General features: G+C 39.0%; 2 protein-coding genes across 2 annotated transcripts; one reads left to right on the forward strand and one right to left on the reverse strand.

Annotated features, from left to right (window-relative positions):
* Positions 1–54,134: 54,134 nt before the first annotated feature.
* On the forward strand, positions 54,135–112,614 carry LOC139694068 (muscle, skeletal receptor tyrosine protein kinase-like). Its single transcript, XM_071592490.1, has 10 exons — positions 54,135–54,204; positions 89,751–89,918; positions 98,153–98,232; positions 100,433–100,615; positions 102,947–103,124; positions 104,284–104,529; positions 105,563–105,684; positions 108,117–108,290; positions 109,886–110,044; positions 110,997–112,614. The coding sequence occupies exons 1-10, from the start codon at positions 54,135–54,137 to the stop codon at positions 111,435–111,437; spliced, it is 1,821 nt and encodes a 606-aa protein (XP_071448591.1). The 3' UTR covers positions 111,438–112,614.
* A 4,963-nt stretch (positions 112,615–117,577) lies between these two features.
* LOC139694069 (golgin subfamily A member 6-like protein 25) lies at positions 117,578–143,206 on the reverse strand. Its single transcript, XM_071592491.1, has 5 exons — positions 143,071–143,206; positions 132,962–133,111; positions 128,141–129,798; positions 120,767–120,887; positions 117,578–119,362 (listed from the first exon to the last, which is right to left on the reverse strand). The coding sequence occupies exons 1-5, from the start codon at positions 143,186–143,188 to the stop codon at positions 118,734–118,736; spliced, it is 2,676 nt and encodes an 891-aa protein (XP_071448592.1). The 5' UTR covers positions 143,189–143,206; the 3' UTR covers positions 117,578–118,733.
* Between the last annotated feature and the right edge of the window lie 973 nt (positions 143,207–144,179).

Here is a 144,179-nt window from a genome sequence, read left to right on the forward strand (position 1 = left end):
TTTAAACATAGGATATTATGTGCAGTGCACTTTATGTGACCTTACAACTTACTGAATGAATCACGAAGAACGTTCGAGAATGCTCTTTAACTGTGATAACAATAACAACGTTGTTTAGTGTGATCTGACAACGCAGGTTAAATAGATTATTCGTCTTGATTAATAAAAGGATCATGCGAGTAAAATTTAATTAAAATGTGGATCATCATGTACCGTGAACTTCATTTTCGCGGGGTCTTTCTGATAGCTACACTTCGAAGAACATCCTAGAAAGTTTTGTGATAGCAAAAATAGCATTGAATACATCTGATGACACCACTTGAATATCAAATCAAAGCTATTTATTAATTAAAGGAATACATAAGAAATATACGCGTAACGTTTATTTCATTCTGCACAGAGCTCTGTATATTCGTGTGACGTAACGATTTACCAAGAATGTCATTTTTCATGAAAGTAAATTCAATTGGAAAATAGCCGACATAACTTAAAGTACAAACGCACTGGACGCCTAATATAAATGTAATTTTTAAGCTAACAGATGTCGTCATTTCCTTCTTAGAGTTGCAGAATAAGATTCGGTGAGAGGGTAGTTCAGATCTCGTTTCTCGGAAACTATACGGAGAAGTCGTCACCATTTTACATTCTTTCTGGCGCTTATCCTTCCTCGATCAAATGGCCACATTATCTGGAAAAAAAAGCGCAAGTTAATGACGTCATAGTGGTCGTCTCAGCTTTGCTCCAGCCTTGAAATCCCTCCGCCCTTGCTCATCAGAGCAGTCATTCGCTACACCTCGGTGACATCTCCGTCCTATTTCCGAATGCCTGTTTTCTTTTTGTGAATCGAAGGTCTGAGATCATCCAGCGCTCTGTCCAAAATTCCAGTAAGCCACAGCGTCTGAAACCGAAGGAGAAATCTTGAGCGTAAACAACATGTTAAATTACCCAGTCGTTAAAGAATAATTCTTTGTCTCGTCTAATTTTTCGTGTCAGGTGTTAATTATCTCGATCATGTTGATTTGCTGGATTGCTGATTCAATATCCCTCCTGTACCAATCCTTCGCCTCCTCCCGATTTTCATAGGAAGTAGCAACAGAATTCAGGTGATAATCAAGTAGTAGTTGTATTTTAGGGGAGGCGACCGACAGCTGAGGTCATTTGCGCCATAGGGGATGGACAGGAAAGGATGAAGGGTGGAGAGAAACCCGGCGTCGGCATTAGCCTCCTCTTAACGAAAGGCACCAAGGGGTCCGCAGCTTAACGTCCCATCCGACGGACGGCGTACGGCGTACTCACTCAAAGTGCCGTCCACAAAGCACCTCAAGTAAGGATTCAGATACCTCTGAAAAATATTCAACACCGCCGGGATTTGAACCCGGGTCCTCAGGGTGGGAAGTCAGTACGTTAGCCCCCGCACCATCTCGATCCCCGTGGTAATCAAATATGGCAATGTTATCCGACCGTTAAATCACTTTTAGCAGCCATCAGTGCAGTAAAATCCAAGTTTTACTATCCACCCTGTAAGTGTAAGGTAGTTGCGGATTTAACGGATATTGAGAATAGTAAGTAATATATAGTTAACCTAATCAACCTATTCTAAGTCAACCCTCCCTGTTTGTACCCAGAATTTGAAAGGACTGTGAACTCTTTTCAAAATGAAAATTTCTACGGTGGTTGAGCAGTGTGAAGGATTCTTCAGTAGGGATATCCTTTTGCACATGCCGCTTTCTTTAAAAATATGTATATTAGTTTTTCTTCCCGAACAGTTTGTCAGCGCTTCTGTCTAACATCCCGTATCCCTGTTTCTTCTAATTCTAGCGATATGTATATCTTTCAAATCCTTCATTCTCAGAGGGCGACGTGCCGCCCACTAACGGGCGTAATGACTTTAAAATACATCCATTGGTCCACGCGTAACGACCAGAACTGTAAAAATCCCTGAGAGTAAACAGCTCGATGTGATCCTCATTAAAAGTCTTGATCGGACTGACCCGTTTCACAATTAAATTATCGGGAATTGTCAATTGAGCGACATTAAAAAAACTTGCTGTCATCACATCGGTTAATGGCGTTAAATAAGAGCCGCATCGTAAAGATCATTTGATGCGAAACGTTTGCGACCCTTGTCCTTTCCTCAATGCTCGTTTCTGCAACTATTTTTTTTTGCCGAAAACCAGAGTCCAAAGAGCAAAAGTCTCGTCTTGAGGTGAGGGCGAAGTCAGTTGTTTTAAAAGGTATAGCAATAACTTCAAAGTGATGTAATTAGGTGCACCACCTCCGGTCTAGGTCACGTGTAAACTGTCTTGCATTCCATAATTCATCACGTGTGTGCATATGTAACACGGGTTATCGAATATATGAAAGTTAAAAATAACAAAATTAAAATGAAAGTAATGAAATTTAAATAAACGCAACCGGTTTACTTATTATCTATTACTCGCCTTAGTATTCGCCCCGAAAGTGGGTTTGGTTGGTATCTGGATCATTGTGCGCTAAGTCCTGCGGCGTGTGAAGTTCAAACGTCAAAGTTGACAGGTCAGGGTAGTGGGGGCGTTTCTTTTCCCTGTGCCGTCTAAGGTTCCCCACGAAGAGCAGGCACACGAAAAATCAGGCAGTCTGGGTGAGTCCAAAGATGCATCCCAGTGAGTCCCTATTGCATCGCCAGTCAAAATGCCCATAGTCACCCGAACCCGTACCCTCCCTTCCGTAGCCGAACGCTTCTATAGCTGATACCGCACATCCACATCATGAAGAACCTTTTAGAAAAATACTTCCAAGAATGTTCCTTTGGTTTTAAGTATGACGAGGATACGGTCAAAATGCCCACTGAGGCCTACGGTGACGAAAAGTGGCTTCATTGTATTCTTAAGACTCACCCATGCTGACTCGCTGTGCTATTTACATTGAAATAAAAATGTCACTAGTTCATTAGTCGGTCTCAAGACAATTTATCAGCTTAAAAAATGAAGTTTCGTTGTATTTATATGCATATATTTATAGTTTGATGCATGGATTTGCTAGTTAATTATTCATTATTTTGTCTTCTTATGTATTGATGTATTTTTTAATTGTTCTTTATTTGGAATGTGACCGTGTTTCAAATCTCGTGCGATTGAAGAGTACTTGAATGGAGTCTGTGTTTTTGTAGAATTATTTTCGAATATATATCTACTTATAGGAATGCAAAAAAGAAGATAAGTTTTTCAATTTCGATAGGAAATTCATTTTAGTTGAAAATAGTACTCGAAAATTTTAATTATTGTTTAGTCATAGGTCACTGACCATTGATTTAACGTCCCAACGCCCCATATCAAAGACTTTTCTATCACATTGTTTCCCTATTGCATCGCCAGTCAAAATGCTCTGCCTTCTCTGAATTTCTCCAACAACCCTTTCTCTTCCTCTATCATACCTGGAGGCGGCCCCTCCTAGAATTTCCTCGTTTGTTTTCCTTTCCGTCGATTTCACTTTTTCCTTCCTCATCCACACCAAAATCACAAAGATTTCAACCTATGCCTATCCTCTTTGCTCAACGGCCAAGTTTCCGAAGCATGCAATACTACGTTCCAAATTACGCACCTGTTTCTACTATTGTGGCGAATTTTAGCTTGCAAATACGCGTTTACGCGTGTCTGTTATATAGAATGCAGTTTATCACATTACAACTTAGTTGAACTGCGATATATTTTGTCCGAAACCGCTTCTCCGATGAACTAAGGAGTGGAATCACCCTTCAACTCAGAGGTTGGCGACATGGTACCCACAATAGGAACACTTTTATGTATTAGAAACGCCCCCGTGAATATTTTTTAGAGCCAAGGGCTGTAACGAAGGGTGTGAGCGACTGATGTGATTCGTATTCTCTCGTGAAGCGTCGTCCACCCCGGTCGGTGTCTTCAGCTTGGAGGGCGCCGTCTCTGCATTTTTATGCGCTTGTTTTCATTCGCGATGCAATCGTGCGCCGCCGTACTTGCATCTCAAGAGTTGTTTTGCTGTGTGCGTACTTGTTTTTCCATCACTCCGTCCGGCGGCCCTCAAAAGTTTCCCGACTCCCCCCCCCCTTCCCGCCGCCCGTCCTTCCCTCGTTATGTCATTCTCCGCACCCCCAACCCATCCCTTTCCCTTCTTTACCCTCCCCCTCACCCGCTTCAACGTCCCATTCCCTCGTGAAGACTTTTCACAGTCCCTCGTCCAAGAGTTCCGACCACCCAGCCGTCCCGTACCCTTTTTTGCCATCACGCCTCGGCCTCCTGGACTCCGCCTTCCCTCTCCCACAACACTGACATCCCTCCAACACTGCCGTTTTACCGACTATAGCACACGCGGGCACATCCACATGAGGCTATCTCTCCGGCTATCTATTCCTTTCCCTCTGTACGGGATTCCCTCGTTTCCATCCCACCACCACCGCCATCCCTCCCCGCGTCCCTGGACCGTGAGGTTTTTTCTTGCGTCCCTCGAGCCGCTCTCCTTTCATCTTCCTCCTCCTATCCGCCGCCTCCCGTCCAACCCGAGCGTGCTGCTCCCCCTGCTTCCCCACTCCCCGCCCTCTCTCTTGGTTCACAGCGGTCTCCGTGGAGGACGCTTCCGGTTGCCCGCGACGGACGCTGTCCCCCGAGAGGGAGTGGGGGAGGACTGGCTGATTTGGAGCACTCGTCCGCTCGAAGTTCCCTTGGCTCGGCTCCGTGTCCACGGGGAGATGAAATAAGAAGGAAAGGAGAAATCGCCAATAAAATCGATGGTTACGTTCGGTCCACGTGGAGGGAATCACGTTTCACAGCGCAAGTTTCGGGTGCTTCTCGGACCTCTTTTATCGCCCGAGCGTAGTATCGTCGAGGGAAAAAGAAACAAAAATTCTATCCATGATTCCTTCGCCATATAACTCATTGGGATAAGATAGTGGGGCGAGCGACGATTAATACTGCCTCTTGAAAAGGCTCCTTTCTACACATCTGCGAGGGAAGCCGGTGGTGGGTGTCAAGAGTTTCGGACATAAAGAACTTTTTAAGCTAATCGATGAACTTTTTCCGAGAAGCCAGAAAATTAAAAATTTTATTTTGATAAAAATCAGTTCCGAATGGTTCATGAGTGTACGTACACCATTCCTAGGGACGGACGTATGATAAATTCTTCGGTCATTAACAGTGTTCGTGGCAATGTAGTGGAAATTCTGTCTGTGAAGCTATGAAAGTTTCCTACTCATTTCTTTATAAATTTGTTTTGTCACGAGATAAGTAAAGGGTTTATGGTTGGTTATGTTTGATTTAAAGGACGGTCGAAATGCAATTCAGGAGATCCACAAACTCCATTCGCCGTGTTTTAACGCATTCTTAGCCTTCTGTATCCATACCTTGTCGGCCTTTGGGCAATGAATGCACACAAAGGCATTTATATATATATATATATATATATATATATATATATATATATATATATATATATATATATATGGAGGAAGAAAGTACTCAGAGATGAAGAGGGACCTGATATAGAGTAGGATGCTGGATTTTGTGTTTTGTTAGGAGTCACAAAATGTTTTATTTAGCAGCTGTGTCCATCCAAAAACCTACCTTAACCGGTAGATTACCTCATAATAATAATAAACATATATATACATATATATATATATATATATGTATATATACATAATATATACATAGTATACGCACATACACATATGTATGTTTGTATTTTATTTATTTATTTAATGCTAACATTTGCGTGGCATCTTACGAATACAATCTGTTCTCCTCTATCGAATATACTTATTATACGTATTAATATTTTTGTAGAAGTCTATTTAAATGAATGTTTATTTCGTCTGTAGCAACTTCCTCCGTACGCAGGGAGAAAGAGAAGGTGGAAGGGAAAGCTGATTCGGGCGTCTGATATCAACCACGCGAAGACTTAAAGATGAACGCTTGAGAAAGCATTAAGCGGATTAAGACTTTTTTCGTCGCCTCGGACTGGTTTTGTTTTGATTCGTTTGAGCAATCACGTCGTCGCTTCTCTCGTCGGCGGCCGCGCGACAAACGAAATTTTAAGGCCCTCTTGTTTTTGTCCTACTCCTACTCTTCCTTTTATCCCTTTTTCTGGTCCATGGATATCCAGTGCACAGCTTGTTTTTTTTCCGATGGTGTTTCGGAGGGGAAAAAATAAAAGTGAACCGCGTTACGGCTACGGAGCCTCTTTTCTGCCTTTGGTTAGCTACGCGTTTGGTATTCAAAGGGAGAAAGATCGTACAATTTGGCGAAGAAATTCAAAGAGCTGGCTGGTGTCTAGGTCAAGTGGTCGACATAAAAACCGCAACGACTTCTCTTCCCCTTGAAGCGAAAGGAAAAGTATTCTTACATTTGCTTCGTGTAATGAAAATCGTACACAAATGCCATATTTATTTATTTTACAATTTTTCTGCGATTTTCCTGGTGGCAACGGTCAAGTTTGTTCAAATATAACTCTTACAACGAAAATTACATACACGCACTGTAAAAACAGATAAGAGACAAAATATTTTACGTACAATGACACTTCCACATAACATACAAACAAACTTCCACATCACATACAAAATGCCGTCCACATCACATACAAACAATATTTTAATAACTACAATAAAGTTTATTTCCCAGTGACCGCTTTACATTTATACTTAAAACTTCTAAAATTGGTTGGAAAGGGCTCAAACAGGCGAGCCAATGCACGTAAAGCTCCATGATATCGAATTATTCGGTATGACCTTGAGAGTGGCTTTCCTCCACTAAACTGTTGATTTGTATAAAAATCCACTCATTTACGGATCGAGAACGTTAGTGCATGCTGGCAAGTCCTATTCCCTACCAGACTACCTCACTGAGAGGCCAGGCTGGTTTGAGTTAATGAGATGTAGATTGGAGGAGCGTGAATAAGAGGCCGTTTTTAATATATTCTGTATGTAGTTCCTGAGGGGAAATGCATAGAGTAAAGTGGAGAGCCTACGATCAACGATTCAAAGCCGTGGTTGGCAAAATAATACGAAACGACCGACATTTGCGCTTCACCGAATGTCGTGTGAAGGAGAAAAAAGTCCGGCCTTCAAAGTACGTGAGGCCATCTTGGCGTCGTGTAACCTTTTCCGTCTGCATCTCGATTGCATTCCCCAGAACCTAGCCGGGGTTATCTGTTGTGAATGTGAATCTGTCGGAGATTCGGGCAGAAATGATGGAGACATTAAGGCCCTCCTCGTTGCGTCCATTTATCGCATTAAGTACGCGCATCAATAAAAAGAGAAACGGATATCTCAAGAATGGGCTGCATCAAACATTTTTATTTGCATCCAAGTGGACGCCATACACTTAGAGACATTTGAATTCGAAGGCGCACCCAAGTGGTCAATTAGTTCGTCGTTTGTCGTTAGCTGTTAGACAGTAGTGATGTCTATTGTACGTACGCATGTATGAGGGTTGAGTGGGAAATATTGGCAGGAATGATGCCCACTATGCTGCGGTTTTTCACTTGCTGGGAATGTGCTCCAGCGTGTGACAAACAGGAACTCGTTTATTTCAACTTCAGTCCGTGATCGCGGAGTCATCGTAAGTCTTTCAGCCGGCATCAATGTCGACTGAACGAGCTACGTATCATAGCGCGCCGCGGCGTTGTCACCTCGAAATCAAGTTGTTGTCCCAATTCGTAAAGATACCTTGGTGCATTCTTGTAGAAGTTCGTAGAATACTTTCGTGTTTATTGTCTACCTCTCTTTTGTCGTAAAACTTCGAAAATGGCACCTGACACTTTTAGAAATTGAAGTTTATTATGTCATCTACGAAAAGTAGAGAGGATAAGGCCTAGTTAAATGTTATGGGATATAAAGATTTCCCTTTGAAAAGAATTAACAAATGCTACCCGGCGTGAAACACCAAGAAATTTTCGCGAATTAAAATTTGCTTAACCTGTGCATGCGTATTCTTCTGTTTAATGGTATTTCTTCCTCGTAGGGAGACCCATTTTTACGTGAATATACTGTAGCCTTCATATATTTCTTATGAAATGCTACTTCAAATGACAATGAATTTATTTTGAATTGCTACAGTCTCTTATGAACTTCATTCAAAGATTGAGAACATTCAGGAACAGTAATTGCGTACTTAGAACGAAAAGCCTACCATTGTCTCTTCGCTGCTCTTTTCGAGGGATGATGCCGGTATATAGGTCTCTCTCTCTTGGGTGTTTATCTTTTAGCAAGTGGCGTGATTTTTCTTGGGTTTTCAGTGATATTCTTTGAAAAAAATTGGCGGAAATCGGGGGATTAAATTACCCTATTCCTTCTCCTTTTCTTTTCTTGGTATTGCAAAACGAGGTGAAAAAGACGGTTTCAAAATTACGGTTGATGATTGAGAGGGGAATCAGAGGATTTGTGAGCTACTCCATCCCCGAAGAAGATGGCAAGATCTCTGACCCTCGTAACGTCAATATCGAGCAACGTGACTCGGCCAAAGACCCCAACGATTGCCCTTCCAAATCTTATTAATGTGATTACGTTGTCGTGTCCCAAAATGAAGTAATTTAATTTACTTGTTAATTAATCGTCACCATTTATTTCCTCTCATCCGCAAAATAACATTTCCGCCTTCGGTTTTCCCTTGTGATGGGCATTTATGTTGCTCGGTCATGAAATGTGTGAATTAAAAAAAATACTGAATTCAAGTGACATCAAATGAGGTAATAACTCTACGAAACATTAAATCACTAAATGGTTTATTATTAATAAAAACCCGTTTAACTTTCTGCTGAAATCTTGTTGTATCTTAAAGGGGGACTGTGAGTAATTCAGTAAATATCAATTAAAATCGGTGACCCCGTTTATAATTGGCGGTCGATACACTCGATATTTTTCAAAATTAATCTCCCGATATCGACCCGAATGTTGGCAAACACTCTCCTCTGTATTTTGTTCTTAAAATATAACAGTAATGGAATTATAAATACGTAGAATTGGGAAAGAACGGCACTCGGCGGATTGGGTTTAGATATTTTAGTACCCTGTAAGCCACCGCTAGGTGACGATGCGTATAATTAGGATATTATTTTAGCGTCTCAGTAATAATAAGGGCATCGCACTAAGGCTGCATTACCCCCAGAAACCACTCATCGTGATGACTAGAATTTTGACCCAATGCGAGAGAGTTGGAGTATGTGCACGTGTGGTATTCAACCCTTGGGCCGGGGTGATTTTCGAGAGAAATTTCCGAGAACTTTACGGCCAAAACTTAACTTCGTAGGGACAAATTATTGAAAGCATGAATCGTTGAACAAACATGAGTTTTTATTTTTGGTTCGGTGGATACTTCATCCTGTTTTCATGCCTTACAGAGAAAGGTTCATTTGAGTGATGTTCGGCAGTAAACGCAATTTACATATACACACTAGTAAGAGGGGTAATTTCTTGGAAACATTCTCTAAAATAATACCAGAATGACTTTATTGCATTTGTTTTTCCCGGCGAGGTCATTCTTGGCATGTCCTGTGTTGACGTTGATGCGGAGAGAATCGAGTTACGAGGGCACAATCCGTTTAACTTCGTCCTATTGGCGGACATGAGGAATTTATCTAGTTGTGGTGATTTTCCTTTGGAATATATGATATCGACGGTCCTGGTTTTTTAGGCAAGAGGATGAACGTTGAGGCTTTTGAGATGTCAATGTGGAAGAGAATTGAGAAAGTAACAGGCGGAAAAGAAGACTAACGACGATGTCTAAAATATGGTAGAAGCAGAGACGAAGTCGCTTCGTGAAATCTGAGAAAGGCAAAATACTGGATGGAGATTATATTGAGAGATTGTGGAATGTTGAAGTCCGTGATAGAAGGGATAATGCTGGGTGAGCGGGAAGGAGGTAGGAAAAGAGTAAACTTTTTAGACAGCGTTAAAATTGGGGGAAGGTACGAAGACTTAAAGAATGAAATAATGTAGGGAAAACAAGATGACAAATTTGAAGAACTTTGGGAGATACTGCGACTGTAACTGTAACGGAGTCATCCGCCAATGTGCATTAAAATGCAACAATTTCAAAATGTAAAAATCTATGTGAAGGCGAATAATTTCACACTTTGAAATTGTTGCGTTTTGTACCAAGAGGATATTCACGTGATATATAGCTCATAATAGTTTTAGAGATCGTCGAAAAAGTAACTTTAATGCGCAGATTACCTTTAATTGAGCTCCTGCTCTCAGTAACTCCTCAAACGCAACGCATACGAGAGACAAGTATTGAAACACTAATTCGAAGGCATTTCGAAGGTAATTCGAAGTGAAATTTATTGAGAAAACCCTGGTTTCGACTGGAAAAGTTATATTCAGGTGAATTCGTGACTCTGGTCGTTTTAATTAATTTCATACGGAATTATGAAGTGTTTTAATATTCCTAATGAATAGTTTCCCCCAAACTTGAAACCATCAGTTTTATAATCCCAATGTCAATTTAGTGATCGACCTCGAAATTTTATTTTGGGAACACACCGCAAGTCCTTACGGTTTATTGAGCTCAATCGGGTATTCATAGCGTTTGAGAGAAAAAATAAAGTCGTTATTTTTGAACGCGTTATCCCGGAGTCTTGGTAAATGCGGCATTTTAAGGTCAAATCGGCCCTTAGTGAAACCTAACTGCCGTTCCGGCGGATTTTTTTCCCCGAAGCGCACGGGCGGTCCTCGCGTGGCACTTGCGTGGGGACGCGTGAAAAGAGGGCGATAGGAAAGTGCGGGTGGGGGGGGGGGTCGAGTGGTGGGACGCGTGCCGGTTGAGTCGCGCGCGACGGGGATCGGCTCTGGTTGGCTCCCTGCGTGCCCGTGAACTGAGTGGAGAAACATGTGCTCATGACGAGGAGGGAGAGAACGGAATGGAAACACGTGTTGCTTGTCAACCGCTTTACCTGTTTGTCAGGGCTGAGGAGATGGAGGGCGTGGATCCCTCCGTCTTTTTAAGTGCTCCCGTTTGGGCTGCCCTTTTAATCTCCCGCCGGTGCAGGAGGGTGAGCGCCGATGGCTGGAATACCCTTTACGTTCTCGCTTGCGGATCTCGAGGGGGGGGTTGAGGTGAGCGCGACATCTTTCCGTGCTAACCGGTGGCCTGTCCTGGGTGACGCCGGAGGGTGCCGGAAACAGATTGGCGAGGGGCGAGACAACGGATTGCGTGCACATTTTGCCCATCCTATCCGCCCCACCCCGGAAGACGCCACGCCTGACCAAATACAAATCCTTTCTTCAAACATGGACCAGTTTGGTTATTTTAAAATTTCCAAGCGTTGGGGGGGCTTCACGCAGTAGTTGTACTTGTAGACTTGTTCCACACCTTTTCATATACGGTCGTAGAATGTTAAATCGATAGTTGTTTATTTTTGGGTAATATTTTGGGTAGTAGTTGTTGTAAATAACTAGTGTTTGGCCATCAAACATGAGAGGAAAGTACAAAGAATAACATGAAAAAATTGTGTGTTGGTTTTTAAATCAATAAATTTAAGCATAAAAAATACCTCAGCACAATAGTATTCAATTAAACATGAAACCTTTCGAGAAAATTTCCTCGTAAAAAATTGTTCATGATCACAAATAATTCAATGAACACAAAACGACGTCAAAGTTACCCTAAAAAACCCGAATACAACATTTAAAAAATGGCAAATGAAAAGGATTAGCTCAAATTTTCAAAGAAGATACGTGAAGACGTGAACAGAATCAGAAAATTTTATTCTTCAGTTGTATTTGGGTTTAATTTTCTACGTCTTAACATATACGCAAATAATTCAAACAAAGCAAATTAGATCTCTGGAATACATATATGTAAATACAGTGATTTTTTATTGATCTAAAATTTGACGAATCTGGGCTAAAAATAACCCATTAAAATAATTTTTTTCCGGTCAGTCACGACCTACATGTCAAAGTTCAATTTTCTGAATCAACTCAAAGTTCCACCACCTGATGTGCGATGTTCCGAGGAACCTCTAACAGGAGACAGCTATGGTTGAGTAAAATTGAGTGAGAAATGTGGGCTGTTTTATATGGTTGGATTGCGTGGAAATAGGGTATAGAGCTGAACTACTGACCGGAGGGCCCGGGTTTGATTCGGGGTGACGCCTCATGACACCCTCAGCTTCACCAAAGCCGTGTGATTTTTCGGGCACGGGGTCTCTCTGGGAAACGAGAGGCGGCTCAGGGAAAGGAACCGGCCCCCGTATCCTGAAATGTGGATTGCATACGCCGCATAGAACCTAGTATTAGGTGAGTTTACCCCCACGTATCATCAAACCAACTCTCGGGTTGACTGTAGGCACATATGACTGTTATTTGTAAGTACTTCCTACTCTTCAGTTTCCGTGATGAAGGTATTCCCCCAAATTATGTTGACGCGAAATCTTATAATGCATCATACCTATTGTAATAGATTTAGGCTATTATCTTCACCAGTTTTCTCCTACCCATTCCCTCATACTTCTTCCGCCCGTGCCTTTCCAAGTCGAAAGGCCGAGGCTCACTCTCTCTACTCGCATATGTCTTCCGAACTCGAGAGAGCAGAGGGGCATTTAGCATCTGCTCCGGCTGCCCAAGAGGAAGCACAAAAAACTCATTGTTTTGAGGCGAGCTTTCGGCGCCAGTGCTAATCATGCCGGAGTCTTTTCCTAGTAACTGGGTCCGCTCCCTGATTTTTCGCCGCGATGGTATCCCCGAGTGAGACTTCAACCGAAGGCATGGTCATTGAAAGTCTCATTGCCGCTAGCGGTAGGGGTAGGATAATAATATATTTGGCCTAGCAATAGTTTTATGTATAAAAATATTTCCCAATCAAAGAAATTCTCGAAGTCATCAACTGACGAATAAGATACAACCTTTGTAGGAGATATAAAAATTGTGCGAAATTTGAAACTGGATCTTCAAGTGTTGTTTAATTATGCTAATAGTTAAGTCATTAAGGCCTAATATGCTTCGCTGTAATTCAAGTGTGCATACCAATTTTTATTGATGCACGATGAGTTGGCGAATGGTATCGATGCAAGTTTCTGCAAAATCTCCAAACGTCCAGATCGATCAATAAAGTTTTGAAGCTCGATTTAAATTAAGATTCGGGATTGAATTCGATTCCCTAAGTGCATTAAATGTATCTTTACCCTAATGAGATAAAGTTTTCGGTACAGAATCTACAAGCATTCGTGAATTCACCACTTCCATTTTCATTATTTGCGAAAGGCAAGAGCCTCATCGATTTCCAGCAAAATTTACCCTAGTCAGATCTGTTTTCTGATTTAAACGTCGTCAACCTGCCTGAGTTCCAGATGTCTCGGGACTTGATGGCAAACATCATTAAAAAGTTGAAATATAAATGCGTTTTCCATAAAAAATTAAACCATTCGATATTTCTATGAGTGCGGAGTATTTTGGGAACTTTTTCCTCAAGTGAGGTGGCTTTTCCATTTACTTCATATCCTCTGGTCTTTTTTGCCTTTGACCTTTATCGCCCTTTTTCATCATATTTTTCCCGGAGAAAAATAGCGCATAATATAGACTACGCCGTCGGCATTTCCCGCCATTTTACGCGGTAATATTGCATATTTTTTTATTGAATTTAATTTTTATATTTGAATAGTTGTTCATAGTCAGCGCCAACTTAAATTTATAAGAGGAAATGATGTGTTGAGTTTAGCATACGGAAAGAAAACTCACCGTAAACTTGTCTTTTTACACCTCTAGACGTCTTCCTAATTTTCACAGGCAAAGGAACTCAATCAGTGCTTTTTTTATTTATTTTCGTTCCTAGTAATCATTTCCTCATATTTCTCATGGCTCTAAATTCACCCGTTTTTAGTCACAATTTTAATGAATGGTGGTTACTTTCCCCGACTCCCAAGAAGCTTGGACTCGGCATTAATTCTAATTTCTCCTATAATTTTGCAATGTGCCTTAGAGGCCACTCCAAGAGGTGAAAGTACTTATGCGTTTTTTGCATGTGGAACAGCAAGTTCGGGTCGCAAGTCAGAGACTCATCTCCTACTTTGCTGAGGACTAGTTTAGTTTCCCTTAGCACCAGTTGGTCCTCGGAGATCAACGGGAGCAGAATGAAACCACAATGAAGTAAGATAGTTCGGTACTAACCTTCCCTACTCGAAGTTTTCAATGATTCGATGAAAAATTTGAAATCGTTTTTTTTTTATAGTTTGCATTAATTAATTCAGTTGAATAGGATAAGGAGTTTTTTAAACCGAGAACGGTCAAAAGTGAAAGACAAAGTGAAATCATCACGAACGCAGTATTTTTTATGCCAACACATTAAACAAATATTAGCGAACGAAAAGTTACCCTACTTTCAATGAAATACATTGTTTTACTTACGGATGTTGTTGGCATTAGTATGCTCCACGTTAACCAGGTGAAAATTCAATTGAAATATTAAGCATGAACAAGGCTCTTTGAGAAAAGTTAATTAATGATGTAAAATCGGCCCACGAACATATGCAAACAGACTCACATTATACTAGGAGCTTATGAGTAGATAAACCATAAGGTCTATAGTATTCAACGAAAGGTGTCCATACATCTCGTCCTACCTTTCTCTGTTTTTTTCCCTACTCCTCTCACCCATCACGTCCCACGCCGTGCCAAATTTTAAATCCCTGTTCTTATGTTAAGTCAATCCCGACATTTCGTCCACCGCATTTTATGAAACGCGAATCAATAAATGGCTGTCGATAACGGTCGGTCCTACCATGCGCACGATTAGGAAAGACTTCGATTTCATTGTTATCCGTTGCGTTCATGTTGAAACGTACCCCCTCCGGGTGGAGTCCCACCTCTCCGTTCGTGTTACACTTTTCCGGGTTCCCCCAACCTACCTCCATCGCGCGTGAAGCAATACTACCTTGATCAAAAATTTCCCCGAATTTATTCAGAAAATTAAAAATACAAGTTTATTCATCTAAATCTATATTGTCCCCTTCAAAGTAATCCCCATCGACTGCAACACACTTATGCCAGCGCTTGATCCAATCCTCGAAACATTTTTTATATTCGGTTTTCGGTATGTCCATCAGTGCTTCCTGCGATTTTTCCATTACTTCCTCTCGGCTGCTAAAACGCGTTCCCCGTAATGGTTTTTTAACTCGATTGAACAGAAAGAAGTCACAGGGAGCCAAATCAGGTGAATTCGGTGGCTGTTGGATGGTATTTGTTGCATTTTTCGTCAAAAAATTACGAATAATGATAGCACTGTGCGACGGTGCGTTATCATGGTGCAAAATCCACGAGTTTTCTGCCCACATTTCTGGTCTCTTTCGGCGAATTGCTTCACGCAAACGTCTCATAACGCCCAAATAATACTCTTTGTTTACTGTTTGGCCTTCTGGCAAAAATTCATGATGCACTACACCGTTGTAATCCATGAAAACCGTCAGCATTGCCTTCTTTTTTGACTGAAAACGACGTGGTTTTTTTGGTCTCGGCTCATTTGGTGAACGCCATTCACTTGCCTGATGTCTGGATTGCGTGTCGTACTCATAAACCCACGTCTCGTCTCCAGTAATGATCCTTTTGATGAATGTGGGATCGGATTCAGCCTCGCAAATCATGTCTTTTGCGACGTCAACACGGTCTCTTTTTTGCATGAAATTGAGGTCTTTTGGCACCAACTTTGCTGCTACACGACGGAAACCCAAATCATTAACCACAATGTCTTGGGCGGATCCATAGGCAATGTTCAAGTCCTCCGCTATTTCTCTGATGGTTAATTTGCGGTTATTGACCAACATTTCTTTTACTTTATCAATTTTTTCACCGACTTTCGATGTCGATGGTCTGCCACTGCGTTCATCATCTTCGATTGACTCACGACCACTTCTGAACCGCTCGTGCCACTGGTAAACGACCGTTTTTTTTTAGAGAATCGTTGCCGAAACACTTTTCCAACATTTCCAACGTCCGTGCGCCACTAAATCCGTTTTTTACGCAAAATTTAATACAAGTTCGTTGTTGCAAATTTAAATCCATTTCTGCAATTGTAAAAAATCGCCAACATACACAGAGATAGATGTACTCTTGGCTACGTAACTTTTGCAAATGTCAAGTTATGACACTAAGATTTAAAGGGAATATCAACAACAGATGTACCAATTTAACAAAAAAAACAGAACTCAAATCGGAACGATGGGAGCGCCACACGGTGGTTATTCCGGGAACTTTTTGATCAAGGTAGTATATATGTAATATATATATATATATATATATATATATATATATATATATATATATATATATATATACGTATGTATGTGAGTATGTGTATCAACATTCCCAATTTACGCTTTTCTTCTACGAGCCTTTGCCCACTCGGACGTGTGCACAAAACGCGGTGAGTTCCGAATACCAGTTGCGCGCTCGGAGGGTTATGGCACGTGCCCCGCTAAAAAGCGAAGACGGGGGGGGCGACTGTGAAAGGCGGAGAGGGCGGGGTGGGGGAGGGACCTAAACTGCAGGGGGTGGGGTAGTGTAGCGGGAGTTCGAAGGAAACGGGGGTTGGCGCGAGGGAAGTGGAAGGGAAAGCGGTATGTGCAAAACGAGGGGCGGGAGCGGATCGTTTCTGTGCCCGGGTCGGACACCCAAGGCTCCTCGAGGGAACGGATTCTTTAGCTCCTTAGTATTTCGTGAAAATTAACATCGACTATACCCAGTAGGATATTTCATTTCATTCTTTTTATTGTGAAAAAGACTACAAAGTTTATTATTCTTACAATTTTGCAAATAAAATAATTAATGCATTCCAAAACAGAAAAACATTTTAAATTAAAAGATAAATAACATTATTATATCATAAATTATGTAAGTTCTAGTTCTAAGTGTCTGATGTACCTTCCTTGGCTCGCCAGAGAGTTCTCAGAAACACTAGATTCTACAATTCTATTTAAATTAGGAGTGGCTTCTACAACAGATTGATTATTTAGTCAACAAAAAATAAATGCTCTGTTGCATATTCATTAACAACCAATTTTTTTTCTTTGCTTCTCTAAGAGAGTGTGATTGCTACGAATCATTTGGCATTGCATTAAATAGTTTAGCGCTTGCACAGCCATTTTTTTTTCAAAATCATCGCAGTACCTCGGAACATCATACATTTTTAAACCCGCTTTTTCATAGAATGTGCATCTGTAAACACCAATTTGTACTTTCAGTAAAAATAGTTGTTTACAATAATTACATATATATGCAATTTTGGTGCAGGTAAAATGGTAAGTTCATAATTAACCAATATTTTAATGTTTGCAACTTTGTGTATGTGACATAAATACTATTCAAATCCTGTTTTGTAATAAAATATGAGTATATGCCTCAAATAGCAATTACATGTGTTACCCCACCGTATTAGACGATATATCAATAGTGATTCTATTAAGGCCAAACATATTATTTTTTAAAACTTGTATAAGATCTTATGCATGATACATTTGATGTGAAACATTCCTTAATTTGGCGAATAATTTTACAAGGTGGTGTTAAAATATAAAGGTAGTATTAAGAAATAATCCAAAATATCTGTGGCTAGAGACTTATTCTAAGGAGTAACAGCAAGAGCTATGGTTATTTATCGCTACAGAGTGAATACATATCTGAGTAAAAGTTATTTTCATATTTCATCTACGAGTCATCCTGTTAGACATATGCATTTTGTATTCTTATCCTACATAAGCAACTCTTGGTTATGAAGCCATTTTTGTAAATCATCAAATTCTTGCGTTATATAACCATAGAGTTCAGTCTTTGATATGACTTGAAGTAGTTTTTAAAGTACTGATTTCTATACTATGAGAACAGTATCGTCAGCTTATAAAAGCAACTTTGGCCACTGAATTCTAGTGTCTTCAGTGATTCTTGGTTATATATTCGATACATTATGGTGATAAACATAACTTCCTACCGTAATGCGTGTGCCATAAAGTTTAGCCATGTCATGCAAAATGTGTACAAAATGCACTGTGGTACTACATCACACCCTTTGCTTTTATACTGGGAGTTTTATCGGTATATTTAACATTCGATTTCTCCTTGAATATTCAATGCGTGGCAGATTTTTCGCATTACCTCTCTCATGCCGTACATAATTTCTTGCATGGTGAATGCAGAAACTTTCAAGAGTTCAGATTTTTCTTTCGGTGTACAGTTCTCGGGAAACTGCGTCTTAGCGCTTCATTTCAAGGGAGTTATTTCCGTTCTGCGGCCACTGGTCACCCTGCCCTGGATGAAATAGTGGCATAGAGAGGGCGGAAGTGCTCATAGTAATCCGGTGGCTCACTTTTTGAGGAAGAGGGCAGCTGTTGAGAAAACTTTGGTGCTTTTGAAAATTTTAATACCATATTCTTGAGCCTCACCGCCTAGACTGCTCTCATGTGCCCCTTTCTTTGCGCATTTTCGCCAGTATACTACCAGTGAAACCAAGACCTGTTTAAACACCAGGCGCGCTTTCATTATTGTAAACAACCATGTGTCTGAAATAACTACCATACCTATACCAGCCAACATACTGTTGCCTTGGCCTCCCTGCGGGGGAATAATATATAAGTTGTACCGACACCCTGGGATAACAGGAATCCGAAAAACGATGCTGAAAATTGTTTTTATCTTTTGAACTGCTTCGAGCCACTTGGATTGAAGATAAAATCAAATCCACTTTCTGACACGACCAACATTTTCCTTTCGATTTGTGTTTTCTCGGCTAAATGTCATATTTTTAGACCTGCAATAACTGTTTTATCACGATTCATATATAAAATGAGTAATAAAGTGCTGTAATGAGTTCATCGTGGGAGCTTTTACTACACTATGATTACATTTTTAACAGTAATATTGATTAAATCTAAGCTCTATAATTGGCCCAAAGGGCTTCGTCAATCTAGTTCACCTGTGATGTACACGTATCCCTCTTAGAAGTTCGTAAGACTCACTTGTCTCAGAAGAAGCTTTCAGAGCTTGCGAGAAGAAAATTCAGAGCTTGCGTAATAGCTTTGACAGTAGCACGGTCACCGTGTGCGTTTTTACAATGTGTTCGTTTATCGAAGGTTTTATGTAAATTTATGCACGGGAGAAAGAGGATCTGGTAAGGAAACGGGGGCGTCTTGAGAAACAAAACATTGGGAGGGGACGAAACTAGAGTTTAGAACCTTTTCGGCGCCGGCTGAGAAGAAAATTTTCCAGTTACATAAATATATGAATTATTCATCCACTCGTAATCCTCTCGCTGCTGATAGGGCGGATAAGATCGGAAGATTCGTCGCCACTGGTGCGGTTAGTATCTTTTTGTGCGCCTCTAACTCTACCGCCTCATCGCGAAGAGCGTCGTGTTGTATTCATGAGCGACTAATCCCTGAATCAGAAGTAGTAGTATCAATTGGTTGCGGCTCTTTGGAGGGAGCCTTGTGTGATTTGTCACCAAAGGACGCAGGTGACTTAAAGAGAAATCAATCAAAGCGTGAAAAAAGTTTCAGCGTCAGTATCATGAGAGTGCTGAGGTAAAGAGTCGCTCGAAGTCTCACGAGTCGGCGATATTCTAATCATAATAACAACTCATCACCATAAAAGAGAGTACGATATGTATAATAGTTGTTTTTAAAATTGTAATATCGCCTGTTTTTACTACCTAGTCACACGTTAGGGGAGTTTTTATTTCCTTAATGTCGAAACTTACGCGATATACGAGTTGGCTCTAAGCTATGCAATATTACTAATTTCCATATACTCGCCTGCTGTTAACGGGTTGGATGCCCGCTTCGGTGGATTTTCCTCCACCAAGAGCTTGGACGTTCATGATTATAAAATGTTTGTCCTGTAATTGTTCTTTTGAACCGACTTACTGACTTCAAAACATTCTGTATGATGGTAATAACCTATGATCATTTCAACAATGAACTGCTATATTTGGGTATATAGTTCGTAATGAAAATTATGGTTTAATAGAAGAATGTTTAATGAATATTATATGATATTGACCCATTAGGGAAAAAGTGTAATAGCGTCACGAACACGAAAAACAGTCAAAAGATAGTATTTTAACATATTTTGAAGAAAGTTTTGTTCTAAAAATTAGAATAATGACCCTTGAAAAAAGAGGATTTTTGGTATTATAGAATGAGTAGGATACCTGCGCCCAATAATAAACTGAGTCCAGTGAATTGTAAAAACTCTCAAATTACATTGTTTTAAGATATATTAATGCTAAGTGTCGTTGCCTATCTCTTTAGCTCAGTAGGTAACGTGGGCGACGCTTACATCTTGACAGTGGTGGGCATGACTAGGGTGAATTCTGTGTTGTCTGATCTACGCGATATTCTGTGGCTGAGTTTTGGGGTGAACTATAAACTCTATTAAATGCAGGACTTCAATTAACTTCTATAGCAAATAGATGAGCATTTAAAGTTTTGGATTTCAAGTAATACCGGAATATGTTTTGCGTAAATTTCATCTTGTTCATGAATGTGTTTTTCTTAGAAAGAAAAAAATAATCGGAAAAGGACAGTTAGCTCAAAAATTATGGGGAGTCAGGTTAATAAGTTTAACAAATGAAATTACACATGTATAAACTCTTATAGTTTTCCATGTTTTCAGATGTTTCCACCACGTATAAAATCCGAATTACATTCTATTGAACAAATGGGTATTCCTTGGAGAGCTGTCGAAAGAAACGAATCTTCAGCTTAGAAATTCTAAATAAACACTAAACTGGGAAGTGCTATAAAAAAATATTTTAGTTGTCCATATTGTACGACCAGTGAAAATACTATTAGTATGGGAAACGCTTCCAGTTATCTGAGAAAAACTAGAAGGCAAAATATGGTTGAAACCTAAAGCGTATGAAGAAATGATAAAATTACCCCCTGACGCGGTGAAACCCAGGACATGGATAAACAAGTTGAATTGAAAAAATATGCACGCTTATTTTGATTGTTTCTCCTTAGAGTTCGAATTTATCGTTATCCCTCACGCGCCATCGGGGCGGCATGAGTATTTTCAGCCTCAAACCATGTTCCCAGAGGGATCAACACAGATATCTGGGTTAGATATGCATGAATGTGAGTTTGTTAACACTCTCGCCACCTGTTTCCATTAGATTTTGAGATTGCTGTGTTTATTTATGACGTATATAATTTCTGAAAACAAAATATAATATGTACAATAATAACATTCACCACTTTAAATCAGGTTAAGACATGGTATTGATTCATTAATAAAGATTCACGGGAATTTTGCTGAATAACTTTTCCTTAAATGAAATATGACTCTTGCATTTGAATTCTACGGATGAAACGGAAGTCATTTTCTACCTTCAGTGCGTCAGTTGTCATTTCGTCTTGTTTTCGACACGATTTCTTTGTGCTGCGTGAGGATCTTCGATTTGATTATTTTCTAGACATTCGGTGTGGTCCTAAAAGGGGGTTGGTAACCTGCTTTTGAGAAGAAGGGGTGTGGCAGCTTAGGGAGTACGCTCTGTTCGGATAACGATGGGAGGGCCTGGGTTAGATTCCCGGTAACTTTGGACAACTTCAGCTTTAAGTTAGCAATCTGATTTTTTGAGCACCAGATCTGCCTGGGAAATGAACCTACCCAGATGCGATAATTTTTGGTACGTCTTAAAAGGCTTAGTACCTGGTGAGCACTGCCCTCAGGAATCAAAATAACCCTCGGGTCGCAGTCAAGGTGGTTGCATGGCATTGCTCAAGAAGGCGTATCCACTCAGAGACGATAGGCGTCACATGCCATTGAGTAGGTGCAGCCGCGGATTCCGTAAATCCAATTCTAAAATTGGGTGCACCTCTCGCGATCGGAAATACAGTCGCTATTTTCTTCCCAAAGGTTTTTATCGGGAGAATTATGACGCGCGAAACGACGTGGAGCGAGGGGTGGGGGGTTAAGAGACCATGACGTTGGCGTGAGGCGGTCCACGGTAAAGCGAGGCGCCTGCTCGGGTGACCGACTCCCTTTGGATGATGGCGATGCACACTACCTCCGACTAAAACAGCGTTAAATAAAAGGCATACCATTACAGTCTCGTGAAATGGAATGCAGGTCAAAGAATGAACCGAGTAGGACAAGCAAAACGTCCATACTGCACTGCATGAAACAGTAAAGAAATTTAATAGTTACCAATTGTTAGGAGTAATACCCTGGTCTAAGGTAGGTTTTACCGGGGGGTAATCATTGCTAAACTTTAAAGCTCCCCTTAACTAATGATTAAACACCCTGTCTTAAACAGTAGGTGGAGCTTACTAACCATTTGTAAGCTCCACCTACGGCCTATCTCCCTTCGTGCCGTCCAAAATGTCTTCATCTTTTTCTCCCTCTATCTCGCTTACCCCTAAATTTCCCCGCTGTCACAGTTTTCAACTTTCCATTTCCTTGAAATATGCCCTCAGTCCGCTTTTTATTTCCCTGCGAATTTCTCCCGACAATCTTCTCACGTCCCCTATAATAGCTAGCACTTCTTGGTTTGTTTTTCTCTGGATCCATTTCACTTTTTCTATCATCATCCAGACCTAAATCCCAAAAGCCTCATAGTTACACTTGTCCTCTTGCCTCAGGAACCAAGTAACATTACTTACGCTCCATATCAAAGTCTTCGTCGATCTTTTCTAGAAGTCCCAAGTCATGCCAAGTTTTTAAATTCCCCCTCATCAACTTCCTCCTCTTTGTAAATGTTTACTTTCCAAACTAAATTCTTCTCTAAATGTCCTCATTACTTTTCATAAATAAGTTAAGTGTTCAACCTGCTTTAGTTAGCGCCCCTCAACTTTTATGTTTATCTTAGCTTTCCTGTTCCTTGAGAACATCACAACCTTTGTTTTCTTTCAATTGATTATCATCCCATACATATCACAACGAGTCTGTAATGTGTTTAGCAGTGATTGCAATCCCTTCACCGGCCTACTAACCAAAGTCTGATCATCATTAAATTTAACTGACTTAAATAGTTTACCAACTGTTTTAATTCCTATCTTTAGATCTTGCCATGGCTCGAATACCATTTCCTTTGCCTTTACGTTAAAAAATATCGGCTGTAATTGGCAAATTCGCCTTACCCCCTGGTCTGTGCGATTTGAGTTAGTTACAGGTTTCGACTATTCCACCTATTGTCTCTGTCTACCCCAATCTCATGCTGTATGTCGTTTGTTTTGTCCAGTATATTCTACCGAGATCATTTGCGACAAAGTGCAATTTCAAGATTTAAGAATATCGATGATTATTTTTAATTTTCCCGGGTAATTTTCGTTCCTACGTGTTCAAGACATCCGTTTTAATCAACTTCCGTAGCACAATCGTTGTGTCAGCTAAACTTTTCACCGTCTTCCATTAGAGAGTCAAAATGCTCATTGTACCAAGTGTTCACTCCGCTTATTGGCGTGAATGAAGGCGGAAGATGCATAGCAATATTTATCGAGCATGAAAATGAAGCCATCGTAGATTAAACCGTAAATATTGTTGAATCAGCAGTTACTAGGGATGAAATATTTTGCCTCAATTTCCAATAAGAAGTTTAGGTTAGATAAAATGTTCCCAGTACACAAAGCTTACCTTTTTTTTTGAATATTCACTCACTTAATCGAAGCTCTCTCTTTGAATTCCACTCGTGATGGCTTTCTTCCCTATTCCAGCATGCACTTGCGTAAAGTCACACTTCTGTGAGGTGCAGTCGGCATTATACTACATTCATACGATGTGTTCTACGTGAGCGAATCAGGCCTCCGTGTGTTTCTTTTCGAACGATCAGTTGGTGAACGATTCCCGTTGCCACCAACGCTTGGGTGGGGACGGGAAAACAAAAGGTGGGGGAAGGAAGATGGGTGTAAGAAAGGAAGAGAGGGAAAGAGTGGGAGGAACGAAGTGGAGTCGGGGAGGGGGAAGGGAGGGAAAAGAAGGGCACGAGTTGAGAGGAAGATGAGAAGTATGCGCCACTTGGAAAGAGAGGGGGGGGGGGGGGGGGCCGGTTACGAACGTAACCTGGCAGAAGAGAGGGTGAGGGGCGGTGGTTTCGGGTGCCGCTGCGTCTTTGTTTTCGTGCCGACAGCTGGGCGCGGGGCGCGGACGAGGAGTGGCGACGGACTCCAAAGAGGAGGTGGCGGATGGAAGGGGGGATTTTTCTGGCAGGGAAAAGTGGAGGGGAGACATTAAAAGAAGAAGCCCAAAGTGGTTTCTTTTTTTTCTGTTGAGAGTTCTTTAGGGGATGGGGAGGGGGGGGAGAGAGAGAGGAGAGCCACCCCTCCCACATTTGAGGTGTGGCCGTCCTCTTCGGAAGGGCCCACTCGAAATTTATAGCCGCCTGCATTAGTATGCACTTAGGACAAGGATTTTCGTTGGGGTTTTTCGGTGTCTCGCGATGTCACTGTCGCTTCAGTCAGTTATATGCGCGTCCCCGGGCGAATGTTTACCTGCTGACCCCGCCGTGATCCTTAGGGGGACGGAACTTTTTTTTTAACGTGAAATAGATCTGTGCCTTTTAAAATGCATGTTTACGTGTGAAAAATGCATCTATCTACACAAACGCGTGTAAAAATGCCATGCACTGTTGACACTCTTGCACGATATGGAGTAAAAGATTCGGTTATTGGCGCCTCCGTGCCAATTCGGAAAAATAAGAAAAAAATAAAATTACCCTCTCCGACTAATTGGAGCCCTTGGAGTATTCAGCATCAATCCCTCAACGCCAAACTTTACGATATGTCTCCCATTTGGCTTTTATTGCATGCGTAGTCAGCTCAAGCGAACTAAAGCACTTTCTTTCATGATGTGAGTAATTGTGCTCAAGAGTTGTAGGAAAACCTCTGACAATATTACTCTCTGCATCCAGCGTCTTTGAGTTGCAAAATGCAAAATAGGTTTGTGGGTATGGTTAATATTTTTCACCAGGGGATATCTGCTCACCAATAGAGTCGCAACTTTAGCTTCGATAAAAAATATGATGTGCGCGATTGCCCATATATTTCCTGGAGGTCGTATTTTAGGGGGGGTGGGGTGGAGGGGTTTGGATGTGTCCGTGAATTGTGTGTGCGGAACGTTTTATTTTTAACTTATCTTGTCAAAAATACTCCACTTCACTTCCTTTCCCTCCCACTGAGAAGTAAACAAGGAAATGCCTTAGAACTAGCATACTTTTCATGAAAAGAAGAAATTTCGAGGAAAAATTTCAGCTCCCGAAGCAAATCCTTTCAAATTTTGTAAGTTACGACAGATAATAGCTTCATGCTAAGTGTTTAATCTCACGCACAAAATTGATACTTCAATACTATCAATATATCGCCAGGCGTTAATTTAAGTACCAAAATATGAAGCCATTGAATGCAGCCATGATTGTATCACCAAAGTGATGGAATATTTTTCTCCGTTTCCTTACTATCCAGCACACTGCCACGGGGTTGAAAAGCACCATATATTCTGACACTAACACTCAAAGGAAATATAGGTTAAAACCTTTAGCATGCCTTTCCCGTAAATGAATAACTGTTTGCCCTATGATTGATGGCGGAAAATAGTTGGCTTGATTTAAAAAAAAACAGCATTAAGACTTCTTTATAAAAATTAGGTATTAATTACGATTAAATGTTCTTTTGTTATTGGTATATTATTGAGGTAACAATCTTGTATAGCACGAATTAATTTATGTTTCTCTGCTCTACTATGACATTCATGGTGGGATATAGTGAGAGAGAAAATCTCGCTTTCAGTTACGTACTCGGCTGCCTAATTCCCCAAACACTTCAGTAATGTCTGATACACTAACTAATGCAGGAGCTTGTTCTTCTAAGATTTCCATGATGCTACTAGTTTATCTTTACAAGTACTTCTAAAGTCACGGTTATGATTAATGTTGCCTGTAATTGGCCACCAGTACTATACGATTAGGGAAACTAAACCCTTATCGCAGGATCGCAAGTATAATTACATTTTCCGTCAAATTTCTTCCCCTTTAGCATTATTATTATTATGAGTAACCTACCGGTTAAGGTAGATTTTGGATGGACCCAAAAACAAAATTTTTCTCTTGTCTCTCCTAAAAAAACAAACTCAACATCCTGCCCTGCTCGTGCAACGAAGTCGATTCTCCGTATACTTCCTTCCTCCTTTCATTCCGTCCTGCATCCCTACCCTATTCCTCACTCTTCCTCACATGCCTAACATTCTCCCCTCTATCACAGTCTTCAACAACCGATTGCCAATCAATGTAATTTGCATCTATGTTTCATATCAACTTATGATTTCTCCCAACAATCCCGTCTCCTGCTCCACTTACCTATCACTTCTTCATATCTGGAATTCACTTCCTTGCTGTCCACCTAACCTTCTCCATCCTTGTCCACACCCACATTCTTTAAGTTTCCAATGCACGCCTATCATCTTGCTTCAATGGCCATTTTTCCGCGCCAGTAATGACTACGCTCCATATCAAAGTGTTGTAAACTGTTTCTTAAATCCTTACTCAACGTCCCTGTATCAACTCCCTCCTCTTTGTGAAAGCCTCTTTCCCAAGTGCAATTCTTCTCCTTACGTCTCAACTACTTTGACCATTTTGGTCCAAAACACTTCCAAGATACGTTAACTGTTCCATCTGCTTTAGTTTTTACTCCCCTATATTTTTACGTTTAACTTAGTTTTCCTCTTTCTAGAAAACCACATAACCTTTGATTTATTTATATTGATTCCATCCCATATCTATCGCACTGAATTTCCAATTCACTCAGCAATGCTTGAAATCCCTTGACTGACTGACAAACTAGAGCTTTGCTATCGGAACACCTAATTGGTTTTGCGAATTTCTACGCTGACTTTCATTCCTGTCTCCAGTTTTTACCATGCCTCCTTAATCTTTTACTACCCATATACGGTGAACAGCACCAGTGATAATGGGCAAACCTGCCTTACACCTAAAACTACCCATCCGGACTCTCCATCCCTCCTTCGCACCTCAGTAGTCTGAGGCATGTAAAGGTTGCGGATTAGTCTCCTATCCGTCTATTCATATTTTCTGCAATTTACTCATTAGGTTTTCCCGATACACTATATGAAACGCTTTTTTGAAATCTGCGAAACAGGTGGCGTTGGGAATGGTGCGGTGGCTAACGTGCTGGCTTCCCGCCAGGGTTCCAATCCCAGAGGTGGTAGATATTTTTCAATGGTATCGCGATCCCTACTTGAGCTACTTTGTGGAGAGCACTTTGAGTGAGTACGCCGTCCGTCGAATGGGGCGTTAATTTGCGGACCCCTTGGCGCCTTTCGTCAAGAGTAGGCTGATGCCGACGCCGGGGTCCCTCCCCAATGGCGCAAATGACCTCAGCTGTCGGTCGCCTCCCACAAAAACTACTGCTACTACGAAACTGGCAAATACATCCTGATTGTATTCTATGCTTCTCTTTAGTATATATTTGGCAAAATTTCATCGTTAAATTTGAACTTTAGACTGATCCTTGATTTGAAGATTCACACCATTTTAGCGATGCTTTATTCTGACTGGGTATGCAACCCGTGCTTGAAATTTGGTTTGAAGTTAACGTTAAGAGAAATCTTGTGATTTCAATTAGTTTTTTGGGAAAATTATGGTGCTCCTCAGATTAAATCGCCATTCCGTGTCGGGCATTTATCATCACTTTTGCATAACATTAAATCGTGAGTAGGTAGCTCCTAGCCGGGCGTTAAGAACATATGATTTGTCTCTTCGGAAATATAATTTTTATTTTTTTTAAGTTAAATAGCACATAATGATTTTCCGTTTCCCCGTAAAAGCGCGGCCTTCATCATTTTTCACTCACATTTACCGTTTCATTTGCGTAGTTAAATCTGGTGGAACTCATCCATTTCCTTTCGATGTGTTTGTCCTCGTTTGAGTCGCGTCAGGTTTGAATTCAAAACGCTTTCGTCTGCTCGGAAAGTATTTTAAAATGGTTCCATCGAAGAGGCGTGGAATTTGGCGCGCATGATGCAGACCAAATGGCAAGGATGGAGGAGGAAGAGAGTCCGGGATCTTCGGAGGAGGCTGTTCCAGTTCCAATCCCATAGCATCCTCCGAAGGTTTTCTCCTTCCATTTCTCCCCTCACCCCTCTCTCTCTCTCACTCTTCCGCCTCCCCCTTTCCACACCACCCCTCCTCACCTTTCCTCCCTTATCTTCCACTTCCCTTGTTTACGATACTCCAAAAGTTCTCATTTCCATGCAACCGAACGCTTCACTTTCCAAGGCGATAGGTTCGTCGCCGCCATTCCTGGATGCGCGTTATTTTTGGGTTTGTTAAAAACAAGTTGCAATGCACTGTCGGAGAAGTGAGACGTGTGCTCGTTCGAGCGAATTCCAATGCTAAAAGATTTTGAGGGATCCATGTTTTTTCACCCAAACGCCGTTGTTTCATTTTGGTCGGCTGAAAAGAGGGATCGGTTTAAGATGGGCGCAAAGTAGGCAAATCACTCAGGAAAACGTTTTGGGTGAAGCCTGCAAACAAAGGCTGTGGAAATTTGGAATTTTGACCAAGAACGCTAAATCTTTCCCCGGCACCCTTCACATGTACCCCTTGGGTCGGCACTGCTAGCAGACAAGTGAGATAATTCGATAAATCTCTTCGTTTATGTTGGCAGCGTGTATTAAATGCAACTACCTTTCAATTTGCTCGTAGGCTTATCGCAAACATTTTGGATTTGAGAAGGGTTGATAGATTAATTCAACAATGCCTCATGAAATATATGTGTAGTAACTGACATATGGTGTGCGTTCTACCCACGACTAAAATTTCCACGTCTCTAAGAGAAGATATAACGTATTTTGTTCCATGCATGCTGTTCATGTAATGAAATCTGCATCCAAAAAAAATTAAATGACTGATCTTTGATATTTCTTTATCAGATTTTTACAGCCCGCCAAATTTATGAAATTTTGTGTCTCCGGCATAACTTTATGGAATTAACACAAGATATTGAAATGAAAGAAGTAACTTCCCAACTCCACGCACACTCGTATTTAAAACCCGACCTAGATCATCACCTAATGATGACGTCCAACGTCGGAACCTAGGTCTTGTTTTTAACAAAATGTGCGTGGAATTACAAAGTTACTTCATTCATTTCAATACACCAAATTTATGTTCGTTGAAAAAATTAAGTTTTTTTAGATTTCAAATTTGACTGATTCGAGAATGCCATTGGAAATAAATGTTCAAAATAAAAAGAAAAATCGAAACTCTCTTGAGATTGTTTATGTAAAAAAAACTAAGCCCCTTTATTCGCGTTTCATTTTAGCCTTCATGCACCGGGAACACGCCCTGGTATCATTTGAAGATATATTATCCATAATCATTTGTAGAATTCGATCTCCAATGACACGAAAACACGAACTGCCATTTGAACGTGCGGCATCCCACGCTTTTAAATGATAACCATATCTTGCAGCATGCCACCAGATAGCTGTTTAGTGAATGTTGATGGAAAAGCACCAGCGGATACCCAAATGCTATTCTTCGTTGCGTGAATTATGACCAAAAGTGATAAAATATACAAAATGGAAATATTAATCTGTTTGAATAATCAATCTAGGAATGTAATCCGTCCACCGTTAAGGCATGTTGTCCACTTATCTAAATCGGTTTTTCTGTTTCGAAAACTCAAATCTTCCCTTCTATATCTCTGAGCCTGAAAGACCTTCTTCCCCTTTAATCTTAACGTACGTAACCATCTCTCCGTTCGCCCCCGCTCATTTCTCTTATCTTCACGGAAGGGTTTTGGTCAGACGGTAACCCAACTTCTTCCACTTCAACTTCAACCACTTGTACTGTGACCCTATTCGGAACGACGAAAACCTTATCATTTCGTCTTTCCACTCGCTTCTCCTTTCCATCTACCTTTGGATTACCGTCTATTTTGTTTGTTTCCTCTTTCTTTATTTGTTTTACTACGGTGTTTCATGAAATCACATTACGAGCAAAGGTTTTCTGACTCTACCGTGTAAGATACGTGAATATGATTCGTAAAGCAGTTTCAGCTATACTCTGGACTCTTCGCGACCTTGCTAATGTCGCTTCGTCGTCATATGAGAGTATTGGTTAGGGTTGTTAGTTATGTTACCTGTAAGATGAGAGGATGTCTCACACATTTCCACACGACTATATCGTAATGTACTCGCGTACGCCCTCTAAAATGATTTTACGTTAAAATTTCTTGAGACCCTAATTAAGTGCTGATTCGTCACTAAAACATTATTTTTATTTTATACTCTGACTTAAATATCAAAGAAAGAAACTTAGCTTTAGTAAATGAGACCAGCTTGATAATTCCATTTTATGCTGCACAGTTTTGATTGAAGTACAACCGAATCATCAATTACTCGTACAGTTACCCAACAAATTTGTGCCTCCATTTCTTCGAATTCATATTCAACAATTTGTTTGTAGGAGTTGTAGTTCTACAGGACTAGAAAATGGTTACCTTAGCCGTTATCTCTAAGGGTTGATATAAATAAGACTTAAACTTCCATGCCTAATAACCTAGTAAAATAATCTGCCCATAGTCTCTAGTTAACCACTGTAAATCCTATGACTGTCAGCAAGCGGTCTGGCACTCATGCAGAGTAAATTTTCAACTAGTAAGGTGACTACGGATCATACGTATATTAGAAACATTTGTAGCATTCCTTTAGTTCACGCTATAAAATCATAATTTAGAAAAACTGGTCCATGCTCTCTTCGGAGCACTTAAGTAAACTTTCGATGAAGTCCCCGACGAGTAATAAATACATAAACTACCAAGGGGTGGAATATAGGAAGAGACAACAAAATGGACTATTGATATTTTGTAAACGGTGAAGAATAAATAGAAATGGACGGTTCGAGTTCCAATAGTGTGCCTCAGAAAAGTGAAATAAAGCCCTCAGTGTTTCGTCAGATTAATAATATCGATTAAAAATAAAGAACAAAGCAAATTATGCTGGCGACGGCGAAAATTATAGAAAAATAGTATGCAATAATGATTTAGTGTAGTGTGTGAATGTATAGTGATGAATGAATTTAGATGTATTTGTTTCATGAAGTAATGTTTGAGAAATGAATGAGGTATATGCAATGATTGGAAATGTCAATTTGTGGACCTATTTCTTCTCCTATTCTTTGCAGATACTCTTCGGTCTTAATCCTATGCCGCCATATGATTGCCATCATTATCACGTAGATATTACTTTTTTTGAAAAAATAATATTGTCACTCTGCCATTCTAAGAAAAATGTAACGCTAACTGGCACCACAATTCTTTATTTAACTTGAGGTTTAACTTTGTAAAAGACATTCTTGAGGAATGAAATATAAAAAATTATTTCATTCAACCACAAAAGTTACCCCGCCAACTCGTCTAACTTGTGAATCATGTTGGCAGATTCCTTGAATGAGTTTGAGAACGTCAGCCTCGCGTGCAATGTCGGATCATCATGGTATCCTCTTTTATTTCCAGGAAACTTTATCATTAACGTTCCGAGAGAGACAAAATTCCCTTCAAAATATCAGAGCAGTTGAACGTGCCTTGCCCGACGTGAAAGCTGAGGACATCATCTTTTTGCCTCTAACCATCTCTTCACCACATCAGGCAGAAGAACCATGTCAGTCTGTAGTAATTTTTTGGTAAGTGTGTCATGATTTAAAGATACATAATTATGAGATTAATTGCTACATTGCATGAAACAGTCCTCCTGCTATTTTGCTCCCTGGCGGTCTTTTCAATCCGTGATAACTCTTTGGGTGGCACCTCTTGTCGCTTACTACTCAGAACGATCTTTTGTGCCCAATATACTTTTTCCGAAATTTTTATTTAAACTTGATCAATTAGTCTACATATGGGTGTAGACTAATTACCATTGCTGAGTGGTAATAGCACCTTATTTTATGCTTGGGAATTAAGGTAAATAGGTGTAGGTGCTACCAATGAGAAGAGGAATTAGTACTTTAAAAATAGCCCTTTAAACTAATAGGGGTTCAGTTATGGTAAGGAGTTCATGCTGGTGACCTTTGATACACTCTTGTCGTCCGGAATTCGTAAAAATGTTTAAATCCCTTTGGATTGCTAAACGTACGTTACTTCGAGGTCTATCTGAAGCCTCATGGCCCTCCCCTCCCAAATTCAAATTTCTACAGTCTAATGTTACTCTGAGTGCTTCATGCCGAAATAAAAATTCCTTTTATCTGAATTTTTCAAGGAGATGCGGGAGAGCTGTTCCCAGAAGACATAAATAGTGATTTTAATTGAAAAAAAGTTCATATATTCCTCACATTTAGTTCTTTTCCATGTGATTCTAGTCCTGCACGGTTGTTCATTTTGATCAGAAAAGTATTTCGTGATTGATGTCCTCAGTTCAAATATATGAAGACGCATAAGGGAATCTGATATTTAAACTGGGATCCAAAGAACAAGTTCTTAGGTTAGTTCCGTTATTTGAAAATGGCATATGAACCATGAACCATTGGGCGGAACTACCCTTGCTCTTTGACCAGAATTGCTGAGGAGTGTATTTGAGTAAGATAATTAATATATCTCTTGCCCAAAGGAGCTTTGCCAACATTATCTTTCATCTAAAAATATTCGAAGGCTAATTATAAGCATATAGTATGAATCCGCCTATGAGAAGTGATTCACTTGTGTTTTGAAAAATCATATATCGATATGTCATGCTGTTGATTTCATATACCGCAGTGATCCCTGACAAAAGAAACCGAGATGTTAATTTGAAAAAATTAATTGCCTTGAGAAAAATTCTAGTTTTTATTCAGTATGGTCTAAGCTGATTGCGAAAAAAGTTCATACTTCAGAATTTCTTTATTAATAATATGGATTGAACTTAATTCTAAAGGCTGCTAAAATTTGTAGGATCTGATCACTCGAAGACCATAGTTCAAGTTGTGCTGTAGCTCTGAAAACATTGAATTAGAAGCGGAAGTTCTTTCGAAGGACCGTCGGCGATTCCAGTGAAACTTCATCCCTCACCGGAATAGTCGTTCAAATCGGAGATACTTCTCTTGGGGCATTAAGTTTGTTTCCCAGAATGGACGTTAGTTCTCGGTGAGGTCCAGAAAATAGAACATAATTCGTTGCTGAGCGTGCTGAAAGTTTTCGCTAGCCTTAAGAGCACATTTCAACTAGCTGGAACTGAAAAAGAAATAATTTTCAAGGGGTGCAAAAAATATGTGCGACTTTCTATCTACTCGGATATAAAATATTAGGTTTAATGCTAATGCGAAAGTTCCACAGTGATCCGGAACTGGCCTTCGGGTTTCTCCCGCGTGGGTCCGTCTTGCACGATGAGTTCCAACCTTAGCACCATCTCCAGCAACAGTTCTCCCTCCAGCGGATCGTCGAGTACAAGTAATAAGCAGAACTTTCGTCCAGCGAGATGAATCTATGCGGAAGGATATCAAGTATCGAAGAGTCACTGGGGGATTAACGTATGGATTATTTTCAAGACTTAAAACGAAATTTTCGTTGAGATTCGTAGCATTTTCTCGGTGTTAATTGTACATCGAACAAGCTATGTTATTGCTGAGATTTTCGCTTGCTAACTGTCTTTCCCTAACGATCGTGGTAATCTTATACATATATATTTATGTATTCAATCCTGGACAATTCATTCCATTTGTTTTACTCGTCGGTTTGGAAAATTTGTACTCGGCCATATTTGTAATATTCACAATGCATGTGACCAATTTGCATGACGACGAAATCTTTCCGAATTATGGAATGAAAGCGGCTCTACCTTCCAATTATTATGGCGCGAGACTGAAATTCACAAAGGGCTCCTTGAGAACTGGTTTCTCGGGCCCCGCCGCTTATCTCCTTTCCGGAGCCAGACTCTTCGACCCATGACCCGCCCCCCCGCGCCCTGCCATCTCTACGCTATCTGACCCGGACTCCCTTCTCCCATCCCCATGTCCCTCCCACTACGCGGACCCTTTCCTACTACGGTCGTCTTATCTTGCGTGATATTCTAGATACACTGTTTACCATGTTAGACGTGGATTTTTTCTGAATTTTCCTTTGTCCTATACGCACTGGTCGCTGCTTATCTGAACTCGGTTGCTATAGGGATCGGAGGAGTCTTGTGGCATGCTGGTATTTCCAGATCTAGAATCCTCGCGACAGTGAATTTGCAAAATCTGGGTACATCATATTTGTACGGTACCCATGAAGGCCATTTTTACTGTTTCAGCCAGTGGTTAATACTCCCTTCGTATCATATCAATCGCATATTATACCAAAGCATATAATTATGATTAAATATTAAACCGTTATCCATAGTTAGAGTACTTTTTTTATCAAAATTCAACTATTTCAAAGTGTAAAAGTCATTCGCCTTGGCCAGGATATGAACCCGGATCCCTTGATATCCGACCGGGTGCTTTAGCCAGTTAATAAGCTACCTTTAATCAGTAACATGCGTCCTCTTACACTCCGAAATTTTAATCCCGTTCAAGGCCATTGATTTTTAAGCTTTGATTTATGCATTTTAATGCAAAAATGAAAGATTAAAAAAGTCGCGGCATCTCCCGCAATTCTTGGACTTTTTTATTTGTAGCTGTATTCTAACTGGTAATATTTGGAGGCATTGTTAGTGTTAGCAGTTAGAAGTTCCAACCGACTAATGAAGATTTGGCGGGATTGAATGCCCCATGGTATCGATAATGAACTGCTACGTCCTGATAGCGCTAAAGCCGTTGTAATTTGATGATCTTTTTCATGAATATTCAAACATTTAGGAAAAGTTATTACTCCATGTGATGCGGTGATAAGGTTATGAGGAAAAGATAAGTTATTCTGATGAAACTAATGTTGCTACTACTAATGAAATAAGGACAATTTGCACTTTTCCACAGTTTATTTAACGTACGACGCGTTTCAACTCACAGAGTCATCGAAGATAAACTGCTGAGCAGTAAACTGTGGAAAAGTGCAAATTGTCCTTATTTCATTATGATGAACTTCCACGACCTCAAGCCGGAATCTGTTGAACTTGTTGCTACTTCTATTTTTTGAGGTCCAACAGGCTAACTTGGTATATTTAAGTTCTTCGCTTCCTGAATCAAAAATAATTTTTTTTCTTTTGCGGACCGCAATCTGTATGCATATTTGCTATGATTCTGCTTTCTCAATGCTTACTGCCAGATATTTATCTGTTTATCCGAATGAATTATGTGAAATTAAATCTAATCTGTGAGGCATTTTTTTCAATTCTCCCTCTCTTACTCTCTATACTCTCTTAAGATTCTCTCTTTACTCTCTTTTTCATATGAAAAAGAAATTTCTAAAAATTATTTTTATTTGTGACTATTAGGTTGTCATCGCCTGAGAAATACGATATATCATTTGGAGTACAGATAAAAACCAAGTCCCAGCAGGCTATGAATGATCATGAAATCTTCCAAATATTTTGAGGAGTTTGTAAAGAAATTCAAATTTCTTAAATTTATCTTCAGTTGTCGAGCTTGGGGAATGTTCAAGTAAGATCTGGTGCTTCCGATCTAAGTGAATGTTGTGAATAAGGTTAGTTTTAACCCTCCCTTCCCCTTTTTTTATGTCCTCATGTCTTCACCCCGAAAAATCATCCCCGATGGTTCGTATAATAGGTACAGGGCACTTCGTGCTACGTTCCGCGGCGTGTAGTATTCTGGATAAGGAGAGACAGTTCCTTTCTTAATACTGTTTACGATTGCTCAGAGCGTTCTTCCTTCCTAGCAGATCTTTGTCCAGGCTTTGATTTAGCCTGGTGTATCACTAAGCATCACTCGGATATGAATCCGTTACCCTATGGTCAGCAACGCTCTATCCCCTTGGCTATCTCGACCAAGGAGGATAGAAGTAAGGTTACTTCTAACCTCCTTGATCACGACACCTTCCACTGTTAGTAAACGGGTTTTAATGTTTACCGAGTATTAAGGGAAGGCAACCATTCTAGTTGAGCTGATATTTTTGCTGTATCTGTTTTATTCCAGTTTTTTTCAAAAAATCAAATGGATTATTTTGAAGGAAGTGCTGCAATGGTAGTTACAATTAATATGTCGCGCTTTAATCACTAATGTGTTGAAATCCTCAACGAGACTAGCTTGGCGATTTATGATTGGTATTTCAATCCAGATCTTTCGGTCGCCACTCGGGTAAACGTAAACCATTTTAACAAAAATGCAACACCAACTCATCCCTCCTCACATTATGGTTAACTAATACATTTAAAGTTTCATTTGCGCAGCTGATAGCCGTTCGAATAATATCCCTAGCGATGCTAATGATCTCATACCATATAGACAATCTTACAAGGCACATTGAAGGATAAACAGCATGATAAACGTCATTTGAAGCCAGGAACTTTCTTCTACGAAATGAGACCAATGCACGAGCTTTTTTTTTAATTCAGCAACGTATATGGAGAGGCGGTTGCCTATATAGGAAAATTATTACCGAACTAACTGCAAAATTTAAAAATAAAAATGAAAGAAAGCAGTGTTAGCGAACAGAATTCCAAAATGGGGGAATCTATTATTTTGTTTCTTTTTAATGTTGATTAAGCAAAAGAAATCTCTAGTTGAGATGACAAAAAAAGTGCTTGCGTTTGACAGATTTTCGCGGATAAAATATAATATATTAAACCTCTCTATGATTTTAAATTCAATGAAATCTTGTGGAGAATTATGTCACTGATTGGGAGCGTTTTACGTTTTTTATGGATAATTTAAATCAGTCAATGCCTATACATACATGTGGTGGCTCTCTTACCAATCACCTTGAAATTACACTTCGGGTCGAAACCTTGGTCGATAGAATAAATTAAGTGTTGAAGTATACCGAGTGATTCTAACTCTTCATGATGAAAAACATTGGAGAATAGTTACATAGTAAACCGTATGTCACCTTGAACATACGAATATTTATATCTCGTCGTCATTAGATACGTAATTAGGTAATTGTGAACATTTACGTACGCCCTCAAAAGCGTATTTTTGCCCACAGAGGCAACAATCTACGTAGATGCTGTGAAGGCCATATGATTCTTTGATGTTTATTTACTCCACCGGTATGTAGCAAATTAGGGAGGTTAAAATCACATATTTTTGTTGACGAACAATGCACTGATCTCATAAGTCAATAAAACCCTCCGTCTCAATGGTCAGTTCAGCTCGTCTCGTCCTATAGAAGGCGTCAATTGCCCTAAGCAACAGTGGTCGTCGCGCGTTCAAAGACTCGCGAAGGGGAAAACTTTGATCCTTGGACAGAATAATAGACGCGATAGAGAAACCAGCGCTCGACACTCAAGAAATGTCAAGGAACAAGCGTTATATGTGCGGATAAAGTACTTAGTAATTATTTAAGTTCATTACCAATCACTTGGGGAAGTCACGTTTTAGCAAAGGCGTTAGGAACAAGCGTTATATGTGCGGATAAAGTACTTAGTAATTATTTAAGTTCATTACCAATCACTTGGGGAAGTCACGTTTTAGCAAAGGCGTATCGGAGGCAGGGAGATCTATGAACTTCTGAAGAAAAGAATTGAAAGGGATTGAGAGTCACCACGGGCATGATTGTTTAACATTTCAACGGTCGGGGAACATTTCAGTATTATACTTTATTTATTTAATTAGGTGATCGTCTTGCCAATTGTTTCAATTTTAGTTTTCACTTTCCGAATTATCTATGTACCCCATGAGTCGCTGAGATCCCTGTAACTTCCTTTGGCTTGCCCTAGAGTACGTACCACCAGAATCTGCACCTCTCTCCACCGATGTTCGAAGCGGAATCGAAGTCATGATCACTGAGTGAAGCATCTTGGATCCACCAGACTTGCCTGGCCAGTCCTAGGATCTAACCCGTAACAACTGCCAATGGAGCATAAGGGCTAAATATTTACTATTCATTAGGAAATCGCTCATTTATCAGCCATTTTTTCAGTGCCTGGAGTTTTTATATAAATTTCAAAATTAAAATAGATGAATGTTGAACTATTATTTACTCATAACAAAACAAACAATAATTATAATTTTAAAGTTTTACAAAGAATTATCTCGAAAAGTAGGTAATTTTTAAAATCCTTAGAGAACAATTTGAATGGGTATTATAGATTTATGTTTCAACGCTTCGATTACCAAACTTCTCGATAAAATAATTAAAATAACTGCAGAACACAATATCTGTAAAAGAGGTAGTCAGTCGTAAACAGTCGGCGGACTGGTATGCCTGGTCTGGTGTTGTTGCATTCAAATCCCCCAAAGTAGCCCATGGTAGTGATCCTCGATATTTTCACTGGAGTTTTAAGGTATGATATTCCCTCTATTTTAGTTTTCGGATTCAATTTTCTCCGAACCTGATGTGGGATGGTAGTACCGGTCGGATGTACCTACAGGCAACTCTTAAAAATCTACAGGACACCTGAGTTTTTATGAGATACCGATGGAATTATTATGGCCTCAAATCATTGTGATGAATTCGACCACCGATATAAAAAAAGAGAGAGAAAAGCACCTTCAACGACAGATTCAAGAATTAGTTTTTCCATTGCACGATGCGCAATCTTAAAAAAAATCGAGCCCAAGAACCTGAATGTATTTACTTGAAGGCCACAAGTCATTTAGACAAACACACCAATTCTTGCAGGATGTACTTATGTTGGCATATATATGCGTGTGCGTACTGGTTTTTGTTTATAGGAGCAAATATATATTCAAGTGCATGTGCGAACTAATATTTCTGTATGCATGCTTGGTGCCCAACTTACACCCTTGCGGAAGCTTGCGAACCATTGTGTATATGTAGATGAATTTAGCTAATTACACGGAGCTTTACTCGGCATAATGAAAGCCCTAATTGGCTTTAAGCTCTCTTGAAAACGATGTGAGGACCACAGTAGGCTGAGTATTGTGAAATCCGGGCCAGGCTTATAGTATCTGGCCCTAATTTACTCTACGGTTTCTTTATTTTTCTAATCCACTCGACATGTATGGCTCTTTGCCTCAGGTCCAGAAACATTCATGGGAAATGCTGAGGGGATAGAACTATAATGATACCAAACTTCACGGTGCCCACTTCAGTATTTGTGAAAGTATTTAGTTGGCGTAGTTGATAATTATTACTCATGGTTAAGTCTTCCTAAATCTGTAATAGTTCCCATGTGTCGGACATTTAAAAGGAAAATTTTACTTAAGATCGAGCAGATCTGTTTGGCCGGAATTGGTTGTAGCTTTCTTAGCTCCCTCATGGATCAGCTCTCTGGGTCTGACCTCTACACATATGGCAGCTGGGCCGGGCTTTCTGTAGTCGATCTACTGGCAGCCACACTTTGCTTGACCCAAAGTGACTTGCAAGATCCTATTTCTGGCAGCGTAGACGCAGCTAACGCTGTAACCTATCGTACTTCAATTTGATTACTTCCACGGCGTTTGAATTTCACAAAAAACTTAGTTCAACTATTCTCAATAACTGTAAAATCTACTGCTGATCGAATTTTCATTGAATTGTTCACTAAATTCCTAGTGCTTGGATAGGTACTACAATCTTACTGTAATTTACATTTCGTTGCAAGTTCTTTTTTCTTTCGGCTCGCTGAGGAGGGCTACGCGTATCCGACGTAGTCTCGTCTTTCCCTGCTGTTTTGCTAACTTTGCTCAATTTGAGTAATATTCTCCCAGTAGTGAGGGCCTTTTTTGAATGTGTGAGTGATAGTTTTCGTGAGTCCTTGTGAGTGTGTCCGCTCTCTGTTTGTTCCTGGCGCGGAATTTATTCCCGTAAACAGTCACGGATAGTTTATATCTGTTCATAAACCAGGTATCCTTAACAGAGTCCCTTGAACCCGAATGATCCCAATTGGTGGTCACTGTCGAGGAAGTAACATTCCCGCAAACTACTGCAGAAGGGTGTTCTGGTTGAGAGGTTGTGGTTGGTCACTGTTGTGGAATGTTTTACCCACAAACCATTAGAGCAAAAAATTTTGTTTTCAAGGCGGGACGAGTGTTGCTAACTTATTACGGCTATAGGAGTTTTTATTTTATTTTACGAGGCTGTAGAGCTCAGGTAATTTTATTTTATCTTGACAAGGGTTACCACAGATTAAATAATATACAGTGCACAATGTTGCCAGCACCTTAATATTGCAAATTCGGTGTGTCCAACATAACTTATTGTACGTATAGCTATATTTTCAGTTTGAGAAAAGAAATAAACAGTAAACTGTCAATGTATATATCTACAATATATCTATAAATATATGCCAGTATTCTAACCAAGGAAAAATGTCCACTATTGCGTAATGTTATGAAGATGCCATGACCTAAATGCTCAGTTTATTGATGGGTGTAAAGTTTGCCAATGTATGAATTTCATTGGGAATAATAAGCAGATAAAAAGGTTTCTCTATGAGTAATGGTAATGGTTGAATTATTCACTGTTCAGATCTTGAATCAAAACTTTATGCGGTGGATCTGAAATACTTGCAGCTCATTTATTTTGTATTATGCGTATGTAAAAGGGAAAGCAAGGAATGCTTCCTAAGCTGTTGAAGAGTCTCAAATATGGGGAAATTCTATAGAAATGTAGGCGGTTATAATTTAGAAATTATTTTTATCTAACGGCAATCGAATCAGACGATTTTTGACGCGTTCCAGTGGGGTATACGTGTGCATTTAAACGTGGAGTCCCTCCACGAGGATGCACCGATTTAAATGGAAAAAAACTGGCGTAGTGTATCACTTCTACCGAGGGATTTTCTGGGGATTTGGGAGTGAAAACAGACGAGCGCGTGGAAATATAAAAACTGTCTAGTTGAAAAATCACTTAGATGTTTTCTATGTCATCTGGTGGATGATTAGACTGTTCTGGCTTCTTTAGATAATGTATTATGCCTTCACGGTCAGTGAAATCCGACTTGGAAGAGGGCAAAGAATATTTGGAAGACATGTCAAGTAGGGCATCGATCCCGCCGCAAGGAGAGTCGAAACTAAAATATTGTGGTTACTGGTGTGATCTTCTAAACCTGAAAGCAATTTGCACTATATGAACATAATCTTTTATTCGTGTAAATTAATAAGATTTTGAAACAAATCCATTGTATTTTACGGTTACTTTTTTCAATATAAATGAAAAGTTTGTGATTAATTATATTGAAAATCGTGAGAAAGTCGAGATATTTGTCTCGGGGAGGCACTGAGGCACAAGGAGGAAACGTTCATAAGTCTGCAGTTCACGTATTAATGGCTGTCTTTAACTTTCTCAGTTAGATCTTTAGTAATTGAAATTGTTTTTTCAGATATCAGAAAATTCTCCTTAAAAGGTCCCTATTTGCCGGCAGCCTTGTGTATTGTGTAAAAATTTCCCTTAATCATTAGACGTAGTGAAACAGAGGACACATAAACTAAAGTTTTATCTTTCTCTGCACATTAGTTTTACCTTTGCTAATGGTTGTTGTAGAGTTCCTATCAAAGTGAAAATTTGAATCGGGCATGAATTCTTGTATCCCTGGCTTAAATGCAAAGCAGGTTTCTTTAGTAATGATGCTGAAAATCTATTATTGGCCTCATCTTACTAAGATAGGAGAGACTATGTCAATAAAATTAGATAGATCAAGTGTAGAACAGAGATTTAATATGTCATTATTCCCGATGAAAATAAGGGATCAGAATAAATCTAAACAGCCGCGTTAGGGGAAAAAGTATTTTTTTTATCTTAAATAGTCTTAATTTGTCACTATTACCTGTAGCCTTTATTTGATCATCCTTATATTTACTAGCAGCTCATCTCACATGCGTAAAGCAGTATTTCTCTCTTAGATACTATTGTGAATGTACAATTATCTCCATGAATTGAACTCTTTTAAATATTTATTAGTGGTTTACAATTTGCAAAAACTCAATTTTGGCATGCCTGTTGTAAAGCACATTGTGCCACACACCATAGCGGTGGCTCGCAGGGTAATATGTAGAATTAGCTGGGTCTTTTCAGATTATATCTCACTTTGGTTGGCAGGTTCCACGATTTACTCAAATCGCGTCTCGTACCCGGAGAATGTAGTTACCGTGTCCTTTTTTTTGCCTAAGGTTTTAGAGTTCCTTATTTCATTTCGAATATTGACGAATCTTACTGATCCAAATGAAAGTTCTTGGCAGGTTTTTATAAAATTCATGCGGACTTCGAACAACTTTTTAAAATCATCATGGAACAGAAAGCTATAGCTTTAATATATTTTGACGAGCTATTACTTTTAATCACATTGGAAATCTCTTGGGTAAAACTTAACAAGCATACGCCAAAACTATGAAGAATAGAAATATTTTCGCTCCAAAAATGTGAAACGTATGGTATCAATGTTATCGACTTCATATACACATAGATGTATTCAGCACAATTCTATTACTTCCTGATATTTTTTTGATTTGCAATGTTTATGCTCCATGACAAATCACCCCAGCGATCAATACTGGAGAAGAAATTTTTATGGAAGCAAGCGCACGCCCGGGAAAGCTATCGTTTATCTTTCCTACCAAGACAGCTGTTTTTGAACGACAGCTGTGAGAAATAATGGACGGATCGGAAATATATTAAACGAGTGTGATTTAATGTGGAATGTGCCTGAGGACTTCTAGAAATTTTATTCTGAAGTGCGCATTCGCATTCTTGAAATTCAAGGCGCATGCATTCAGTGAAAGGGGATTTTCTTCCTCGCCTCTTTGTTGTGGTCGGTTTGCGCTGGCATTCTAGTAAGATCTGAAATGTTCGTGGAGCGGTGGAGGGAGGCACCCCATCCCTCCTTGTCATTTTCCCTCGAAGTTCAAAAGCTCGTTCTAGAAAAGTCAATAAACCGTCGAGTTGCTGTACACCCAAATAGGCGTAACATGGGTTATTTCCAGGGGGATCCGAGAGCACATCGACCTTCCTTCTGTGCACCCTTCGCCACCACGACCGTATATGGACCGGATTGCCTAGGAGGTTGACCAGAATGTGTACCATCTAAATCGAATGAAAATTGATTTAAATGGGTTGATTTCTTGGACTCTCATTTCGAATATGACAAGACAATAAATGTAATAAGTGGATCAACCGAAACGTAACGGAAATTTTACCATTCGCAGAAATTGTATTTCCCCCCGTCCGATTATCATTTATGTACATGGCAACTTCGTTTTCATTACTGAACAGCTCATCACGAATCAACGCATCAGTCTGGGCCGACTGAGACGCTAAGCAAGGCGCTGTATTACATAGATTAGTCAAAACGTACCAAGATCGTATACAAACCTGCCCGTTTAAAGGTTTATAGGTATTATTGAGATGTAGATAGATCTAGCGTACAGGGAAGTATTAAGAGATTTTCAACTTTTTGTTGGAATTTCGAAAAGTTTTAATAGTTAAGATTTAAAATCCACGGTATCGCAATATATATATATATATATTATTTGGCTGAATCGATGTTGCTTGGTGTAATAAGGGTCTATTTTTACCCTGTTACAGTTTACTCTTTATGTTTCACACCAACATTTTCTGGAGTGAGTATGATGAATGAGGTTTGTGTAGCTTAAAAGGTTACAAGGGCTTTTTCTTTCCTCTCACAACCACCCTGCTAAAATGGGCAGCAAAGAGAAAGAAAGTCAAATTTGTTGATTCTCTTCGGATTTAGACTTTTGCGGGGCGTGAGAATATTTGATCTTTTTCTGGGAATCTTCAACCTGAGTGCCTGGGAGGGATGAAGTGTGGGGTAGAGAAAACTATTTAATTGCACAAGTGTATGATGTGCAATGAGTACTCGTATAATGAGTTCATGTATCTATCTACGGCTCGCGGTAGTCGAGGGGGTAGAGCGTTGAACTTTTGACCGTAGTGTCCCGGGTTTGATTTCCGGGCAAGTCTCTGTGTGAATTTCACACGCCGTCGGGCTTAGTACTGGGTGAGCTCTACCATCACCCACCAAACCGACCTTCGGGTTGATTACGGTGTTTATGGTTTTATTATATCTATCTACATCCACATAGTACCCTGTAAGCCACCTCTAGGGTGTGGGGTAGGGGCTGCTTAAACACCTTGCAAAAGCAAAGGCGTAGAATATCAAAAATTAAGTTTTTCTATTTAAGTTTAACTGTGAGTAAATATAAATTTGTAAAATTATTCAAAGTTTATGGCTATGATAACTACATGAGCATGCACCACGGCATCTAAGTAACAAGAAGCAGAATAAATTAAGTGTTGTATAGAAAGCGTCGAATTTATGTTGTTAGAGTCCTTTTCAGACAGAAAACATCGACGCAGCATTATTGAAAAAATTGAGAAAAATGATTGAAAAAGCAAAGAAATTCGTCGGGGCACAAAATTTGATTTTTACATCCACCCAGAGATTTTTTAAAACTAATAATTAATAGAAATTGAGCCTCTACTTGAACCTCATGCCTGCTAACTTTTTAATGTTTTCATATTTTTAAATCTCACGTCTGCCTTCATTTGTTTTACTAATAAACTGAGGGTTTCTGTTCTATGCTTTTCACCTTTCATGTTAGTCTCCAGCAAGGCATTGTGGCTAAAAATATGTCCTGTTGGATTTAGGTATTAGGTTGTTTTCAAGGTTTTTCATAGATTTCTTTCTTCCCCCGGTCACCCCAAAACTTTATCGTTTAATATAATAAAGATAATTATGATGTCAGTTTAAAAAAATGACGTTTGCAAGCAAAATTTTCAAAGTTGGCCTTCTTGAAAATGCTGCAGTGCCAACTCCTCCCGAGTCTCCGGACAATGGGAAAGTAAGTAAGGAGAAGACACTCTTTGCTTGGAGGAAATTGGGAGATGGGGTAACGCAGTAGATTAATATAATAATAAAAATAATATTATTTTAATTATTCCCCAAAAAAATGCGATAGAGCTCAGGGAATACGTGCCGATATTCGCCATCGTCATCTTAAGGACCGAACACGACGAATACGTAATAACTTGGAAGATTCCGCCGGAGAGGAGTTTACTGTTCAGCGTGGGAGGGGAAGGGGGCAGGGCGGTGGTGAGGAGTTTTGGGAAAGAAGAAGATTCGAAGGCAGCGGAGGGAGAGTGGAGGACGAGGAAGGACGGGGAGGGGACAGCGGAGACGAGTGGGGGAAGGAGGGAGAAGCAGGAGGAGGAGATGGCGTCGGGGGCGGAATCCTACGGGTGTCTCCCGTCAACCAACCACTCACTCACTACTGGCTTCCCCGGCACTCTCCTTTTCGCCGACGAAACATAAGATTCATATCGCACAGGGCTGAGACACGCGGAGGGGTCCCGGGAGGGGCGGGTGTATTCGGAAGAGTGAGGAGGCGGCCCGCGAGGGGAGTGGGTGGCGTGAAGAAGACGGGGGTTCACGGTGAAAGGGAGGGAGGGTGAAGTCGGAAGGGGCAAAGCGTGTGCGCGCCTCTGTTCACGTACTGTGCTTGTGTGTGTGTGTATGTGAGAGACCTACACCACCTGCACGCATTCTTGAGAGACGCCCCCGCGCGAACCACGGAAGAAATGAGAGGGTGGAATGGAGGGTTGTGGCTTAGAGATAGAAGCCCCTCCCCCCATCTTCTCGCTCTCTCCTCTCTCTCTCTTCCCAATACAAACACGTCCTCAAAAACCATCGGAGACCCTCACCAACTGCTGTTCGTATTCAAAACAACCTTCCCTATCTCCCTTACACCATCACCCCCATTCCCTCTAGTGCCCCAACGCCACTTCTTCTCCTCCCCCTCTCTCATATCCCCTCCCCAGCTCTCCTCCGACACCCTTTGCGACCCTCTTCGGCCCCTCGGAGAAGAGCATCCGAGAGGGGAGGGGTGGATAATGGGAAGGAGAGAGCGAGGGACAGGCGGACAGATTAGTAGGAGGGGAGATAGGTGGTGAGGGGTTCGAAAAATATGATTTATTCCGAGCTTTCCGCGCCCGAGCGATTTTTCCGATTTCTTGTCGAATAGAGGCGCCTTTTATGTACATCTCCCTATCTCGGAGGGAGGACAGAGGTCAATCACACTCTTGCGGCGGGGGCAGGGGTAGGGGGTGAGACAGAGGCGGGAGATCGGACAGATGGGAAGCCGGTCAAGGGAAGGACAGAAAGGCGCGGGTCGAAGTCTTTTTCAGAGGTCTCCGGAGAAAGGGTTGATGGAGTTTGGCGGTCGGTCGGTATCCTTAAGGGTACTGCGGGAGATGTTTATGAGTCAATGAGCCGGAGAGTCTGGATGTTCGAGAAATGGAAACTCTCAGACTCGGTGACATCTCACTAGTTGGGAGTTAAAGGTAGAAATTTGAAAAGTTACTCACGCATAGTGAGTTACTACTCTCTCAACGCGCTTAGGCCAAATATAGTACGAGTACTCGTATATCCTGCGAACGAACGGAAACCATATTTTAAAATCACGCTAACTTGAACTTGAGTTACAGGACTTTACGCTATCAAGCATTCACATGGAGTACGATATTTTTGGAGGTGGGTCTTAAATATGAACTCATTACATTGCAACAATGTCAGAGTGTAAAAATCATTCGCCTAACTCATTATTTTCTTGACCTTCCAAGCATTTAGCGTGTTTTGAATCCCTTAGACTCTCAGTCCCCAATTTTAGCCCAAAGCGTTTTCGAAGTGTTTTCCCAATGAATGCTCTGCAAGATGTCATAGCGTTACAATTCTGTATTTTCGACATTACAAATCTTCATTGAGGTAATCTCTGGTGGGTGTAGATCTCACGCCAGACCTGATGATAATGCTCATTTTTTCGAAACCAGGGTCATGAGTAATGCTCTGTTTTTTATTCCTTCGGGTAATAAAGGGTCCCGAGTTCTCATCCGGGTAATGACTCTGCACCCCCCAAGGTAATCTCAAATTGTGCGATTTTCTGGGATGTTTATCTCGCCATAAAATCCCTAGTGACACGATAAGGAACTGTCAACCCTCTCGTGAATGCGAGAATCTTATGATTCGATAGGGTTAGGATACGGTCAGCTCTGCCTTGTGCTGTCAAAACGAGGGTCCGGTCGGATTGTTCGGTTTGTGGTGTGACCAATAATCTTCTTTCCAATTTGAATAACAAACTAAGAACTTAAATAAGAGCACGGTTGTTCACATAATGTATAATACAGCTGGGTTTTACGAGAATTCGTATTTTGAGGAGCCCAAGTCGTGGCATGATTGTATGCATTATTTTTGTGCAATAAACCGAGATCATTTCGCAAAAAATCACGCATATCATTTTATTAACGTTTTGTTGAAAGTTTTTGCAATATTGCCCAGGTCGGGACGAGAAATTCACGAAATTTATAATTTAGGGAGTATTATTCCGCGCTCAGAAGTTCACTGGAGTGCCCCAATTGGAGCCAAAACTTTCCTCATGTTTTGTATTAAATCGGATTTTAAGAGTAGACGATATAATACAGATTACCCGTATGTTTTTGCTGATGATTTAAAAAAAAATTATAATGTGGCACTTGCTATTTCCAAATATATTTTCCTTTAAATGATGAATCCTCAGGTTCGACCTAACCGTGGTTGTTTAGATCAGATAAAATGGTCAATCTTTCTATATCTGAATTCTTTATTGCTGATTAATATACTTTTTACGTTTACTTAAACTTGTCACATTTATTTTTATTTTTCACGCTGCTCGAAGCTTTGCCTGCATGGATTTCGAACCAATCAGAGAATGGCATACGCTCAAAGAACAATTGGGATTTTTCCGGAAAAATCCAGTCTACACACTACCTGTATAAAAAAGTGTGAGATATTGCGAAGGGATTTTTTTCGTGTGCATTATGCCTGAAATCTAACCATAGGTAGCCAGGTAATCATAGGTTATAAATAGGTTTCAACCCACTATCAGAGCACAACCAAAGTCGGAGTCCAGTTTGTGGAACGGGGGCAGGGTATTTTTCTGTGGGTTTTCCATGTTTAAGGTGGCTTTTTTTCTGCAAATAATATTTATTAAAACAGACACGTAAGACTCCGTCGGGTGTGTGGCTAAACTTTGGATAGTAAAACTCCTTCGGTTGAGAGGATCTGAGCGCCAGCACAGGAGTTTTACGGTTTTTCCTCTCTTGCAATACTGCAATACTTACATTTTTCGTTTTGTACGGTGCGGATAAATAGTCGTTGAAGCAAGATAATAGTAGTAAACAGGAGGTTTTTGAAATGTGCGTGTGGAGAAGGATGGAAAAGGTGAAATAAATAGAAAGGAAAACAAACGAGGAAGTGTTATGCATAGAGGGGTTGGAGAGGGGTTTGTTGAGAAAAACCCAAAGGAGGCAGGAAAAGTGGATGCAGAGCATCTTGATTGGCAATGGAATGTCGAAGACTGGGATGGAGGGGAGAACGTAAGGCAAGTGAGGAAGGGGTAGGAATAGGATAGGAATGTTGGACAGAATGATGGGAGGAAGGAAGTATGCGGAATTGAAGAGGGGTTTGTTGTAGTGTTGGATGTCAGGCTATGTTTTGTTAGGAGAGGCAAGAAAATATATCGTTGCACCATTGTATACGCTGCGCCCATTCAAAAACTTCCTAAGCCGGTAGGGTATCAAAAATAATTACTCTTAATTTGAACGATAAATACATAAATTGCCCATCGGTTGAGATTTATCTCATCGTACGTTATAGTCCCTTTTACTTTGCAGCATAAAGCTTTCGAAAAAGAAATCACCTGCCCAATACCCCCCTCACCTCCGAGTGAAATAGTGAATAATCAGTCTCGCGGTAAAACTCCCATCTTTCGTTCCCCTTCGTCAGTTAATCCCCTGCATTCCATGTGACTGAAAATTAGGTCATCGCATGCCTTTTTCTCATGATCTAGAGCTTCGTGCAGTGTTTACTCGGAGTACGATTCATACTTCCCATGATATTCGAGACTCACAAACACACATTAAAAAAACTCATCACCTTGGAATGCTGACTGAAAAATAATGCTTTCACAAAAATCAATTACGGATACGTTTTGAGAAAACTCACGCAATGATTAGATAAAACTCCCCGGAGTGTATGAAATATGGTGGTCGATTTCCTGAGTGACCGACAATGGCACCCCTCTGAGGGCTTGTAGAGTTGGGTAAGGGGTCTAGCGAGGGTGGGAAAAGCTGTCGATCACGTCCGTGATTCAGTGGGAGGGTGGATGTATGACTAATGGCCTGAATGGAAGAGGGTTTGTCGAGGGTGGGAAAAGGAACAGACGATGGCTAATGGGAGACGGCTAGTTGTGGGGGAAGGTACGCAGAAAAGGCGGGTGACGCAGTGGTACTTAATGTTGAATATGGGGTGCCGGGATATCTCGCCTTTTTATTTCTCACCCCCCCCCCCTTCAAGGAAACAATATGGAGTTATTCATTGTGAACGACGGCATACTTTATTTATATTAGAACGTCGTCCATCACAAATGCAAGAAGCTAGGGGTTCCGCCGAGGGTAGAATATACGTTTATCGGAAATATTCTAGGGAACCGTATAGCCAAAAGCACAATAAAGTCACGTAGACATTTGCGTTTTCTTGAATTTTTCGGGATTAAATTTGGTAACAGAGATCGGAGGGTATTTTTGCTTTATAACTTTCCCTCCTTACCAACTATCTCATAGACTTTTAAATGTACGACAGATAAATATTAAGGATTGGCGCAGTGGATATGATTCATAATGGAGATTGTTCATGTTGGGATTAGGGTGCATTAGCTACCATCTTTAACATCCATTTTACCTGTTTTTCGCCCAGTTTTGTGTTCTTTTGGAAAGTAAATCCTGTATTCACTAAGGTTTCATTGATAGCAAATAAATCAAAGAAAAATTATGAGAAAATATTATGGAACACTGAAGACAGAGAAAGATAAGTTAATGACATTGAGGGGGGTTTACAACTGCCCATGGCTGTAGTGGGTCTCAACACAGAAAGAATGAAGACCTCTCAACATAGAAAAGGAAGCGAAAAGGATTCAGATACGATCAAAAGTAGATTTATGCTATTTTGTCACTTAATAAGTATGGAAAACAGTAAACCCACAAAGCGAAATTTAAATCGTGTTTACAGAAGTTAGAATGGAAACCAATGGAATGGGTCAATGGGATGAAGGAAAACATGGAAGAGGTGAGATAACAAAAGACGTTTTACAGAATACGTAAACGTTTAGAGGATTGATAGAAAACTTCAAGGGTTTCCCAGAGAAAGTAAAGAAGAAAATAAATAATATCTCCATGGAAGTGAGGAGAAACAAAAAGTAAAAGGATCTTCGTCCAATAGTACGCGCGTACTTTGGGCAGCAAGAGAGGAAATGGGAGACTATGAAAAAAAGTGGATGAATTACGTTATTTTGCGTGGTTCATTGATGGCCAAAATGGAGAGGAAGAAAATTGAGGGTTTTAAAACTGTCCGTGGCCGTAATGAGTTCAAACAGGAAAATTCCTTAGTTGGATTATTGGTCTTCTGGTTTGAAATGTTATAAGTAAGAAGGAGTACCTTGAGTAATCGATGGTTTCAGGCGTTATTTTATGGAATCGGTTCATTCTTAAGCGGATAAAATAATACTTTGTAATTCCACAGATTTATTTCACAAACACACGACCCGGGTTTCGACGTACAACGTCATCTTCAGGTGACCTTCCGGTGACATAACCTGAAGATGACGTTGTACGTCGAAACCCGGGTCGTGTGTTTGTGAAATAAATCTGTGGAATTACAAAGTATTATTTTATCCGCTTAAGAGTACCTTGAGCTCCAGTATATAAAGTGAAATGGCCTATTCTGGTGATATTGCAAACAAATGTCAAAATTGCAGACATTCACAAGTTTTTTGCACGGATGGAACATCGTCAGTATAAGAAGTCTTCGCTCATTTGGCCTTGATTGGAAAAGAAAAAGTTCGTGTTATCAGAGCGCCATTTGGGTTTTCATCGTTGAAAAAAATCCGATGGGAAGTCCATTGGGTTTTTAAAATCACCTCTACTATTCACATTGTGAGGAGTTAGTGTTTGGTGTTTCGATTAAACGAAACAAATTTGTAGTACCCATTTGTTAAATTTATATCTGCTCTCGGATAGGGTTTCACTTCAAATTTTTTGATTGCATAGGTTTCCGTTTCGGATCAACGATTCTGGGAAAGAGACTATTTCCGGTCGGCGACATCCGGGTGTATTTGATCGCATTTGCAGTCGTAATGTATCGGAACACTTTTTGCAATACCATATCTAATGCGCAAGAAATAAACACTGGTTGCTGTTTTACATTTTTATGATGGGCAAAAAGCAATGACCTGGCGAAAACAGAATAAAAGAAGACATATTATATTTTCTATAAACATCTCCCAAAGTCCTAGAACCTAATCACCATCATAATTTCGTTTTGAGAAAGTACTATCGTTCATTTCTTTGAAAACACTTTGAGTTAAGGATATTATTTTACTGATGTATGTCCTGCAGGTAGATTACCCGGTGTATATAAAAAGCAAAGAGGTCACACAAAATTCATTTTCAGTTTCGTATTTCTATTTTGTACATTTCCCATTGTCACCTCTCAAGATTATTTGAGTGAATGTAAGAGATAACCTGGCCAATGAGACTGCCCTCGGAATTCCGACGTTTGTTCCTTTTAAATGGTAATGCTTCTTAAGTATATCCCGCGCTTATTATTAGAGAAAATTAAATCTCAAGATGCTGCTTCACAAGGCGTTTTTCTAATATGAATTGGGGGAAGGTCGATTCAGGCATTCCCTTTTACTGGTGGGTTCAGGCTCTCATTTTGCATGAGGAGGGTGGCGAAAGGGCCAGGGCCTACAACTTTCTTGCCAATCTATCCATGTAATGCTTCCATTTCTATCCAGCAACGGTGGTGTGAATTCCTCCCGAATAAGGGTTAGCGGACTCCCGCCTTTGTAATCGTCTTAGTTCCTTTTGCATTTTCGTGAAATTGGACCAATTGTGTCGAGGCGGCGTCCTAACCCTGTGGTTATAAAGTTCGGCTTCTGACCAAAGGGCTCTAGTTCAAATCCGGGTGAAAACTATTAGATTCATTCTATATGTTGTGATTTGTCAGATGTTAGATATCCTCGGCAAATCGCTGGTGGCAGATGACATGCGGAGTAGGATCTGTCCCCACCACCTTGAAGTACAACGTACCTTATATGCACTTCAAGCCCTGCAGGACTTGGTGCGAGGTGAGTTGTATTCTCAGCTATACATACATCCTTCGGGTTGATTAATATTTTGGTACATAGGTGCCTCCTTAATCGTTGTCATATCTGCGGATTTGTAGGGATTACCCGTGGACTTAATGAATATTTCAATGAATTGCCATGTTAATATTGCCCCAATCTTTTGATAATTAAATATAATATTTCATTGTCATCATTGTTTTCATTGCGTAAAATATGGAGAAAATCATTATAAACTCCTGAGGTTTAAGACGGCATTCAGTATATAATATATAAATGTATTTGTTGGTTTATCACAAGTACTGATACTCGGATTCTCTTTTTTTTAGTCATTAAGCCAAGCTAGTCCCAAAATCGTCTTTGATTGGCGTAGGCGTATTAGCTTTCAAAAATAATTATTTAATGACAGCTCGATAATCAATTTATCCCTTTTTCATAAAAATCCTCGCAACGACTCACTCTGAGGGTTGTAAAACAACAGCTGAGTGTTCAGACTGGCTGAAATTTTGCTGAGTACCTTCCCACGCATGCGCAAACACAGTCCCCAACTTTTGTTGAAGAGTGCTACCATTTTCATGTTGAGTTCGGAAACTTTTCAGATAATCCTCGTAAAACGCATTTCGGTAATCATTAATAAATGACGTTTTTTCAAATAAAACATCAAAGTAAAAATGTTTCATTCCTTTAATCAATTACTAACTTATACTCAAAGGATTGGGGAGATACGCTGGCTAATGTACTGGCTTCCCATCCCGAGGGCCCGGATTCGAATCCCGGAGGTGGCAGGATTTTTCAGAGATACGCCGATCCCTGCTTTTGGTGGAGAGCACTTCAAGTAGACTAGTGGAGTACGCCGTCCGCCGGATGGAATGTTTGATCGTGGACTCCTTGGCGCCTATCGTTAAAGAGTAAGGTTATGCTAACATCAATTTTCTCTCCACCCTCCCTCTATTTCCTGAGCAACCAACCCTTACCAAATTACCCACCTATCTCTAGTGAAGACAATAGCTTTAGATTTCGGTCGTCTCCCTTTATAGCTGCCACTAATACTTCACCCCAACTTTGGTTGCAGTCCGGATCTGCTCATGCCATCTCGCAATTAATTCTGGGTCTTTATTCACGTTCCATAATCCGACCACCCTTAAGAGCTATTAAATAAAGTGGGGAAGAGTTTACTTCGTAGGGATGCACTTGTTACCCCGCCACGTTTGCGAAATTTTTGTGTTCGTTCGTTCGTGGAGACAACGGTGAAAATAATGTATATTTTCAAAAAAAATACGGCTATTAAGTCGTCCTCGCGGAGCGATTTTTCGGCAACAGATGCCGCGGCGAAGGTCTGACCTATGAACCCTTCCCACCAGAACGGACGAGAGATACGCCCCTCCACAGTGGGTGCCCAGTAGAAATGGTAGTAAAATGTTTCCAACGAGGGAAACGACCTGGGGGGTTGGTTGCCTGCTTATCTCTCAGTGATGTATGTTTGCGTTACGGAAGAGGGGAGTAATGGTTGAGTGGTTTGACTTATGGGAGGGGGGATGGATTCGGAAGGGTCCGGAGTCTGTGCCCTAGCGTGAGGAGGGTTTGAGCAGCGAAGGGGGAGAGAGATACGTCCGCCTCACTCGCTGTGGTTGTAAGAGAAAGACGAATGCGGGAGTTTCTCCGATTGGACGAGGCGGGTCCATCCACTGCGCATGCGCCCTTTGACCCCGTCCACGTCCCAAAGCGCTTTCCGTTCTTGGCGCGGCAGTTGGAAAAGTTTACTCGTCGGCACAACTGCGTTACGACGTTTCCCCTCGCGTAGTGAAGTTTCGCGCTGGCGCCCAAGTGATGATTTTTTCCGCCCGAGTGAGTTCGTGAGGATCCTTTTCTTTTTAACCGTGTGCCTGAGCCTTGCCGGCCCCTGGCCCTGGATGTGCTTCGTTTCACGTGCATGTTTATTTTTCTTTGACAAAAGCTCTTGCGTGTGCGATGATAAAGTGCCGGCGATAGGTGGTGCTCGCCCTGGACAAGGGGATGGCGCGGGAAAGGATCGGGAAGAGGCGCCAGGCGCCCGAGAGGAACGTCCGGGGTGCTGATGCTAACGGTGAGTAGAGCACCCTTAATGAAGGTAGCCTAAAAATAAAACATTGGCACAAATGGAAAGAAACTGATATTTTTGACAATCCGATTCTTCAGGGTGTTAAAATATTCATTATAGACGTTTGTTTTAGAGTATTGGCATTTAAATATTGTTGGTAAAAAGAAATGTATGAATTTTTGTCAGGCTTAAGTCCATTTATTTCGCTCCACACAAATCCTTGTGCATGTTAATAATAGAACGAACGAAAATATTTGCAGCCCGAAATGGTATCTCGGCCTAGCTTTGTGGAATATTTTATATCCCTCAGTGTATGTGGATACTTAGTTAAGAGATGAAATTATCAGCCGTGGCAAAAAGTTAAATGATGCCTACGAGCTTTTCACAAATAAATTAATAAATATGACCCTGATTTTTTATTTAGTTTCATATTGAGGAGTGATAATCAGCGTGTTTGGTCCTAATTAAGCGTTAAATGCATGTATGATATATAGTATGCTATATTGTCGTATTTTTCGTGTAAATCATGAACACCAAATTATTCCGCATGCAATAGGATATTTGTGAACGAGCAACTAATGCTTAGGATTATATAGACTAGCACGCATCTCGCCAGACTATTATACCCGCTTGCATGCATGCTCCTTCGATGTAGTGAAAGAAGCGTGATAGTATTTATTGCAAGAATGAGCATCCAGCACTCTGCAAGCGGTCTACGCCATTGTTAAACGTTTATGTCTTTAAATTTAAATAATAAAAATAAGAGAAATGCCACCAGGAGTAATGTGCGCAGTCATAATATTTTGATGGCAGTTAATATGCAAATGGGTGGAAATTAATGTCAAATACCCAATGACTTTTCCGCAGTGATATTTCTCTCGCGTTTGTGTGTATGTATTATATATTTTTTATAATATTGTAAAAATATATACTTATTCATTTATAATATATTATATATATAATATTGTATATATATATATACACTTATACATATATATATATATATATATATATATATATATATATATATATATATATATATAGTACAATACACAGTAACACACAATATAGAAACACAAAAAAAGAACACTCACACGTTATTTCTTGATATTTCGACGGAAACAATCCGTCTTCCTCTGAAGATATAGAAGTAATGACTGCTGGAGTTGTTGAGGTGAGGGGTGCGAGAGAAAGGGAAGGGGGGCAGGAGAAGGGGAGAACGGGAGGCGAAGGAGGGGTGAGGGTGGGCTTCCACAAAGTAACAATTTTAGGCCACTCCCATCAGTGAACGACATTGAAGCCCGGATGCTGATAGGCCATACAGATGTAAATGAATGCCATTTCAAGTGTTTTTAATTGTATAGGGTTATCGGATGTGGGAAGGGAGGCCAGGACGGAAACATTGTAGCACAGGTTGAAAGGGGTATTATGATGGGAAGCATGTTTAGGGATGGGGAGACCCGCGGACGGGGAGGAGGGATTGCACGAGGCGCGGTGGTTATTAATCCTAATGTTAAGTGGTGTGGAACATTGGCCTATGTAAAATGACGGGCAGAGTTTACAGGTAAGAAGATAAACTACATTCTTGGAAGTGCAAGAGGAATAGGGGAAGGGCGGGAGAGAGTTAAATGGTGGGATGGAGTGGGGTGGAGTGGTGAAAATAGGGCAGGTTTTGCATCTTGCTCGATGACATGGAGTGGGTATGGCTCTGGGGATGTGAGGGGATTTTGAGAGCGGCCTGGTGGATTTGAGGATATCTGCTAGGTTGGCGGGACGTTTGAAGGTGACAGAGGGGCATTTGGGAAGAAGGTTGGAGGAAGTGTTGTGATTTTTGAGGATGGGGAATAGGTCTTTGAGGATGAATTTGAGAGACTGAATGCCTGGGAAGTAGGTAGTACAGATTGAGAGAGGCTGGGAGTCTGTGGTTGAGGCAGGCTTGGGGGTGTAGGAATGTTTAAGTATTTTTTTATGGAGGAGGGAATCAGGGTATCCTCGTTGGAGGAGGGAGTGGTGAAGGTTGTTAAGGTATTTCTTAAGGGATTCGGGATGGTTGCAAATGCGGTGACCGCGGATAGAGAGGGAGTAAGGGAGGGAGCGCTTGGTATGGGAGGGGTGACAACTGCTGTAATGAAGGTATTGCTGCTTATTAGTGGGTTTTGTGTGAACAGAGGTGAGGAATTTGTTATTACTGAGGGTAATATTAACATCGAGGAAGGTAATCTGAGAGGATGAAATGGTCGAGGTGAAAGACAGAGATGAGGAATCGTTGAGTTGGGAGATGAAGGAATTGAGGGAATCTATGCTGTGTGGCCATATTAGAAAGATGTCGTCAATGTATCGGAGCCACAGGAGGGGTTGCAGAGGATAGTTTGAAAGGAAATTCTCTTCTAGGACACCAAGGTGGAGGTTTGCATATGAAGGGCTGAATCTGCTACCCATGGCACAGCCCTTTATCTGGAGGTAATGGTTATTGTTAAAAGAAAAGGAGTTGCGGGTGAGAATGAATATATATATATAGCCATAAACACAGTAATCAACCCCAAGGTCGATTTGGAAGGTGATGGTAGAGTTCACCCAGTACTTAAGAATGCATTTTGTCAGGGCTCTATCAGCAAGAGTCGTAATAATTACGATTAGATCAATCCAATGTTTCACTTGTCAAGCATTTTAATTCATCTGACTCGGATATGGTATTTGCGCTCTTAGGTGTTTCCAGTTCCTAATTTGTGTCACCGTTTTTATTTAACTCATATACTCGAGCCATGCTGGCTGGCATTGCATATTTCAGCTTGACAAATAGAAATGGTGGTTTTGATGCGAATCGATTCTTTAATGTTTCTTTTCAAGTCAAGCTAAACTACTAGTGTTTTTATGTCAACGAATTATTGTTTCTAACAGCTGTGCCTCGCTTTCGTATGTTGTCATAAGTGGTTTGATGGTTTCGATTTTCGATTTAATCTCTCTACGTTCCCTCCACTGATTAGATGTCATCTTAAATGTAGCCATTGGAAGACGATTTCCATTTTTTATTGGCGCCAAAGTTAGCGCATGATTTTTATTGCGTAGCCCAGTGAGCTGAATTTTTTCCGTTTCATAAAATATTTGTCAGGAAAAGAATGGGAGGGGTGTAGAAAAATTCCGTCGAATTTTTGGCTCTGTTTAATAAAATCATTTGTATTTCTACTTGAAAGAAATTGAAAGGCTGAACATGGGGTCTAAAGGCAGTGATATTGAAGATTTATATGAAATTTGCTCTCTTCTAAATGTTAACATTTATTGCCTCATAATTTTTAAGAAATTCCGATGGTGATTTGAGTTTTAATTCGATTCAACTTTTGTTTTCCATAGTGAAGTGTGTCAGGAGAGCGGATTAATTTTACAGTTTATATTAATTTGTTATAGGTTTTTAGAAGAGTGTATTACTTGTGTGATGGACTAACGTGGGTATTTATTTTCATGGGTGTAGAACCTTCCTGGTTTTTTAGCTAATATAGTTTTTCTCATCCTATATTTCTTTACTGGCTTTCCTTATTCCATCATTGGCTTAATTCACCTCCTCTCTTTTCTCAGTTTATCTTATTCATCCCGCAATCCTTTTTGAAAGAATATACCCAGCTTGTGCTCATCCCCCCAGCTTGTCCTCACCATTATAACCTTAACCCACTCGAAAAGGTTTCGTTTTCACTATCGGTCTTAAGGTTTTTGTCCACGATAAACTACAACGACCAATCTTCGAGTTAGTCATTTCCACCACGAATATGAAATTACTTATAGAATCATAAACGTTGGAATTTTTCTCAGACCTCATTTAGCACAATTCACATGCTACGAAATGATGATCGAGTTTCATTATTTTTGATATGTCATTGAATTGGAATGAGGATGTTGATGTTAAGGTGGCATGCATTGCATCGACATCTGAAAGCCTCGCATTACGCCAACCGATCTGGGATCTTCACCGGTTGGTCATGTCCATCACTAATTAAAGGGAGGTGGAGGTCTAACATGGTGGCTTATCTTATCAATTGAATTGATAATTCATATTTAATGGCAGATGAAATATTTTGCATCAAAAACATTTCAGAATCTGTATTAGCATTTGTTAGCATAATTTCATTTTAGTCTTCACTTGCATTTCTTGATTTTACAACCTTATAGGTGAGGCTAATGCCACACTTACGAGACTTAAAAGTACATTATGCATGCTTTGAGTGTCTTTATGTCAAACGAATGTAACTTTAATCTATGCCTGTTATTCCGTTCCATATAACGTGTCCATTACTATTATCGCTTGCCCCTAGACCTTGCTTGGTAATCTCAGCCTTGGATGAAGCTTATATTTGTGTTTCCTTATCATTATTTACTACGAGGCGTCCGCATTTTTAAATGATCCTCCCCTCTTGGGATAGCACAGCCGCTTTCGTATTCTAGAGGACTTTGACTAGGAGCGAATGAGGGCACCAGGGTCACGTGCTCCCTGAGTACTGATCAGTGGCGTAGGTAGGATGCATTTAAATTACAAATGAATTCGTTTGATGTCCCCAGAATCGGTAGTAGGAAGTTCATAAAATGCGCGTTCATCTCTTAATTGTCTTCAATCCTCTTCGAGAAACTGGCATAAATCTATGTACCTACTGCGCGTAACATACGGATGTTAATCCCACGGCACCAATGGACCTTAAAAACTGTTGGAGAAAGTAATCTTGGTTAAGGAGATGGGTGAAAATGGTCGCTGACACTATTACTCCTCGCGGGATGAAGAGAGCCCAATAGAAGTCTCACATTTTCCTGGTCGGTCAGATTCAACTAAAGCTCAAAATTTTCATCTCTTGCACCAACAGTTTCCATTACCTGCTTCTCATTGTTCGTCCTAGGTCTTCCAATGTAACTCTTCCCCTCCACGTTTCATTCAATTATGATCTTCAGTACACTAACGTGCCTGGATGAAAGGATGTCCAATAAATTTCTCTCTGCTACCTGTAAGTTTCCTCCGTAGGCTTCTGTCTTCGCCAACTCATCGCCAAAAAAAATTAAAAATTACTTCATCAGTTATAACCTCCATACTAAAAAGAAAGACTTGTAATTTCCACAGATTTTATTATATGGTACTAATAGCATACTAGTACCATATAATAAAATCCGTGGAAAAGTACAAGTCCTGCTTTTTAGTATGGATATTAAATACTTCCACGAAGTGAATCCTGAAGCAACAGAATATATTCATCAGATAACTTCGTCTATTAGTTTATTTTTAGCACTATTCTCTTGCATAATATTTCACAAGTATTTATTTTAATTGATAGACTTGCATCCGAGTTCATCCGGAGTCCACGTTGTAATAATATAAAAATTTGGTTGAGGCTTTGCTGTAGTTCTTAAATTTTGAAACATTTTTCCATTTATTCGTGCCAATACAGGCTTTCGGGTTCCAGGTACACTGGCAATCGAAAGCAGTGGCACGGAATGAAAATGCTAATAGAGAATTTCGAATTGTATTTAATAACCAATTAATTTACAATTAGAATCTCCCCTTTATTGATCCTTTAACTTGATACTATTCACAAAAATGTCAAATTGAGTAAATTACGGTTAAAAAAAATATTTTGGCAAGTTTTAGATAAATTATAGGAATCGTGTCCGAGGATTGACCTTATGTAACAAATAGCGCTGTAAATCGTTCCATGTTTTTAGAATATTGATATAGTTCCTCAATATTCAAATACAAACCGTGCTGCTCTGATTCTGTACGATGTAGAAAATGTCTGCATCTACATGATTCTCTACAAACCACCACTAGGTTGTGTTTCTATCCCAAGTATGTGACATAAAAATTATATTTAGCTGAAATGTGAATCATCTATAAAACTGCGAAAATTTTCAATTATTGGAGATAATGCCACAGTTACGGGCACTGAGGTATCCAAGTTTAATACATTTCTCTACGAGTGCGGGTTCAACTGCTAGTAAAAAGAAAAACAATAAAATAAGGCAATGATGACATTCTTATAATTAAACAAATAAGTTTTCCCCTTAGCGATGTCGTTTGCAGTTATTCTAACCCCTGATCGTTCGTTGGAAAAATACGTCTTAAATCTATTTGATCTTGTCTTGGTCTATTTTATCTTATTTTCATGATCTCTCAGAGAGTAATATAAAGCCCGGATGATTCATGAAAATGAAATATAATTCGCGGAATAGATAGAATGTTGGGTCTTGCTCATTACGTTGGAGGAAATGGAGGAAATGAGGGAATGCATTTGATATCTTTTAATTTTGAGATTTTTTTAGTAAAAACATTTTTTAAATTCCTCATTTATTTGAAGTTCTCTACAATGCAAAATGGTGTTGTTATTGATTCCATAAACGCAGTCTAGAACTGCGGCAGTAAAAAATGATATTCCTTCGGTAAGTTACACCGAATCACTAAATTTTAGTGTTTGCACCGCTAAAAGTATTCTAACTAAAGCAGTGAAGTGCCTGGAGAATCTGGAAAAATCAGGTCAATACGTAAATCTGGTGCTTCAAAAATCTGACTTCACTCGCAGATCTCACCACGCTGCATTCGAATATCAAATCTCTGAAAGCTTCTGCCACCTCCAGAGGTCAAAACCGGATCCTTGGACCAGGATGCCGATTCCAGAGGCACTTCAGCAGATCGGATCCGATATTTTAGGCTAGATTACAAGATTTAACGATATGGGTGGAACTCATTTGTAAATTCTAAACGTCACGAACTGTATTAAGGCATACTTAGATGTAATGCAGCGCCATGTCTCACGTCATTTCAAGCCGTAAAAGCAATCCAATGAAGGCCGCTACAAGCAAAACGCCCATGCCTGCGGCGGGTTTGAAATTCACGAACTCCGGGTCATCCGTCGAGTGTGCTGTCAGCTGGACTTCGGGCCGAACCGTTACACGTGTACCTCCACTTGTGGGCATAATTTATGCCTTCAGATGGGTCCGTAATGTGGATGTTTAGAGGGCGGAGCCTTCATTTGCCGAAAAGTACTAATCGAAAGGTCCACGGTCACTAAAGTGTTCAGCACAGCGTCGCTGATTGTTTACTTGTCAATTAAAAAATTGGTTCGATACATATTATACCTACCGGGAAAGCGATCATGAAAATCTTAATGTGGGAATCACGTCTTCTCCTCCTTAGATTAATTTATGGTGAAGCAAATTTCCTTGATGGAAGGTGGTAATACACAAACTGTGCTTGCATAGCCATAGTGATTGCTAACCGTGCGTCTAATGAGTGACAGAGTGAATGTGGTTTCGAACATTTGGAGAAACATTAAGTATCGCCAATTAAAATATTCCGTACCACTTTGAGTAATTGTGAGCCCATAATCGTCCCTAAAAATTCTAAAAATAAAATGGATAATGTAACAAACAAGAAGAACTTTCGTATCCAATGCTAGTGAACCCGAGGCATCGTACAGCCTGCAATAACACATAAACTTTAATTATAAAATGTTTCATAATATAAGTAGGACTAAATAAGTACGACAAAATTTAAGTCTCAACAAAATTTTACTTTTTTGCAACTTCGGTTTCGGATGAACTCGGATGCGAATCTTCCAATTAAAACAAATACTCGTACTTGTAACATTGAATGAAACAGAATATTACGGAAAATAAAATGGATGGACAGAGTAACAAATGAAGAGGTTTTTCAAAGAGTTGGCGAGGACAGAAACCCGTGGAGGACATTAAGGTGAAGAAGAGCAAAATTGTTTTGACACATTTTGAAGAACGATAGTTTGCTGGAGATCATAATTAAAGGCAAGGGAACAAATACAGGGACGGTCAGGGATGAACTAAGAGAAATGAGTAATGGGAAATATCGGTCCTGGGGAGGTATGACGAAATGAAGATATTGGCCAGGAACAGGATAGTCTGGAGAGCTGCCGCAAACCAATCCTCAGCATGAAAACCCTTCCTCTATTATTGAGGAACTTGCAAATCCTTCCCTACAAGGAGGACGTCACGGTTATTATGTTGTTGTCGGCGCTAACCCTTTGACTCACGAACCTTCATGTCGTTAGAGCCCTGCACAAAGGAAACTAAATCGGATAGAGCACCACTGGGGGTCGGAATATCATCTCCAAAAAAACCCTGACTTCACGACTGTTCGTCTCTTATAAATGCCTAGTCTGGACGCTTCGACGTTGTACGCAGTTGAAGCAAGAAATCGATTGGCATCACCTCACCTGTGATCGCATCTCTCACCCTTCGATTCAAACGAATTCCTTCCGCGCTCCAGACATCGACGCCCTTCCCCATCTCCCAAGCGCGTGCACAAGTAAATCGTTCGCACCACCGCCTTCGTAAGTTTCCCGCGAATATAGGAGTCCTAACGTAAATACGTAGCGTTTCGGTAGTCCGATCACGGCTTGCGGTAATGGCTGTGGCTTCTAGAATTCTCGACTATCTACAAGCATCCTCGGTCGACCGCTCAACATGATAATGTACGTCATAAATATTAACAGAGGAGAGAGAGAGCCGGAACCGGGTACATTGATGCACGTGGATATTGCGTTCACCACTCACTCACACGTTTTACAGTCCGTTCGACTGAGAATCGATGCGCGGGGCGCTTTGGCCCTTCCGAGTCGACGGCGTGCATGCGGAGTGCCTCCTCACTGCTTCGCGGACCACTTGCGCACCTGGAATTCGGAATTCGCCGCAATCACGGTCCTCCCGCCTCTTTTCGTTCAGATAGCGTCAACTTCGGGCGACACTCCGACTGATTCACGAGAACCCTTATGCCCTGGAAAGGGATACTACAGGAGGGGCATCAATAAAGGCAAGTCGATGACACATTTGAGAAGAAAATGTCTCCTCGCGACTAATTATGAGGATCGAAACTGTGAAGTGATTAAAAAAGACATTATTAATTCATTAAGGATACGTTAAAAGATATCTTATTGATTAAAGATGGATTTTGTAATCTCTTCACCCAAAATGAAAGATATCTATTGCTACAACCGGGAACTTCAAAAATCATTATCCCTGAGTAATGCAGAGCTAAGAAGATTTAACATGTTTTCATTTGCCCCTTCATAGAGGTCAGAAGTAATAATTCATATTTTGCAGTGTTCATCATCTTGCATCATTCATCATTCATCATTTTGCAGTGTGATCATGGTCTAACAGGCATAGACAAAATCTTTCGTTTTGAGTGTTAAAGTTTAAAAATCACCAGCTGTCTCTTTAAAAGTGTCCCTCCTGGGTTAACTTGTTCTGCAAAGACTTCAAATGAATTTCGTTCTAATGCACAACTTCTTAGTGACAGGTTCTTTATAATCGAGCCATTAAGCTTAAAAAATTTAATTGTGTTTTGATACTATCCTGAGATAGGACGTTTCGTAGTTAGTCCGCGAATCATTTTCTTAAGGATAGAAGCCGTCGATTTTTTCTTCCTCTCTCTTGGGGTAATCGTTTATTTCAAGAACGAGTAAATGTGATGCAATTGATGTAGAAAATATTTTTTCATTACAGTTCAGCGATATCATGCAGCAGAAACGGGGAAGAAACTGCTTCAACATACCGCGATGAATTCTTACATTTAGATTGCGAATGACACCAGAGTAAATCTTAGAATACAAATCCATTCATTGGTAATACATTATTGTTTACGAAAGCAGTTGCCTCGTAATACCAAAATTGCATCTAAGAATAAATCTTAGACTTGAATTTAAAATTTTGAAATTCAGATCCCATCTTGAAAGCACCTTAATACTAATAGAAAGCTGAATGAATACTGTAATAATAATGACAAATAGATAGATTGCTCATTTAATCTATTGTCCATGCTAAAAATATTTCGTGAATCGGTTTTAAAAAGAAAGAATTGGTTGCATTGATTATCGTGTCGGTCGTGATTATCTCACGTTTCATTCTGCTTACTACAGGAATAAATTCGTTGAAGCGGAACTTACGAAAAGGGTTTTAGGCTCAATCATTACCAGTTGTTTTACACCTCTCGCATTTCACTTGTTTCCTGATACAAAATTACGAATTTTAGAGGGATGTAACACCCATCACACAAATGAGTATCTCAAAGAATTTTGATTGTATTGTATTGAAGTTGTTTTCCTTGGTTCTTCTTTGGAATTGAGGAAACGGAATGGCAACGGGCGTTCGGGAGTGGTTGGTGCGTAATATCTACCTGGAGATGGATTTTTGAAGGGTACACGGAGAAGATGCGCTTGATCAGAAAAATGATTGACTTAGTTTGAAAATTCTCGAGTAAAACTTGCCCTGAACATTTGATTGTATTGGAAAAATTCCTGCATGTTCGTTTTCAGTGAATGCAAGCGATATTTCTTTTTTGTACCACATGAAAGGGTGAGTTCGACTGATCGTCTCGCATTGTGGGCCTGCATTCACGGCATTCGACGACAGAAGAATTTGATATCCGACTCGATATATTTAGTTCCACCAATGGATCACATTTGGATCTGTATTCTGTGTTGCAGCGACAATTGAGGACTTAATGATGCCATTTACTGTTTTTTTATAGAAAACGTTTACTCTTAGGTAATTTGTAGTTTTATATAAATTTTGAAATGAACACCCAACTATTGCTAATTAAGATATGTTTCAGAAAGTAGATCCTCTAGTCGGCATAATGATGCAAGCCAGATGAAATATGAAAGAAAGGAGATCTTCAGTTGTAAAACATGAGATTTGAAGCTAATGATATTGATTTTCACGAATCTGTTCTTACCAGACGTCCGATTTGTCCCTTACGTGCACGTATGCTCTTTTTAAGAGCGCCAGGAAATTTTCTGTTGGAATTGTGATTATTTTCCGAATTTTTCTGTTCACGTATTTGAATGTGTGCATGTTTGTGTTTTTTTGGACAAAATCCCTTCCATTTAAGCGACATTTCCATTAAAATTGTGCTACATTTACCTCAAAAGATCTCTAAATCCTATTAAATAGAAATATGCTGAAGTATCTGGCGGTTATTTTACCCATCTTCCTTACAAAATGTCGAACTTAAGACTATTTTCTATCTTATGCCTCGGTAAAACAGAGGTCGGGAACCTCATCCAATATTCATCATCCCCGTAATACATTCGAGAGGGATTATGCTCTGGTCCCGCCAGCGCCGTTGTTGAGAATCAACTCCTTTTTCTTGATTTTATAAACCAGAAGAGTGGATATTTTGTGATGCTAAATGCAGAAGTTTTCCTCAGAGTATCCTGATAAAGTCCCAAGTCGTGCGCCTCTGCGAAATGTGAATTTAAAAATTATTCGATCCAAAATAGCGAAATTTCTTGACACTTTCCCGGACGGTATAAGAGAATCTCTGCTTTCTGGCTTAGCATAGGAGATCTAGCTATAACCCTGGGAGCCCATCTACTGCAGGAGAATTATTTTGCATAAAGGTACGCATGCGTATTACATTCTGCTCTCTGCTATTGGGGTCATAAATTTATATTCGATATCAGTCTGAAGTAGCGGTAATCAGTCTTTGCCCTAAAAACCTACCTTAGACTAGCGAGTAATAATATTCAGTCTCAAGTTTAAATTTCATGTCTGTTTCACCTCCAGTTAATTATCATTATTAGAAATGCCTTCTCCAATTAATTCTGTCCTGTATAATGTGGTTTGTCGTGTAGGAAAAAGAGTTAATAAATCATATACGTTAACGGAAATACTGTGAGGACATTTACTTCGTTTTCAAGTAAAAATGATACATATCCTTCTCACTGTAGCTCAAGTTCCATTTTGATAGAGATTCATACATGTATTATGGAAGAATCATTTGGTGCACATGACTTGTCTGTGTAAGCTTGTGTGCCATTTTAGCGCTTATGACTCCAGGCTGGGGAAAATTACCACGGTATTCTTTTAAAGTTAAATGTTTGCTTTTCTCTCGGAAAGATACATTTTCAATGTATCTGTGACTTGAAGTCAGTATCTGAGATAATTCAATTATATTTATCCAGTCCTTTATTAACATGGCTTCGAGGATTGATTTTATCAAAATTAGGCGTATGAGGTCTGTTGAAAAACTTCCCGAAATTTTTTATTGAAAAAAAATACTTCGCTGTGAAATTATTGGCCAGGGTCTCCTTCAAAGTAGTCTCCTCCTCAGCGTATACACTTATCCCAACGGTGTTTCCACTTTTTGAAACAGTTCTGGAACGCGTTTTCCTGAATGCTCATAAGCTCGTCCATCGAATTTTTCTCCATCACTGGAATGGTGGGAAATGTTTAACCTTTGAGCGGGTTTTTTTTTCGTTTATGGAACAGGAAAACGTCACCTGGGGTCATGCCTGGTAAGGAGGGTGGGTGGGGATGTACAGTGGTCTTGTTTTTTGGCAAAAATGCACGACTTTTGAGAGACGAACGAGTCGGTTCGTTGTCGTGGTGATAAAACCACTCACCATTCCTCCAAAGTTCGGGCTGTTTTTACATGATTCTCAATCTTAGGCATTTCATTACCTCCAGATAGTACTCCGTGTCGACTGTCTGGCCTTTAGGTAGGTACTCGTGATGCACTGCCCCATTTTCCGCGAAAAAAAGTCAACATCACCCTGACATTTGAGTGAACTTGTCCAGGTATTTGGGGGGGGGGGGAGGTTCCACCGATCTATTGCAACTATTGCACTTTATTTACGATGTCATATCTATAAACCCCTAACTCATCAGCTGTTTTAATCCTGGACAAGAAGGTTTCATCCTATTCAGCTCGATCAAACAGTTCCTGAAAGACTTGAGCTCGATGTTGTTTCTGGTCTGCTGTAATCAGGCGAGACATGAAATTGGTAAGGACACCTTGCATCCTCAATTTTTCAGTCAGGATTTCATAGCACGAACTAATCGAGGTGCCTAACTCTTCTGCAAGTTCTTTCACAGTAAAACGTCGATTTGCACGAACGAGATCATGCACTTTCTCGATGTGGGGGGGTCATCAGTCGACTTTGATGGTCTTCTGGAACGCCCGTCGTCTTCCACCGATTGCCGCCCCTTTTTAAACCGGATAAACCACTCATAACACGCCGTACGTTTCATAACATCCCCACCATTAGCCTTGGTAATCAACTCACAGTTTTCGTTAGGGAATTGCAGAGTTTCTCGCAGAATTTCAGAGAACAATGCTGCTCCTTCAAAGAGCTCATTTCCGCGGATCCGATTTTCGCCTCACTCCAGGAACACCCTTTCACATAAACAGTCGTAACTAATCAACAAAGTAAGATATCAAGAAAGTGGTTGAAGTTGGTTATTTGGGAAGTTTTCGCGGACACAACGTCTCCAAGCGGAATAAAAAAATAACCAACTAGAGGCGCCCTATTCAAAAAGTTCGGGAACCCTTTGAACCGACCTCGTACGCAACTTTGCATTATGTAGTAGTTCTCATTTAATGCTGAAAAGAACATTTATTTTGTTACAAATAATCTGTGATATTTTAAACTCTGCTATGATTCCAGCTTCTAGCCGGTTCCATTGAAATTTGACCCCACTTTAATTATTGTAGGCACAAATGAAGCCTATCGTACTTAAGTCTTTTCTGCATATGAGCTTGCGATTTTTGTATACAGCACGGAAAAAAATCCTCATTTTTTTCTTGGTTAACAGCCCAAAATACTTAAATATAATAATACCGCAAAGATATAGCGAGATTGAGGGCACGAGAACAGGGTTTGTGTTAAAAATAAATGCTTCACATAAGAACTTGAAACAAAAGTAGACTTAATTTATAATTGGCTCATGATGAAATTGTAAGGGCGAAATAGTGAAAAAAGGTATTTTTCGAAACGATTTAGTGAGGTTCGAGTAGGGTTGTTTGACATGAATGATGTGCGTATTTTCGCGGAATAATTTTTTTAGAATCCAGTATGATTAGTGATTTTCATGGGTGTTTTCACGGCCGTGGGGAAAGTCCTTAAAGATGATAGCTAAAGAGATTGATATCGTATTGAAAAATTGCGCTGAAAATCATGCCGTAATATCGTAAACTATGATTTAACTATCCATACGAAATATCGTAAACTGTTTCATCGTACAACAATTACAGGAGTACAGTTCTTATGGTCGGAACTTTTTAGTTTCAACAATCGTTATCGTTTTTGTTGCGATTCTTTATTAAAAGTTATTTTATTAATAAATTAAATTAAAATCAATTTTAAAAGCAGTTTATTACTAGAGGCGACTCCTGCCAAAGGTACAGTGACGCTTGAGTTTAATTCCATAAATCGGTCCTTTTTGAAGATTGCAATCTTCATGGTTTTTGTAATGCTCACGTGACTATTGTAATATAATTACTTAATATTTCTGCCTAGCTAATATCTTTTTATTTAAATACAATGAATGCGTTTGTTAATGGTGAGAGTTTTTGAAGATTATTTGACCAATTGCGAGTTATGGTTCACTTCTTGAAGATTGAGACAACTTCTTGGTTCAAAAAATGATAAGACTCGCAAAATATTTTGAAATACTGTGCTACTTTTCCATCATTCAGTAAATACTTAAGGCATCCTTTGTAAAACTATTGCAAGAATGTACGGAAAAGTTTATATTTATATGGTAAAGATGGGTATTTGCGTATTTCACAAATTAAAGCTGAAGTAGTTGATTTTATTAAAAATATTATTAGATAGTAAACCATTATCATCAGTAGTTTCAGATTCTAGGAATGCTTTAATTCAGGTCTTCACTTCAATCTTCGCTTGTATGCCTGCATTACATTTAAGGCCGTCCAGGCATTTGGAAAACGATCTACACTCCCTAATGTCCTCCATTATATTTCATGTACATTTAACATTTGTCTTGTAGAAATATTTTCAAGGCTAATGTTTTTTACTGCATGTAATGCTTTTTTTATTTAAGAAAGCCATCTTGACTTGTGCCATTCTGCGGACTTCATCCTTTTTGCACCTTCTATCGCTAACAATTCAACTTCCAGTTTAAAGAGTCTTCGACTTCTGCCAACTACGTGTACTTGAATGAAAGTATTCGTATTTGTGTGACGTGATATCATCTTGCAATCGTCATGTCTGATACGTTTGAGTGAGTGCGGCCCTTAGGGGAATACTGACTTGTAAAATCCATGGGCTAAGGACTCAGTGGAAGTCTAATGGACTTTCACAATCTTTTTACTTAAGTCTGGTGACATCCATTCTCATAGCTAATTGTTCCACTCTCGCAATTCTTTTAAGTGTATTTTCTTTATGTTTTTGCATTGATTAGTTCCCATACGTCTACGGCCTGTAAACACCGAAATGAGGCTAATTTTAGTGGCGCTGAACATTCACCTGGCTCTTGTCGATCTTACACGCGCGTATGTGCCCATCCTCTATCTTTCCTTCGCAACCACCTTGACCTCTACGAGAACCGGAGGAAACTCTAGCACGTACTGAATAGATTTAATTACGGAGGCTCGTGAGAATTCTAATGCTATGCAGGGGATGGGGACGTGGAGTTTTTAGCTGCTCCCCTGAAATATTCAGACGATTACGATTTCTCACAGAGTTTTGACATCAGTTCCCTCATTAAAATTCATGCATCAAAACTCAGGTGACTGAGGTGTATGGTAATTATTGTTTTGTCGTTCTATCTGCAAGGCTTGCATCAGTGGAGGGGCATGCACGCGATGACTCTTAATTCTTTAATACACAGTTTTTTGTCGCTCACTATAGCTGAGCAAGGAAAAGGACTCAATGTTAAGTTCCCCGTACAAGAGTATTTAATTTAAGAATGTAGTCTTATTCGAAGGTGTAATAAATTACGGATATTAAAAATATTATGCTTAAACATTAGCAAATGTTCTTATTAAAAGTAATAAAAAGTTAAAATTTTCTTTGTTCCTGTTTCAAGTAGCAAAAGCTTGTCTGTGACAAATAATACTCTTCATCTTGTGTCATTTTTTTGTTACAAAGTAAAAAAAGGTAAGATAGGAAGGGACTTTTCGCGTATATGTATGAAGTTTTAATGCATCAGAAATTGTAACAGCATCTGTGAGGCTGAAAGATGTTATTTTTTCAATCTGTTAGGGATTAAAGTTTTTAAAATTTTTGAATTGATTAAAAAAGAATATTTAATCTCTGAAGTCACTAAGTGTATGTAGTTAGTTAATCGAAATACATGATTATATTGCCTATTAAGTGTCGCTCTAGAGTTCTACTAATTGATATTCTCTGCAGCAAGGATATTGTGCATAAGAAATTCACTGAGGGGACTAAGAATGAAAAAGGGTTTTTTCAAGGAAAAATACCTTATTTTGTTATTAATTCTGAAAATTATTATCTTCTTAAATGTTGAACTAAATAATTCGATTTTAGGAAGGGTTTGGCTAATCGTGACTTTGCGATACATCGTCCCCGACAGGTAATACTTGGTGCAAGTCGAAACGATCCGTTTGCCACTCTTGAAAGAAGTTTAGTTGTTTTTTTCTGGTCCTGTTTCATGCATTTTGTTTTGCTTTGGAAATTTTGCGTTTATCTTTTCTTTGGAAATTTCAAAACCGAAACTAATTAGGAGCAATCGTGACTCAAACAAATTTTAAACCTTAATCTAAGTCAATTTTTTCATGTAAACTCATTCAAAAGATCTGCTGAAAGTAGCATTGAGTCATTTTCTGGAAGTGAGCCTATCTTAGCCGGGAATCACATGTCAACCGCGGGACATGGGATTGAATAATTACCAAAACGGAATAACGCCATAACTAGACGACAGGATTTCAGTGTGAGATATGGATTTGTTCTGATACGCGCCATCCGAAAGACAAGAGACCAGCCACCAAAAATGTGTAGCGCAGTAACGTTAATCTCCGCAGCTCAAAGGTATTATTACAAATTAAAGAATAATTCGATTCGACGAATACTTTTCACCTAATGCCTTCCAATCAACCAATCTGGTGCATCAACCAGTAATTTAGCAGAGAATCCATCTATCCAAGACCTGAACTACCGGTTTCTTAAATTTGCAAACCCAGCTCGTCGAATCCCTGTTAATGGAGATAAGATAGTTTTTTCTTAGAAATATTGAGCCAATATATTAGTTTAGTTGTATTTGTACGACGCGATACGTTATGGCGAAATTGCCGTTGGAAGGTGCATGCCTAACCGTGACATGCTTCAGAATGTGGGCGCGGTTGGCTAAAAACAGTCGCGAATATAGATGCATTAAAGGTTAAAGTCGAGGCAGATGGATGGAGGGAAGACGGGGGAAACCGGAATCGGCGTCTTCTTAGAGATGCATCCCGTGTCAGAAAAACAGTGGAAGGCTGCCGTCAGTCACGAGTTACGTAGACTACGTAAATTGCAGTCAGTCGTATTCTAGGCTTGTTAATGATAGAAATTAACTCGCGTAATTCTAGTAGCAATTTAAACACGGAAGGAAGCTAAAAATTTTCGTGGGGTTTGAGTGTTAGAAACGTAAAATCAACGTAAGTAAATTAATCAATACGCTCCTGGTATTAGTCAGTAAGTAGGTTCGAGACTGAGTGAGGTGTTTTTCTCTTGGATGTTTTTACGTCCACCTAGAGAAATCGAAAATGTGAAAGTATTTGAAGAGGAGATAGATAAATGCTCGTATGCCAATGTGTGTGCTACTTGCTCATCATGGAACGTTCGAATGGAATAACATCAATAAACCGCGGCGCTTAAATATGGAAAGGGGTTTTTCAAATGCATCCGTTATCTTGGGAGTTTAATCAATAGTAATTTCAGCCAATTAGAACATCAAAAAGGATTCTTCCTCCAATTTCAAAGCAGTAAATACTAAATTTTCAATAAAGTGATTGCCTATCTTGAATCGACTTTCCTCTTATCCTTAGTCACTTGGACGGGTGATTAAAGTTTGTTACCCCATGAATCGTTAGTATTTTGGACTAAAGATTTGTGTGACTTTAATATACAAAGAGAATTCCCTTTTAGTGGTTATCGTTTTCTGTGTTGCAAATAGATTTACGGAGTTCATATTTCAATATATCGATATCACGACGGTATTCGATTCAGGGTGAGCCGCGGCATACGGAAAATTAATAGTGCCCCATGTATAACTTTTATATCTGGCATTTATTATGCGATATATTATTTTATGATAAGAGAGGTTTTGTCCGTATTAATATGAATATGTCATCCATGGCATTCAGAAACCCAATTGTGCATCCTCTTCTAGTTTTGCACGTATTTCGGTGACCCTTTCCCCCTTCCCCGCCCGGTTATAAAAGTAAGTTACGGTTGGTGTCCACGTGGTCTCCACCCTGATCTGGATGACATTGTTCAATGATATCGACCCGATTTGTTAGTTTCGTAAGAAAATCTGTTTTTCCTTCTTTCAAGCACATACGAGGGTGGTCAGAAAAGTTTCCGACCTAACAAAGACACAAGACATTTTTTCTGAAATTTTCTGCGGTCGGAAACTTTTCAGACCACCCTCGTATAATACAGTGAAATATTTTAGGGAATGGTGGAGAGAAAGTGGGGTAGGGACAATATTATGAGTGAGTGCTAAATGAAATTATTATTTTGTAGTCTACCAATCTAGATAGGTTTTGAATCAACGCAGACTGTACACATCAGCATTCCATTCAACATGCCTATTCTGTACCTAACTCTTCCTCGTCTGCCTTATTTTCTCCCCTTTACCACATCCTTCAGTATTCCAACGCCAACAAAAATTGTAAATATTCTTTCCTGCCTTTTTGGATTTCTCCTAACAATCCTTTCTTTTTCCCATATTGCCTAGTATTAATGAGCATGATTTCCTATCCTTCCATTTATCTTTTCCATTCTTCTCCTCACCCGCATTTCAAAAACCACCTTGCTAAGCTTAACATCTTATATCAACGACCGCATTTCCGAGCCGTATAAAACCAAGCTCCATACCAAAGTTTTAACTTGTATTATATTAATCTCCTTACTTAACGTTCCTGCCATTAATTGCCTTCTCCTCGCCAAAGCCTCTTTGCCTAACGCATTTATTCTTCGTATATCCCTACTGCTATAACTATTTTGAATAACTGATAGTAGCACTATTCCACTGGATAAAATGTATTGTACGACCGGTGTTTTGATGTATTAAATCATCATCAGGTTGCATGTCATAAATCGAAACCCGATCGTACAATAAATTTTATCCAGTGGAATATTGCTGCTATCAGTTAATCATTATGCTCGATTTCCACCTCATCACGCCTGAAACTACTCAATTTGTTAATAACTATTTTGGTCCAAGATACGTAAACTCTTCCAGCTACTCTATTTTTTACCCTCCTTTTTCAATATTTATCTTCGTTTTCCTATTTCTTATAACCTCATGGCCTTCGTTTAGTTTACATTTATTCTCATCCTCAGACTACCACCCTGATATTCTAATGAGCTCAGCAATGACCATAACCCCTTGGCCGACTTGCTAAGTAAAGCTTGCTAAACCGCAAACCTGATTTTATGGATTCTCACCAAATTTAATTCCAATCTCCAGTTTGTCCAATGCCATATTTAACAATGTTTATTATTTTTATCAGGATAGGGTGGTCAGTTAATTCCTCTGCATGCCTTTGGCTGCCCAGGGAGATCTGGTCCCCGAAAAATCATACAGTTTGGGTGATGGTTATGATGCCTGGAGGCGTCAATAAGTTTATAAAGGGATCGGTTTATTAGGATGGAGTTTTTAATCTTTCTGGAAGGAGGTATATTAACTTTTACACCGCTAAATATATTGCATTGGTATGCCAGTGTCACAGATCCTTTCTCCTTGGCCTTTGTGTGCATTTTTCGACGTTTTTGCCTTATATGCTCCTCACTGTACCTTCTTTTTTGTAGCTTGTCTCCTCAAAGATGACCTTCGCTTCAGCGATATCTATTCCGTGGTATCTCGCTGCATTCTTTGCGACTGCTAAGAGTACTCCAATCGAACGACTCTGTGGTGTCCTATAACCCCAGTATTATAACGTTGGTCTTGTTCCGCTGATGCATATTTGGCCCAAAAGTAAAAAAAAAGCACTTCCTCGGTTGTCAAGTTTATAGAATCACAATCTCTTTACCCTACCGATACTAGGCCGTCCAAGCTTTAATCGTTAATTTAATAGAACGGTCTGGTTTTGTAACCCTTCGGAGGAAGTGGATCATTCCAGCCGGTCCTTACGATTCGGAAAATATAGGTTTGTCCTCGAAAGCATAGCCCCGCAGTTAATGGAGGCACTATCTCTGTGCAGAGTAGGCACACTGGAACATCAAGGCTAGGTCTCAGAATCCGTGACGAAGAGTGGGAGGCCCATCAACACTTTGCCTCGGAATAAAAATTTACGGCCTCATATATGCCTCGTATATATACGCATATATGTAATTAGGTATACTCGTATATGTATATTCTAGGAGACGCTAACCAGTAATCGCGGGCTCATAATCACGGCGTTCGGACCATTTTGTTTAGCTGTCTCCTTCTCCTAATAAAAGTAACTTGGACTCCTCGTCACGACTTTAGACGTCGTCGACTAATTTAACGACTCCAGCGTCGTTGTTGCGGCCGGCTGCGAATGTCCGTCTATTCGTGGCCGGCCCGCCCGAAGAGTCGGGAATTGTGCACTCCACCCATTAAACCGTCCCCCATTCTATCGGCTGTCACGCGGAATGATTCATCCCGTCTGCTCCACGAGCCCACGCGGTACCTTTGCCCCCCCTTCCCCACCCCCCCGGCTCGGGTCTACACCCACCTCCGAAGCTGGAATTCTCACCGAGGGTTGGGAGGGTGGCTTCCCAATTATCAGACTTCAGCGCATGGACCGGGTGATAAATTTCTCATAAAGATTCCTCATTTACAGCGCATTTGACGTTGAGAAATGCCTACTCCCTCATTTACATGATTTTTGGTAATCACTTTACAAATAACCTGGGAAGTTACGACAGCAACAATAATGAATACGAGTCCTCGCATGTGCCTATTTTAAAAACTTTGATTTGTTGCATTTAAATGGCACGAAGACGAGAAATTGAAGTGTTTACGAGGACAGTTTCCCGGTGTGTTTTCTTCTAATAGTCTTTCTCAATAATGGGATTTATGTGCACTACAAAAAATAATTAATCAACTTGCCGAATTTTGTCAAAATCTTTTGGCTAAAATGATTGTTATAACTCTTGCATTATTTTTGGAAATTTAATTTGCTTTATGAATGGTAGAGGCTACTCGGCGGCAGTTTGAAAAATGTGAGGACTATATTGAGTGGTTGTAAACCATGTAGTAGTTGTAGTTATCCCAAACACTTTTGCTTAACGTTGCAAGAAAGAATGTCAAACAATTGTGTTTATTTTCTCGAAATAAAACTTGTCAAGACCTTCTAAATAAGTTTTTCCTGGCATCACAATTAACCTTATGGTATTTTCTCAGCTTAAATAATGAACCCATCTAATTAGCTAAGTGGCTAATGAGTGCCCTCCTATGTAATCCGAAGCTCAAGGATTTGAATATTTTATCTGGTGAGTACATTATTGAGAAAAAGTGACAAATAGTATGAAGATAAAATTTAGTTGAACGACCTTAATTTTACTTCTTAGGACTAAAAACAAAATGTTTGAAGTCTATCACTTAATCAGAAGTTCCTATCTCAACAGAGCTAGCCAAAGCTCATTTGAGAATGGAAGTTTTTCATTATATTAATGTATGTATGTGTGTGTTATTGTTTATTTTAATTTAACTTATGATAACCGTATGCTTCGGCGTCATGCGAATGGACGAAAATTAAACAACGAAGATAGAATAACCAGAAATATTTTCTCTAGCTCGTAAATAACGTTTGGTCGTTCAACTCACCTTCCCCATTCGATACGGGAGTAATTCTTTGAATGGATAATGTATCAGTTTTTGCTCTCAAAATATGTCCGAAGTGTTATAATTATTAGATGAGTTTTATTCTTCATGCTACTGATTACGAGTAGTTAAATCGATACCAAGGAGAAAACTATGGATATTGCGGAGCAACGCTCGAGAGACTCCCCGACCATTTGAAAATACCTTCCGAAGTCAAAGACTGCTTAACTAGTCACACCGATGTTGCACGCTTGTGCTCAGATATATGTGAAGAAATTAGTTATCATAAATTCATTTTCATTGAATAAACTTCTCTTAGTAATCTCAAGCACAAGCGAATAAGTCAATACATTCGATGATTTGCTGAATTCGATAAATGAAATTAGATTTTTCATGAATTTGTGAGAATAATTTAGGAGTACTCTGAAAGTATTTGTATTTAGGGTTCATAATGGTGGCGTAGACAATTCATAGGAGTTATTCCTGGAAATAATAAGGCTGAGTGTTAAGTAGGGCTTTCTTAGAAGAAGAAAACATGGTAACAATGACGTACGACTGTCCACTTATGAAATCAAAATGGATGTCATGCAATGAGAAAAGTTCCTATCAAAATAAAAAATCATCAAAATTATGATAAGTTACGCATAAAATACGCAGGAAATACACTTAATAGCAAATATCAAAGAATAATACGACTATTGTTCTTACGAAGGAAAACCTAAAGAATAAATAACTATTGCTAGTCAACTTCACTAACTTTCTGCTCTTTAAAATTCTTGCACATATCAAGAAATCGTCATGAAACTCTTACACGACACGTAATAAGAGAGCAGATTGAGTAGTTTCAGGTTTGAAGTGGTAGAATTTGAACATAATAAAGAAAAGATAGTAACAATATTCTACTGGATAAGTTTAAAAGTACGACCGGGTTTCGATGTGTTACATCATCTTCAGGTGATGTTCCTTACATACATCGATACCCGGTCGTACTATTAAACTTATCTAGTTGAAATTTGTTCCTATCTTTTCTTTATTATGTAACGAGAGAGATTTTATAATAATTTCAACTTCATAGTTAGAAGACATTGCTTCTTTTGAAAAACATAAAACTCTCCTTTTTTATATTATAATACAACATCAATGGGAAGAAAAAAACCCCTGCCAGTGATTGATTTAGTTTTATGAATAATTAGATGAATTATAACCGACTTAACTCATTTAAAAACTTTGAGGACATGGAATATGTTAGAAGAATTTACGATTTTCTTGGTGCTCATATATTAAAGGTGGTAATAGAAGTCGATTTTCGATGAGGCACTGGTAGTATCTGTTTTCCCCCAAAGAAGTGTACATATGCAGCACATTTTATACGCATATATGACCCTAATTCCCTTCTTAATTTCAACTTAAAAACACAGCAGCATGGCCACTCACAGTCGAGATACCATGGTAGAAATACAGGGTCATGCAGATCGGGCCATCCTTTTAAGAGGCTCACCGAATCCACGAGTTTGGTACCATATTCAGACTAGAATCCATGATAAAAAAATATACTGTATCGTTGTTCTTGAAAAAGAAATGACCAACTGATACGCTTCAGATCTCAGAAGTGTTCAGATGAGCCTTGCCGAACAAAAATAACGGCGCATGATTGAACTTCAAATCGACCTTGCACGGTATTTGCAGTTTGTAAGATTGTAAAATTAACTTAACGATTGTAAAATTTTCCCAGCGCATTTTTTGTAAAAAAATAGCGTAGTAAAATTGAAGTAGATATGCTGTTCCTCTTAAGCTGGATACGTTATCGAATAAATATTATGTGAGAATTTGAAATCCGTGTCAAAAAACGTTGACTTAAGAATAAAATAATAATAAACTGAAAAATATCATTTATTTCATAGAAATATAATACAAAAAACACAATGTGTCAAATAAAATACTTAAGCGTATGGAGTGCAAAGAAACGAAACCGAATTTCAAGCAAAACTTATTACAGATGTATCATAATTCACGAGAATTTATTTGAGACCTTACATCCAAAAATTAAAGAAGTTACGCACTGCATGGGGAAGTCAGTAACTAGAACAAAAAAGATAGGGTGTCAGATTAGTCTAGGATGCATTTTTTTCTCACATGTTTAGCGACGGTAACACAAATTGATGGAAGCATAGGCATATTTGAAAACGTTTCCCTATTAACGGCCTTCCGTACCTTGTCATCTCTGTAACCTTAACACCCTCTGCCGTACGCTTTTGGAGGTATCGTGTGAATGTCAATAAATGTACGAAGTTTTCTCCCATTTCACCGGAAACAGTAGAAATACCTTGTACGTTATTTTACAAGGAAATCGAAAAGTCGTACGCTCGTATTGCTTTGGGAACTTGTTCTATTATTTCATTTGGGAAAGAGCACCGTGAAAGGTTACATTCCACAGAAATTTTTCCAGTCGGCGTAACAAAATCAACTTATTCTTTTATCGCAGAAATCAATGAATGCGCAATTGCTGAAACGCTCGAATAAAACATGTTCGACTCCCATCGAAGGCATGAACATTGAGTAGCATGTATTTCCTTTAGTGAATTTTATTGCCTTGAGATTAACGTTGCAGTTGTGTTCAGATATGACCTCAGTCTTCAACCACGCTGGAAAAAGCCACCACTGCCATATACGAGTGTAGTGTGATTCTGACTGCTAGCAATCAGCGTGCAACAATCATAATCTAAAAGATCCCAACGCTTATCATCGTTTCATCTTCTCCCTGAGCTGCCCTGCAAACCGTGTCTTTGTTCAACCGACATGCTACGGGCCGTATGTATGCATCCATTTATGTCAGCGTCTGTTTATGCAATTAACAGCGTGTAAAGATCGCCTTAAGCCATTTGGTGTTGGCTCAAGGTCTTCCGGACCTCTTATTTTATGATGCCTTATTTTACGCTTTGCAGTATAAAAGACTCCTCCAATAGGATACACGAAGTATGAGGCCAGCGTGATAACCTTACACTTAGCTTCAATTTACATTGATCGTGGCATTTCTTGTCACTTTTATTGCTCCATCAAAGGCACTGTGGCTAAGAAACATTTTGCCTGTCCGAACGTAGAGTTGGGTACAGGTAAAGTTATTGGTGGTGTAAGATTGGATTCTGTGGTCATTTTACCACCCATTTGAGCTAGATGACGAGAATTCTTAAGGGTTTTCACTCATTTCATTATAGTATCGAGGTGAAATTTATTTTGGGGAAAGAATTTTTGAAAAAAAGGGCTATTTAGTACCTTTAAGTTTCTCTGAATAATTTGAAAAATATTTATGCATCAACTTACATGGGTTTCAGGATACACTCGATCGTTATAGAAATGAATATTCATAACGTTTTCATTGCTCCATTATTTGGGACAAGGAAGTCTTTTATTCCTGCGGATACTGTTAGTAGGCCTGTTTCTGTCGGATTTGTGGGAACATTTCACAAATCCGTGCTACAGATAACAGTTGTTAAAGTCTCGATTGAAACGTGCGTTAGCGTTGGCGGCTTGCTTCAAAGGCTAGGCGGGATGGCTTACTCGCATGCCTGCGCATTCAAGGTAAATAGATCCAATTTTCTTGGTCGTAGACCAAGGAAAGGTAATTTTCACTAGGTTCACTATTTCACTTTGTCGTAGGACAAGGTAATTTTCTAGGTCGTAGTTTTTATATTTATTGACGTTCCTGGTTTATGCGATCCAATGTCTATGTTACCTCCGGGTTGGATTGACTTAATTAATGGAGATTTATGATTGGTAACATAAGATCACTCTTATAAGTCGGATTGATTGCCGAATTGAATCGCGTGCACTGTAGAGGAGCTAGATTTGTAAAACGTTATTATGGTAAAATTTGTTGCGTATCCAAAATATTAGAAGAGCTAGTTTTGGAATCACTGTCTGAGCGAAGGTTAAATTACAGACTAAATCTCTTGCATAAATTGGAAGGATGCCTCTTTAGCAGTGATGTTGGGCATGTATTATTACCCCCATCGTACTATGGTAGGTGAGATCATTTCAATAAAATTAGAGAGATTAAGTGTAGAATAGATAGATTTAAGGTGTCATTTTTGCCTCGAATGATAAGGTTCAGAATAAAATTGTCCGACCGCGGTAGGGGTAAAAATATTCAGGTCAAAATTAGTCTGGTGTGTGTTCACTCCCTGCCACGCACCCTAGCGGTGGCTTGCAGGGTTCTAAAATATCTAATATCAATAATATTCCCAAATAACGATGAACGTACCTCAAGGGGATCGAGATGGTGCGGGGGCTAACGTACTGGCTTCCCACCCTGAGGGCGCGGGTTCAAATCCCGGCGGTGTTGAATATTTTTCAGAGGTATCTCGATCCCTACTTGAGGTGCTTTGTGGAGGGCACTTTGAGTGAGTACGGCGTCCGTCGGATGGGACGTTAAGCTGCGGACCCCTTGGCGCCTTTCGTAAAGAGTAGGCTAATGCCGACGCCGGGTTTCTCTCCACCCTTCATCCTTTCCTGTCCATCCCCTATGGCGCAAATGACCTTAGCTGTCGGTCGCCTCCCCTAAAAACTACTACTACGTACCTCAATGCTCAATAATAGTGCCTAGTTTATGGGTAATTTTTAGTGTAACAATCAATTTTCTAGATTTATTTCCTCCGAGGTAATAAGCCTCTGAAAACGATTCTCCGTGAGGATATTTTTCTTCATATTTCACATAATATATCCTCCAAGACTTGAGTAATTAGACGTGCTTAAGCAAGGTTACCTTATAAATCATGTAAAAAGTTAAGAAAATATGATATTTTCTTAGTGGTGACTGGGAGTTCATGGGCCTTGCTAGAGTGATCTGAGTGACATCCCTTGGCTTATTTTACCTCACTTGTACGCATAATAAGTATCGATTTTGTAAAATAATAACCTCGACAGGTTACATTGGGTTTAATATTCTGACCATCATTTTTTTGAAGGCATTTTTTTAAGAAACTCTCAGAAAATGGGTGAGCACCGTGCCCATATGTTCTAGGCCTTCCACAGTATCTTTGCGCAGTAGTCTGAAAACAGGCTTTCACTACACTATGTTTATCATTAAAAACTCGGCTGCGTTTATTCTCGGGGAACTTATTGAGATAATATTTTTTTTCAATTGCAGTCAAAATAATTCAATAAACTAAAAAGGAACGTCAACTACTGAATAGCAACGAAATGTCATTATCAACAGCCTCTAACCCTAAGATTTGTTTGCCGAAGCCTTAGAATTAATTATCATAATGCTAAAATCCTCATGAGTTCACATTTATCCACTGTTACGCCTGTCATTACCAGTTTTTACTGTCCAATCCAGAATATTTTTCTCGTTCTCTTTTCATAATATGCCGATAACGACCTCTCGCACTTAAAAAATGCCCAATGACTTTATCTGTCGTTCCTTACTGTTCTTAAACTTTGCCCTTTGTTATTCAATCCATCAATACTAACTCATCACTCCTTTGTAGTGCCACAATTATAATATATTCCAATCTTTTCAGTGGGCTAAACTCCTGAATAGCTACAATTCGTTGTCACAAGAAACAAGGCATTTCATATGAGGGTTGCTTTAGGGGTCCCCATAACCGACATTTTGGAAAGCACCGTCCTGAATGCTCAATGGAAGCAATAATTCTTTGCCCCATGCGTCAGCAAATGTGATCCTTTTCTCCAAAACATGAAAATCAAAGCATTGAAAATGTTGCGGACAGATGTGAGAGTACCCGCGCGAATGTTCCTGGAAGTGACATCTTAATGTTCGTACTTCACACCATCCGGGATACCCTAGCATCTAGTAAACCTTGCCACTGACGCCGTTCACTCAGGTAAATGCGATGATGTGTGCCATATGACTCGCGGTAACAGGTGTTACGATACCTATTACGTTTTCTGCTTCTAATTGGCGTCTCCCCATTTCACTTCCCATAGACTCGCCTTCTTACTTTTCAAATTCTAGCTTGCAGGTCAATGGATAAATTTTTACTACAGTCTAAGGTGGATGTGTTTGTTAATTGATAGTATGCGTATTTGCATGCATGAAAGTTGAAAGGGTTTTTGCGAGAATAAATACGCTACTGTAGATGTAGGTTTGCATGGATGTGTTGATTTTGCATGTGGTTTTGCTCTCTTTTACGGGTGGTGACCTAACACCCCCCGCCGCACGCCCTTGCGGCGGCTTGCGGGGTATTATGTAGATGTAGATGAAAGATAAGACAAGGGAAATAGATTCCAGTGTTGATAGATACCAATACTCATTCTTACCCCGAAAAATCAGGAATTATAATAGTAAGAAACCGAAGCCACTATATAAATATTTAAGACATTTAATTTACAGGTAAGGACAAGATTAAACGTTACGCATGCCTAAGGTATATTCGTAGGTGCATGTGTGTGTTAGTTGATAGTATATGTATCTGAATGTGTGGGAGTTGTTAAGGCTTTTTCATGAATATATACGATTTTGTGTGGAAAGATTGGCAAGAATTTGTGTGTTTTGCATGCGGTTTCATTCTTAATTACTGGTGGTGACCTAACACCCCCCGCCACACGTCCTTTCAGCAGCTTGAGGGGTACTATGTAGTTGTAGAGAATAGCCTTGACCACAATTGATCTGAAGGTGTGCTTTGGGTTTGTACATCGACGTGAATATTATGCATTTTCATCAGTTCTTCAATCCGAAAATGTTATTTAGCCAGTTCGGTCTTCCCTGACGTATACATTCTTTTTCATCCTTATGGCGCTTATTTCTTACTCTTTATTTCGTCTGCCGTTTTGACCTCTCGTTCTGTTCATTGCAATTCCCCTATGTTCCTTCGCAGACATCTCTGAAGAAATTGTGCCCGAGCCATCTGGTCCTTCTTTCCTGCAGAGTTCCCTAAGTAACATTTTCCCCTTTTACTTCTCCGTAAGTACTTTTTTTCGCATATGTCCATTCAGCAACCATCTCCGGCATCAAATTTCGAAATTTCTTTGGTCTTTGCGATACAACGATGTATATAGTTCCACACTCCACCACAGGGATGTTTACACGTAGTTTCCTCGTTTATGACTTGATCTTCTTTAGATATGGTATTCTCCTCTTCATCTTCTTAGTTATAGCTGTTCTGCGTTCCATGACTGTCGAACTTCTTCCATTCCATTTTGTGCTGCTTGTAAGGTTATAGATTCAGCTTGCTCTAATCTCTCCCATCAAAGTGCAATGTGCCTTCAACATTTCTCTTCTATACGCGAAAAGAACTTTAGAAAGCTTCGTCTTTGCGGTTTTTGGAAAATAGTATTTTTTAAAAGTTAAATCCATACTTATTTCCTGCCCGAGGTAGTTTGAGAGTGAAATTAGTAAATCTGTATTAAAATTATATTTAATATAAAATAGATAATTGTATTTCCCCACGACTTTCTATTGCAGTGTCGTGCCCAAAGAGAACTATTTGGATGTTTCGTCCATCCAAAACCTACATCAACATGTAGATTGCCTATAATAATAATATATTTTAATTGCGTGTTTGATGCACGCGGATTTCTGGTGCGAATTACTCTCATTTTTAATGATGATCAAGGAGATACTGCTGGTCGCTACTGGGCCGTGTGGCGGGAGCTCGTAGGTCACCAGTCATTAGAGCAATTATTCCAATTCGTATCCGTGAACACGCGAATTAAGAAGCTTTGCAGAAGACAAGCGCCGATTCACTGCCGACGAAAAATCTTATCTCCGGGACAGGTAAAAGACAGTACCGTAGTAAAAAGGGTTTACTTCTAAATTTCTTCTCTCAGTCCCGGTACCATTTGGTTCCTTTGGCGAGGTTCTTCACACTTTGTCAACATGGAAGCGCACGCGTCCCAGTTCATTTCTCTTCCAGGCGTCAGAACTTTACTCTCTCCTTACAAAACCATTCCGAGCAAAGAGCTTCGATGAATAATGACGCATGGACAAGCGGAATTAAAGGGGTTAAAATAAGCCCCCTCTCTCCTTCTCTCTCTCTCTCTCTCTCACTTTCTCGCTTGTTCTGTCGGGAGAGCGCGAGCGCGCCAAAAATATGTCCGGGATGTATTTGTTCACAATGGATGACAGAGGGAGCCGGCGATGTTCCACCAAAGAGATAGCCCGGCTGTGGGGGTGGAAAGGGGAACGTTCATCATCCACAACCCCTCTGCCCTCGCACAGCCAACTTAACTATCTTCATCTCTCCCCCTCTCGTCTTAGCTCCTCCAAAAGATGCGCTTTATAGAAAGCGGTTTAATTATTGCGGATTAAGCGATAAGCTTCTAAAGGATTCCGAGGGCACAATGAGCCTTTATGTCGAGAGGTGGGGGGACCCGAGAAATGCGTTATGGTAAAAGGTTGGAATGTTGCAGCTCGACGTGGAACCTATCTTGTCACGTTTACTTGTCCTTTTTCCAGTGAAATGCCCGGTGGTATGGAAAGCAATATTTTTAATAAATCCCAAGGATCAAAGTCGACGTTACGATCACCTTGGAAGAATATTTTTTTCCCCTGCGTGTAAGTAATCCGTTATGTCTGCTACTTTCACAGTTACGCGCCTTGCAGTTATTTTTCTCGAGCGTCGGTGTCTTCGATTTCATTTGTTCATAAAATTTAATCGGTGGGAATTAAGCCCATCCCCAAAGACTCGAATACATGACCTGGGGCTTTGAAGTCAGTGTAGGTGTGCGTCTCATGCCGCTCCCACGGCTGGCTAATCTAAGACGACCACATGAGATTCAGTATTCATGCTTATACACTGTAATTCGCCCTCCGGATTATCCTCACTCAATTAAAGTATCTATTTTGTCATAGATTTTATTCCGAGAACTCCAACAGTGCAAATTTCATTGGCACTCGACATCAGGAATCCGGTTTTGTTGAATTATTTTTTTTACACTGTCAAGTTATTTCATTGTTCGCACACCGGTGGAGGGCTAAAGTTACTGTGCGCAAGTTAATGGGTGGAACTTACATGCCATAATAGCGTACGACTTATGCATTTCTATTTCACGTAGAATTAAGATCTTAGGGCCGAACGTAAGCGTCATCTCAATACTTATAGGTATAGGGTTGTTAATTATATGGGGACTGAAAGACAGGGTATCTTTAATTGCTGAAAAAATACTTATGAAGTGAACAAATAAGACGGTTGATCTTTATATATTCATGAAGGATCTCAGTTTTTCCCGGCGTATTGTATTCAGGAAGTTCTCTCGGGTTTCCCACCGGGTCAGCGTGGTGTGCACCGACGTTTCGACGGCTACCTCTGCCATCGTCTTCAGGGTGAAGTGCAGAGCAATGAATTCGCCAAGTATTTATACCCTGTCGTACAAATCTGGGTAGAACATCCTTGTCCCGACACCTCTGTTACCTCTGTTACTCTGTTGAACAGAGGTGTCGGGACAAGGATGTTCTACCCAGATTTCTACGACAGGGTATAAATACTTGGCGAATTCATTGCTCTGCACTTCACCCTGAAGACGATGGCAGAGTTAGCCGTCGAAACGTCGGTGCACACCACGCTGACCCGGTGGGAAACCCGAGAGAACTTCCTGAATTTATATATTCAGCCTAATAATGAAAATACAGTAATTTATTGTTGAAAATGTTTTCATTGTTTTTCGAAGTATTCTCCATGATAACTAATACACTTTTGCATGCGCTCGAATCAATTTTCGTGACACTTTTTCCACTCCGAATGAGGCACCTCCAAAACATGATTTTTGAATGCATCGACGGCTTCTTCAGGCGCCGAAAAACGTTGGCCACGGAATTTTTCTTGATAAATGGGAGTAAAAAGAAGTCATTTGGTGCTAAATCAGGGCTTCACGGAGGATGATCCATCAATTCGACGTTTTGGCCAGTCAAATAGGCAGTTGTTTCAGCCGATCGGTGAGAGCTTGCTTTGTCATGATGAAGAGTGATCCTTCGTTGCCGCTTCTTTTTCCGTATTTCACCGAGCACTTCTGGCAAACAAATGCTCGTGTACCATTCAGAATTCACGGCTCCACGTTGTTCTTACGGTACGGTTTCCATATGTCCAGTTATTCCGAAGTAACTGGCGATCATTTGCTACGATGTGCTTCGTGGACGAATCCCCAAGAATGCCTCAATCTCACGATAAGTCACATGACGATCTTCTTAACTAGTTTTTCCACGGCATCAATGTTTACGGGCACAACAACTTATTTTGAACGACCTTCACGACTTTCGTTGCAGAGCGAACGGCTGCCATAACAGAATTCGTTATACCAGCGTTTCACAGTGGCATAGGATGGGGCTTCATTGTCGAAAGTGGAAGTACGTTGATCGATGCACTCCTGTCTTGATAATCCACGTCGAAAGTCGTAAAAAATCATCGCACGCGAAAGTGTTCACGAGTGTTACCATTTTTTCGCTAAGACAAAATTTTCGAATCACTGTAAACAACACAAGTTATGATGAAACGACAAAATGTTCTGAAGAAAGCTAGCGTCAAAAGGGTCAAACTTTCAGATGGAAATGTCAGATGATACCTAAAGAACTTAGTGTTGTCAAGGCTCAAAATATAAATAGTAACCCTTGTATAAATGAGAAAGTTGGAGGTTTATATAAAATGCTACCGTAAATAAATGAGGAAGTAAAAGAAGAGCGGAGTGGAATGAGCAAGTAAGAAGAATGGAAAGGAAACGGATGGTGTATTCAGCAAGAGGTCAATAATCTACAGGAATGAGAATCATAAGTCGACTATGAGATAAATAATCTCGTCAGATGCAGGTCTCTCTTTGAAAAAACAGGCAGAAACATCTGCGGGGAAGATCGATTTATGAAGGTATTGGCTCCCAGAAAGAGGAAGAAAGTAAGATGTAATAAGTTAAAAGAAAACGAAAAGTGGGTGAAATGTTCCCAAGAAACTGCGGGAGTTGCCGCAACAGTAACTTTTAACGGAGTCATCCGCTAATGTGCATTTTAATGCAACAATTTCAGAGTGTAAAAACCATTCGCCTTGACTGGGATCCCAGTCAAGGCGAATGATTTTTACACTCTGAAATTGTTGCATTGGGTGAAATGTGTCTGTTTATTCCGTACATCTATTGTCTCCTTTCACATCTTTTTAATTATGAAGAAATCCAATTGACGGGATGTTCAGAAGTAGCGGTTAATTGAATGATAAGAAAAAAAGTGAGTGCAATAAGTTTGATATTCGCGGAATGAAACAGAATTTTTCGACGGCAAGTATAAGGATAGTCTCTACCTTGCTTTGAAAAGGACAGATACTTAAATATATAAAGCTTCAGTTTCATTATAGCTATACCGCATAGACGGAGAGGTGGGTTTAGGAAGGTCTCTGAAAACTACCGCTAATCGTCATCTAAAGAACACCTGCTCAACACAGACGTCTTTTATAGACGTCTAGAATATTGGATTCCTTAGTACTACCAGCAACCTTCATGTCATTCAAAATGATTTGTCTTCCCCTCTCTCGCAACAAACTCCTTTCTGTCACATCCTTCAGGATCTAATATCTCACAATATCCCCTTATTATTATCACATCCTCGAATTTCCTCCGAAAGGCTACCTCTCTGTCCCCGCCCTATCTTCTAAGTTCAAATTTCCCAGGTTTCTAAATGTCACGCGCTACGCTCCATTTTAAAGGTTTCACTAACTTTTCTCTTCGCATCAAATTTTTAGTCGTGGTTCGGATATATATCCCAATATCTTCGTAAGAGCTCGTTGTTCCTGATGCATTTATTCTCCCAATTTATTTTTGATGTGCTCATTTTCAGCCTAAGATGCCGGTACTGTCTGAAAATGTTCTTCATCGTTTTTTTAAGCTTTGTGTATTGCATTCACAGTCCCGGGGCTCGCGTTCTTTATGGATGCCGCTCCAGTCAAGAATGGTTTGGGGAAGCCATAATGATTGTGTTCCCCAAGGAAATGAAATTTTTAGCGGGGAGGAAGCCTGGAGGATGGGCGTGGAGTGAATTTTCATATTTTGCTGCCCTCGCGGGGCACAACGGTAACATTAATTTTGCCATCTCTCATACGAAGCCGCCCGGCTTTAGTTCAACCATATGGCTTCGCGTCTTTTACAGACCACTTGGGAACCGTCTCTACTCAGTTTACCATTTGTCGAGTCAGTGAAACTACTAACACATTGAAATTGGCATTTTTTGGACATAGTATACGTAATTTTACTTGGCATTTTGCATTTGCAAGGCATTCATTGCATGTATCTGTCTTCATTTTTCTAAACATATGACACTTCTATCTTCTTTTAAATCATTTTTTGAGCATCGGATATTAATTAATGCCGTCTCTAAGGCTAAATTTCTCTATGTAATGCACATTACAAAAACATTAAATGCCCATTTGTGAAGGTTTACGAATCGTGATTTCATCGCCGTTTGTCACAGTTGTTTCACGCTTAATTCGAGGGCATCCGTGCAAAATTTGTAAGTTGTGAAAAATTCGTATAAAAGCCATGACTCAGAAATATATTCACAACATTTGAATGTTTAATTCAGCTTTCTCTGGACATTTCTATGGAAACAATACAAACAATATCACTGCTGTTTTAGAAAATTTATCTCTACTTTTCATGCAAATGCGAACTTCAGAACCTGGGAATTCATCGCTGATAAAGTTCCTTTTTAGAAATCCTAACCCAATGAGCACACAATGGAAAATTAAGTGTTTCCTGGTCGTATCATGTTTTCTGCGGTAAAAATACGACTGGCGGAATGGTTTGGGCGTGGGGTGGATTTGGGGCGCGGTCGGGCCCAATGCGGCTCGACGTGCGGACGTTCAATGGCGTCACGTAATTATGAATGTCTGGTGCTTGACACATCCGAGTAATAAAACCTGTTCAAAAGTATTTGAAATATCATGCGGTGTCCAGGAAATTGAATTTAGTCGTTGCTTGTGATAAGATGTCCGAAAATATGCTTAGAATCTTATCGAAGATCGGCTTGACCGTCATTCCGCTTACGTGGAAACTTTGCCTCATACGTGAACAAAACCAGATTGACGTAGTTTTCCTTTACCCACCACCAAAATTTACCAGATAGGTAAGAAACGCTGATAGTAGAGTGATGAAATCTGGCGCGCGGAAAATCATTTTAGCAAAAATAAAGCTCCAATTCATTAAATAAATACAAGAGAGTGAACATTAGGCGCTGAAGGTTTTTTCAGCCATTACCCGTGGTTCGTTTTTATTCGAGCTGTTTGTACTCACAGCTTTTGATAGTCTAAGAGACCAACTTAGGTTTGGAGGATCCTCAGTTGTCGAGGAAGCTCTTGGAAGTAATAGCTATTGCATGAGGTAAGGGACCTCTGAGATCATAGATAACGAGTGAAAATATCACTGGAAAGAAAAGAAGTGTGAGCAGAAAGTGTGGAGTGAATTCAGGGGGAGGGGGGGGGTTGAACTGTGCCACGAGAGGCCCACGGGTGAAGGAGAAGAGTTCACTGGTGAAGGTTCACTGTGTTTCAGAGCCCGACTTTGATAATTGCACTGCTCTGCTCTCTGAATCGAAAACTTCCCAAATGACAAATGTCTCGATCCAGTGTAAAAATGTAAAAAGCGTAAGAATTTCTGATTTTTGTTTGAGAAATTAAGAAACAGTGCTGTGGTGTGAAGGGAATGCGGTATTTAAACTTAATTCTGGAACGTCCCCTCGCGCAAACACCGGCCCGCACGGCATACGTAAATGAAAGGTAAAAGGAATGGTATTAGACGTGATTCTCCATTTAGTTCTCCGTCACAAACATCGCATCAACTAACCTCTCCTTCACTTGCAGCTTGGCCTCTGGGAGATGGTGGCGTGGGAGCAGTTGCGGGTTGCGCGGGAGGGTGCGGCCGCGAAGCTGCCTGCAGGCACTTCCCCAACAACAACACGTACGCCTGTGTCTGCACCCACGACTCCTCGCCACCCACGGCAGACCTGAGGTGTCCCAACCGGCGGACGGGTAAGTACACTTAAGTATTTTTATCCAACTGTGTTGAGTTCCGCATTAACCTCGCCCGGTTGTTGTTTTCATTCCTAGAGTTTACGAAGTGAAAACGAAATGGTCTGCCTTTTATTATTTTCTTTCCAAGCTAATGTATGTGCGTACGAGATGAACGGTATTGAATCTCCTGGTGAAATGCTTCATTTCGTTATAAATTGCCGAAGGTGAAGAGAAAGGAACCAATCGTTATCGGACAATGGACATTTTTCTTGATTTCCTTCGTGAAAAGTTTGGTTTTATCTAATTTAATTTTCTTGTTGCTTTTTATAAATATTCCACTATGACATAGCATCATTTTACAAGACACCATTACAAGGTCAGATGCGCTGCCCTCTTCATTATAGTCCAGACATTAATCCATGTAATATCTATTTATGAATATTCCTCTTAGAGAAACTACGAAAGGGCACTTGTCAAGGTGATCAGGAATGCACGGGATTGATGTTTCGAGGTTGGGCATTAAAGTTAAGGGTATATTTACCTTGTTGCGCATCGAGAAACATAGTCCTGGATTCAGTGGTTATTTTAAGGGTAGTGCAGAGCATTTCGTCCTTGGTAAACATTCTCTGCAAGTTAACAATTCCAAGACCTTTCTTGCGACACCCTGAATACACTACATTCAAGTATGCTTCCCAGTTGTGGAATATTTTGTAAATCATCATTTAATAAAGGAGGATGAATATTCTATTTGCCATTTTTAACATTGAATAAAATAATAACTTACTGTACCATAATTATTTTCACTGATGATGGCTATTTTTCCTCTGGAGATTGTTTAAAAAGATCTCATTAATCAAAATAACTCAGTTTTTTGACCCCCACTTTGAGTAAAAAGCGTTGATAATATTGGTAACTTAGTGCAGATTTATTTCCCTGATTGATCAAGAGATTGATAGCTGAGTAGATATTTGGTGTGATAAAAAGTATGCCGAGATGATGTAAGCGGAGATTTCAACGGGCGAGAGTTGGTTTCTACGCACTGCCTTTGCGTTCATCTTCGCTTTTTAATCCTCTTGATCTTATTCTACGGTCCATAACTGCTACAATATGATCCTAATCTTAATCCGCCGCCAAGAGCCTATGGCAATTGATGGAATTCTTCCTAAGTATTCCTTTGACCATTTATAATATACTTATTTTCTTTCTCTGACCCTCGTGATTTTCTACGTTAACCTTTACCGTTGGTAGTGTTCGTACAAGTTGTTAGTTAGTTAAATGTTATTATATTTATTCATCGTACTCTTTTTTCTCTCCTCAATGATTACAAGAAACTTCCTTGTCTGTCCTTCTCAACTTTTTTTTTTAACAATTCCCCTGTAATATGTGGTGTTTCCTTCTAAGAACTTTCACACTTTTATATTTCCTCATCCAAATTCCCATCACCTTTTAAATCTCTATAGCTACTCCTCATCATCCACATCTTAGTAACGGCTAATTTTATCAGATTTGCTCTGTTCAAGGTTTCATTGTCTTTGAAATGGGTCATTTTAAATTGTACTGCTTTTGGTTAAACTTTAATTCAACTTTTTGTATACTCTGTTATCTCAGTTAAAGCATTAGTTGTGGTTTCTGTGAAAAATAGTGGCCTTACATCGTAGAAACATTATGAATTAGCTAGCATACTAGTATGTGGATTTCGCCAAGGAACGGACTACATATACGATCATCATACGTGCACTTTGTTTTCTTCATTATTAGTATTAATAAATATTATGACAATTTTTCAATGCTGCACACTTTAATTACCGCTGATAGGATATTCCTAAGAACGCATGAATGCCTTTGTCCACGCGTGGCAAAAATAAATATTAAGACAAAGATTGAGAGTTCGGCATTCGCCTTAGTTTTCATTATTTTGATAGGTTATATGTCATGTAGAGTTAGGTTTTTGACGGTGCTTGAAAACTAGAAATTAAATTTCCATGCTAATCGTTTATGTGCTTTGTTCAAGAAAATATATTCCATAAACTACTTCATAATTCAAATTTTCATTTTCTAGATTATCGCTTCCTTCATATCTTCAAAATTGTGTTCTCTTCTTTTTTCGATCACACTCTTCCCTCTGCCATCTCCCAATACCTTTCCAGCTCAACATCTCACTACCTGTCACCATCTCATTCATCCTCATTTTCTCTCATTCGAATTTCCGTAATATCTCTACTCTCTTTCTTAACCTACTCAGCATATATTTGTTTTCTATTCTTTTTGTTTGTCATATTTCTCTCATTTTTCTCCATACGCCAATAAAGACTAATCTCAATTTCCACTCTCAGACCCAGTGTCTAAACCATGCAACGCAATGTTAAAGTCTTCACTAATCGAAATAAATAAATTAGAATTCCACTCATTATTTCCTTTCTTTCCGTTTAGTTTTCTCAGTTTTTCTCTTACTGCATGCCAAGTCTTGTCCAATATATTCTAAAAACGCGTGAATTGGTTTATCTACTCCAATTTAACACGTCCAACTTTTGATTCCTCAACCTCCTTAGTTCGCTATATTTGTGAGGCCGGAATTTTGTCCTTTTGCCCTTGGAGTCGAAGAGATGAATTTTCTGCGCAAAGTACCCACTTCCTCTAACTGGACTTGTCGTATCCCGATAGCGTTTCATGTATGTAGTAACGCTCGTTCTGAGGTATTAAACCGGTCTAATTGTATTGCTGTCAGTCGGCAGCTTATCTGCTAGGTCAAGAGAACGCAATCACTTGGAAAATTTCAAAGTCTAATCTTGATATACGTTTTCCTCTATCATGTGTTCTTGACTTCCAAATAACATTCCTCTTCCTGCTTGTCGGCGGCACTGCATCAGAGGATGGAAATCCTCTGTTGCAGTGCCGCCGCTTAGATTTCCAGCGTATCTCATCCGCTGCCAAAGCCTGCAGATTGCCAGGTGTTTATTTAGGACGTTGATTATGATTCATTCGGTGTATGAGCTAAGTCTACTCTGGCACAAGCCCATCTCTCTTCCATTATCCTCCTCATATCCGCCCCAATAAGCTGAATTTCAAATCTTTTTTATTTATAGTCTGTCAAGCCAAAGGTGGATGGGTGAGGGTAGAACTCACCGAGCTCTTAGCCAAACGGCGCGTGAAATTCGCATGCCAGGGTATGGGGGTCAGTTCTATACCATGTGCTGGTTATGATTTTCAGGGAAAATCTGGTACTCGAAATATCACACAGCTTAGGTGAGGCTCAGGTGCCCAGAGGTGTGCCCGTGGATCTAACTTGGACCATTTAGTCGGTAGCCGAAGGCTCCACCCTTAGGACTACCATTTCCCCTCAAATTCCAGTTATCGTGATATAATTAAGAAAGGGTGCTTTTATTCTGAACTTAAATAGTTGCAAACTGTTAAGATTAGCGTCAGATAATAGACTATGTTATATCGAGAAAAAAGAAAGAGATGTTATCCTTGGAACACCAACTCAGCTGGGAAGTAAGGTTTTCAAAAATCTTTCGTGTTCGAAAGAAAATTAATCATGAATTAGTAATTACCTTAGCGAGTTCATTTCTCTTTTAATAACATAGTTCTTTGGTCACCTACTTCACTTCATTTACTTAACCAGAAATAATAATTGTCATTGTCTCCATCCTTTCCCATTCCAGGCTTGTCCCTTGATCTCTCTGAACTTCGACAGTCAATTTCAGGCTCTTTCCACGCTTGTCTCCCCCAAAACTGTTTCCTCAAAAATTGTTAGTGCTCCTCTTACTAAGTGTCCGGTCAAATTTACATATTTCTGAATGATGTTCGCAAGTTTTCTTCGTCCGCTCCTTAAACCCTGTTTACTATCTCCTACCTCCATAACAAGTGCATCCATCGTATTCTTTTAGCCCGCTCCACACCTACATCTCAGACGCCTAAAACCTAATCTTTCAACTAATCAAGGTCCAATTTTGGCAAAACTTTCATTTGAAACTTGATGAACAGAACTCTTTCTCAACTCCAATTCCGGGCTGCTGCATAGAAAGTTTTTCTTCTCAACGGGTAGAGGCTTCTTTTACCACAGTTCTTTTCATAATTGATTACTTATTTCATCAGAAATTTTTCCGCCACAAAGTCACCTTTTTCAGCCACATTCTCCAATTACATTCATCGGGACTTTCCTTCTACTTCTAAAATTGAAATGGTTGTTTCTTATTTTATGCGTTAATAGCTTAATTTTTTCATGCCAGTGCCACCCAACTTTGGGCGGCCATTTTAGTTGCCTCGTGAACTTTATGCGGACGTAAATTATAAATGTGTATTTTTAACGAAAAAACCCCATAACTTAGTATTTCCTCAAGTACATACATGTATGTATGTGTATATAAGCATATATATGTATTTAAATATAATACATATGCATGTATATGTATTATAAACCATAAACACGGTAATCAACCCGAAGGTCGGTTTAGTAGGTGATGGTAGAGTTCACCCAGTACTAAGCTCTAGACGGCGAGTGAAATTCACACATCCGGGTAGGGGGCCAGTTCCATTCCCTGTGCCGCTTATGGTTTCCGAGGAAGACCTGGTACCCGAAAAATCACTTTAGCTTGGGTTGAGCTGCAGGTGCCCAGAGTGCCTTGCCCGGGAATCGAACGCGGGACCCTAAGGTCAGCAGTACAAAGAATTAAACAATGAATTGAGGCGGGCAACAAATAAAGCAAAAGAAGCATGGTGGAAGACGCAGTGCGAGGATATGGAAAGTCTGCAGAGGAAGGGAGAAATCGGTGCGCTGTACAGCAAAATTAAATCTTTATCGGGAAGTAAGAAAGGGAGATCAACGATTGCAGTTAGAGATAAGGCGGGTAAGGTAATAGTTGACGCAGGAAAGATCCAAGAAAGATGGAGGAAATATATAGAAGAACTGTATAGTAAAGAGCTTAGACCAACAAAGTTAGACATAGAAAAGGAACATGACGTAGATAGGGCAACAAAGGGCAAATGATTACTTAGGGGATGATCAGTTTGGGTTTAGGAAGGGGAGAGGGACGCGTGATGCCATTGCAGTAATGAGATTATTAATCGAGAGGAATATAGAACACAACCAGGAGGTATTTGCCTGTTTTGTAGATTTTGAAAAAGAGTTTGATAGAGTGAATTTGGAAAAAATAATGAGTATATTGCAGAAAATAGGAATAGATTGGAGGGAAAGGAAGCTAATCCGCAACCTGTACATGTCTCAGACTGCTCAGGTGCGAGTGGGGAACGGAGAGTCCGGTTGGGCAGTGTTAGGAAGAGGTGTAAGGCAGGGTTGCCCATTATCACCCATGCTGTTTAACCTGTATGCAGAGGAAATACTTAAAGAGGCATGGGAAGAACTGGAGGTAGGAATGAAAGTGGGCGGAGAATTCATAAAATCAGTTAGGCTTGCTGATGACCAAGCTTTAGTTTGTCAGTCAGCCAAGGGGCTGCAAGCATTGCTTAGTGAATTGGAAATCCAGTGCAGACAGGTATGGGATGAGAATCAATATTAATAAAACAAAGGTTTGCGATTTTCTAGAAAGAAAAAGGCTAAGCTTAACATTGAAATAGGAGCGCAAAAACTAGAGCAGGTAGAACAGTACGTATCTCGGTATTGTTTTGGACCAACACGGTCAAAGGAGTAGGGAAGTAAGGAGAAGAAAAACAAGGCAAAGAGGCTTTCACAAGGAGGAGGGAGTTGATGAGAGGGACGTTGAGTAAGGATATTTAGAAAAGACTCGTAAAAACTTTGATATGAAGCGTGGCTATGTACGGCGCGGAAACGTGGTAATTGAAGCAGGAGGATAGACGTAGATTGGAGGCTTTTGAAATGTGGGTGTGGAGAAGAATGGAGAAGGTAAAATGGACAGAAAAGAAAACAAACGAGGAAGTACTTGGTATGGTGGGCGAAGAGAGGGGTTTGTTGGGAGCAATCCTATGGAGGCAGGAAAAGTGGATGAAGGGGGTATTGACCGGCAGCGGGTTGTTGAAGACTGTAATTGAGGGGAGAATGTTAGGCAAACGAGGAAAGGGAAGGAACAGGATAGGGATGTTGGACGGGATGAAAAGAGGAAGAAAGTACTCAGAGCTGAAGAGGGACCTGATGTAGAGTAGGATGTTGTATTTTGCTAGGGGCCACAAATTATTTAATCAGTAATTACGTCCATCCAAAAACCTACCTTAACCGGTAGATTACCTAATTATATATATATATATATATATATATATATATATATATATATATATATATATATAGATGATTTCGTCGAAGTAACGCGGAAGTGTTGAATAAAAAATCAGTCAGTACTTCTCTTTCTTCCGAGGAAGACGGAGCTAAATTCCGTCGAAATTATTGAGAAATAACGCGTGAATGTTCTTTTTATGTGTTCTTATATTGTTTGTTGCTGTCCCAGTTTTATAGATATACATGAATATGTAGCATTGGGAGCAACCTAGGTTCTCGTAACAAATCACCCTGATGATTTAGTGATGCAGTAAAACATAGTTGTTAAAAAATTCTATTGTTATGAGGAAATGCTATTATACTGTGCTTTTTAATAATGAAGAAGTTTCGAACATTTACGCCATTTTCAATTAATATACCTAAACTAAGAAATGAAAAGATAGATTTGTATTCTGCCAAACTGGTCGTAAACTTAGTTTAAAACAGATTCAATAACTTTTTAGATAAATTAAAATAAGTAGAGTTATTTGATACTTCCATAATATCGAGGGTTAGAAACGTAATTTTGACATGCCAGAAACAATATTACGATTTACAATTCCAAAAATGGTTCATTCATAATATTATTATATAGTTAAAAATTAATAATGAGAATTGTCCATTTTTTCTGTAAAAATGTAATCAGCTCTGGGGTTGTGGCACGTGCTGCATTCGCTACATTATGATAAACCGGCCCTGTCCCTGAGTGGCGTGACGATTAATAAGAAATCCTATTCGTTTGGTTCGACAAAAAATAAGAATCCTCCTGGAACCTGGGTAATTAAAAAAATAAGAATCATTCTCGTCCTGGAACCTGGGTAATTGCTCACTCTTGGCCTCTTGTCGATTCTATCCTTTAAGTGCTCTGCCATTTTCATTCTCTAAGATATTTTTTTAGTTGAACTAAACAATCGTGATGCATAACTATTACTTTGTTTTTAATTTTCATAATAAAAGCGTGCATTTTACGACGAAGTGACTTCAATAATACCCAAGCCTTTGTTTTGCCTCTCAAGTCTCTTCATCTTTTTGGGGGACGTTTGGAAAAAATAGAAAGCTGCCGGGAAGTCAAAGCCCATTTAATTGATGCCTGTGTCTTTATGATCATTATAATAGGTTTTTTTAATCGATAGAGATCAACATTTTTTAGCGATCGGCATTGCCCAATTATATCTGTCTCGAAATCATTTCTTCGGAGTCATTTCCCCTCTCCTGTGCTTTTCTACTATTAGAGTTCTTTTTATACATATTCCTCTTCCTCCTTAGTAACCTTTCCCTCCAAACCGTCTTGCTGGAAAATATTTCCTCCGCGATATACCGTAGCATTTTGCTTTGCTTCTCGCGGCCCTGGCATTCCTCTTTTCCCAATTATTTCAGCACGCATTCTTTTATAGCCCTAAATGCTTTCAGTGTGGCCTTCTATGTGTATCCTTCGTTACTGCTTTAAAATCTGCGGAAGTTATAAGAATGTTTTATTCACACTCAAAGTTTCTAACTGATTTTCGATGCTGATGTATTAATTTTTTGCCTCTATCCGTAAGAAGCGGTCAGTATGAGACGTCACAGACCTAAGGGTGGATGGAAAGAGTACACCGTATTGTGACATTTTATAATGGAAGGAAGAAAATTTTGCAGAAAACATGGCTTCTTACGAAATGGTACTAATTCAAGACGATGATTTCGCACTATCCCTTATAAATGTAAAAACTTTCGTACCTAAGGGCGTGGAAGGACCAATATTCAAACTATTTTCTTTCGCAACTTGGCACTACTGGTTTTAGTGTGAATACTCATTTGAAAGTGGAAGCTCGTGTTCAGGTGTAACGCGATGATAGGTGAAGCTAAAACTATTGTATCTTGAGTTGAATGGCGGAGGGTCCGAAAGGCATGTGACGTATTAATTTTAGTCTCCTAATCTTCGCTTGCTTTAATTGTTTACAATTTCCGATTTATTACTGGTAGCAACTTTAGACATGACTGTTTACTGTTGGGTTTCCTTGTTAATTTTTGTTGTCATTCATTACAGTTCCGCCTATTAAGAGCCCACCGCCTGCCATTCCGCCCACCTTCGTGCTGGGGAGCGTGGCCACAGCTCCAGCTCACAAGGTAAGTTTGGAAACTTAACCTGGCCTTTATTGAGCATTACTGCATTCATTTGACTAATGAAATGCCAACTTATCATTTACTGTCGGCAAATACGGTCCCATGAATGGTGAAGAATTCTTTGAGTTTTTAGTAGTGAAGGCTGGATTATACTGAAGACGACGGCCGAGCCGTCGAAACGTCAAAACAACATATTGTGAGTGTCCTTTCTTTGTGTCTCTATGGTTTAAAAATCTACTACATTCGTGTTTACATATATCTGTGCGTCGCCGAAGAGCGTTCCAATTCGAATATATATATATATATTATATATATATATATATATATATATATATATACACATATGTATACAAAAATATATACACACGAGGGTGGTCTGAAAAGTTTCCTACCCCAAAAATTTTAGAAAAAATGTCTTGTATCTTTGTTAGGTCGGAAATTCTTCAGACCACCCATGTGTGTGCATATATATACACGCGCACATATGTGTGTGTGTATATATATACATGTATGTGTATATATATATATATACACATACATGTATATATATATATATATATATATATATATATATATATATATATATATATATATATATATATATACATGCCCGTCGTAGAGTTAGGCCAGCGCACGCGGACCGTTAATTGTGCTATCTCTTACTAGTGCTCCAAGAACCTAGACGTCCCTCTTCACGTAAACGATATCAAGCGTTTCCTTTAGCGTGTTGTCCCTTGTCGATTGGACTCGATTTGACCGTGTGTACGATTACCATCGTAACATCACTGCTTGGTACGGTAAGTGGGCCAACCTGCCTGCTATCAGCAGCATTGAACCAAGCTGCCTCACTAACGCCAACCTAGAAAACAGAGTTTATCATCTTTTGTTGAATTTTTACTTTAACTGTTAATCTAATAAATAGTCCATAGTTTTTGAAGCTCACGGTGATTGCATATTTTTCATCTAACTTTCCTTACTTTTGTATGTTACATAATTAGTGAAATTAAAAAAAATGTCTGCATTAAACTTGGTGTTTTCTAGCGCAAAAAGCATTGTATCGTGATTATAATGCTAATTTTCCCCGCCTCCTAACCATCTTTCATAGGGTGGAACTAGTTCGTTGCCGGAAAACACCAAAATCAACGAGACTGTTGATTTGAAAGTCAAGGGTAGATTTCACCTCATGCTTTCATCACTCATGTTAGGGAGACCCTGGGCATGTTGTTTCCCAGTTTGTTCTGGCATTCAGAAAGTCTTACGAGCAGTTTGAGTTTAGCTAGAAGAATTCAAGTATAGGAATCAAGTGTTAGTGAACCCGGGGTCCTTTACTTAGTAAATTAACTCTGTCCCCATTAGGCTGCCATGCTGCCCAATGTTGATTGCATTATTTATCCTGAGAATCCAAACTAAAGGTTGCGTCGTTCAAACGCGAGTGGCCGAGAGTTCTCATATCTTACTTAGGACAAACCTGTTGTAATTTTTACTTGCTACCCTTTTCTCATGTTAAAGAGACGGGCTTCGGCTTACTATCTTATCGCCAATGGCTGTAATAAAGGGAATTAGGAAGTTTTCATTGAGTTATATTTTTATGTAATAAATATTATATTATGTTTATTAGATTTTTTCTTTTGACTGACAGTCATTACCATTTACAAAGGAGACCGTACAATAATCTGTCAGTGCAATCCACTTTTAATTAAAATTTTTAAATCAAATTTAATGAAAGTTTCAAAGGAAATTACGAAGTAATCCCCCAATTTTTATAATAACTATCTGCCTAATGGACACATTTTGCCCCATAAAATTGCTTTTTAATTCACCATTTCTCACCTCCTCCTCACTCTTAATACCTTTTTATATTTGCTCTTTCTTTCTTCCCCTGACATCATTCCACATTGTCGCAATTGTTGAGACCCGACTTTATCTTCTGGTCAATTGAGAAAATCGGGAATTGGTATTTCTTATTTTCTTGGCCCAAACCATTCACGATGACGCGTGACCCTCGGTGCAAGGACTGATTTTTTGCCCCGTAAACTTCCCTCGTTGATTGCGCGACGCAACTGCGCACCCTTGACTCGGGGCTCGAGGTGGTCTGCCTAGGCCTACGGATGAAAGTGATCCGTGCCCTAAGTAATTCACCGGTTGGCTCACTCGTGCGATACTTCCGTGGCACCTTGCCTTCAGAACGCATTCCCTCGTGCAGGTGGACAAGGACAGCTCGAACGCCGCCGTTTGGGGTGGAGCCGCTGCGGCGCTGACTGCCCTCCTGCTTACCTCTCTAGCCATCCTGTGGTGGAGGACCCACCGGAGGCGGCGGGAGCAGAGGAAGGGACCTGCCTCCGCGGTGACCGGAGGAACACTCCAGAGCGACGGGATGACCATCCAAGTACGTAACCCCGCCCTTGCATATTTTCACTAAGGACTTGGATGTCATCCAGAACTGGTCTTCACGTTGCTGGAGAATTTGTAGAATTTTGGTTGTTTATTATAAACAATACCATTTTTTCGTTATGCCGCTCTCTGTTCATAGGCGAAAAGGAACCTCATGAACCTAAAAACATTGAATTGTGGAACGATATGTACCTTTAACTGCTGAGCTTTCTGTTTGACTCCACGCGTTCTAAACATGGTCTAGGGTTTTTTATAACCTTAGAAATTTTGGGATCTCCAGTAGAGAGAGTCAAACTACGAGTAATGAACCTTGAGGACCATTCGATGGGTTAGGCGCTGAGCTCGTCTGTTACTAAAATCTGCTGATGGTGAAATCCACGCATTTGGGGTATTGTGGTCCTGTTCTTTTCCTCTGCCGTCTGTGGTTTTATGGAAAGTCCTGGCACCCACAAGACAAAAGACGACAGCTGGGCAAGTCCTGACTCATCTCCCAAATATGTTCACAGGACCTCCCGTTGAGCAGCTTAACCATGTACTTAACCTTACTTTCTTTTGATCTTCAGATATACCTGTATATTACCCGCCCAGTCAAAACGTCGCCTGTACTGTAAGCAAGGTAAATTAGGGTATATTTCGAGATCTGCTTTCAATTTCACAGCTCTTAATCCTCATCGTTTGCATGTCGTCCCAATATCAGTTTTTTTTTCAAATATTCGAATTATGGGAATAATATTTCCAGTGCTAGCATACATGAGCATTGACGTGGCAGATCGGTTCACTGATGATGTGATGGCCAGTTTTTCACGTAAAAATTCATAACTTTGATCTCTCTAGCCATCAGCCGTCTCAGACGAATGTCTTTTTCTTTCCAATTACGGAAAAAGTATGTGGAATAGCAGTGGTATTAAAGATAGGTGTTTCTCTCCACACCCAGAAAAATTTGAAGGCACAAGTTTTCGTTTCAACATATTCGTGACATATAAATGTGCAGATCTCAAATAGTGTCTTCACTTCTGATCATATCCCTATTCTTTTCAATATGTCGTTTTCCTCAAAGCCTTGCCTAATCTTGTCCACCTACTCCTGAAAAATTTCATTAAACAAACTTTTGCCGTGCCAGGTTTTTCCTTCTTTGGGGGTCTACTATACTGAAAGCCCGCCGTTGGCCATCTCCCCCCTCCCCGTTTACCCTTACCTTCTGACGAACTCAGAACTAATGCTCGTAGAAGTAACACAAGTTACCGGTCACTGAATTTGCAAATGAACGTTCTTTCCCCATGCGGGAACTTTTCCGCGGAACACCCCGATGTTTATGATTCCGCGGATGATAACGATCGCTCATGCGGACAGGGGCAAATTGATGGGCAATGGTCATGTTTTCCTATTAAAAAAGATGAGTGATCGAAGACACATGGCGGAGCTTTCACTGAATATGAGCTTAATTGAAACAGTAGACATATCTGTCAAAAATCGATGATTCATAATCTGTAGCCAAATTGAAAATTTTGACCGTGGCTTATGTGTACCCATCACATTATTTGAATAAATTATCAATTTCCAATTCATGGATGGAGTTCATGGGTATTTCTTATTTCCAGAAAGATGATTATTTGATTTGCTTAAATTATGATGGCTACGGTTTTACATAGTTCAGCTAAGCTTGCTTCAAATTGCAGGTCAATTTCATATATGTACTTACAGTGAATTAAAGTTTCAAGTATGAGTAGTAAATCCGTTTCATGGTATTTACATTTTTAATTTTTTTTAAATTTCATTACAGCTTGTGTTTTAGGAATTTATTTTACTTGTAGTTACTTCTTTGAAACTGCAATAGATTAAACAGTTCGTGTTTATGGATTTACTTTTAAGAAAAAGTTTTAAGTCGTATGACTTAAAACTTTTTCTTTAAAACTCCAATTGTTTTGACAAATTTCTTTTTTGCCAGATGCCTAAACCAAAAGTATTTGTTTGAAATGACCAAAGATTTCATAAGTGCATAAGGTTTTTCAATTGTAGATTGCTGATTAGTATATTCTCAGTACATAAAATGTATTCTTAGTGCACTTTTCATCCCAACTATGAGATATTATTATACATTATATCTACGAAGTTATTTCCATTTCTGTATGACCATAGATAAGAACATAAATAGAAAATAAAATAAAAATCAAATTGCACTTTCTACTTCTTTTATGAGAAGATTTTTACCATTTTTACCTGCTGTGGCGGATAGTGAAGTTTGAGAAGTGTTAATAGACTAAACATAGTAAAACTGTGAAATCAGATATATTTATTTTTGCCTCAATTTTTTTTTCATTTCTCTCAGCAATCTACTCCTGTGAGCCTTAGCAAAGGAGTGCTTTTGCCTGATCGGTATGCTTCAAATCCACAGTACACCTCTTCACTGCCTCAGGCCTCTGACACACCAGTTCCACTCATCCCGAAGGATTCCCTTGCATTCCTTCAGGAGATAGGGGAAGGATGTTTTGGAAAAGTTTATCGTGGTAAGTCACATCAATCATAATTACTTTAAAAATAAATAAACATTTGGATAGTGCAAAAATACACGACAATATAAGTAGAGAACAGGTAAAAGGACACTCAAATTTCAGAAAGTTTAAGCTTTCGGCCCTCTCTGAGGCCTTTTTCAGGTCTAAGCTTAGAACCAAGTTCCTTCTTTCCCCAGAGGAAGGTGGTTTGACCACCAAAAATTCAGAATATGTGTGAGTTTCATTTGTATGTGTTTCACTATGTGTTTGTTTGCTAGTTCTATCTCACATCTCCGTTTAAATAAAGTATCTTGGAAGTGTTTTGGACCAAAATGGTCAAAGTAGTAGGGATGTTAGGAGAAGAGTTGCGCTAGGCAAATAGGCTTTCACAAGGAGGAGGGAGTTGATGACGGGGACGTTGAGTAAGGATGTTAAGAAAAGACTCGTAAAAACTTTGATATGGAGCGTAGCTATGTACGGCGTGGAAACGTGGTCATTGAAGCAGGAGGATAGACGTAGATTGGAGGCTTTTGAAAAGTGGGTGTGGAGAAGAATGGAGAAGGTGAAATGGACAGAGAAGAAAACAAACGAGGAAGTACTTGGTATGGTGGGCAAAGAGAGGGGTTTGTGGGGAGCAATCCTATGGAGGCAGGAAAAGTGGACGAAGGGGGTATTGACCGGCAGCGGGTTGTTGAAGACTGTAATTGAGGGGAGAATGTTAGGCAAACGAGGAAAGGGAAGGAACAGGATAGGGATGTTGGACGGGATGAAGGGAGGAAGAAAGTACTCAGAGCTGAAGAGGGACCTGATGTAGAGTAGGATGTTGTGTTTTGCTAGGGGCCACAAATTATTTAATTAGTAATCACGTCCATCCAAAAACCTACCTTAACCGGTAGATTACCTAATAATAATAATATATGTGTATATATGTTTATATATTAATATATGTAATCAACCCTAAGGTCAGTTTTGTCGGTGTTGGTAGAACCCCCAAAATACCATATACATGTAAACCAGTCATCAAATTTATTAAATACTAAATTTCACCCATCAAAACCTAGTTGGTTTTCTACATGAACATAACCGCAAATCATGATGGAAATTATGACTACTTAAGAGTAGAATTTCATTTATTTTGCATGAATTTAGCACTAACTTTCATTTAAATTTTCAGGAGAGTTGAAGAATATCTGTCATCACAAACCCTTGGCAGGGTCTCAATGTCCAGCTCACAACTGCTCACAAGTGGCCTCTCAGAGAAGTCAACCAAACTGCACTGGTGGCTCTATGATTGTTGCCATCAAAGTATTGAAGGAATCAGCCTCAAGGGAAGCTGAGGAGGACTTTCTGAGGGAAGTCGAGATAATGAGTGCCTTTCAGCATGAAAATATCCTTTCTTTGATTGGGGTAGTTCTTCAAGGTGTGCTAATTTCTTTAATTTTTAAATATCCATTATAAGGATGATGATATGTGGCAAGGTTAATGAATATTGGGCAAAAAATATAGGAAAACTCCGCAGCTATTACAAACCTTATCCCTGCTAAGGTATTAGCTCTCCTGTAAACAAACACTGGTCATTTACTGCTTGGGTGTAAGTGGGACTGCATTTGATGTGAATGCATAGTTATGTCTGTGAATTATTCCTGCTTTTTGCCCACTTTTTAGTTATAACATTGTGGCATATCACCACTGTAGTAACCTCACAAATGTGGCCATAAAGCTTGCCACTACAGAATAATTCTATTATATTTGGCATCATCCCTTTTATTTATTTCTGTCCTTAGTGAACAGTTTCAAAATGAATTGTGTGACTTCAAAACAATATATGAAAGTAATATTGTGTGAGAAAGTGCTGGTTCAAACTAGTAATGTGAAGGGTGCTCTTTTTAAACATAAATCTTTATTCAATATTTCCTTTGTGTATGTTGTATTTTCTTATTTTTTAGTCCTGAAACTTCCTTAAAAAGTTACAATGCACTCTTTTCAATCAACTTGAGTCAGCTCTGCATAAGATAATATGGTCATTCATTACTTATCAAACATTTCCATACATCTTTGTATCTATGGGAAACGTAGATAAACCGTTTCATTCTTATTTTGAAATATGATTACTTATAAGTTTGAAAGTGGGGCATAAAATATAGAAACTCTATGGTCATTTTTTATGACCTAATGCCTTTCAAAATCAATGATTATTTTTAATGAATTATGAGTGACATGAGGAATGGTAAGACATTTCTTTGGTAAGAAAATCTCTTTAAATTTAACAAATTCAAAAGAAACTGCGTGAGATGCCGCAACAGGAACTTTTAATGGAGTCATCCGCTAATGTGCATTTCATCCGCTAAGTGCATTTCTTTAAATTTAGATTTTTCTGTTCTTAAGGCTATATTTCTGTAATTTAAAATAATTTTGAAATTGATTGTTATAATTGGTTCTTCTTTCTTGCTCAGAAAATGGTCACAGTCCTTGGATGGTATTTGAATTCATGCCATTTGGGGATTTAGCAGAAGTTTTAAGAAGCAACAGTCGTGAACTCTGGAAACCAGTGCCTGGGTTGCCACCTCTTACTAAGGTATGCCCAAAGTATTTTGGGAATTTTTAATTGAATAAAAACTCACCACACCTGATGCTGCAAAACTATAGTATCATGCCTGATGAGGCATAATTTGATAAAACTGAAATATCCATTCTCCAATTCAATGTCCAAGAGCTGGAAATAGGAATGAAGACATTGAGGAATTCAAAAAATTGATTAGTATGGGATGAGAATCAATGTAAAAAAGCAAATTTAAATTGGTTTGCAATAAATGGGAAGGCTTTGCTAAATACTGAAATCGGAGGTAATAAACTAGAACAGGTAGAATGCATGTATTTCACGTATCTACCAAGTGCTAAAAACATGGTCAGTGAAGTAGGGACATGAGAAGAAGGATTGTGTTAGGCAAGGAAGCTTTCAGTAGGAGGAGTTTGTTGATGACAGGATTGAAAAGTAAATATGTTTGGAAAAATTATTGAAAATTAGATATGGAGCATGGTTTTACATTGCGTGGAAATTTGGTCATTAAGTTATCAGTGTAGATCAGCAGCTTTTAAAATGCCCGTGTGGAGAAGGAAGGGAAAGAAAGCAAAGTAATAATTATTTGGCATTTTAGTGTAGGAGAGAGGGTTTTGGGAAGGTAGATAAAGTAGGTGCAGTGGATTTTAATTGGTAATAGAATTTTGAAAACTGTAATAGAGGTTAATAATTTTAGGCAGGAGAGGTAGGGGGAGGAAAACATATTGATGTAGACATATTGGGTGGATTTAATGCAGATAGAATATATGCCGTATTGGAGGAGAGTTTATTATAGTGTAGGGGGTTCAGGATGTGTCTTGTTAGGTGAAGCTTAGAAATGTAGCCATATTAAACCATATTAAACCATATGAAGTGTTCATCCAAAACCTCCCTAAAACAGTGGACTACCAAATAAAAATTATCTACTGTATATCCATACTCATTTAAGGCATCCCAGAGCCTAAAATTTACTGTCTGCTAAAGTCTGGCCTCCTTCCACATCAAGCCTGTGTATACTTGCTCATTCATCCTCCTCACTTATCCCTTCACTTAGGCAAAACATTCCAAATCCCATTAGAATTTTAGGGGAAGTTGAATTGCCCTGAAATTTCAACTTGTGTCATAAAATTGTCCTAATTTTGCTAGTATCATCCCTAGGTATAGAGTGAAAAATAAGTTTAATTGAATTACCGAATTGTTTATTAGAATCGCTTATTAGAAGCATCAGGTTTACCATAACAATGGATGTCCTCATGTCAATATATTATGCAAATATCTACTCCTGTATAGTATATAGTATCCTTTTCTGGGGTTCTTCTCCGCTTGCAGACACAATATTTAAAATTCAAAAGCGAGCCGTACGGCTAATTGTCAAAGCAGAGCATAATGCTCCTTGTCGTCCATTATTCCATAAATTGAACATTCTACCTTTGCCATGTATTTATATCTATGTATTAATGGTGTACACCTTTGTAAACCTTTCAATGTATGACACAAATTGTGGTATTCACCACTATGGGACCAGGTCTAAAAATGATCTGCACCGAACTTACGTAAGAACTAGAACCACCGCACCAGGCCCTAAATCTATGGGTCTCCGTATGTTTAATAAGCTAAATGAGGACCTGAAATCCAGCACAAACATTTGTCTATTTAAAAGGAAATTGAGAGCTTTTCTTCAAAGGAATTTGTTCTATTCTATTAGGAATTTCATGGAACATGAAACTTAGAATAGGTATATGTATTTCATTGTGTATTATTGTATATATGGACGTGTCCTATACTATGTGTACAATTTTTTGTATGATGCAGTCTCTGGACAAATAAAAATTATTATTATTATTATTGTTAAGAGATCGCTCTCAAGTCCACCCCTCCTCTCTTCCTGAGTTTTGGAATTCACCTCTGAATCAACATTTTGACTCAAATGTGCTTCTACAGTAATTTCCTCTGATAATGGAGTGCTTGTCTACCTAAGATCACATCCAAAGTGTTTATTACCACAGGAAGAAAAATGTTATCCCTTGACATCTGCGATTTATTTTAGAGTAATATTGATTTTAAACCAAATGAAATGATGACTAATATCAAATAACATATGCTGGTGTTACTTGATTACCATTACAATAACTATTTCCCCATATGTGGTATGGTTGAATCTCTACTTCAATAATCAATTTAAAGGTTGATTTTAATTGATGAGGTTTGACTAAAAACCGGCTTTTTGTTCATGAAATTCTCACATTCAGGGTAGGTATACCATTTCCTGTGCCACCACAGGTTTCCAATGGAATTCTGGTATCCTAAGTATATGCTGCTTGGATTTTAGGTGGGATTATGGAAATACATCTCCTAGGATTTGAACCCAGTACTTTAGATTAATACACAAACCACTACAAATGGTTGAATGAATATAATGACTTGATCATTACTATTTATGCTTTCCATAGGTGTCCCTATTGTCTGTATGCATACAGATAGCTTGTGGAATGAGTTATCTGTCAGCACAGCGTTTTGTGCACCGGGATCTGGCCTGCAGGAACTGTCTTGTTGGTGCAGACTTCACTGTGAAAATAGCAGATTTTGGAATGAGCAGAGATGTGTACACCTGTGACTATTACAAGGTAAGAGTTTCACCTTGTTTTAATAGCATGTGAGATTTATATAATATGTATAGGTGTGTCTTACAATCTGTTATGGATTAAAAACATATTTCTCAGCCTTAACCACTAGTTCATACTATATAGGGAGGAAATTGATAAAATTCTTTCATTGGTGATTACTGAAATACGCTCATATTTCAACATGGATTATGGAATATAATACTTAATTGTTACGCATTGTGCAAAATATTTGCTAGTTTCAGTATCAATCGAGTGCAATTAAACCTCCTTGGCTAGTTAGCAAATCTAGAAGAAATTGCATATAAGTTGAGGCCTCCTTAAAATGATGACTTTCAGTATTTTAATGGAAGGTTAATGAGAGTGTGCGGAAAATTTTTATACTTCTAAAGAATTAGTTTGGAGTGAATGGCCATAGATTTAATCTTTAATTATAATTTCGAATTAGATAAGTGAAATGGATCTTGAATTTAGTTCTTTGAAAGCCATAACTTGAAGATACTTTCCCATCTGTTCCAGACTTTATCACCGTGGAAATGTGTAGAATATTCATATTTCAAAAGGAGTAGGAGAAAACTAAATTTTCATGAGTATCCTTTGAAAAATGCATTATATGTGGTGGGGAACTAATGAAATGTTACTGTCGCAGAATCTTCCGCAGTTTCTTGGGACTTAGTACTTATTATTTGGGAGAAATATGTTAACAGTTAATAGATGTTCTGCTTCCAAATTCCCTCTGGAATGGAATGGAACCTTCCATTTTTCATTTGGGTAGGAGGTATGAGGGACATTATGTTGGAGCCCAATTGCCTAATATGAATTTTCAATGACCACTAAATTGTTTACTTTCTGTGATGCATAAGCATGTGTCATTGGCTGGTGTAAGAGGAATGCAAATTGTTTTATTCATCAGCTATACAGCTGCGTGGCTTAATAGAAAGAGACTTTTTGCATTTACTTGCCAAGTCGAAATTTGAAATAATTGACCTTATGAATTTAAAGGCATATTCCTTAGACTTCACTTACTAAGTTTGTGTAGTATATATTATTGAGCTGTGAGTTTTATTTTTAAAATATGTTTCATAATTTTCTTTTTATTTAAGTTACAAAAATTATGGATAAAAAATGTAGGTCTGGAACTCCAGGAAAAAGCAGTATTCAATAATGAAAGTTCTGTAGCCTCCCTTAAAGCATTATTACCAATTTAGAACCCAGAATTCTTTTTGCTCCCCTAAAAATTCTTTAGGCACTGAATAAGATATTATAGAGCCTCAATTCCGGTACAATTCATTTGTTGCTGATGTTGCCATAACTTGTGAGTCATGATTCTCTCTTAGGAGTACATAAGTAAAGTGCTTTGATTTCATCATGTAGTTTTCATGTGTAGGTAGGCTGCCCATGATGTCATTGGTAACTCTGAAGATTAATTCTATTTAACATTAACTGTACTCCCCTCAGCTTCAACATGGGGACACATCTTGTATATTTAATGTTTATGGTCACAATTATCAAATTGTTTAAAAAAATGAATGCTCATTGCAAGTGGGTAAACAAACGACCTCTTCATCTATTTCAATTGTTTTCAAATAATTTTTTAGATTGGAGGATCCAGAATGTTGCCTGTTAGGTGGATGTCTCCTGAAAGTGTGATGTTTGGTCGCTTCACACTTGAGTCAGATACATGGTCATATGGTGTTGTACTCTGGGAAATCTACTCACTCGGGAAACAACCCTATTATGGCCACTCTAATGAAGAGGTGAGTTGAAATGATTCAATAAAATTAACCATTGATGGGTCTAGAATGCATTTGACCTTTTGGTGATTACCTAGTGGCATTAAAAAATTTGATATTTTTTAAAAGGATGCATTAATATATTCTAATAACCTAGTCAATATTTCAAGATGCATGACACATTTTTTTATATGAATCTAATAATATCCTCACCATAAGGAAAGAGATTAAATTGATTTATTTTTCAATCATATAGAAATTATAGTTTAAATGAGACCAGGATTTAAAACCTGATATGTTATAAACCCACAAATGTAACTTGATAATTTCATATGAGATCAGAGAAAGGAAGTTTATTAACTTGAAAATTTCAATTTAATTAATATCCTATTATCCGTGGGTAGTGTAGCTAAAACTGGTTAAATGCATCTAGACAATAAAAGTTTGGCATTTTACATAGGCATCAACAGTGCCAAATTCTCAGTGACTAAATGACAGATTTGAAAATTTGTTTCCAAGGAAATAAAATGCCTAATGGAATAAAATTCAGTAGTGGACATTAGTTTACGTTAGAAGATTGTGTGAAAAGTTGGAGTTTCAAGTAAGGGACTCTTCATGCTGTTATATTTTAGTTGAAAAAATTTATTAAGTTATTATGGTATTATTTGCCTCTTCATGAACTCTATTATGTTTTTATAGTGCAATAATGATTTTTAACTTCTTCAAGAAATATACACATTGGGCAAACTTATTAAAAATCACACATTTTATCATTCATTCGAACTTTGGCAATGTAGCAGTTTGCTCTTGTTTGGCTTGAACAAAATTTTGTGAATAACTGTCTTCTTAAGAAGTAGTGGAATGATTAAATTTGGATTTTTAATGGAAAATTTGTGAAATGTATTCCCACTCAATAATTCAATGTCTAATAATTACCTTGTTCTTCCATGCGGTGCTAATATTATTATCACTGTAGGTCGTAAAGCTGATTCTGCAGGGGATAATGCTCATACCTCCTGAGGACTGTCCACCACTTGTGTGCAACCTCATGAGAAATTGCTGGAAGACTGAACCAAAGGACAGACCCAGCTTTGCAGGGCTACATTCCCAGCTCTTGGAAGCTTGGGAAGTCATGTCATATGGTGAAAGTGCAAAGGATCAATCTGTCCATGACCGTTCTACAAACTCCTCCAGCAATAGACCCAGCACAAAATTGCTTTCATCTACTGATGCCCCTCTCCCTCCATCGCTCCCCCCTACAGTGATTGAGTTGCTTGACCCTGACAACTACCTCCTTCCACAAAACTCATGTTCAAATGGGGGTGTACAGACAGAGGGCAACAATCCCTCGAAATTTCCTTATCTTACACCTCCTCATCCTCTCTATCCTGAATATTTCCAACCCCTTCCTGACTGATGGATAATACAACCAAGATAGATTTTTAATTTTGCAGTTTAAGAGTTGTGTACAAAGTGTATATAGTTTGTATCCACAAAGAATTGCTATGTGTCAGCATTTAAGTGATAGAGAGACAAGTGAAAAAAATGAATGCAGAAATGCCAAAGAAACAGACCTTCAAACATTTAAAATGAAATATTTTAGACTCCAAGACTTGGATTCATTAGACAGGCTTATTTTTGTGAATTGCGGGAAGTGAAAAATAATGGGTGAGTTTCTTATCAAAACCATCTTGTATTATATGTGAATTGTGACAAATGAGAATGAAATCCTCACTGCTAACGATGCTGCTAGATTATAGGATTCATGAATCGTTCATTGATTCCACTAGGTATAATGCATGTAAAGATGATTCTCAAGATACATTATAATTATACTTCAGTAATGAGATACAATGGGCCATATGGACCCAGTGTGAACTGGGGCTCTTCATTGGTGTATGCAGTGCCTAATTAATATTTTGTACAAGGCGATTTCCGGATAGATAACTAAAAGATAGATAAAGATGAATATATATTGGCAATTAGGAAATTTACTGTATGCTTTTGGATATATGTACATGTGAGCAAAATTTATAAAAAGGTATTTTGTTACACAAAGGGTCTTTCTTTAGAGCACAGGATGGCCTGATATGAAGTTTCATAATCATAGAATACGATTCCATGCCCAATTGTTATCAATTTCACTTTTGTAACGCATTGGAGAATGTTATGGGTAATAATATTGTGTGTTTATGTATACATATATAAAACCATTGCCACAGTAATCAACTCCAAGGTCGGTTTTGCCGGTGATGGTAGATTTCACCCAGTACTTAGCCCAATGGTGTGTGAAATTCACACATCAGGCTAGAGTGGCCAGTGCCTTTCCTTGTGCTGGTTATGTTTTCCCAGGAATATCTGGTACCCAGAAAATCACATAGCTTGGGTGGAGCTGCAAGTGCCCACAGAGGCTTGCCCGGGAATTGAACACCAGCCCTCCAGTCAGTAGTCTAATGCTCTACCCCCAGACTACCACGACCCACATATGTATGGATATAGATATAAGATCACTTTTATGTGTGTTCCTATTCCTTATATCTATATCCATGTGAATGAATATGTGTTCGCCAAATGTGTAAACACACAGTAATATTACCCATAATATATACATATACACATACATACATACATGCATTCACACACACACACACACAGATATATATATATATATATATATATATATATATATATATATATATATATATATATATATAGATACACACACACATACATACATACATATATATTTATACACACACACACACACATACATACATGTGAGTGTGTTTATATAAAACAATGTATATTTTTTAAGATCTCACAAGTGCCTTAACAGGTTGATGCTGCAGTATCTCCCATTCAGAGTACTTATTCCAGCATGTACAAAACATTAAGATGCATTGAAGAATATTTAAAATATTCTGGACTAATTACAGGCAGTTAACTATGAATATTTGCTATGTAACTTTTAATATCTTAGATAATATTTCAAAATAATATTTTAATTAGATTTGAATCAAATTGTCAGGCAAGGATGAATACTAACCATTTTTTTCTAATGCAGTATCATCTTATGTTCTTCATGAACTGTATTACATAATTATTATAAAATGCCTAACACATTTGGGACGTTGAAATTTTGACTCAAGCGGGCATTTAAAATGAAATTTTATATCAAAGTTTTAAAATAAAATATGTATTTATCTTACCTGTCATGTATTACTGTTATGTATGTCTTTTTCCTTATTGAGTTAAAGCATTCTAATGGCCTATTTGCTGAAATCATTGGATTTTAAAGGAAACATATTTGTCACTCCTTGTTGATTGGGGGAGCAAACAATAGACCTCTTTGTAATGCCTAATCCCATTCTTGATAAAGGACATAAAATCAACTGAGTAGGCATCTTACAAATGTCTCCTCATATGAATCAGTTACAAATGGAATTAAATGTGGAATATACAGCATTTTTTCCTTACCAATGTGTAAAAAGTAACCCACATGGGAGTCAAGCATGTTTGATGAAGTTCATTACATGAAAAATATTTTTATGTGTATGATTAGAAAGGGATTATTCATCAGATTAGTGCCCTGGTCCTGAAAAACTTTTGTATTAACAAAGAATACAGGTCTATGGACTAGCTAAGCACCTTATACTATTCCAAAGACCTATAGAGATCGATAGACCTGATGCAGGACATATATCTTGCTAAAGCAGTGAACAAGGTTATATTTTTTTAAACCGCAAACCATTTTTTCCCACCTTACATTTGGTTTTAATTTGTCCTAAGGAAACAAAAATAAGATTTCTTCAAGAAAAATGCTTCTCATTAATCACATCAATCATTGCATGCAATGGATGTGCAGTAGAGAGTGAAAGTTTTTATTCTCATAATTGAATGTAAAAAATTTAATTTTGCTATGTTGCTAGCTTGATGTATACTTTATATGTCAAACAAGTACCATTGATTTTTATTCAGCATTGTGGCAGCTGTTGCAAATTGACTTGTGTTCAGTTTTCCTATGGAAACAATGGATATAACATACAATCCGCATTTAAATATTGCTATGGCCTGAAAGAATCAGGAGCAGAGGCCTATTTAATGCTACAGAAGGTTAATAGAGTTTATGTTCTTTCTTATAGTGCAGCTACAACATGGCTAAAGAAAGTAGTCAATCAATTTTCAAGGAAGATTAACTTGGAGTTTCAGTCATCTCTCTCATATAGTAAACAAAAGCACCACTGATGAAAGATACAGTGGTTTCCCAGCAAATGGTATGGATAAAGTTCTCTTGGGTTTCCAGCTGGGTAAGGTAATCTGCGGCCAATGTTTCAATGGCCAACTTTGCCATCATCCTTGGGAACTAGAAGACAATGACAGAATTAATCATCAAAACTTTGGCTTCTGATTACTTTATCTGGGTGGAAACCTGAGATAACTTCATCCAAAACACCACTGTTGCCATTGAGGAAGAAGATTGTCAAAGAGTACTATCAGAAATACTGAGAAGTTTAACTGACTACCACCCACACATTGGTGATAAAAAAAATTGCACTCAAGATATATTTGGGTGCGGTGGGTACCGAGAGTGCCCATATCTGAATGTTATGTTTAAATGCAGGTTTTTTCACGGTTGAAATTGATTTTACTGGAAGAAGACAAGTTTCTCCTGTGGAGAAAGATTATCACTGGGGATGAAGCTGTAAATGTTGTGGATAAAATTTTTAAAAAATCAAGGTGCATTCTTCATCCTCCCTAAAGTGCAGTAAGCCCCATGTTATTTTTTCCTGTTCCCCAGTATGTTTGATGCGTTGCATATTACCTCAATCACTGCCATAGATTAACTGGTAATTTTTCAACGCTGATGCAATACTGGAGTCAGAGTAATAAAGCTGATACTACATATGCATTATACAATAAGTTAGCTATATAACATAAAATCTTTGCTCAATGAATGGTGAATAAATAATTATGCTCATTCTTTCTCAAACAACCCTTACAGTTGGTTGGAGACCAAATCCAAGTAGCAGTCAAGTTGTCTATAAACCTATTTCTCCCCTTCCCTGCTGGTATGCCAGTCCACCATATTAATTTTAAGGAGCTTGGAGGCCAGTTGAAATGCATACAAATACATAGCTGATGCAAATGAATAAGATGAGAAGTTAGAGTAAACATACAATTGAATATTCATCATAGACAAAAATGACATTTAAGGTTAGATGCCTTAACTTATGTAATTTAAGTGCCTGAGAATGTAAAATCTAAGCTTCCAAAGGCAATTTTAAACTCCCATATTTTTTGGTGGAGATAACTAGATTTGTGGGTAAAGTATTTGGATGCTCAGTATTATAATTCTGCATGGGATGCTCCAAAGTTGACCCTAAGCTCTGTGATTTTATGGACACTCGAACATTGTGGGAATTCATCGATTACACAAAAAAAGGAACTGGTCCCATAATGTTGAATGTGTGTGGCTCTAAAGGTTTGTGCTAGGAGGCCTCAACCCTCAATTAGTAGACTGAGCTTTTGGCTATCTATTGATTTATAATGTAGAATGATCAATCTGCAATGATAAAAATAATATTCAAAGTTATTTTTCTTGATTATGGCCTGGGTTTTTCCCACTATAAAGAGTTTTCAGGGATCCAATGGGATTGAAAATCTCAATGATGATATTTTGATACTTGAAATTGCAATTGTCTTCAGGGAGAAGCATTGCAGTCAAGAAGTTTCCTCAATATAAAGTTACAGGTTTCCTGTATACTTGACCATTGCAATCTGTATGGAGAATTAAAATCATCTCTGTGCTCAAGACCTGAATCATCTCTGTGCCCGAGAGAAGAAATGTTTCTAAGCCAATAATACCTTAAAGAAAGAAAAACAGGAAGAATTCTCACATTTGGTAACATAAAAGGTAGGTTTTGGATGGAAAAATATTATAACCTTATATTCCTTAGCCTCATCTAACCAGACAAACTGAAATCCCAACTGAAAATAATTCCTCCGTTAGTTCCACATATATTCTACCTCTGCGCATTCCCTTTAACATGTATATTTTTTGCCTTCACCACCTTGCTTGCTTAACGTTCTCCCCTCTATCACAGTACTCAACATTACAATGCCAATCTGGTCTCCATCCACCTCTTCTAACTCCTATTGATGTCTTCCAACAATCGTCTCGTATCCTGCTTCTTCATTTGTTTTTCACTCTGCCCATTTTACCCTTTTTCTTGCCCACTACTCAAAAGCCTTCAATCTATGCCTATTGTCTTGCTTCAATGACCATGTTTCCACTCCATATGAAAGTTTTCATTAATCATTTTTTAACTTCCTTACTCTAAGTCTATGTCATTAACTCCATACATTGAACACACAACCTTATCCCCTTGCTGAACACTGCCTCTTCATCCCCCACATGCATCTGAGCAGTCTTAAGGCATGTATGGCTGCTTACAAGTTGCCTATTCCTCCAGTCTACTCCTTCCCTCTGTAATGCATTCATTAATGCAAGCAAATTTGCTCTATAAATTGCCTTCTTGAATTCCATAAAGCAAACAAATATAGTCTGACTGTACTCTTAATGTTCCTTTCTTTTAATGACTCCATTACTGCTCTGGTATCTTTGTACCTATCCTATTCCTGAACCCAAACTGATCATTCCCTTGTAATTCCTCACCTATAGTTACTTTTCTATTGTTTCTAATGGGAAATAACACTGATCTAACATAATTTTATGGCAAAATTCCTCCCTCATAAATGCTATAAACTATCCCATAAAATCTATTCCTTCCACATTCTTCTAAACCTTTATGTAGTCCTGCAAGAATATTTTATAACCCAATGGCATTATTTTATTTAAATTCCCTCAATGTCTTTTCTATTTCAAATTCAAGTATGCCTCAGCCATCTTCATCTATATTATATTCTCTATTTATTTAAACTTGCTAATATCTTTGCTATACAGATCCTTTTTGTATTCATTCCAACTGTCTTGATTCTTTCCTGCGTGATTTAAAAATTTTCCAGCCTTGCCTTTGATACCGTGTACATAAAATTTCTTCATGATTCCGAATATAGCTTTCATCTTATTATACTGTAAACACATTATTTGTAAAGTCTCAATATCCTTCAATATGTACCTCCTTCATCATGCTTCTGTCAGCCAATTAATGCTCTTTTCAGTGATAGAAATAATTTAATTTTTTAAGTGCATCAAAAACTGAGGTCATTTGCAATTTAATACATCCATATAAAGAAAGGGACTCAAAAAGTATAGGATATGATAATCCTTTTGATAATGTATCATGTGATTTCATATTTCACAGCCAAATCAATGCTAAAAAGAATTACACTAACTAAATCAGCTTCCTGAAAAAAAATTACTCTAATTGTATAGAAGGATTTTATGTGATAATAAAAAAGTGAGTTGGTTGCGTCCTTTCACATGGTGTCATGACATATCATCTTGTTTCAATAGTAAAATTAAGTCCATTCAGTATGCCTTTTGGCAATGTTGCATATTCCATTCCCATTTTTTTACTCTGCAGAATCATATTTTATTTTCTTTGCATTACATATGGATCAGCTCTAAGCATTAAATCAGAACCTATAATACATTGGCAATATTTATTATTGCAATTGGCCAACCACTTATTTACAAATATTAGTAGATAAAAAAATGTTATTTGAAGTCAGAATTGTGTGCATCATGTAATGTCAAATGTGAAAAATCAATGTGGGGTGATTGTCAAATCTGGAAATGTCACTGATTTTACATACCAATGAAGCCAATACAAAAGTAGTAGCTAAAGCTTGTGAATGTACAACAATTTCTTTGCATTCGGTTTTTTTGGTTGGATGAAGGAAATTCCTACTAAATATCAGTTGTCTAATTAATGTACTGAATGAAAGCACATTTTAAAAAAAATTTAAGGAAATTTGATTTGCAAGTTGAATGTATACTCAATGAGGAATTAGAGTACTATGACTAAATCGTTTATAAAATGTTTTTTACCAGGGGTTTTAAGACCCTTAATTGGTGCTGGTGCATTCTAGCCATATTGTTATGCATCCTAGCTTGCAAATCACTTTTATTAATGCAAATTATATTTTGAATTGTAACAATTTTTTTAATTATGTACCTTTATTATGATTTACCAGAGCATTCACTGTCGATTGCTCCAGGAAAAATAGCTTACACCACATTAAATAGCACATCAACATATATGATTCTCTTTCTCCTAATAAGCTCAAACAATTTCTCACATTTTATGTTTTCACAAATTATTCAAACTATGCAGAGAAAATGTATGTGATTTAATATATATATAACTCAATATGACTCAATATATGTCAATGGAAATGCATTTCAGGAATGCATTTAGATATTCTGTGCACCTAATTTTCTTAAAAATGGATCATTTTAAATGAGTTGTTTCCCCAAATGAGTAACATTTTCTTCATATTTATAATTCATTTACGTTAATTTCTGATTAAAATCAAAATTTAAAATTAACTGTCAGGTCTTCATATATTGTCATGTTATGCTATTGCCAAACCAGACAAATAATATTGGTTGCATTTTTTCTTACACCTTAAATTCACATGAATCTGTTTAACTTTTTCTAGTTTATATCACAGAGAACGTGAAAATATTCAAAGCATATATTGGCTTCTTATGTGGTCGAGTTTAAATTTCAAGCTAAATCTTCTTCTATTTAAAAGTATCCTCATCTGAGTCTTCATAGTGTGTGTAGCACAGTTTACTGTTCCCTTTTTCATAGTTCTGAATGTACTTTATGAATGCTTCAGGGATATCAATACACACCCCATGGATTGCTTGCAGGCGTTTCTCCTCTTCCTCAGCATCCTTTGCTAGACTTTTCCTTTCATTTTCTAATTCCTCCATTTTCTTACTCAAGTCCTTCTCCCTCTCAAATAACTTGCTTGTCTTCTCACTCAGTTCTGTATGTGACTTCTTCATTTCACTCTCCAGACTTGCAAGTTCCTTTTCTTCCTGCTCCACCTCTTCCTGTAGCTTCTCCAGATCATTCTCTTCTACATCCAGCAAATCAAACTCTTCTTTAAATTTTCTACTGTCCTCTTCCACAGTTTTTACATAGTCTTTCAACTTCTTCTCTAATGATGCCTTATGCTCCTGAAACTCAGCCATTTCATTTTCATGCCTTGACTTGTTCCTCAAAAATTCATCCAGCTCTCTCTTGTAAGCACTAACCTCTTCCTTGAAAATTCTTTCTTCCTCTTTGAATGCTTCCATCTCCTCAGCCAGGTCATGTTCAATGGCCCATTCTTCAAATATTATCCTTGAGTCATCAGACAGGGCTGTAACACACAATTCAAGAGTTAATAGGATAAAATAATGTACCCAATTCAAAAAACGTTGCCCCAGTTAGAGAGTTACATTTTTAATACTATAATTTCTTAGGTCAGAAATGTATAAATTGATAAGCTTTCATTTTGGAAATATTGATGCTAAAATATTTGAATCCTATTGCTCCTAAGGGAATACAATTGAAATTTTCATTCAAGCCATGAAATCTTTATTTGTATAAATAAGATTGTCATTGCTAGAATTTCATATGGGTCAGGTATTGTATGCTACATTATGTGCCAGAACACACAATAAACGTGGAAAATGAATATGAAAAGAGATACATTTCAGTTGGATGGATGCATAGGGACTAGTTGTCATAGTGTTCTAGTCAATCATCACAAAATAAGAGTCTGTGGAAGAATAAAATATGTATTCATGTTCCAAATTGGCTTGAAGTAACATTAGTTAGCCATTTTAATCAATTATGCCCTTTGATCTACTGTAACTTTCCCTCTTTCTAGGGGCTTTAACAATTGTTTCTTTCTTCATTCATACTGCCACAAGTGACATAGGAATTTATGTAAGTGCCTGGTACTCGTGGGGTAACACAATCATGTCAGACAATTTTGGTAAGTGAAATTTACTCTAAAACATTAGCCATATATCCAGGATAAAAACTTAAAATGAATACCATGCTTAATTTAAAATCATTGTTTTTTCCAACCATCTTAATTCAACCATAACAGCTCTCAAACACTTGTTCCTTCGATATTGATTGGCAATATATCATCTTAATAAACGTTTATATTGACTTTTTCAAGCGTTGTAGGATTTTATAGATCACCCACATTATGCTGGAGGACCAGACTTTATTGTGGTATAATTTCCATGATGCTTCTTAAAAACTATTAACAAATTGACTCCATATTTAATGTTACCTTTTTATTTATCTGAGTGGGCAATGCACTATCCCCTATTGACAGCAGTGGACAGAATGAAGGCAGGCAGAAGTTATGAAGAAAGAAATAAGAGAGGGAAGAAGAAGTTATCGCAATATTAGAAGTAAATTTCCATTAGAAAGTGTTGAAAATCCACCTTTAAATAGGTAGAACACTTTGAATGAACAACCATTTTATAATTTCAGCGTCTCCTATGGTAATTATGTCTATGATCCATCCCTAAAACCTTCCTCCATGTAGACTTAGACTTATTTAAAAAAAATGATGATACCAAGATTGACTTACCACATACACAATGCATCTCGTTATTTGATCCCTGACAAATCTTTTACCAGTGGGGCCATCCACCATGTAGAGATAACGCCCTTCTCCCAATAGTCCCCATCCCACCACGTTTTGAAGTAAGTCAGATCCATTAAATAAACTGGTGGATCGGCAAGCTTTTAAATTTACCTTGGATTCCCTCCGTCGTCAATGAGAGCCATTCTTCGTGTTGCCCGGCTACCGCCAACAAACCTGCCCCAAGGAAAACAATGGAGTAGACGACAAATTCACACCGTAGCTGCATAGCGAACTAGAATTTTCTTTGGCCTCACAGTATCTCGCAGCTATTCAGAAACGATGTGCCCAATGGGAATGCGCGCGCCTGACGGTTCGACTGCAATTGCTAAGCATTCGCTCTCGAAATGACGTAAGTGCTCTGAGGGGAGGAGCTGGGGAGTGAAAAATACGGCGAAAAAGATTCAATTTTCGGCCACTGCCGCCGAGGGAGGCGGTAGCGGCGAGCTTCCCAGTGAAGCCGAAGGTCAAGATGAATACTGCGATACACTCTACCCGTTTCGCTTTGATTCTTTTTTCCTTGTTGCGCTTTAATCTTAAAGGCGATTGGGGTGGACTCGCGTCATAACACTGTTCGAGGATCTTAAGTTGACGGATCTTGAGTGCGTCTTCTCTCTTCGTTTTATTTTCATGCTTTGAAATGCCCCGTTTTCATTACTTGAGCATCAGAGAAAGGGAGTCTTCGTGGCAGGACAAGACTGGCGTCTGTTCGATGTGTGAATAAGGAGAATGGTTAATAAGATTTATGCTTATGTTAACATTACATCTAAATATTTATTTACTTACCACTCTGCTTACAAATGCGGCTTGACAAAACTGCTGCTAACGTTATTGACATTTAGTAAATATAAAGACAAGAATAATCATTGAATGGAGCGTTTTAAGACGAAATTGTAAACTTTAAACTTCCTATTCCTTATTACTCAGATTCTAGTGCAGCTATTCATATTTGATGACAATCCAGAGAGCTGAATCATGTCGGAAAATCCCTTCCGCTGTGAAAATGTTTTGGTTTAATTGGTACAAAAAAAGATTTCATATAAAAAACGGGTCACCTATTCTCTTTCATCCACATTAAAGGTTTTTAGAACATAATTTTCCGAATAAAAGTGAGGCTATGAAGCGTTCAGAAATGCACCCTCCCACTGACAGAAGCTGTATCTAAATAGGCCGCACTGTAAGTTTTCTCTAGTATGCGGCAGCCGAACGGGACGGTGAATAGGTCATTACGAAAATTCTTCTGATGCCCTACAATAAAAACTCTCGGGCACTCGGCGACATGTCGGCTCCTGGGTTCGATTGGATCCTCCTATGTTTGTATTTTATCACAATATTTCGGTCCCCTCTTAAAATTTTTCGGAGGGGAATTGAGTTGTGATAAAACTCTTCCTGTTGAATATTATGTATTTGTAATGAAGTGAAGTAAATAATGCTATTAATAATTGATTGCGACATTCGACCTAACGATTCTATCTTTGGTGTAATTTATGGACAGTCATTTTGGGGTATCTATTCAAATCATACTTATACTCAATTAATGTGTTTCAAAACCCTTATTAAAAAATTGGTAAATTATTCTTCTTCGAATCGGTCGAAATCTTATCAAGCTCATAGTGAGCACAGTATTTTCCAACCCGTTGTTATAATCATCGTCAGTGTTTCAGTCCTAAGATTGGTTGGCTGCGACTCTCCATTCATCTTATTTGAATGCAAGGCATCTACAAGGGAGACTAATGCGGTTTTGTTCGCTGCCTTCCGTATCACAGTATTCCGTTCGATTCCGTGACTTTCACTTTTCCCCACCGCTGTGGCGGAAAAACCGACCGACCTCTTGATCTGCGCTAACAGAGCCTTATGGTGTAAACTGCTACCTTTTACGATTGGTACAGGGTAGTTTTTTATTGCAGAAGCCACCTTGTTATTGCCTTGTTCCGGAAAAATCTTAAGTATATTTTTCCAAAAAAATAAAATTTTGGGCTCTGAAAATTGAACTGTCCCACTACTGCAAGAATAGGTGACGTTTTATTTGGTACATATAACATTTTTTTCCAATCCACAATATTCCAGTCGGAAAAAAGACAAACCTGTTGATTAGCTCTACATATGTAATTTAATGATGCCTCCATTATAAGTAATATACTATTTAATGTAAGTTAAAACCCGAGTGTAAATTCACACCATGATTAACAGGAGAGTCGAATTATCAAGTTTGAATCGAGTTATCATATGTATCAATTGAGAATCTTCACGTAATGTCTCACAGAATGTCTCCGATAGCTTACCAAATCGTGCCGGTCAATCGATGTCCAAAATTGAAATATCATTTAATTGAATAGAACGTTTGCCGAAAAATATTAAGCATAATAAATCCTCTGGACGCGACGAAATACCCACTCGTGTATTTAAGGATCTAGCGTGAGAAATTGCGCCGTATCTAGAAATCATATTTAAGAAGTCACTAGTAGATCACTAGGTTCCCAGAGATTGGTAAACGGCCAACATAACACCAATATTTACAAACGGAGACAGGGAGGAACCGAGGAATTACAGAACTATTTCCCTACATCCATTTCGTGCAAGGTTATGGAACATGTAGTTGCGAGTCCCATCGTGAGAAACCTCGATATTCAGGAGTTGTTAATGGGAAATCAGCACGGTTCCCGAAAAGGTAGATCCTGCGAGACACAACTTGCGCTTTTTATTCATAATATTCTTATTTCGGGAGAGAGAAATGTTCCATTGGACGCGATTTTCCTAGATTTTCAGAAAGACCTCGACAAAGTACCTCATGGTAAACTACTCCCAAGCTAGAAGCATATGGCATAGATAAAAATATCCGGAGTTGGATTAAAGACTTTTTGAATGGTCGGGTACAAAGAGTAGTCATAGATGGGGGTAGTTCAAATTTAGCAGAGGTTACTTCAGGTGTTCCCCAGGGAAGTGTCATCGAACCTCTTTTATTCCGACTTTACGTTAACGACATTGAGCCCGTAGTCATTACTAAGATACATTTATTAGCCGACGATGAGGTGGTTTACCGTGATCCATTTATAACTCAAGAACGGCTGTACCGATTTTAATGATATTTCGTTATTTTGGATTGGTCTCAGCTCAGAATAACAGAATAACCATTCAAATATCGTAAAAGTTCACGGAAAAAATTAATCTTGATCTCAGGGGTATTTTTTTAGGAGTTGGTAACGCTGCAACAACTGTCAAGTAGGTCAAATTAACTAACTAAATGATTTGTTTTGTTGTTACCAATTTAATGACTGAGGTTCGGAACAGTATTAAGAACATTTTAATATATTGAGAATTCAACTCGAGTGAATTCGAGCTAAGCTCAGCTCGAGTTGATACGTCACTACCGAGTTTGTAAACAAATCACAGACAACAAGCAAACGTTTAGGTTACCGTTCAATTAGTTTGTTTTATATTATACAACGCAGAAAATACTATTATCCATATTATGCATTGCTTTCAAAAACATTCAAGACACATTGCAACGTTGAGTATTGCAATTCCAAGAAGTCGATCAAATACATCTGTAAATATGTCATGAAATGCAGCGATATAGTGGTTTTTGGCATCCAAACCACCGATGAAATTACCAGCTATCAAGTTGGTCGATATGCAAACTTTAATGAGGCGATTTGGCGTATATTCTCCTTCTCTATTCACGAACGTCGTCCCACTGTTGTACATTTGGCAGTGCATCTGGAGAATGGGCAACGAATTTATTTCACCGCGTCGAATGTTGCTCAAAGAGCTGAAGCACCCCCAGAGACAACATTGACGAGTTTTTTTGCGACTTACTAAAGTGATCTGTTTTCCCGAACGTTGCTTTACTCAGAGATGCCACGTTATTAAACTTGGAACGCTTCATTGAAGAAATTTCAGCGTCGGAAGCAAGGTGACGCGGTTCCTGGTCATCCGGATGTGCGATCTGCTGATGCTCTTGGCCGTAGTGTACAGTTCATCCGAAGAATGATGAATGCTTCTATTTGCGGTTGTTACTAGTGAATATCCGAGGGCCAGCATCATTCGAATCACTACGAACTGTTAATGGTATAGTGTCCCCTACATTTCGTGCTGCATTTCAAGAGCTCAATTTGCTTGAAAACGATTATCTTTGGAACACGACAAGGGTTGAAGCAACTATTATTATGTCTCTATGTCAGATACGCACATTATTTACTATCATACGCACATTATTAGGGTTAAATAGAAGAAGGGACTATTAGGTCTCAATTTCGCCCAAATAAAGACCTATATCTATCTATCTATCATCCTATCGACATGCTTCCCATTCAATCCATGTGACCAGTGGAGCAAATGCAAGGATAACATGTCAGAAGACACACAGACGCGCATTGGAAGCACTTGACCGGACATTGAAAGATCTGAGCAATGACTCGAGATGCTTTGGTGGCGCAATGATTTTACTGTCTGGCGATTTCCGCCAAACACTGCCAGTCACTCCAAGAAAGACTGTTGCGGATGAAATAAGAGAATGCTTCAAATGATCAAATATGTGACGATGTCAAGAAACTTCTACTGACAACAAAAATGAGGATTGCATTGCTGAACGATCCATCTGCTGAAGATGTCTCAAAGCAATTGCTGACTATTGGTAATGGCCGTCTTCCTGTCAACGAATCGAGCGGATTGATTTCATTTCCTCGATATTTTTGCAATTTCGTTTCACCGAAAGATGAGCTCATCAACAAAGTGTTCCCGATCATCATTGATAACCACAAAAATCACAGTTGTTTGAGTGAGCGAGCAATTTTGGTGGCTAAGGATAAAGATGCGGATGACGTAAACTTGGTAATTCAGAATCAAATCAAATTCCAAAGAAACTGCGGGAGATACCGCAACAGTAACTTTTAACGGAGTCATCCGCTAATGTGCATTTCAAAGCAACAATTTCAGAGTGTAAAAATCATTTGCCTTGACTGTGATGCGATCCCAGATCCCTCAATATCCAGTCGAGTGCTTTAGCCACTTAAGCTACCGAGGCGTCCTCTTAAGCTCTGAATTTTGGGGCTTTTAAAGGAACTAGATGTGTGACGAAATGCCGTACATACAATGTCACAGGCATTCAGATTCAATTTCAGAGTTTAAGAGGACGCCTCGGTAGCTTAAGTGGCTAAAGCACTCGACCGGATATTGAGGGATCTGAGTTCACATCCCAGTCAAGGCGAATGATTTTTACACTTTGATTGTTGCATCAGAATCAAATCGTTGGTACTCTGCATGCATTCAAATCTACTCGTATTGACTGTGTAACAAACGAAGACGAAGTAATCAACTGTCCATCTGAATTTTTAAACTCCTTGGATATGCCTGGCTCACCACCGCACAATTTACAGCTGCAGGTTGGATCGGTGGTCATGATGCTTCGAAACCTAAACCAACCAAAACTTTGCAATGGAACGCTTTTGGTGAGAAAAAACTGATGATAAATGTGATCCACACGACAATACTCAAAGGAAAATTCAAAGATGCAAAAGTTCTCATTCCGAGGATTCTCATGATCCCAACCGATATGTTATTTGATTTTAAACGAATTCAATTTCCAATTCGTGTTGCATTCGCGATGACGATTAACAAATCACAAGGCCAATCGTTGAGTGTTTGTGGTCTGAATCTTAGAACACTCATGTTTTTCCCATGGTCAATTATAATTGGCATGTTCACGGGTTGGTAAACCAATTGTTTTATTTGTTCTTGCGCCTGATAACAAAACAAAAAATGTTGTATATCAGAAGGTCCTTGACACAAGAGAATAAACCCGAATGTATAAATAGATTGAATAAAGGAAATAGCTTTCTGACAAGCCATTTTAATACTCTTTTTTTATTTTATTGATATTTTTCCTTATATCATCATAACAAGTCAAATATGATTAAAATCGGTACCGCCGTTCTTGATTTATAAATGGTGTAACTAAACTGTTCATCGATTACGGTACAAAGTTCGCCGGGTCAGCTAGGTAATATATAGATACGGCGCAATTTCCTACGCTAGTTCTTTAAATATACGAACTAGTATTTGATCGGGCCTGGGGGATTTTTTAGGTTTAATATTTTTCAGCAAACGTTCCATTCCACTTTATGAAACTTCAATTTCAGGCATCAGTTGGCAGAAATGGCTTGTTAAGTCATTGACGACATTCGGCGAGAAAAGTGAAAATACTATGAAAGATGGAATTTGGTAAGTTGGCCTTTTTTAAACTGTTGATTACTCTGAGTTGTTTTTGGGTGAATTAATTGTTTGACTCATTTCCCTGAACTTCTCTGACATAGGCGCAAAATATTTCAGGATTCTCGTTTAAATTCCTTCTTGGCATTCACCCTCGATATCTTATAGGTGACTCACAAGTGATCTAATGTCGCTAGGGATATCGTTCCGTGCATTTTTCATCTTGACATGAGATATCCTTTGAAGTCAAGGCCAAAGGATCGATTCCAAATATCCTCAGTATTTAAGTGTTTACTATCCGTCTCAAAGTTTACAAAAAACTCGGTAACACGCAATTTAACCCATTTAAGCCCCCATTTTTGCAAATATTTTTTTCTTTTGAGTTTCTTATTTCTGAACCCATATTGGTAAAACTTAATTTACTTGATTTCCTGCTCTGTGGTGCCAGGTTTCTTTAACAGTTTCTATAGTGATGACCTTTTCGGGCTCGTTCGCGGCTAACATACCAAGAATAATGCACTTGAAGTGCTCTCCCACGGCACCTTCTCAAAAGCGACTGAAATCTCGCCGAAAACTTCAGAGCAAAGATTTAATCTCGGGCCCGCAATATGGGAAGCCAGTTCTCTATAGATTTGCGTAAGGGGTGGCATATGTGTTTGTGACAATGGTACGAAATGGAAAGATTGTAGAAGATTGATCTGATTTCCATTAAATCACTTCGACGATGTTTACCAATCAATTATCAATACACGCGGCATTGTAATTAAAAATCATGGATCCTAAGGACGCAAGTGGAATGGATATTATGCTGTCATATATTTATGCAATGGAGAGGGGTTTTAATGACATGACGCTTAAGTTCATCAAATGTAATTTATTTTTGAAAATTCCATTAACGATATGATTTTTCACTTGGTTATAAGGAAAGGTTGGAAAATCGGTGGTAATCCGTCTACTCTACCGAACGATGATGGATAATGGAAAGTATAACATTTTGTGAATAGCTTGATTGACATTAGTCATCATTATCACTGGCTATGCGGGAGAAGAACAGGTTTTGAACCCCAGAGAATCCGTTTTCTCACTTTTCACCCGAACTTTATATCACCAGTTATTTTAAATGGGATATAAAAGGTAAGAGAACACCCAAGCGATATAATTAATGAATTTTTTTTATTTTCACACTTTTAGCACACAAATGAAAACAAATTTGACCTACAAAGAAGACATTTGCTCACTTTGAATGTTCTTCACCTCCTGTCGCCAGAGCCTCTATTAGGCGGCTTCGTCAGGGAGTTGGGGCGAGAGGGAGCATATCTTTGCCTCATTTATTTGCAGATCGGGGAGAATTGACGTTAAGGTCAACATGAGGTCTACCGCTACCATCTTGCAGCTACCGTAGAGGGCTTTCAATCGTTTCATCGTGTCTTTCGCCTTCTCCTCGTGCTCCTTCCTCTCCTCGGCGTACCTTTCCTCCTTGCGTTGGAGCGAAATTTCCTTCGCCTTCACCTCTTCCGCCGCCTTTCTCCTACCCGCGCCCTCTAGCTCCTGCCGGCGACTCGCCACCTTAAGCCGCCTATCCTCGAGGCCCTTCCTTTTCACAGCGATGGCTTCCCGCCTCTTCCTCAGCTTCCCCTCCCGCTCCGCTCTCTCTATCTCGATTCTAAGTTCTTCTCTCTCCACCGCCTCCCTAAGATCCCTCCTCTCCTCGGTCACTGCCTCCACAGAGACCCCCAGCCATGCCTTATCCTTTTCCAGACTCTCTTTCTTCTTCGCCAACTCCGTCCTGTCTTCTATCAGCTTCTTCTTGGACTCCAGCAGCCGCTTTCTGCCCTCCAGCAGCCGCACTTCTTTCTCCAGTGCTTTCTTATACCCCTCCTGCGTCGCCAAGTGATTCTCAAGTTCCGAGAGGTCTTTTTCCAGCTTCCCCTTCTCTTTTACTTCCTCTGACCCCATAAACTCCAGCTCCGTCCTCATCCTTTCCAACTCTGCCTTGAATTTGTTTAGTTCTATCTTCAGCTCCGCTAGAGCACTCAGCTCATCCTTCAACTTCTTTCTCTCCTCGGCCAGTTTCTTTTTTTCCTCCTCCAACTCCTTCGCCTCCTTCTCCAGCAGTTTCTTCTCCTCTTCCTTCTCGGTCTGATTCTCTTTAAGTCTCATCATTTCATCCAGTCTCCTCTTCCTCTCCTCCGCTTCCATCTTCTTCTCTTCCAGCCTCCTCTTTCTCTCTTCTGCCTCTCTCTTCTTCTCTTCTTCGTGCTTCCTCTTTTCTTCCTCCAGTTGCTTTACTTGTTCCTCGAATGCCTTCCTAGCGTTTTCCAAATTTCGTCTCTTCTCCTCCAATCTCTCCATCTCCTTTCTATTTTCCTCTTCCTGCTTTTTCTTCTCTTCTTCCTGCTTTTTCTTCTCCTCTTCCTGGTTTTTCTTCTCCTCTTCCTGCTTTTTCTTCTCCTCTTCCTGCTTTTTCTTCTCCTCTTCCTGCTTTTTCTTCTCCTCTTCCTGCTTTTTCTTCTCCTCTTCCTGCTTTCTCTTCTCCTCTTCCTGCTTTCTCTTCTCCTCTTCCTGCTTTTTCTTCTCCTCTTCCTGCTTTCTCTTCTCCTCTTCCTGCTTTCTCTTCTCCTCTTCCTGCTTTCTCTTCTCCTCTTCTTGCTTTTTTTTCTCTTCTTCTTGCTTTTTCTTCTCCTCTTCCTGCTTTCTCTTCTCCTCTTCCTGCTTTCTCTTCTCCTCTTCTTGCTTTTTTTTCTCTTCTTCTTGCTTTTTCTTCTCCTCTTCCTGCTTTTTCTTCTCCTCTTCCTGCTTTCTCTTCTCCTCTTCCTGCTTTCTCTTCTCTTCCTTCACCCTCGAATTTTCTCCTGGAGATTCCAGATCCGGAGCAAAGGGCCCCCCTCCTCCTCCAGTGCCCGTGATTCCCACCAGAGAGGAGTTCTCGTCGAGAGGTACTGAAAGACATTAGAAAAGAAAATTACTAATCCGCTATGATGTGATTCACTCGGGGAAATGTCTTTGGCTGCCAAGTGAAAAAGAATAAATAACAGCGTTTTTACGCGACATTCTCCCTATTACTGTGTAGTACAGGCTACAAATGAGATACAATTTCGTATTAATAATTGTATCTAATGTACTAAAAGGTTACCAAGAAAACAAACCTCGCTTGGGGGATTAGATACTTCTCACGATGAAAGCCAAAAACTCCCAATGGCACGCTTTGTGATGAGTGAAGCAGGCATTAAAGCAGTCCTACACTTAAGCCTGTTATTACCTATATCGAAGATAAAACATCTAGTGCAAATTTAGATTTTAGATTGAGTCATATATTCTAAAACATTTTCGCCCAGAAAAACTGAAATGACATTGAAACTGGATGGACTAAAAAGGCTAAGAAACTTTCATGCGAACGCTCATTCGCCATAGTAACTTAAGCTTTTCACGCACTTCAATCTGCGTCAGAAACCTCTTTTTTCATGGAAGAGTTCGTCTCAAAATTTGAGTTCGTTCCAATCAAGAACTAGGAAGGCTCTCTTTTAAATAGTTTATTCCACTTGTATTTCGGCAGTGAAAATATTAAGTCATGGGCGTGAATGTTACCCTGGAGATCTTTTCATAGCCTCTAGTTTCATAAACTGAATATAACACCTTTTGCATGGATGTTACGGCGAGTTAAATATTTGTAATAAAGTAAATGTGACTTAATCAACCGTTTAATTTAAATATGGTTTTGCGTTAATGAAACACCTGACCTGCTATCCACTCGTTTATTTTATCTCAAACTTTTTCAACGCCTGGGAGCCATCATTTGGTTTATAAAAATTATTTGTCGAGTAACATTTATGCGTAAATTAAATTTCACGTTTATAGCACTCCAAAATCTAACTGTAGAGATGCTGATACACATTTTCCATTTCTGCTGTTCTGGAATCAGCTATATATGACAATTATGTTGTATCCATATTTAAAAACTAGCAGTAACTCGGACTTCTGAAAGCAACAATTAAGCAGCTAGATGTTCAATGATTCTTCATCATTCTACATCTACATCTACATAATACCCCGCAAGCCGCCGCAAGGGCGTGTGGCGGGGGGTGTTAGGTCACCAACCGTAAAAAGGAAAAATACCACATGCAAAAAAACAACACGGAAAATTACACCCACAGCAGCGCGCACACTCATGCAAAAATCCTTTCATCCAATACTCATGCAAACACATATACCGCAAAACAACTTTAAAAACTGCACCCCGTGATGCAGCACGAAAGCCATCCTACAACACGGAAGCCAGGACACAACAAGCAAGAAATTGAAACATCACTACCACATGAAAATGCACCACGAAACACTCTACCCCCAAAGAGTCTGTAAAAGGCGACCCAACGTTGCAGGTAGCAGGAATTTCCCCCCGCGGAGAGGGACGAGGGATTGAAAGAAAAGAGACTTAAAAACAGATGAACGGAACACGAATGAGGTCATTCGGAAAGAATGGGTTATTATAGCAAAACACATAAGGTTAGTGGAAGAGCATGCATTTAAATACAACTAATTATTTTATAGACGCTGAGGGTGGCAAGTGGAATTTTTGCTATCTATAACCCTGCAGTTGCTATCCCGTATTGTCCGTGGGAAGAAGGAGTCCTTGAGTCGGCTAGTTCTGGCATCTATTTCCCGAATTTTATATGCATGATCCGAGCGACCAATGTATGTAGGAGTACGAATAATTTGCGAGACCTCGGTGCTGAAACATGCGGATCTAAATTTATTTAATAATTTCAATCTTGCATTGAATCGTCTTTCAGCCAATGATTCCCACCCCAAATCCATGAGCATTTCGGTGACGCTTTGCGTTTTATCGTAGGAATTTTTTACAAAACGGGCTGCCCGGCGTTGAACCTTCTCATTATAACCCGTCGCATCATTGGAACAGTGCCCAACTTTTTAATGCCTCATAACTTCCTTAAACTCCCATGAACCTCTGGTATGTGCGTTATCATTGCTAGTATTTTACCGTTTAAGGTAGTTTTTGGATGGATATAGACCACACAACGATGCAACGATCAATTTCCTTGCCTTTTCTGACAAAATACAACCTGAAATCCGACACTACAGTAAGTCCCTCTCCACTTCTGCCTACCCCCTTCCTCCTTTCATCTCATCCAGCATGGCTCTCCTATTCCTACGGCTTTTCCGCTTGCCTCACCTTCTCCCCTCTATTACTGTCTTCAACATCATATTGCCAGTCATAACACTGTATATATACACACACACACACACACACACACACACATATATATATATATATATATATATATATATATATATATATATATTATAAATTATAGATTTCCCTAAAAATCCCCTTTCTTCCACCACCATTCCTAACCATTCCTCGCAGGTTTTTCTTTCTGTCAATTTTACCTTCTCTACACCTTTTTTTCCAAAGCCTCCAATCTACCACCATCGTCTTGCTTCAACTACATGTTACCGCGCCGTACAAAACCTGGTACCATATCAAAGTTTTAACGAGCCTTTTCTTAACCTTCTTACTCAGCTTCCCTGTCATCAATTCCCTTGCAAAATCAGATAATACGTGGTGGGAAATTCCAAGGGGTGGGAAATTAATACAGATGGGAAATTCCAAGGGAGGATAAAACCGCTTTCAAATGAAAATCCTGACAGCATGAGACTCCTTTATTTTGGTCCAAGAATTAATATCCTCTTGATCAACTCAATAATTCTTTTATCCCGCGTCATCTTTAGACTTAATATCACGATAAAACTTGCTTCCATTTCTAATTGTGCTCATATAATTCGAACGGCTCTTGCTAATGTATTTATCTATACTGCAATGAATTTCGTGAAAGTATTTGTTACAGCAATTTTCTGCTTGTTTCCCTACGCATGTTCTCTTCCACAAGAAGCGCCAAAAGCTGTAAGAATATATATGTATTCATATAACTAGGTATTTTTGAAATTTTGGAAAAGTGTGCAATATGATAGCATTTTAGCATATTTTATCATATAGACATTCAGTTATTTAAGAATCAGAATTTGGTATTTTCGTTCATTCAAATGCACCCTAAAAGGCTTTCATCAATTGGATTGCAACCTTACTTGTCAATGTGATTGAAATCCCGCAGTCCTCATCCATTGATCCGGTCAAGTTAAACTCCGACGCTGAATACCAGGTCCCGTCTGCACGTACTTCGAATGAGTCCGGAATCGCTTGGCAACTTTTCCCCGAGGCTCCAGTTATGTAACTTCCTAATAGGAGAAAAAAGGTAATGAATTCATTAGCATTAACAATAAGCAGTAACTTTAAATGTAGAATACATAAAGGGCATGTCTCCCTTTAATATATCTGATCCGTTGACAGATTTCACAAACTAACCCGATACTGTCTATTGTGACACCCATGAATGTGTATTTCACATGGTCCACTGTATCCCACCGTGAACACATATTTGATTTTAATGGGTTCTATTCCCACCAGGAAATCATTGTGCTCTTTTCCTGTCTCGACCTGTGATGCCTTGCAACCATTTCATCGAGAGGACTTGAAATAGCCTAACAGTCCGTTTTAATCCTTGTGTCCAGGGTGACAGTATTATCGGTAAATAACCTAATGTTGCCTGGTTCTGGATTTCATATCTCTTTATCTACTCTCATGCAGGTAAATGAGACCATATAAGGCATCGATAGGCCTTCCTTTGAAGGCACTATTATAATATCTAGATGGTACGTTACATTATGATCTTAAGAAATTTTTTCGACAATTATTACTTTATACTAATTATTATTATTGATACAGTAGTTACAAGTCACCATTTGATCGGGTGGTAATAAAGTAGGAATATCGATTTGGTCTATATGGTACGTCATATTTAACCGGAGGAGAGAAGCTCAAATGTGGGATAGTAGGTAACGATTAGTGGGGCGTGTACGAGGCGCGCATCGCACTTTGATGAAATAAATAAAACAGACCCCGATAAAATACTTGAATGCCTCGCTCCAGCGTGTGGCGGGTCCAGTATTGAATCTTGGCGAAGTAAAGCTGCAGATATTAACATTTGAATAGGGTCGAAACTTGGTGATGGAAAAGATAAAGAGATGACATATGGATATCCGGAGAAAGAATAAGTGTACTGCAATTTATGAATGGCATAGATTTAAATATTCGATTATTCCCGGCTCAACTTTGTGGAAGTCCATGTTCACAGTGGAAAGATACATTGTGCTCTTCATTTAATGGTATAGATTTACTTGAAGTGAAGATAAAAGACCAGACAAGGATATTGCCTATAAAAGGAAATGGAGATGAAGAAGTACAACCTCAAGTTCGACAAGGCAACGACACGCAAGAACAAACAGAAGAGTTTTGCTATCCATGCAGCAAGATTACCAGTAATGGAAGAAGCCAGAGGGATATATTGTCAATGTCCATATCTTCATGAAGTACGATGAGTAGGAATGTCGAAGACAGATTTCTATCAGAACGGGCGACTACTAACAACAACAGCATACTGTAGGTATAAGGGAGCGAATCATTAGAATTTATAAATATAGTGTACTTTTCTATGGATGTGAGACTAGGACGATAGCAACAGCAGAGAAAAATATATTGGAGGCGATGTGTGGTAAATGTCATAATGGATAATAATCTAAATAAAATGGGTAGACAGAGTAACAAATGAAAAACTACTTCAGGGAATGGGTGAAGATTGAAGCCAATGGAGGACACATACAAAAAGAAGAGAGTAATGCATTGGATACATCCTGAGGCACGATAATTTGCTGAAGATTTTGACTCAAGGAAACATGGAGGAGAATGGAGTAATAGAGGGGGCCTAGGATAAATTACGAGAAGCAACCAATGGAACGTGTTGATACAAGGAGCAAGAAGGAATAAAGAGACTAGTAAGTAAGAAATTAGTTTGGAGAACTGCTATAAACCAATCCTCGGATCGATAACCTGAAATGATAATGACTCTTTGTGATACTGCATGGATGCCATAGGAGGGTGGGGAAAGAGGCAATAAAAATGCGGCACAAAATGTGGATAATCTCTTGTCATGATTTTTAGGCGCATTCTCTATTTGCCCTCCCGTTCTTAGAACACGTTCACGGGTGGATCTAGTTAATCAGTATATGGGGAAACCCATATGTTTCACCCCTACCATTGGTTGTCGCTTTTTAGTAAATGGGTGATATCTTTTGGTTTCTATCCTAAAAATACTTTTAATTTAATCTCAAAATTATTTCAACGCAATTTCAAAAAATACAGAATGCATCAAAAACATATAAACATACATATAAAGCAATTTTTGTGCGTATTCATTCGCCACTTTTAACTGTCCTACCTGAAGTTAACATTAGTTATCACAATTTCCTCTACTCAGTATCAAATAGCTGTAACTTACGATGCCAAAAAATGGAATGTGTTAATGAACTTAAATACTGAATAAATCATATTATAAACTTCGTTACTCCAATTGAGATTGGAAAATATCAAACCTTTACACCCTTTTGAGTATAGAAAATCACTTTATTTTGCTATAATTAAGTCTGGCACTAGATATAATAAATTAAAATTTGAGTTCTTAGTTATGAATTCCATGTGGATAAAATTGAGAAAAACCAAGGGAATTTATTGAAGTTTATAATGCATGTAAATGGCTATCATAGTGATAATAATGATTTGTCCATACCAAATACTTGAATAAGAATTGCACGGTACTGGCGCCAAATATATGGCCTACTAAAATATGCTAAGTTAAAATTTCTCCAGTGAAGAATTGTGTTTCTATGTATTTAAAATCTAACATGAGGTGGAATTTTTTTGCTGTACATTAGAGTACATGCTGATCATGTTAGAAGGTCAAATGACATGTTTATTCCAAAATTATTGAACAAATATCTAATTGAGCATGGTGTCTTACGTAAAGATAAAAAACAAAACTATGGTGGGAAGCAAATGCAACGGCCTATCTCTCACTGTCACAATTTTGGAGCTTTGATGTGGGTTACATTGTTTTGCGTGATGAATGAAAAAATTCCGCGCCATTAATAAACCTAAGAAACAATCGCTACGGCTTATTATTCAAACATTGTGCAATCCAAGGATATAAAATGGTTGGAGGGGCAGGGATGCACTGAGGAAGTCATGGGAGAATACGGTCGAAGAGACTGAAAGCGAGAAGTGTTTAATGTGTCAACGGAACAGAAGAGAAGAAATGAACATACGATGATAGAGGGGTGCGCAAGAAATAAACGGAAGGGCGAACTTCCCAGAAATAACTTTGAAAGAGATATTTTCCTTTGACTATTCCGAAAAGTGACTGCTTGCGTGTTAAAACCAATCCCTCAAGTTTTGGACTTCATAGTATTTTAGATAAAAGATGGTGGAATCAATCTCTTACCTAATAATCATGTAAAATATGTCAACCGATTGCAATGAAAATATTATAAAACGAATCGCTGCTGACGTATTCATTGCCATTAGGGAGCAAAACATGGCAATGTACAAGTACCGCACACCGAAAGGGATAGCGCCGAAAAAATGTCTTAAAAGAGTCTTTCCCTAAAGTGATATTAACCATTATTCTTCCCCGATTGATTTTTAAATGAGATTCTGGAATTAAAGGCGCTGATAAGAGATCGCTTAATTGAAAGAAGCCATGAGCTAGGCGTACGATCGTTAACAAACATTACCGACCTCCCTTTTATCGTAAAATAGGGATCGCATAATACTAGCGGTAGAGATACGATGATTTCGGATCATTAGGCTCACCCAACATCTATAATGTATTCAGAACTGCGACAAAATGCCCGAAAGAAGCTCCATATGTGGGGTAATACTCTGCTAGGCGATCGTTGGCTGCTTCGCTGTGAGTGGATCGCGTCTCCTTTGCCCAAACAATGACTTCCACTCTTCCGTTCGCTTGCGTCTGGCGCCAGAAAAAAAATTCCCGCTAGCGAGAGGCTCTTGTAAAGGATGTAAAATATATCCCCTCTTTGCTCTTGAAGAACAGATGTCAAAGCCTTTGATTGCCAAGCATTCTCGAGGAAGAAATGCAAGAAGGATTCATTTTGCGGTGATAACTGCGTGATATTTCCGATTGTATCACTAAAAAAATAAACATAAACATATTTCTTAATGCATCAGAGGAGAAAGTGAAGAACTTATTATTTCTAGAGGTCTATCCTTTGGTTTTCATTCCCTCTTCATGCCATTGCATTTTTTTAATAAAATCCATTTCTACAAAGCATTCGAATTATAATATCGTTATTATTAGAATGGGCTACAACTTTCATATGTGGTATTTGATATTATTTTATATTTTAGTGCCCTATAAGCCACCGCCAGGGTGTGAGATAGGGGGTAAATTTTCACCAGAATTATTTTGACCCGAATATTTTTACCCCTACCGCTGTCGGACAATGTTATTCTGATCCCTTCCCTTACATGGAAAAAATGCCATCTTAAATCTATCTGTTCCGCACTTAATCCCTCAAATTATATTGACATGATCTCGCCCACCGAAGTACGATGGGGGGCAATAATACATTTTCAACATCACTGCTAAAGAGACCTCCTTCCAATTAATGCAAGAGCTTCAATCTGTAATTTAACCTTCGCTCCGTGAGTGATTCCCAGCCTAGCTCCTCTAATATTTTGGATACGCTACTAAGTTTATCGTAACAACGTTTTACAAGTCTAGCTCCTCTACGCTGTACGCGATCCAATTCGGCAATCAATCCAACTTCGTGAGGATCCCATATACTAGCAACATATTCTTAATGAGGCCTAACCGGCAAGAGATAACATTTCTCTTTGACCTTTTCAACACATTTACTCAGTACTCAACTGATAAAGCCTAATTTTTTGTTAGCTTGTCCACATATTCCCTAAATGTGTTTCGCCCAGGAGAGGTTGTGAGTGAGGGTAACGCCTAGGTATTTAAATGAGTCTACACATTCCATTTCCGTGTTACCGATGCAGTAGGCGTTCGACTCATACTCACTGGAGTCTGAGCCATATACAGGCTGCGAAGTCACCTAGTCCTCCTATTTCGTCCTTTCCTCTGCAATGCATTCATGAATTCTAGCAACTTCACTCAAGCGAACACCTTATCGAAATCCTCGAAGCAAACAAATATATCATGATTGTACTCTCATGTTCCTTTCTATTAATGACCACATTACTGTTACGGCAACACTCTTACCTCTCCCATTCCTGAACACAAACTGAACATACCCGATATAATCATCGGGTCTCTTCTTCATTGTTTTATTGATCATCCCCAGTACCGCTTTTGCTACGATTGAAATCAAACTTATTGTTCCATAGTCCTCATATACGGTGGCCTTTCCCTTTTTTAGAATGGGAGCTAAAACTGATCTGACGAATTTTTCCAACCAAATTCCTTCCTCATAAATGCTACGAATTACCCGATAAAAACTCGTCCTTCCACGTTTTTTAAAATGATTGAGTAGCTCCGCGAGGATGTTATCTATTTTTACGACCTTTTTGATTTCGCTTCCATGAATTCCCTTTCTATCTCACAATTAAGTACATGTACGTATACCTCGATCTAAGATATCGGCATCATTTTTCAATGTCTAAGCTTGCTGTCCTAATATATTTACAAAATAGGCCCTCTATGCATTCTTTTTATTTTTCTTAAATCTTTCCTGGGTCAATTAAAAGTATTATAGCGTCATCTTTGAAATTGTGCCCGGATTTTTCTTTCTTATTCGTACTTCATGAAATCACTTCACTTTTCTGTTCAGCGCTCCTATTTCACCATTTCACTGCAATTTCGCCGAATCCTCGCGCTGCATAGTCCTTCCTAAATCTTAATTGTTTCTCATCTCTATTTATTATTTATCTTTTTATGCTTTTTCCTACCTAATCCTGTGTTAATCCTGTACAAACTACATTTCACTCTTTCGTCAATCATCCTAATCATCTCGTCTATAATCTATGGTGTTCTTGCACTTTTCCTGTTTAATGCTCCTGTTTTTCGTTTTAGGGCACGAACACCCCTTTTTAAGATGTTCCTATCCTTCTTCTCAGGTGCCCGTTTCCCTGTTCTCACTCATAATTATTTCTACTTTTGCCTGGTACTCCTTTCTTTTCCTTCCGATCAAAACTTCTACATTTCATTTCCTTATCCGTATTCTCCGTTTTATCCAATTTTATCTGATGATACACTTCATTTACTCTATAATATGATCAGAAACCACATCCGTTTCTGGTAAACTACGTTAATTATACTGTTTATAAATCTGTGACTTGCCATTATATGGTTTAACTGATAGGAAGTATTTAACTGGTATCTCTCAGATTCCCAGGAAATTTTCCTAGAATATCTACCACTATTGTGGTGTTTAAATCGAGTGATCGTCATGATGAAACCATTCCTCCTGGATAACTCTATTGCTTTCGTCCCACGAGCATTCTTTTTCCATAAACCCCCGCGTCTTCCCTTCGGCCTTCCGGCGCGTTCCATTTACTATCAACAGTTTCCTCCCAGTAACACCCGCATTTATGTCCTCAAATTGATCTTATACACTGTCTACTTCATCCCTCCTAACCCCTCTCACTCCCCATCTCACCTTTATCAGCGATTGATGGTACATTTTAAGAATCATTCAGCATCTTCTGACATGCAGTAAATTCCTTTCTGATTCTCCTAAACCCTTTATTAAAAAAGGCACCAACAACGACAATTTCTTCCTCGAATGCAGGGCGGAAATATTTTTGGATTGCCCGATACGTAATTAACACCACCACAGTAATTCCCATCGAGGCTGGTTTGTTTAATTAATATAAAATAAGTTAAAAATATATTATAAAATAAATATAAAATATGAATTAAAATACATATCATCAAGGTAACAAGTCAGCTTATTTTACAACTAACACTCCCTCATGATGTTTAAAACATATTATGATAAATAATGCCTGGAGAGTTTGATGCGAATTTCGAAACAACGTAATTACAAGATGCCGACCCTATTTGTCAATACTTCTTGAAATGCTATTTTTTAAAGAATATTTTGAGAATTTCCATTCCCATTAAACTTAGCTCACAGAATTGCCACATTTACGGGGCAAACGATGCTGTAGTTCGTTTCAGCTGTTTGCGAACAATAATTTACAACAGTGGGAAATCATTTATGACTTATTTATTTTATTTATTGGTTAATGCTGCGATATCATGGAAAATATATCATCATATATCATGCACCCTTCCAATTACTTAATGTGGATCATATTTGAGTGCGTTGGCTTCGGCAAAAATTGGAATACAGACTAACATTTTGCTAAAATTGGCAATATAACAATATTGCTAATTTAAAATGGCACATAAAATAAAACACAATAACAGGCATATGTACACAAATATCAACAAGAATAATCATTACAAAATATTAGCGTTTGTTGAAAGAGAAGTTTCTAATGACTTATCAAAGAGATGAGATAAAATTCTGTTAAGGGCTTTGTTGGTAAAGGTGTTTATGGATAAAGAAAAAGGATCAATGCTATCAGGAAGTGAATTTAGAAGAGAAGAGAGGCGGCAGAATAGAGAGCGTTTAGTGAGTGATAATCTAGGAATGGGTATTTAGAGTTATTATTAGAGTTAGAGAATAGTTACGGGTAGGTCGAGAAACTACTCTCAAATTGATCAAAGAAAGCAGTTCAGGACTGTCATTGCCTGAGTTAATATTGTCAAAAATGAACTTCAAATCTATTTTATGCCCGTTATCCGGACGTTTACGAGTACAGATGCAGAGTGAAAACATAACGGCATTAGTACACATTTTGCAAAAATTGGGAACCCTGTGTTTCACTATTTTACTTGAAATGTTAGTTACACTGTTAAGAGTTTTGAAATTCATGTGGTGTTGATATTGACCAGAAGGGAGTGCAGGTCAATGTAATTGGGAGACCGACAACTTGAGTAATACAATTTTAGTGTTCCCTAATTTCTGTGATGGATGGATCCGCTATAGGATGTCTAGGGGAGATATAGCTTTAATTTTAAATGCCTGAATACGGGTAGAGAAGTTTATGTTATCATTAGTTATCACACCAAGATCCTTTACTGGGAGTAAATGGTCACCAGCCAGTGTTACCCACTGGGTTTTGATCCTAAGATAGCTGTACAAGAGGTTTAGAAAATTTCCATGGATACTAAACCGCTGACTGAGCCTATGACGGGGGATGCTGTTAAGAGAAGTGAAAGAGTTAGAGAAATCAATAAAGACGGCATCAAAATGTGTCGACCATGTAACTTAATTCGGAGTATGATTTTGAAAGACTGCTCGGTTTGTCACACATGATCAGTCAGGAAGGAAGCCAAGTTGGTTAATTGAAAAGGAGACGTTGTAATATAGGGGTATCAAAATAACCCCTCACAGGTAGATGGAAGCAAGGAGATGGGACGGTAGTTAGATGTGTCAGTTTTAGACCAGCTCTATTCATAAGGATAACATTGGTCAATTTCCATTGTTCCAAGAGAAAAGTAGCGATTTAATTGTGGGTTCAAAGGCACCCAGAGGGAGGAAACACAGTTGCATACGAATGCATAACTGATATCAGAGGGCCAGAAGAACGATGGAGGGGTATTTTCCAAAGGTATTCAAAAACCTCCCGTGGAACGGTCTGCACTAGGGTAAGGCAGTGACGGTTAGGAGTCAGGGAGTAATTACGGATGAGTGGGGAATTAGGTGGAGGTGTAAGACATTCTAGAAAAAAATTCAAAAATGAATGTGACCTTTCTGGTGCCACAAAATTAACATTGGAGCGGTGATTGGGCAAAAAACAGATTTTTTGGGGTTGCAAATGAGAGATAAAGATAGACCCTGCGTACATTCCGTCTAACTCGGTGAACCTCATCCTATTGTTTTTTATAGCTTTGGTAGTTTCGGAAGAAGAATCTCTGAATGGTAAATGACTTATTTAAACATAAATCCATTTAATAATTTAATACAACTCATTGACACCCTTTTGAATAGTCAACAGATATATATGTATATCACATTTATTACCCTTGGAGTCTCACTTGCCCGTAATATTCGCTCCTGGTTGTGCAATATAAGTTAGTTTCAGGACGCTGGCCATATCGAAGATATACATAATTTATTTAATTCTTTGTACCTACTTGACCATCGCACGATGGTAATTATACGTCATACTCATATTTTCCTCCGATGTAGCAAACCTTTTCCGAATATTTATATCGCTGTAGTTACTATATACCATCAAAGATGATCCGTCAATTAAGGTACAAATCAAATAAATTATTTTCCAATCATAAAGTCTTTAGAACTATATTGTGTGGTCCTTGACGGTATTGTATTTAAGCAAAGCCACAGCCTAGATCGGTACCTATATCTTTAAAAATAGGTATTTCAACTTTCAGGAAAAAGTCAACTGGCATCTTCAAAATATTTTTGACATTTTAACTGAGAATTGTAGCTGAAGTCTCATGCCCACAGCTTTGGGAATCTTAATGTGAGTGGTGCTTAGTTGAGTAACTTCTCAGTAAAGACATCATTGTTTTTTTTCATACTCTTCTGTTTGTGGGGTCGAAGATCTTAATTTAAAATCTTTTGCTTAGCTTCTTCCAACAAGAATGTTTTCGTTAATGGGCATGAAATTTTCTGGATGTCGTTCACGGTTTTGCATTAACTGGAGCCGATTTTAAATGCTGACATACATGAAGGATAGGACGCACAAATCACGTATCTTGAATGAATTGATATACCCTCTGGAGATCCCGCCTTGATTACTCAAACTTTTGGCACGGTCATATGAATTACTGTAGTCGATCTTCTTAAAAATGAAACAAACAAAAAATATGACGATAAAAAATGGGTCCAAACGTTTCCGTGGGCATATAAATCAAACACTCGACTTCATTTATTTTTAGATCTGGGAAATATTTTATCGCCAGCTTTGTTATCCTGGTGGTCGACACGCGTGCTTAACGACCCGCAGATTGCCATTTCAATCTCCGCCTTTACAAATAATGACAGCTAGAAAACCTTGATGACTGAGAACTTGGAAACTTTAATACATAATAATCATGGGAGTAGATACGTCTCCATGGACATACGAGTAGGCAGTGATGCACACTAGCGGACAAAATTACGCGACAGTGAAAATAACGGTGTTTCAAGTTATTACTAGATTTATCACTAATTCTAACCTGTCGCTTCGATTGCAACCCAGTGTAGGGGCTCTGATGAATCTGCGGTGCCCAATGTCAAAGCTGTTATGATTTGCGTAGCTGTGGAAAATAATACGCTCCGACGGAATGCCATCATGAACCACAATCCGACGGCTTCTTCGCCGGAATGGTGCGATATTTTTCGGCCGCAGGAACTCGATTTGTTCCCATGGTCATAACTCGTGACTGGTGACGAAGACGATTGAGGATCATGACACTAGAGATGATTCGATTTTTGACCGCTAAGGAAGAATCGGCAGCAGTTGCAGACCCCTACTATCTTCGCTTCGCTTTAGCTCTGCCCGGAAGAATTCTTCGAAATTTACTGGATCCACTGAGCATTCTGCATAGGCTGCTGCTGTAATAAAATATAGCATTGTAGTCGGAGAACAAGTAGGACTAAAAATTTTAATAGGCATTCCCCATCAATATTTTCTTCCAAAATTCGCCAAATATCCTTTATCTATCGTACGTATTACTCCTAAGGCGGTTTAACTAGATGCTCCTTGCGAAAATAATTTAATCGGCGTCCTTTTTTCTTAATTGCCTAAAATTAACATTGAATGTTAGGTATTCCATTTACAAAACCGAACCTCGATACAAAATGAGAGCGAAATTATGGATAAATATCCTTACGGAGATACCTCGTAACCCGAGCAATATCTACGTCAATACTAGTTGCCTGCGTCTACCATTTCATAGGAAACAACAATGAGATATTGGTCGATTATTGAGTTTGTGGGAGTAGACGGAATTACTGCATTTCTTCAGTTGTAGGGAATGGGAATCTTTCGGGCTGGTTGTTGACACCCAAGGGATTTGAAGACGGGTAGCACTCTGGGCAAAAAGATCGCGTAATGAGAAATTTCCACAAGAATTCAGAGGGGACTCATGCCTAGGGTGTGATTTGGTTAATAGAATAGACCAGATATAGAGAGAACAGCTCGAATAGCATTTTATGGTCTGTTTTACACCACCATGCTACCGATAAGAAACACTTTCATAGCATTACTAACAGGGACGTATGGAGAGGGGTAGAGGGTTGCAGTTGCCCCTGGTAGCCTCATAGCAAGGAACTCGGGTAGACT

The sequence above is a fragment of the Hetaerina americana genome, unplaced genomic scaffold (genome assembly GCF_022747635.1).
Source record: "Hetaerina americana unplaced genomic scaffold, ioHetAmer1.1.p SCAF_5, whole genome shotgun sequence".
NCBI lineage: Eukaryota > Metazoa > Arthropoda > Insecta > Odonata > Calopterygidae > Hetaerina > Hetaerina americana.

Excerpts from the sequence above, each read along its gene's own strand:
- LOC139694069 (XM_071592491.1), bottom strand. The coding sequence starts at position 143,188 with ATGATGGCATTCCGTCGGAGCGTATTATTTTCCACAGCTACGCAAATC. Across the intron at positions 120,888-128,140 it reads CCCAACTCCCTGACGAAGCC|TTCGCTATGCAGCTACGGTG; the intron begins GCCTAATAGAGG and ends AGAAAATTCTAG. Across the intron at positions 119,363-120,766 it reads GACGACGGAGGGAATCCAAG|CCCTGTCTGATGACTCAAGG; the intron begins GTAAATTTAAAA and ends TGTGTGTTACAG.
- LOC139694068 (XM_071592490.1), top strand. The coding sequence starts at position 54,135 with ATGGCGCGGGAAAGGATCGGGAAGAGGCGCCAGGCGCCCGAGAGGAAC. Across the intron at positions 104,530-105,562 it reads GATTGGGGTAGTTCTTCAAG|AAAATGGTCACAGTCCTTGG; the intron begins GTGTGCTAATTT and ends TTTCTTGCTCAG. Across the intron at positions 105,685-108,116 it reads GGTTGCCACCTCTTACTAAG|GTGTCCCTATTGTCTGTATG; the intron begins GTATGCCCAAAG and ends TGCTTTCCATAG.